Raw genomic sequence first — 144,179 nt, forward strand, 5'->3', positions numbered from 1 at the left:
AGCATTTTTGTGTCTTTTATTATGTCAATACAAATTATACTCATGTTATAGAGGAGAAGCCGATAAATATACTTATTTGATAAACCCATTAAGTCCCTTTTAAGGGGAATATTTCAAACTCTTTCCTAAATATTCACTTTGTTTTGTAGAGCAGAAACATGCATTTACTATTACCACTTAAAAATTTGTCTCATCCCCTGAGATTCCATGTCATTATTGCCCAACTAAATGGAACAAGAAGGCCTAGATTTCCCCCTGTACAAGCCAGTGATGAAATACCTTGAACACATAGTCTTTCCTTTTCCCATCCAGTAAGTGGGAAAGAGTTTGACAGATACCACACAGTGCTGAAAAGATGAATGATCTTAAGGCATATCAGCTTGGATTCTTCACTAGAAGCAAAGATGGCTAAACTGAGGGCAGTTGTACTTTGGACATTAACTCAATGGAAGAGGACAAAAAAAAATGATTAGTAAGTGGAAGCAGTAGGAAAAGAGGAAATCGCACTACAGTGATTGATTCAATCATGAAGTCATACTGCCTAAACAGGCAAGGCCCAGAGCGGGCAGTTGATGACAGGGATATTGGAGGTCTCTCATTCATAGCATCTCCATTAACTGAGTCAACTTGATGATGCCAAATAACAAAAAGTGGTAATCTGTCACTCCTCAAGAAATAACGACGGCTCACAGTAACAAAGGCATTGTCTTTTATAGCCTTGAGTTTTCAGCATGTCTGTTTCTGAAAATTAAAGAATTGCCTCCAATTTGTTGGTGAGATCGAACACATTAAGCATCTGTTTCAAAATCAGGATTAAAAAGGCCAGAAGAAAAATCCTTGACCTTCTTCCTTAAAAATTCCACTCCAGAGTTTGTTCCCTCTTCCACAACTGCTTTCCTTCATATCCAGTCTCCTTCTTCTGTTTCTTAACCAAGCTGGAATCGTTTTACAGTGAGCCTTTGGTATCCACTGAGGTTTGGCTCCAAGCCCCCCGCAGGATACCAAAATGTAGATGCTCAAGTCCCATTAAACAGTAGCATAATAAAATGGAGTCCTACATAAAATGGCAAAATATCTACCTTTCCTTTTTGGAATTGATATTTGTTTTGAATATTTCAAGCTGGGAATGGTTTGATCTGTGCAGAGGGTCAACTGTAACTTTCTTCAAGCCAGTCCAGTCCATCCGTGGCCAGCCCTTGCCATTACACAACTGTCATGTGGCAGATGCCGGAGTACACAAGCTGTGTTTGGGGGGGGGGGGGGAGGGTTGTATGCATCACAACCCAAACAACTAGTCTGCTGCCCTTCATTCAGTCTAAAAGTCCTGTCACCTTTGCTAAGAGTAGGATCCAACTGCCGGTTCATCACCTTCTACATAAGGAATCCCAAAAGCTAAGGGATCCTCTTCAGGCACCAAAACGTTTTTGGACTAGCCAGTCACCCAATCAATTCACAAGCAATATTTTTCCTCTCTTTTTTTTTTAAAAAAACCCTGGCAATTAAAATAAAATAGCACAATAGATTGTGCTGTGTAGCATATTTTGAATTATTTCTACTTCTCTTGTGGAAGCTGAGATGCCAAATGTCTTTAACTACTACTCCCAAGTTTTAGGAAGACAGTGGTTCAAGGAGGAGGGAAAAGCAATTGCATGAGGGAAGCCAACTTTGTACTGGAAGAGAGAGAATGGAACTGACGCCCGGAGAAATTGAAAATTTCCTGTATTGCTATGTACTGTTAATGTATTATCCTACTTGTGAGTATTTCCCTGGATAATGATTAACGTTCCATTTTGAAGCCAAGCCCTCCCTTCAGTCCATCTGCCTTGGTCCAGGCCTCGGAGGTAGAGAGGAACTGCTGGACCTCTTACCCTTTCCCTCCACCACTCCCTTCTCCTTCTGTGTCATGTCTTTTTAGCTTGTAAGCCCAAGGGCAGGGAACCATCTAACTAAAAAGATTGCATGTACAGCGCTGTGTAAATTTACAGCGCTTCATAAATAAAGGTTAATAATAATAATAATAATAATAATAATATGATTATGTCAGAAAAATATAGGAAAATGCCTACAAAAAGCAGAACATGAGTTGCTCTAGCTTAGTACCATCTGCATCACATGGCCTTCCAGTATTATGCTTCTCACTCTTAATCTTCATTGACTGGCAGGCAAATTCCATTTAAGGGATCATTAGAAAACAGATTGAAAAACCACACCTGGAATATTGGATACAATTTTGCTTGTGACATCTCAAAAATATGCTAACAGTGCAAGAGGCAGAACTTATGGAATGTGCAAAAGAATGGTTTTAAATGGGGATTAGGTAAAATTAATGGAAGACATGAGTATCAGTGGTTACTAGCCAAGGTAACTAAACTGCAGGGGAACATGACTCCGAAAGCACCATTACTTTTAATGTCCTGCTTGTGGGGTTCCCATATGTAACTGGTAGACGATGTGGGAATAGAATATCAGGCTAAAAAGGCCTTTAGTCTCATCTGGCACAGCTGTTCTTTTTTTGTTTTGTTTTGCTAGAAAGATCAATGAGTGGCAATAGTGATAAGAAAAGCTGTTCACCTATGGTTTGAAGTCAGACATTTTCATCAAGGACCAGGAACTCTACTGTTAACCAACTAGCTAGACATGTAACTTCCACACTAGCTGCCAAAATGTTCAATGGCAGATCCTTTCATTCAAGGAAAAAAGCAACAGTACTGATTCCTTAGTACAGCTTTAGAAGGCTTTAGAGTTGTGCTTTGAATAAGCACCGCTCCCCAATTGAAAGACTATCATTTCTTCGTGACCTGAGGCTTAGTAAGAAAATTGTTGTTTCGCTATGGAGGATGGTGGAGGTTACAGGAGCATAGTTAACAACCCATCTTACACATTACACTATTTTTGAAACACTTGAGTAGCTATCCTGCACCACTGACAGGGAATGGCTATTGTACAACAGGAATCCCACACCATCCTGATTATCCTTGTCATTTGATAATTATCACTTCAACACACACACAAAGGCACTATTAGCACAGGTTTGGGGAACATATGGTCCTCCAGATATTGACTGCAACTCCCATCGTCACTGATCAATGAACCACCGGCCATGCTAGCAAGGGCTGTTAAGAGCTGCACCCAAATAACCACATGCCCTGCTCTAGCAGAAGATGGGAAATCATCGGGAAGATCTCTGATTGCCTCAAATTCTGGGACACCAAGGCAAAGAACAATAAAGAAGAGAAAGTACATACAGGGAAGTACTGGGAAAATGAGCTTAGCATTAAAAATAATTACTGTTTTCATTGTACATTCAGGTAGTACATTTGTTCTGTGGTTTTGTTCAAAATTTCCCCAGACTGTTTTATAAAAAATGATATCCACAATAGTTTAAAATGGCTACAAAATTCAGGAGCAGAACCACTTAAGAATGCTTCATGCATACAGATTATGTAAAAGTTTCCACTATTTCACCTACCAAAGTTTACCACTATTCCTTTCAAGACAAGGAGAGCATTTATTTCACAATGTCAGTCTAAATAATTGACAAAGCTGGGTGACAGATTAAAAACCAACAACAAAATAACCCCAGCTAAATGCTTTTATTTTGTACAACCATTATTTTAATTAATGTTCTCTTGGTAGTTGCTAAAATCTCAACTCAAGTTGTCAGAGGTTTGATAATGTCTCTTCCTGCTTATTAAGAAAGTAAGACTAAAAATAATATTTTTTTCATTTCTGGTAGTTTAGCTTTTAGTAGGACAAATATTTTTCAACAAAGCAGAATTACAGAGCCATAGCCTACAGGAAAAAATTGACTTATTTGTAGAATTAAGAATCTCAAACATTTGTAATTTATTTTCAGACTCATTTGACAAGGAGGCTACAAAATAAATGAAGTGCAGTCATCTCTCTTTATCCTTCTTCATATATGCTAATAATAAAATTAACAACCTGAAAGACATTCTCCCTCTTATTGCCAAAATATGCAACTTCTATTTCAGTGAAGTATAGCAGTCATAAACCCATTATGAATAGGTCTGATGACTCTCTTAGGGGCAAAACAGATGGCCCCGAAGGGGTTGTGTGATGCAGCCCCTGAGAGATCAGGATTGGGGTCACAGCAACTGCATGCTGCAGCCCAATCCAGTCAGCTTCTGCCTCAAATAGGAGCGGAAAAAGTTTGCTTTTATTTGGGGTGGAATAAAGCTGCCCTTTCTGCCATGGTGGTAGCTTTTCAGCATTTCTGCAGTGCGATGCTTGTAAACAACTGCACTGATAAATGCCATGAAGCTGCACGTGCGCTGAATGAATGCCACGCCCCCATGCTGCGCCCAAGCCAGTGCTTACTGCCGGTCTGTTTTGGCCCAACGTCTTCCTACGCTGCAAGCACAGTAAAGTTTTACCACTCATTTTCTTTCTCATCATAGGTTTGAGCAGCTAGTTAGAATACAACATCACTCCCATTGATGGGAGTGTTTCTCCTATCAATATTGCTCAAACTTAAACTGTTCTTGAAAGAGATTCTCTCTTGCCTTACAAAACAGACAAATATATTATATGAACTGATTTAAAAACACAGATAGTTATCTTCCTATTACAGCCACAGAACTCTGTTGTCAACAGTGGACTACTTTATTTATAGAAAAGTTAAGGGTAATCAACCCAAAAAGTGAATCAGGTAAACACTAGGCCAAAATACATGCCAAACGGAATCCTTGATTCTCTCCTGAGAGGAGAGGCAAATTTAACTTGGATTTTTCATTTCCTATTTTGTTTTATTTTATTTATTTTCCTACATATTTGGAGTACAGCTGCTTTCTCAAGGTTGGCAAGAGAATGTCAGTGCTGCAAATAAAATCCACACTCCCATCTGTGCCAGAAAGAAAATGCTAGATGTCAAGGCTGACCTGAGTGGCATCAACGAAAAGTCAAAATAATTGAAATCTGACACCACACATTTGAAACAGCTGGATTTAAATGTCTGATGGAATAAGAATATGTCTAATATTCGTTAGGCCTCTTAATTTGTTCCTGAATACAGTGAAAGGACAAATAAATCACAGAATTTTGGACTGCTTTGCAGAAGTTGCTCCATCTTCCTTCTTGAGCCACTGATGCATGAGGCTTGTACTGGACCTCTTAGATGGTGCTGTTTGGATGAATTGACTGGACCATCTTGGTATGTCATCTTCTTTCTCCTCTTCTTTCTTGGGAGATTTGTTTTTTAACCAGTTCAACATAATTTTGCTGCTTGCACTAACTTTGGTCTCCTAAAAACACATAAAAAATGATGGTGTGTGTGTGTGTGTGTGTCACTATTATGAATAATGAATATAAGTTTCATCTGGAACTGAAGACTAATTCAGTTAACCTCCCTAATACACAGTAATGATGTTTCCTGGAGTTTTCAGAATGTAAGTGAAGTGAAGTATGTTTTGCTGGGGGGAAAAATAAGCGTAGAATTTTTCTAAAATAAATTATGCAGAATGAAAAGTTGGCTTTGTGGTTGGAGAATGGAACCTAAAGTCTTTTCTAGCCTTACTAAGATCTTTTCAAATAACCCAGAAAAGTCTGATGAAGACTGGTACACATTCACTCTAGTTCTGTTCAGGTGCTTAGGAAACATGTTGATATAGCATGCGAAGAGGTGAGTGAGCTAGTCCCTTCCTCATGCGGATAGTGATGAATCTGGGGGAAAATAGGGTTCTCAATCATATGATGGGTCTCTATAATGAAGTAAAAGCTCTCCTATTCAGACTTGTCAGTTTCCATGTGGAAAGAACAACAGAACTGGAGACAGAGGGATGGAGGAGGCTAGCATGCACCTATCTGTTAAAAATGCTTCCTAAACACCTGAACAGATCTTCTGTGATTTGTGCTTGTTTCCCAATTAATCTGTAACATAAACACAATTACTATTTCATAGAGAAGCTTAAACTGTAACATGAAGTTATCAGACATAATATTAAACACCAGAGATCTTAAGACACAAATGTGGCAGAAATGTGTTACCAGACCATACCTTCTTCAGGTCCAGTTCAATGGGTACAATGCATTCTGGTGTATTGTTTCGGGAATTGTTCACTATGGTTGCAACTGGATGGAATGCAAGGTTTTCTATGGGATATATAAGCTTAAGTGCTTCTTGTGAGGGTATTTCAGCAAAGTCTAACCATTTTCTAACTGCGTCATCCCCATCTAGGATAGCTGGCATCCTAAAATAAAAATGCAAATGTGGCAAGGAAATCCCTAAAGTAGTCTATAACATTTAACAAATGACACACAGTCGAAGCATCAATAAGAATCCACACACATACCCCCCCCCCCCAAATCAGGATGGAGATCGAGGGAGAATTTATCAAGAAAAATTTGCATAGATTGACAAGGTCATGCAACAGATTAAGAATAATTAATATGACTGCCATCAAAGACAGCATTAACACAGTGAAAACTGGACACACAAATTAAGTCACTACTAGTGAGATGCTCATCTCTGAGATGAATAATTTTAATGGAACAGAAAGACTTTTTTACTTGTACATTTCACCTTCATTTCAATTTATCTAAACATATACAACCACACTAACAAGTATAGAGAGCAAAAAACAAGGCACAGAAAGTGAAGCATTATCTCCAGCTATCTCCTTTATTACAGTATGTTCTTCAAGAAACCTCTCTATATTTATTCTCTCTTACCTGTTATGAATAGCGCTTACAGCATTAGAAGCATTTACTGTGATGATGGTGTAGCTGTACAGTGCTTCTCCTCCATTAAGAGGCTCCCAGCAATCGAAAATGCCAGCCATGGTGAGTAGCCTCCTGCTCTCCTTCAAATCCTCATCCTCATCCTTCACATCAGGTTTACTGAACTGCAGAATGAAGAGATCACATGATTAAAAATTTACTTTTAGCAGGTGCACAAATCCTTCCAGAACAAGTGAAACACCACCTCTCTGGATAGATGAACCACCCATCTGTAGTTCTTCTTGCTGGCAATGAGTACCAGCTTGTTAGCCCTTATCTGGTGCATCACTACTTCTAAGCCACAATATCTGCAATTCATCATATAAGCCAAGGCAAGATAGTGCACATCCACATACTGAACTGTTGAACTAAGTGAATCCAGGACATATTGAACTGAGCGAGTCCACAAACAATGCCATCTTTAAAGTGTTTAGCAAGTAGGTCACACAAGGTTGCAAAGCACTCTCTGACAGCACCCTGTGAACCAAGGTGAGATATGCTCTGAATCACTAAAAAGCTTCCCTTGGATGGAATTCAAAGAACTCAAAGATGAGAAAGGAATATTTCTTCTTCACTGGCATCTTCACTATACCTAAAGTAGGCTCAATATTGAGCATTTAACTGGACTTGCTCAGATTTGCACTGAGATAGCCACCAAGGTGTGCTCTAGTACATTCTTTCTCTACATCATCACATGAGCTCACTGATCCAGGTCAAGTACTAGAAGAACAAGTGGCCTCAGTGGCACAGAATACCTTTTGATAATTACGAACCCTTCCAAATAGAGAAATTCTGGCTACATGCTCTTGCAATCGCAAGATTAGATTACTACAATGTACTGGATTGTGGGGTGGGGTCTGCCTTTGAAGACTGCTCAGAAACTGCAGTTGACTCAATACACGGCTACTAGGTGGCTAATCAAAACCAGGCATTGGGAACACAGATCATGGCCCACCAAAATACTTACTGGTGATGTTTACTTTCAAACCATTTTATGGCTTTGGACCTGGATAACTTGAGGCAAAATCTTCTCCCACATTTGCATGGGGTTCATCCAGGACCAAGTTCCAGGCTAGTAGCACAGCTGTTTGTTCTAATACATCTATATTCTTTATTCTTCAAAATGTTTGGTGCTTTTCCCCAGCTGCTTGGAAGCAAAGCTTTAGGCTTAGAAGCATCTTCTCCCCTCTCTTCACATTACAGCCTTTCAACCAAGTTGTTCATGTAGGTTTTCTGACAGTGCTCATACTACAATACCAGAGGGCAACAGGAATTGAAAGGAGAAAGACTGAAAACATAGTGCCTGTGCATTTCATTCTGACAAGCTTGGGAATCATATCGCTGGCTTGCTCCCCTTTTCCAAACCAGCATCTGTTGCCACACAAAAGATAAAAAAAAAAAAAAAAAAGGGGGGGGGGGCAACACTAGTACCTATATCTGACTTGGCTTTTTTAGATAAGTTATTTATTTCCCAAAACACCAGTCAATACCTGTATATATGTTATGCAGAGAACCTGGCCTATATGTATGTGATGTAATACCTTCAAGCATCTGCTTAATCACATGAAATAGAATGGAATAGAATAAAGGACATACTTTCTGAAACAAAGTGGACATTAGTGCAGAGAGGTAAAAGCGAGTGTGGACCTTAGCATCAGTACTATTATTTCTCTAATGTTGTACCGTTTCTTGATCATTCTGGGGAAAATAAATGAAATAGGGTTGCTTCTGTCCATTACGTTGTTGCCACTCATAATAACCGTCAGCCAGCACCACACAGCGTTTGCCTTTTACAAGGGGTCCCTTTGGAAACAGAGAGAGAGAAAGAGAAAGGAGAAGAAATATCAGTTCATGCAAATAGCAGCTTCATACACATTTAAAAACAGACATTTGTTTTTAACAGACAATGGTAGGATTTAGTAGTAGCTTATATTAGATCCTATGAAGAGCAAATGTGTTTTTATGCAAGCTGCAGAAAAAGAGATTCCACCTCAACATTAGGAGGAACTTCCTGACAGTAAGGGCTGTTCGACAGTGGAACACACTCCCTCGGAGTGCAGTGGAGTCTCCTTCTTTGGAGGTCTTTAAGCAGAGGCTGGATGGCCATCTGTCAGGGATGCATTGATTGAGAGTTCCTGCATGGCAGGGGGTTGGACTGGATGGCCCTTGTGGTCTCTTCCAACTCTACGATTCTGATTCTAGAAGGTTGCAAACAGAGCCTGCTGACATGTCTCTCATTTGTTTTCACTATAGTCATAAGGAAAGAAACTTTAAATGACTAGTTATACTTGTTGTGACTTTCATGACCTTATAGGGATTCCTCAACATTCATTGTAAGCTAATAATAATAATAATAATAATAAGGCTTTATTTATATACCGCTTTTCCAATTATCAAAGCGGTGCACATCAAGAATATAGTTACATTCAGTTTAAAAAAAATATAAAATCTACAAATATTAATATACATAAAAACACATCTGAAGATCTATCAGTCTATAAAGTGCAATAAAGTGTAATTCTGTCAAGAATAATGACTACAAAGAGTCAGGTGGGTATCCTAATTGAAATAAATGTGTCTTCAAAGCCTTCTTGAAGGCATCTACAGTGGAGGAGGCTCGAATTTCGTCAGGGAGGTTGTTCCAGAGAGTCGGTGCTGTCGATGTATATGACCTCTTGTGAGTTGTTGACAATCTCACTCTCGGACATTCTAATAGATGTTTTCCTGATATTCTGAGAGTGCGGGACGGATTGTGTGAGAGAAGGCACTCCTTCAAGTGAAGGTTCAGTTACCATACTATACTATGAATAATTTTTTAGCTGGAAATGACTTCGTATCTTTAGGCTGACAGGGGTCTATATTTGCAGAAATTTTCTGTAGCATTCAGTGGTATTTTCATGTATCAGCTAGATTTGCAGCAGTAGGCTTTCACAGCATAAATATTTTGAAGTCTTAGTGTTATGTCGCCTCACTGAGGAGGATAAATACAAAGGGGAATCTGCTGTGTGTTTATGTTTCATCCCTTGCTTGCTGCAAATTAGATGGCCTTGTTTAATACAGTGATAGTGCCTCGTAAATGTCCTATAACTGCACTAGGCTTTTGTGCAGCCAAAATTAGCCTCATGGAACTGTTCGTACATTATGGTTTCTGAATATCTGAGGTGAAAGGACAAAAATCCCCTCCAATCCCCAATTAGCATTCTGCTCCTTAATGGGAGTTTGTGAGTGTTTCAGTTATTTTTCAAAGCTCACTATTACAAGTAGTACAAATCCAATTTAAGAAATGTTGTTGTTATATGCCTTCAAGACATTTCCAATCTATCACAGTTTTTTGTTGGGAAGATTTATTCAAAGGAGGGTTTGCTTTTGCCTTTCCTCTGAGGCTGAAAGAGTGTGAATTGCCCAAGGAAAGTGGGTTCATAGCTGAGCAAGGATTCAAACCCTGGTCTCCAGAGCCATACTCCAGCACTCAAATCACTACATCATACTTCCTTGCCATTATTATCATTAATAACCTTATTGGCAATTAATAGATTGCCTCTGTCCTTATTTTTATATTTCTGTTTTTGATGTTCATCTTTCTAAGGAGCACACTATATTGTATTTCTTTATCAGGCTAAAAGAAAGGGTCCCCTCTCCTGTATTTTCAAATGTATTTTCTAATACTAACCCAGCCTCCAATCACCCAGTGGGATGAGATTACAGGCCACATTCTAGTGATCTCCCAGGAGTCTTATTTAGCTTTTACTTTGGGAATTATGGTCCGAAAAAGTAATGTTTACAAGCTCTGGATTGGAACCTGCACCTATAACAGAGAAATACATATAAGGACAGATAAGGGAGGATTCTTTATTGTTCCCTGGATTTGGCTTAATCATGTTCAAATAGATGAAGGACAGGGTTGCCAGATTAGAACTGAAAAGGGCTCCTATACCTTTAACAGTTAAAAAATGGGATATAAGGAGAATAAGGTAAAAGAGTTAAAACATGACATGATTTAGGTATCTGAAGTGTATATTAAGATGGGATACCATATAAATAAATAGAAACATATCTTTTATGCAGAGAACAACTTGTATGACATTAGATAGTAAATTTTATCAGTAAATAATGAAGATCAATACATTATTAATTAATATTGTAATAACGTAAAGCTTAATATATTGGTTGGAAAGAGATTTATACAACTATGGATATTACACCAAGTATAGTATGTTTTATTATGTAGAGATATTTAATTTTTTAAAAAACCCAAGCAGGTGTAAGAAAAGGGAATTTCAGCAGGTGTTGCTTGTTACCTGGCTTCATGAGAAGCAACACCTGCTGAAATTTCCTCTTCTTTACAACCATTATAAAGATAAAGGAGCATCAGTTATATTTACAAACATAAAAAGGAATCTAGAAAATGGAGGAGGAGTGGACAGCTGAGCATCCAGAGCAAGAAGAAGTAGAATTCGCCTAAGTGGCCCAACCACACTGGCCTAACAGCTGTGTTAACAATATTTGAGTAGATTCTTCCATTCTGTCAAAAACAGCTATAATACAAGAAATGAACAAGATCTTAGATATTAACTTGAAAATGACACCAGAAAGAATGTTATTGGGGAAGTTTGAAGACGAACTTAATAGAAAATATGGGAAAGTACTGATGTATATGGTTACTACCGCTAGAATTTTATATGACCAAAAATGGAAAGCCAAAGAAGTTCATAAGGTAAAAGAGTGGATAAATTATTTATATGATTCGTTGGTAGTGGATAGATTAACTTGTATAATGAAAAATGATTCAATGGAGAAGACCTCTATAGAATGGGATGATGTGAGAAAGTATATAAAAGAGAAATGGGGGAACCTCCTGATTATAATTGATGATGGAAATGGATAATATCAATCTACAGCAGTGAATAATTGAATAACGGAAAGAAAGATAACCTAAATTACATGCAGTGACAGTTGATCAATCTAAAGTGACTGAAAAGGGTTAATAAAGTTATATTTGAAGAACAATTTAAATGATAGATAAAAATAAGATGTGAAATGGTTATATAAGCGACTCTTAGGGGGAACTAGTGGTAATAGGGGATTGAATAGGAAAACATGTCATTTGAGATTGAGTAGCATTGTAGTGATAAAAGAGTCTAAACAAAATGTAGAACATAGTTTTGAGATTGTAAGCCTGAGGGCAGGAAAATGTCTAATTACCAAACTGTAAGCCGCTCTGATAGCCTTTTGGCTGAAGAGCGGGGTATAAATAACTACTACTACTACTACTACTACTACTATTATTATTATAGTTATGTTATAAGAAAGTAGACTGATCTCTGTTTTTTTCTAATGCTGGTGGTGCAAGTCATATGAATGAGAACAGAGACTGACTGAACACAGAACAAGCTGTGACCAGGGAAAGTTAGGAAGGGAAGGAACAGCAAGGGAGAAGAAGATGGTGAATGTAAGTGTGAAGAGTGAAAGCATGAAGTGTATGAGAGAGGCTAGAGATAGAGGCTGAGAGAGGAGAGGAGTGGAATGAAAATATAGGGATTGGTTAGGAGACAGGGTGAAAAGTAACAGTAGACGTAGTGTGTAACTAGAGAGGAGTAGGAAAGGAGATGGAGGTTAGGGGAGGGAAGGGGAGAGGGAAATTTCCCGGTCCAAATGTGATGATTGGTGCATTCGAGATGTGTAAGGAAAAAGCTTATATGATGAATGTTTGTGATTTGTAAATATATGAAGTTTATTAATAAAAAGAATTTTTTTAAAAGCAGCTGCTTTTGGTGGAAAGAAGGTAGTACAGAAAGAAAAGAAGGATAAAGTTTCCAACCTGAACAGTGTTTTCTTATCAGAGTGGTGTCTAGGGCAGAAATGGGCCGAAGGTCATTTTTCTCTGAAGAAAATATTAATCAGAACAAATCTTTTAGTGAGGTTTATGGACCTCCACTTGCACTATTGTATTTCTAAACACCTTCCACACAGTCAGGATTATTTGTGTTTACTCTATTGTAACCTGCACAGAGACCAAGCAGCAGGTTATCTCAAAGCTGCTCTGTCAAGTGTACCATGTGAAATGCTATCACCTGGTGGGCTCTTCCCTTACAGAAAAATCAAGAGGCTGGGTTCACAGCATGCAGTACAGAGTTATTTACATTTGGTGAAGCAGGGCAACTGTTACAGATGCTTCTGTGGAAAAGCTTCCATTTTTGTGGGAGTTTTTACCTGGTTCAAAAACATGAATGGAATTGGCATGGCAGGGGAGAAACCAAACATATTTCAAATAAACAAGAACTAACCTTGTACGAGAGTTTCTCCATCATGGTATCACTACGGCAATTGGCAGTGTTGTACTGCATTTTAGATGGGTCAGATTCCTTGAACCAGGCTGGAACCAGCCCCCAACGCATGGCCATAAGCATACGCTCGGAAGAGCTGGCATCCTTTCATAAAGCATAAAAAGAAAGAAACCCTGAGGGAAAGTATCCACAAACACACATAAAGACTGCAAAATCTATGTATGTGCAGAGCTGATGAGGACAGCATAGAGACTTTTTAAAGCACAAAAACCCTGCTGCTGTAGGAACAAAGTACAAAAGGGGCTCAATCTAGAAGCCCCCCTTCTAAATCAGCAGGATTTTTATCTTTCAAAAACTGCACACACAAGCCATAGTTATTTTGCTGAAGTGTGTTTTTTATACCCATCTGCACATGCAGCTTCCCATCCAACCAGGGATATGTGCTTCCACATGCATCTCTCAGCTAGTGAAAAGCTATACCATATTGTGCCCTGTTTTTTTTTTTTGGGGGGGGGGGGGTTTTGCTGTGGAACTGACAGGTTCCAGTCAAGTCAGTTGCTGAACGCTGATTAGAAAACCAAACCACAGTAATAGTAATTATCAAAGAATCATAGAGTTGGAGGAGACCACAAGGGCCATCCAGTCCAACCCCCTGCCATGCAGAAACTCCCATTCAAAGCATACCCAACAAATAGCCATCCACCTCTGTAAAAATAGTTTAGTTCTGTTGGGATGAATATTTTCCATGTATACAGAGTATGATTACAAATACTACAGCAAAACAAAAAATGCAAGGAAAATATTCAAGTAAACATGACATTAAATATAGCTAAGCAAGTCACATTACAGCAGAGCACATTAAATCAGGTTATAAATAGAACAATTAAAACACCATTTAATATAATAGCTGAATTGCTAACAATAATTACCTCCTCTCACAGTCAAGAGGAATTGAGTTCTAGACTACTCTTTAGTTTGTAGCTACAGTCTTAATTAGGGGAGTAGCTAGGCATTTTTAAAAATGGTTCTCTGTGCCCTTGAGAAGCCACGTACCTGTACTTGAATAATCACTGGACAAAGCCACTTATGCATGTCTGCCTAGATATTATTCTTACTGCGCTTAATGGAACCTTTGGATTATGCAATTAGGGCTCTAACTTAAGACTGCATTTGGTACATCACAGATGAAGGATATTTACGGTACCCCTATGGAAGCGGTTGGGCAGGGACTCCCATCATTGATATTCACTGACTATGCTTGTTAGGAATTATGGGAATTCTGGCCCAACTTCTGCAGGACCACATATTTCCTACCCCTGTTATAAACAAGTGTCTTTAAAATGCTTGCTCAGGTGTCTCATATCCTTCCAAAAATAGACCATCCATTATAGCACAAATCACCACATTATAGCACAACTACCAGGAAGTAAGACCCATTGAACATAACAGGATTTACTTATAGGTAGACATGCATACCATTTTAATGTTAAATAATGTTTAGGTACTGCTCTTGTGAACATTTTGTGGAAGTAAGCCCCAGTAATAGAGTGGCACTGTACTCTTAGATTTGTAAACATGGATCGCACAACAAGACCTGCCCACTTCAAGTGTACCTTCTACTCTTTATATGAGTCATTTCTTCCACTTTTCACAGTACAGACAATTGAAACATACCAAGGGGTTTCACTTCTTCATTTTGACAAAGTTTAGTCAAATTTACTTTCATTGCTACTTCTTGAGTGACTTGTTTTCAAAGAGTTAAAAACAAGTGCTAAAATAGTCTTATTGCCTTGAAACTTTAAAACACATATGCAGTGCTAAACATTAGAAAATACTACGTTCCTAATTCAATAATCAACAGATATCTCTTAGTTAATGGTAAAAAGCACTGAAACCAGTTCATTAATTATTATAGTGTAGAGGGGGTATTTTATGGTATGAGCAGGGAGGATGCCTCACCCCCATCTTTCAACCACATGCCATCAATGTAGTATAAGCAATGTTTGACATCCATGTTGCAAGAGTAGTAGTATCAAGAGTAGTATCACTGACTACAAACTCAAATATTTCAAAAATGTCATAACTTTTTTTATTCTTGATCTACAAAGGCAACAGTTGTGTATCTTCTGAAGTCCTGATTGTTAATTTCACTGTAAATTAGAAAGCATGCTTTAACTGCTAATACAGTCAGTCCTCCATATTAGCAGGCTAGCCATCTGCAGATTGGATCATCTATGGATTGCCCTGCCCTATTATCGTCAACAGCGGCACATACCCTTAACACAGGATCGGGCAACCTATAGTCTTCAAGCTGTTGGATCCTAACTCCCACTGTCTCCAACAACTGACTATGCTGGTTAGGGCTGAAGGAAATTGGAGCCCAATAATTTCAGAAAAGGTAGTTTCCTCAATCCTGTTTTGATAATACAGAGGAGAAACACAAGGAGCCTTGCACTTTATTACAACCTCATCTCACTGTTAAAACCATAGATGATGGTAATATTGGTCTTGATGACTTGAATGAATATTTATTAAAGTTTGGTCATATGTGTAAAGCAAAAGTTGCCAAGTGTCTTATTTTGAGGCATACCTCCTCTAAACTTCTCTTTTTTTCTAAAAGATCACAGAAGCATAAAATACAACAGATGTCCCTTACATTAAAATGCTTATGCACCAATGAATTTCATACAGCAGACATCATAGTTCCTCTTATTTGTGGACTGTTGATCTCATGGTCCTAGTTAAGGCACAGAATATGAATGTAAAAACACCAGAAAATAGAAAAGTATCCCCATGAACAATTATTCTAAGCACTATGCAATATCAGACTAACACATAATTTGAATGTTTACCTTTTCAATGTGCTTTCGGGAGAGGAGCACAGGGTTGTTAGACTGTGGGCTCTTATTGTAAGATGGGCTGTACTGGTCAGCATTTTTCCATTCAGGGTGTCTTCTCCTCCCTTGGGTATCACAGTATGCACAGGCACGACGGATACGATCTGCTCCTAGAGAAACAGCTGTGCGACCACACATTCTTCAGCAGCAGCCTATACATTCAAAGCAATGGCCTACAGGCCTTGTTGGGACTCCAGTTCTAAAAACAAATACATAGAGGGAAGCCTTCAACCAGCGGCTTTAAAGTCAGAATGCTCTTGAGTTGACTGTCTCATGTGTAACTTCATTTAAAGTACAATACATATTCTCCTCACAGCACTCCCACAGTGATTAACAAATAGGTAATAAAGTTAAAGTAAATTTTGTTTCAGAAGTATGTATTCACAAGCAGGCTTCTAAAGATGATTCCCACTTTGGGAGAAGTACACGTGGGGCAAATATGTTGTTGTTCGATTATAACTTCAACCAGGTTTAGCCAGCAGTGGTAAGAGACTATGGAAGTGGCTGTCCAAAAATATTTGGAGAGCCACAGTTGTCCATCCATCCCTGTTGTACACAATGACCCTGTACTTTCAGACAAGGGGGCAGGGAGATCAAGGACTTCAGAACTCAAGGATATTAATAAGGCCAAAGGCCTGACTAATCCAGCATCCCATTACCCAGTGTCCAACCATATCCTTATGGGAAGCTGATGAGCTGAACATGAGGGTAGTTTCACCTTCTCACTGTCATTTCCCAGCAAGTGGTATAGTGGGACATGTGGTCTCTGATTTTGGAGGTAACATACAGCCATCATGGAAAGCGGGGATTTTCCTTGAATGTGTCTCAAACCCCTTTTAAGAATATCTGAGCTGGCACTTATCACACAATGCTGCAACCATATGTCAACTATCTACTCTACAAAGTTATACAAAAGCATAATTAATTGTCTGGGGCATAACAGAAAATTGAAAATCTGTCATCTCACTAATATAGACTGAGTATCTCTTATCCAAAATGCTTGGGGTCAGAAGTATTTTGGGTTTGGGACATCTTTGGATTTTTGGAATATTTGTGTGTGTATTGAGATATCTTGAAGATGGGACCCAAACTTAAACACAAAATGCATTTGTACAGTATTTCATATACATATAACCAGAAGGTAATTTTATAAAATATATTAAATAATTTTGTACAGGAATCAAAGTTTGTACAGTGAGCTCTTTGTTTTGGCTAGGGTTTGATTCCAGGACCCTCGTGGATACCAAAATCCATGGATGTTCAAGTCCCATTAAATAATCAGACAGGTCATAGGCCTAAATTTACAGGACCTAGGCAGAGCAGTGGAGGACAGTGGGTCTTGGAGATGTCTCATCCATAGGGTCACCGTAGGTCAGGGTCAACTCGAAGGCAGTTAACAACAATAAATAGTAAAACGGTGTCCCATATTTAAATGGCAAAACTAAGGATTGCTGTTTGGATTTTTAAAAATATATATTTTCAAGTCATGGATAAAAAAATCAGTGCATATGGAGGACTGGCCGTATACACTGAACCATCAGAAAGCAAAGGTGCCACTATCTCAGCCACCCATGTCGACAATCTGTGGTAGTTTGGGATTTGGGAGTATTTCAGATTTCCTGATAAGGGATATTCAACCTGTAATGTCAAAATGTTTGAAGGCACTAAGTATTCACTTACTCACAGTTTTAAGATAGAATGTTTTCTATTTTCTGTGACGGATTTCATGGCTTAAGCATCAGTCAGATTTCCTGTGTCTAATCCATTGTTCTGTTTACCATCTGGCATAAGAGTGCTGGAGAAACCTGAAAGTCTGCACACCTTTCTGTGACATCCTGATCCTAATAAATGTACTGCCTTAATGTGCATCTCTTCCATCTTGGAATCCTACAGTTGGAAGAGACCTCAAGGGCCATCCAGTCCAACCCCTGCCATGAAGGAACACACAATCAAAGCATCCCTGACAGATGGCTATCCAGCCTCCTCCAAAGAAGGAGACTCCACCAAATACTAATGGAGTGTGCTCTTACTGTCAGGACATTCCTTCTAATGTTGAGGTGGAATCTCTTTTCCTGCAGCTTGCATCCGTTGTTCCAAGTCCTATTCTCTGGAGCAGCAGAAAACAAGCTTGTTCTCTCCTCACTATGACACCCCTTCAAATATTTAAACAGGGCTATCATATCACCTCTTAACCTTCTCTTCTCCAGGCTAAACATCCCCAGCTCCCTAAGGCATGGTTTCCAGACCCTTCACCATTTTGGTCGCCCTCCTCTGGACATGCTCCAGCTACTCAACATCCTTTTTGAATTGTGGTGCCCTAAACTGGACACAGTATTCCAGGTAAGGCCCGACCAAAGCAGAACAGAGTGGCACTATCTACTCGCTATACTTCTATTGATGCAGCCTAATATCATATTAGCCTTTTCACCTGCTGCATCACATTACTGATTCCCATTCAGCCTGAGGTCCCCCAAGACTGCTAGATCTCTTCTGCATGTACTGCCCTCAAGCCAGTTTGGAGAGAACCTTTTCAAACCTCTTCCTAATTGCCATTTGTTTCTACCACCCTGAATAATTAAGAGCAGCCAGCAAACTATAGAGACAGCAAGGCGTAGTAGTTTGAGTGTTGGACTAAGGCTCCAGAGGACCTGGGCCCTCGGTCTGGAAAACCCACAGGTGACCTTGGCAAGCCTCACTGTCTCAGCCTTAAAGGAAGCAATGGAAAACGTTCTCTGAATTAAACCTGGCAACAAAATGAAACCCAACCTAGGATAAGAAGCCTTCATGTTTTGCATCAGGAAAACTTCAGTTGGTGTGGAGGCAAAGCAGGCATGCTGGACTCCAAGGAAAGATCTTCTTTGAATTGCAAATGGACATCAAATTTCCCTGGCTTCAGGCAGCCCTCCCTAGCATCTGAACTAGGACCAGGAACAGGAAATGCAGGCCTATGGCTAACACCTTCAATTCCTTAGTCCTGGTTGCCTGAAGAAGAAGAAGAAGAAGAAGCCAGTGTGACTTCGAAAGCTTGCAACGTGTAATTGTGCATTTTGGTTGTCCCGATAAAGGCATCACTGCTTGGGAGCAGTTAAGGGAGAGAAAAACTTACTGACTGGCTGATGAAAATAACTGCACTATACGACTCTCTGATACTGCTGCTGCTGCTGCTAGAAGAAATGGAGGACGTGCCCGGGAAAAGGAGGACACCCCGCCCTAGTAATAAAACACACCGGAGGAGGAGGAGGAGGGCCGCCTGCCTGAGGGAGATGGAGGCAGGGAAGAAGAGGGCGCCTTGCTCACCTGCCTGGAAAGGGAACCGAGCAGGAGCCCGCCTCTTCTTCACGTGAAGCCTTTGCACGTTAGAATGAGCCACCCCCAAACAGCTCAGGCTCCCGCCCTTTCCCTGGAGAGGAATAATAATAACAAAGACAAGGAAAGCAAGCCTCCTCTTTGGGTAGAGCTGAGGAAGAAGGGCTCCCTCTCGCTCGCTCGCTTCTTGGCGCCTCCTTCGCCCAGCTCCGGCCTGGAAGTGGCCCGCCTAGGCCCCAATCAAAGGCCTGGTCCTCCTCCTCCTCGCCTGGCTAGCCTCCCTGGCCCCCCTCTTTGGCTCCGGGGGTGGAGAAAAGAGGCCGCCGCCGCCGCCTCCTCTTCCCTCACGCAAGGCTGGGCCCAGGGGGGCCTTATAAACAAAGGCTGCAGGCATCCTCCGCACAGCAGAATAACCCAGAACAAGAAGGGGAGGGGTGGTTGGAGTCCAGGGCTTTCATGGCCGGCATCCATAGGGCTTTTTGTGGGTTTGGGGGGCTATGTGGCCCTGTTCTGGAAGCGTTTCTTCCAGACGTTTCCCCAGCATCTCTGGCTGACTTCCTCGGAGATTTCTGAAGATGCCAGCCAGAGATGCTGGCGAAACGGGAGGAAGAAACGCTTCCAGAACACGGCCACATAGCCCCCAAAACCCACAAAAATATGTTGTTGTTGTTGTTGTTGTTGTGTGCCCTCGAGTCCCCCTCACCTCAGGGCGACACCTCCAAGGCCCCCTGCGCTGCTTGGAGGAGGCCCACCAAAATGGTGAAGGGCCTGGAAGCCATAAAGCCCTATGAGGAGAGGCTTAGGGAGCTAGGTGTGATTAGCCTGGAGAAGAGAAGGTTAAGAGCTGATATATGGTAGCCCTGTTTAAATATTTGAAAGGATGTCACATTGAGGAGGGAGCAAGCTTGTTTTCTGCTGCTCCAGAGAACAGGACCCAGAGCAATGGATGCAAGCTGCAGGAAAAGAGATTCTGCCTCAACATTAGGGGGAACTTCCTGACTGAGCTATTATTTGATAGTGGAACACACTCCCTTGGTGTTTGGTGGAGTCTCCCTAGGTCTTTAAACAGAGGCTGGATGGCCATCTGTCAGGGATGCATTAACTGTGAGTTCCTGCACGGCAGAATGGGGTTGGACTGGATGGCCCTGGAGGTCTCTTCCAACTCTATGATTCTACTTCCCTCCATTTTTCCTAATATTATTGTCTTTTCTAATGATTCATGTCTTCTCACAATGTGGCCAAAGTATGATAGTCTCAATCATCTTGGCTTCCAGGGCAAATACAAGCTTGGTCTCAGTTATTCGTAACCACAAAGGAAGACAAGGCACCACAAAATGGAAGATCTTCAATGAAAATGGAGGACATGACCAAAGAAAAACTCAAAACAATAGAAATATAAAGAAGTCATGTTTCTTAATCCTGCTCAAAATGGAGGGCATTCTGAAATTCCTTCTGGACAGAAGGTTAAAATGGAGGACATGTCCTATAAATAGAGGAGGTCTGGTCACCCAGGATGTGGCTGAAGTTTGTTGTTGTGTGCCTTCAAGTCATTTCTGACTCACGGCAACACAAGGTGATGCTATCATGGGGTTTTCTTGGCAGGATTTGTTTAGAGGTAGTTTGCCATTGCCTTCCTCTGAGGCTGAGAGTGTGTGACATGTCCATTGTCACCCTGGGGCTTTCCATGGCTGAGTGGGAATTGAACTCTGGTCTCCAGAATACTAGTCCAGCACTCAAACCCCTGCACTGTGCCAAAGTTGGACAGCATAAAAATTTAGACATCCTGGCTTCCTAGGTGAATTTGGGCTTGATCTGTTCAAGGACCCATTTGTTTGTCCTTTTGCCTGTCCACGGTATCCTCAGCATTCTTCCCCAGCACATTTCAGTTAATTTTCTTCCTATCTGCTTTCTTCACTGTCCAGCTCTCACATCCTTACATGGTGATGGGAAAAGCAGTGGTTTGGACAATGCTGACATTAGTGTTCAGAGTTATATCTTTACGCTTTAGGATTTGCCCAGTTCTTTCATAGCCGCCCTTCCCAGTCCAGATTCAAAATGCATCACAGGAAGCAGACCTTAACTTTACAAAAGCTCATGTTGCCAACTTCTTTCTTTAGTGCTACAAAATCTCTAAATCTCAGTCCTAGTCTTCTAATTTATTGCCTGCAGTCTTCATTATGAGCAATATTTGATCCAAAGTATGGGACCACTTTAACTGCCATGGCTCAATGCTATGGAATTCTGGGGTTTGTAGTTTGTTGTGGCACCAGAGCTCTCTGACAGAATGCTAAATGTGTCAAAACTACATTTCCCAGGATTCCATAGCAGTGAGCCATGGCAATTAAAGTAGTGTCAGACTGGATTGTTTTTGCAGTGTGGATGCAACCAAATGCAAAAGTTATCCCCAAATACTTATTGGAGGGTGTGCAGAAGATTTCCCCCCTCTCATTCCCCCCAACCAGTCAAGAGTGCCACACCACCTTTTAGAGCCCACTGCAGTCTCCAGAGCCATGGGGAACTTCATGAAGGCTAAGGATACCATTTCTGCCCCTTCTCTGGGCCTTGGCAGGCTGACTAATCCTGTCCCTCCAGTGCCCAGACTCTAATACTGTTAGGTAGGGTTGCCAGAGTAAAAACTGGAAGCAGCTCCTATACCTTTAATGGTTATGTAGAAGGAATTTCAGCAGGTGTTGCTTGTGCTTGTTAGCTGAATTTATGTGAAGCAAAAGCTGCTGAATTTCCCTCTTTTATACAACCATTAAAGGTATAGGAGCTGTTTCCAGTTTTCACACTTGTAACCCTGCTTTGAAGTAGAGAGCCAGTGTGGTATAGTGATTTGAATGTTGGACTACAACTCCAGAGACCAGGGCTTGGTTCCCTGCTTGGCCATGAAACCCACTGGATGACGCTGGGCAAGTCATATGTTCTCAGTCTCAGGGGAAGGCAATGGCAAACCCCCTCTGACCAAACCTCTTCAGAGGGGTTTTGCCATTGCCATGCTAAGGCTAAGAGAATCTGACTTGCCCAAGGTCACCCAATGGGTTTACATGGTTGAACAGATTCAAACCCTGATCTGCCAAGTCATAGTCCAACACTTCAGACCACTATACAGGTAAAAACACACAGGTTATTCAGTCTGTCACTGAGCAAATAAATCCCCCAAATACGTTATTACTGTTGATGGGGACCCCAGGTCTCCCAACTTTTTGGATAACAACACTTCAGACCATCTGAAACTGACAACAGAAGTAACAACTGAGACAAAATGTAGGCCTGTGATTCTAGCATCATCACTTTTTCATCTGTATGATTTTAACACCTTTGCCTGTCAAAGCAGCCAGTGAAGCTTTGTTAAATAGTTAAGATTAGGGAGAAGATACAATCTTATGTAAAATTAATATCAGACCATCTGATGGCTTATATAAACCACCCATGAGACTTGTTTGGTGGCAACTGAACTGTGGTCTTATCTGCAGAATTAACACATTCTTCAGCCATATGAAAAGTAGGGTTAGTATAATAACATTGCCCCATTCTCATGTCATGTTAATTTAAACACCATTTAGCGTTAATGGAAATTTTACACAGCTGAGGTCCTGTCAACACAGGCATGTGTGACATTGTGTTTTCAGATACATGTTCTATTTCTGTGCATAAAGCAAAATTTGAAGCAGCAAAAGAATAGCACAGAAGCTTCTTCCACACCTTAAGAACTAGGCATAGTGGAAGCATGTGTTGTTCTCTATGATTCAAAACACATTGCAAAAATAATCCAGTTTGAGACTGCTTTAGCTGCCCTGGCTCAGTGCTAGGGAATCCTGGGAATTGTAGTTTATGGTGGCTGCAGAGCTCTCTGACAGGGAATTCTGGGAACTAGTCTCACAAAACAAGGCTACACTTGCTTGCCACATGCAGTACCAACTGAACCTCAGTTATCTGGAACTCTCTGGATAGTTTTGGACTAGTCATTCTCATTGTACAGAATGAGGCAGTAAAAATTAATCACAAGTAATGAACAAAGCAGAGAAAAGGCATTAGATAGCTCTAAAGTTCTTCCCTTTAAGCTAGTTTTCCGCAAAATGCATAGAGATATTGGTTTGTTCCTTGTTAACATTTGTAACCCACCCTCTACGAACTGACAAGACATTTTTTTAATTAATACAAACCAATCATTTGCAAATCATTACAATAATCACCAGTGTAAAAACAACATTAATAACCCACACAAATAAATCATAACTGGTTTGGAGTCAGTAAGACCCAAAAGCTTATTAGGTTTTAACTCGGTGCTTAAATGAGAACCTTGTCAATGACAGCCTGGACTTCCAGGGAGAGATTTTGTACCCGAGCCACATGTTGAATGCAGCCTTTCTGTTCTACTCACTTCCATTGTGGAGTTGTACAATATAGGAATTTGCAGTCTCATTTGATATAGTTTACAAAAGGTTTCCCTGCAAACAGCCTCACATGACTGGTGGCAAGCCATAGCCAGAAATCTGAGATAAAGGCTGCTTCTACACTACAGAAATAATGCAGTTTGACGCCACTTTAACTGCCATGGCTCAATGTAATGAAATCCTGGGTTTTGTAGTTTATCGAGGTATCAGAGCCCTCTGACAGAAGGCTAAATAAATATCTAAAGGAAATACAAATCCCAGAATTTGATTGCATTGTGCCATGGCAGTTAAAGGGGTGTCAAACTGCATTATTTCTGGTTTTGTGGGGAAATTAATAGCTCCTGACATTCAGAAATATAGAAAATGAGTTATCTTTTTTTAAAAAAAAACTTGATCCCTAGAATAATTTCACCACAAACTCCACTTGCATCTGTGAAATAAACTGAAATCTACTTTTGGCAAAAATCATTAATTTAATTAAAGCCTATAGTGCATATTATAGTTGGAACAGCTTAGGGGGCTTGTTTCCAGTGCTATCAAATTATGCTGCCAAATCACTATGTCTGATTTTTTAATTTTTTAAAAAGTGGTTTCAGATATTGAGAAATGTTAGATACTCTCTGTCTAAACACTCTTACTAAAACAGTTTCTGGGACCATATCTATTTGCAATTATAAATGAAAATGTTTATTTTCCTGCATTTGTATATTAGTATAGAAGGAAATTTTTAGAAGAAAATGTTCTTTAATGTAAATTTTCACATACACAGTAAGATCATCCAAGAGCACCTACATCAGTTGTATGTAACTTCATTATAAAGGCATAGCTGTGTTAGTATGCCAAGGGATCTTGTATCACTTTTGAGACTAACTGAAAGAAAGAAGCTTGTAGCTTGAAACTACTTCTTCAGATGCATCTAGGCTCAAGTCCATGAAAGCTCATGCTTCTCACGTTCAGTTAGTCTCAGAGGTGCTACAAGAGCTCTTTGCATATTCATTATAAATATGTTTAATAACAGATCAGTTAACCCAAATCCACGCACACACACATCTTCTGAACAACATTTTGAGGTGATTTCTCCTCAAATGAAGAAATTCACAGCTTGGTCCAGAAGCTCTGGGCCAGAGGCAGAACTAACAAGGGCTTGGGAGCAAGGTTTAACAGGGGTCGGCACTTTGTAGCTTTCCAGATGATGTTGGGCTGCAGAGTCTATCAGCTCTAGCTGGCACAGTCAATGGCGATGGATGATGGGAAATACAGTCTAACGTGAGAACATCTACAAGTTGCTCACCAGGAATTTTGGTTGATTGAGATCACCTACTTATCTCCAGAATAACAGGATGGGGTTGAGCGACTAATCCCCTGCTTGATGCAGGAAATCCAGAGCCCCAAGCATCTCTAGGAGATTACTATACTTCTTGCCTCTTAACTGCTACTCCTTGCTTCTCATTATTGTTAGTATCACCTGTTCTCTCCCCTGTAGGCTATTAAAGCAGCTGTCATACTGGGCTCATAACATAATCATATTCTAGAGCAGCTTATGTACCATCTGTGTTTTTTATTTTTCTGGTTTATGCAGGTGTGTGCAGCTGCTCTCTACATAACAAAATGTTAAAAAGATAAATACATGAAGAACACAAGCAGCCACACTTTCCATTAGCTGAGTACAGAAAAACAATCAAGCTGGCAAATCCAGGAGATATCTTCCTGGTGGAGGCCAACCTAATGTCATGTAAACAGAGACTTGAGCAACAGCTATAAAAGCAGATGGTGCAAGCCATGAAAACCAAATACAGTATTCAAAATAAGCTGTGAGAAGACAGAATACAGGAAAGAGCAGAAAATACGAGTGCAAACAAGAGTGTAAAACTTCAGCAAAAATTAAAGCTGTTCTTATAGGATTTTGCACTATTCTTTTTTAATCACCCTGTATGTATGTATGTGGCCTGTTACAGACTGCCAAAATAAAGCTGCTTCGGGTCTCTTTGGAGGTATGCTGCTTAAATGATGCATGCATCCTAAGAATCTGGAAGCTGCACCAAAAGCTGCACTCCAGTGCTTAGGAATGGAGTCTGGCTTTGGTGTGACCTCCGGACTCTTAGGACCCATGCATCAATTAAATAGCATACCTCCAAAGAGACCCAAAGCAGCTTTATTTTGGCAGTCTGTAACAGGCCTGTATGTATGTATGTAAGGAGGCTTCTTATTGGATAGTATGTCCTTAATGGACTTATATTTTTAACTTAGTATTTTTAAGGATTTCCCATTTTTGACTATTATATTAATGTGGTATTTTAATTGTTTTAAAATGGTACTGTTTTATTGTTGTTGTTTTAAAGCATCTTTTGTGAGCTTTCTTGGGTCCAATATTAATTAATTAACTAACTAACTAACTAACTATTCTACCTTTCTCCTGACATGTAACCTAAGGTAGCTAACAATGAAGCTAAAACAAGAAACATCTAAAAAACTGATTACATAAAACAAATTAAAATACAATTAAATAAGCACTCCACAATTCAGGGAGAGTTTAGAGGTGATATAAAGACTTCTATAAGCTGTCCACCCCTTTGCCACAGCCATATAGGCATGTAATGCGGCATCACCTGCCATTTTACAGCCATAATGACTAAGCCATCCATATGTAAGAGTCTGTTTAATGGCACCACCTATTATATACAAAACTGTGGAGAGTAGCATAAAGCACAGCATTAGCATTTATAAAATCAAGCAAAACAGTCACTGCATAAAAACTCTGGGTCTTATTAAAACAAGTTGCACTTAGGAAGATGAAAAAATGTGACTATCAGCAATTTGTATGATCGTTCCATTTTCCAAACACTGTGCAATTACCATAATAATAATAATAATAATAATAATAATAATAAAGCCATATATTAGGTGTAGGGTACATATTATGGTAGTCCAATGCCTCTTCATTTTAGCATGAAAAAAAACTTTGGCAAAGGGTGATTTGAAACAAGGTAAGAGGAAGGAATAGAATGATGCACAAACATTTTTTCTTTTGCAATTCCCCTCAAATTATCCATCAATTGGACTCCCTGACAAAGAGGGAACAAGAGGTATATTTGTAAAGGTGCCTCCTTGCCCCATCTCTTGCCTCCTTTGTTAATCAGATGTTTCAGAAGCAGTTTTTTAGATGACAAACACTGTTGGTGAGGCAGCCTATGCATATTTGTGTATAGCGTTACTTTGTATCATGAGTTGGATTTGAAGTTTGGGGATGTCTTTGGGCAAGAACCATCAGCTGTAAACATTTAAGACCAAATCTAATAGTATCCCTACCCAGAGCAGACCAAATTGAATGAATGGGACTTTTAAAGCACAATTAACTTAAATCCCACTGATTTCAATTATTCAGCTTTAAGTATGACTAACAGATGGATTTAACCCTTATTTCAAATTCTTGAGAAAGCAAGACAGCCTTTTTAATTACTGAGACGGAGGTAATGCTTTTATTTCTATTATCCATTTTGTATTGATTTTAAAAAAAAAACAAACAAACACATAGAAACTTCCCCAATTGTAAAGGTTCTCACAGACCAAAGGGGACATGACACATCATTATCACAAAAAGAGCTGATGAAAACAATTTTATGATCCTTAAGCAGTGAAGCCCTGCAAATTTAGTATGAAAGGGGACACTCTTTCAAAGGGCCTAAAAATCATGAAAAAAAGTGACCTACTCCATATTTCATAAAACCTCTTATCACACCTTACAAACCATCTTGTGGTTTTAAACCCACACATTTTTTTTCAAATTAGAAAAAGAGGAGATGTCCACATTCTAATTATTCTCTCAAGGTCCAGAATAGTGGAAAGAGATTTCCAATAGCCTTCTTCAGCTTCGGAGTCTGAAATGCAAAGTCCTAAAACCTGTTTAGCCAACAGAAGCCATGATGGCATCTACAGGAAGTTCTTCTCCACTTCGTGCTGTGACTTGCATTGTCACAGCATCTGTTAGGACAAGGCGTGAGCGAACCAAGAGGTCATGGCCACCTCGAAACACACCTATAGGAGACATAAAAGACAGACAAGACAGTGAGGTATAAATGGACAAGACAAAAACACACTCATCAGCTTGTGGGTTTAGAACCATTTCTACTATCCCCAGAAGGAATTATCTAATATTTCAAAGATACTTTTTAATGGGCTAAATCTAATGTTGTTCACAACTAGAACAGACCCACTGAAATCAACAGATATGTTAAATGGTTACTAAAAAGTCTCATTTGTTTTAGTGGGTCTACTCTGCTTTAGTTGGCATTAATCCTGGATTTAACCCAATAATGTTTATAATGACTATTAAGGATACTTACTGCATTGATAATGTTTTGGTTATCTTAGTATTAAAGCTAGGAAGACTTATTTTATCTTAACCTCCTTTTGTTCAGCAAAAAGGGTTTACAGCTAATGGCAGATATGTTCTGATGAAGAACCAGCATGCAGCTCCTGGCTTCAGAGAAGAATGCCTCCTTATGCCAGAGGCAGAGAACATTTGTTCCTCTAGAAGATTTGGACTGAAATTTCTCTGTTCCTTACCACTAACCATACTGGGTGGGACTTGATTCTCCACACCACTGTAGCCTCTTCATGGGTTTAGATGGGAGTTTATAATCAAATAGTATAAGGGGCTTTCCAGACACTTTATTTTTTCCAGAAGGACATTACTGTTCTGCCTTGATGCCATACCATCACATTGCCATTGCCAGGTAATGGAAGTGAGAGAAGTTATGGGGAATAGGTATTATCTTTGTTTTTTAACTGGAGAATGGGTCTGCTGGAATGTCAATATAGAGAGGCCAGGTGAGAAGGAGCAACTCCTAGAATCCATGGAACTACAAATGCCATCCTACTAGAATCCATGGTACTACCCTATTTACTGAACATACCTGGGTGAGAGAAAGAATGAATTGTTTTGTTTGTTTAAATTTTTTTTTACTAAAACAACCAAACCAATAATTACCACATTTACATACCTAAAAACATATGTTTAATGTTAGTCATGTTTTTTCTTAGGACTTTTAAAAAAGGGGAAACACATATATACAATAAAGAAAGGGGGAAAAAGCTTCCAGCCTACCTGATGATGGCTCTTTAACACTGCTTATTTAAATCACTCAGGTTCATTCAGAAATTAAACCAACAACTAAAATAATCTTAAATGTGCTATCATACTTTAATTCAACGCCAGGAGAATGAACTGTTTCATAGCATTTGTAGCACACTGTTTGACTGCTAAGAAAAAGTAATTTTAGGAGAAGTATCTGTTAAGCTGGTATCACATAGGCAGATTTCTCTTGGTTGTACAATTCATTCAGGAAAGGGATAGTGCACTGAAAGGTATGACAGGGATGATTTTTTAGTTCTTCAGAGTTAACCTCTACCCATTACAAGAATCACCAGAACAACTCACCTGCTAGACACAAAGTATGTGAGTTCTTGTTTTCAGGTACTTTATCTGACCTCTCACAGGGCTGCATCCCCAGGAACTTCACAATATTGCTGACTGCCTCTGTGGAAATAAATATAGGGGTAGTTTTTTAAAAAAAATTGTGATAATTTTTAAACATGTATTTGTAAAGACATGAAAGCCAAATACATAATTTTCATTAGAGGAACAAAACAGTTTGCTATACAGTAGGCCCCCTGTATCTGTGGACTTGTCATTTGCAGATCCCAACATCTGCAGACAGCAAGCTGTGGGGAAGTGTAGCAGAGGAGGAAGAAGAGTCAGAGGGGGGAGGAGGCTGCAGAGGTGGCAGGGGGAGGAGGAAGAGGAGGCAGTCCCCTCCCGCCCATCATGGTGAGAGTGGCGAGGCTGGCTTTGGTGGGGCGGCAAAGTCCCATAGTCTCCTATTGTGGCCGTGCCACAATTGAGAACAATGGCACTTGAGCATCCACGGATTTTGGTATCCGCGGGGGGAATCTGGAATGGATCCCCCCCGCAGATATTGAGGGCCAACTGTAATACACACATTGTCTTTATTACTGTTTCTTACGATTCACTAGTTTTCACACACATGTGTAAGAAAGTCTCTTTCTCCCTCACCCATATTAAAAAGCAAACTGTCAATCTATTCCTTTATTTCCATCAAGAATAGGAGAAGGAAACCTATGACCCTCCACTATGGCCAAAGATGGAGGCTGGTGGGAGTTGGAGGGCTACCTCTGCTCCAGAACAAACATCTCTGACCCTGTCCTCTGACAAAACACTCCCATGGACTGTGGAACTCTGACTTCTTCTTTGCCCATAGACAGAATGATTTTTCAGTTCTTCAGAATTAACCTCTACCCATTACAAGAATGGTGTTGAAAGCAATGCTTTAATTTAGTTTTGGTGTTGTGATATATAAATCATTTGTACACTTTTAATGGAGATATACTATGAGTACATTGAAACAATGGCCTGAAGCAGAAGGGCCAAATAAAGCAGCTTCCGGTTGCTTTGGGGGTGGGGCATGCAGACAACACATGCCCCCAAAGCAGCCAGAAGCCACGCCAAGGGTGAGCTAAGCATGGAAAAGCTAGCACAAAAAGGAGCAGCAAAAAGCTGCTCCTGCCAGTGGAAGAAAAAAGAAACCCCATTAATAGACTATTGGTTATGGAAAGTATTGGATATGCAATGCTTAGATATAGTAACAGGAAGATTAAGATAAAGAAGATAGAACTGGCTTGGTCTCCAATAAGTAACTATTGTAAGACAAGATGGTTATAACTATATTGATGTATGAGAAATGTGTAACAATTTAAAGAACAAATGGTCAAATATAAAAGACTGAAATATAATTATCTCTCAGAGAAACAATGGTATAAAACTAGACAATCTGAAGGTATTGAATATAAAGGAATAGTCTCAGCACAAAATGAATTCAACTACGGGAAGTTAATGTGTTATGATGTATGCTGAAATTACTTGTTTGAAACTATAAGATATAATTTTATGATTTATTTTTTATATATTTTTCATTTTTGAAACTGAATAAACACATTAAAATGAAAAAACCTCTCCTGCCAGCATCCTGTTTTTCTAGAGAGGGTCACTGTAGTCCTGCGCTGATCAGGGGTCAACTGGGTCCGGAGCGGCCAGGGGCCTCTCCAAGCAGCTGATCTGCTATGCCCTAATGTTATCCCAGAAGTCTCTAGCGGTTGTGCACTTGACTATCAAGTTCAAGTCACAGAACCAAATATTGCGGGCCCTTGTTATCTGATGGGGTTTGGTTCCAGGACTCCCCATGGAGACCATATTCTGTGGATGCACAAGTCCCATTATATACAATCAAATAGTAAAAAGGTGGCCCTTATGGCAAAATCAAGGTTTGCTATTTGGAATTTATACTTTTAAAATATATTTTCAACTGTGGATGCTTGAATTCATGGATAAAGATTCCATGGATATGGAGGGCTGACTGTATGTAAGGGAAATAATGTAACAATCCAAGAAAAAACATTTTTAAAAAATTCAGAAAATGAAATATGAAGAGCTGTGCTAATGTGAATTGTTCCCTTACCCTCCAGTGTTTTCACAGTGGATAATGTGAAAGTCTCTTCTTTTTCATACTCATCACTAACTTCTTCCCAGGCTGCTGCAAAGTTGGGCTTCAGAACCCTTTGGATGTGATCTGCTATGGTCACCTCAATGTCTTCCAGCTAGTACAGGAGAAAAAAATGAAGTATAATATCATTCTCAATCAAGCTTGACCACTGGCTCCTGTAAGAGTAATGACTATATTCACTTTAAATTCAAAGCATTGCTCCCCTTCTTGCATCTTCCATGTGGTGCAGGGCACAGTACCTCCTTCCTCACACAACACCAATTGTAGCTATTCTAAACTGCTTTCACCTGCTGCAGTATCTGTTTATAAAGCAACACATCGTGTTATAATACTGAGGCTTGAACAGCACTTGGTGTTTCCTCATGCAATGTTCTACAGTACAGGAAAAATTCTTCATTGAAAATGGAACAAGCCAAGGTAAAAGTGCTTGGTGGAGAGTCCTCCCAAAGCAAAAGGAAAGCAAAATAACTCAGCAGTAGAATTTTTTTTAACAAATAGGACATTTGAACAGTTTGTTTTTCATGCTTGATGCAGTTCAGAGGAGAGCCAGGTTTTACAACTGAACTTTAAGAGCCAAACGCATGAAGCTTATTATAATTTATTTCATTTATACCCCGCCTTCCTCCCCGAAGGGACCCAAGGCGGCTTACAGATAAAATCAGTAAAATTATGGGCTTGCCTGTATTTAGGGTGGGGCCATAGCTCTGTAATAAAGCCAGTGTTGTGCAGGTACAGGTACCAGGATCAGTCCCTTATCAGGTAACAACTCCACAATGTTCTGGTTATACACCAGCTTAAGTACTGAAACTTAGGTGTCATTCATGTATTCATTGGATTGGTACTCCTATGGTGGAAGGCACAGTACCTATTCCTTACATACGTAACATACGTAATACAAAGGCAAAGTACTTCAACATGAACATTTTTATGTACAACAGATTCAACTGCAGGATATTCCCTGGGGAACTGGGAAAATTGCTCAGACCATGACACTGTGCGCACAAGCCTACTCATGGATGAGGCTTACACCACCCTTTCAAAACTTTTATTTGCCATATTGCTTCTTGGCCTTTCAGCTAAGTTCAAGTGGTAGACATTGAAAACTGGAAGTAAAGCTTCCCAGTCATTCCTCCAGAGTGCCCTCCATCCCAGCCATTTCCCTGTCTCGGCAAACAGTCTGTTCTATACTTCTTTATTTCGCTTTCTGCCTCCAAATGTTACAGAAGACACCTTCATGTTGCAGTAGGGATGCAAGATTCAACTGCTAGTCCAGTTGGCTTCTCTGTGTTGAAATGGGGACAGAGGGTAATTCACTTTATTTATATCCTTCCTTTTCCTCAAGACTGTTTTTTGTCTCAGGAGTAGGGTTGCCATAAGCCAGGACCTCCAAACCAGGACAAATGTAGGATAACATTTCAAATGTAGGACACGTTTTAATAAAAATGTAGAACATGCAAAAAATTTGATGATTTTTAAAAAATGTTAATCTAAATGCATGTTTCTAAGGCATGATCAAAATGGAGGACATTTTGGCATTATTCCTAGACAGATGGCAGAAATGGACTTCCCTTTCTGGCCATATTTATATATTTAATAATAAAAATAATGAAAACATAAATAAAAATCAAGACAGGGGTGTATATTTTTAATAATAAAAATAATGAGAAAAAAATAAAAAAGCAATAATAAAAATTAATAAAATAAAAAATAAGTATTTTATATTTTAAAAAATTAATTAAAAAACCCAAAAACCAAGGCAGACCTAATGGCCACTGACTCACCTTTCCTCCTTCTGCTCTCCCCCCCTCCTCCTCCTCCTCTTTAGGCTCGCACGCGTGCGCACACAGGGAAGCAGGGCAGGTGCGTGTGCTGCCGCTGGCCCCTGCTGAGGCCCGGGTGGCACGCGCAGAGGAGCCTGTCCCCTTTGGCCAGCAGGCCAATGGCTGGCTGGCAACAAAGCAGGGGACGAGCTCCTGCTTTAGAGCCCTGCGCATGCGCAGGCGAGAAAGCCCTGGTGCGGGAGGCGCGCTGGCGGAGGCAGCAGCACTGCTGCCGCCGAGAAGAAGGAGGAAGGCGGAGGAGGAGGTGGGTTGGCGCTGCCCACCACTCCAGGAAGAGGAGGAGGAGGTGGGTTGGAACCACGGCCAGCCGCATTAGCGGCAGCGGCAATGGCCGCAGGAGCGGGCCCTGGACCGGGACAAATACATGGGTGGGGGCCAAACCAGGCTGTGACCGGGAGGGGGCCCCAAAAGCGGGATTTTCCTGGTGGCAACCGGGATATGGCATCCCTACTCAGGAGGTAAATTAACTTGAGCCAGCCCTGGCCTTTGATTTTAGCAACATGACACAGTGTTACTTAGGTGTATCTCTTCCTCATACAGAACAAATGGAGGCTGAACAACTTTCTGTCCTTCCTACAAATATTGAAATTATTTTTGAGTAGTATTTTTTAAGTAGCACATGAAGTGGATATGACTGTCATGGCCAGATACTTGGCAGTGAGGAAAATATAAAGAATAAAAACTAACTAATTTATATTCCACTTTTCTCCCAATATGAGACATAAAGTGGCATTGTGCACAAGGTGAACAGATGAGAACAGGATTCAAGTTGTATTCTCTAGTCTGCTTTTCAAAATAGAAAAAAGAAAGAAAGAAAAGACCTTACATGAAGCAACTGAGGCTGCTGGGCAGATAACCAGCCTCTATTGAGGAAAACTGCACAGGATTATGTAAAACAAGCCTGACTTTAAAATGTCATAGAATCATAGAATCGTAGAGTTGGAAGAGACCACTAGGGCCATCCAGTCCAACCCCCTGCCATGCAGGAAATCCAAATCAAAGCATCCCTGACAGATGGCCATCCAGCCTCTGTTTAAATACCTCCAAGGAAGGAGACTCTATCACCCTCCGAGGGAGTGCATTCCATTGTCGAACAGCCCTTACTGTCAGGAAGTTCCTCCTAATGTTTAAGTGGAATCTCTTTTCCTGTATCTTGCATCCATTGTTCTGGGTCCTGTTCTCTGGAGCAGCAGAAAACAAGCTTGCTCCCTCTTTAACATGACATCCCTTCAAATATTTAAACAGGGCTATCATATCACCTCTTAACCTTCTTTTCTCCAGGCTAAACATCCCCAGCTCCCTAAGTCGTTCCTCATAGGGCATGGTTTCCAGACGCTTCAACATTTTAGTCGCCCTCCTTTGGACACGCTCCAGTTTCTCAATGTCCTTTCTGAATTGTGGCGCCCAGAACTGGACACAATATTCCAGGTGGGGCCTGACCAAAGCAGAATACAGTGGCACTATTACTTCTCTTGATCTAGAAACTATACTTCTATTGATGCAGCCTAAAATTGCATTGGCGTTTTTAGCTGCTGCATCACACTGTTCACTCATGTTTAACTTGTGGTCTACTTGGACTCCTAGATCCCTTTCACACGTAGTTTCATTCAGCCAGGTGTCACCCATCCTATATCTGTGCATTTTATTTTTCCGCTCTAAGTGCAGTACCTTACATTTCTCCGTGTTGAATTTCATTTTGTTAGCTTTGGCCCAGCTTTCTAGTCTATTCAGGTCATTTTGGATCTTGATCCTGTCCTCTGGGGTATTAGTTATTCCTCCTAATTTGGTGTCATCTGCAAATTTGATAAGTATGCTCCCAATTCTGTCATCCAGGTCATTGATAAAGATGTTGAATAGCACTGGGCCCAGGACAGAGCCCTGTGGGACCCCACTGGTCACTTCTCTCCAGGATGAAAAGGAGCCATTGTTGAGCACCCTTTGGGTTCGGCCGGTCAACCAGTTACAAATCCATGTGACAGTTACCTTGTCTAGTCCACATTTTACAAGCTTGTTTGCAAGAATGTCAAGGATGAGTTCCAAAAATGTCCAGTCAAGAAAAGCAGTTCCTCAAAATACTCCTTCAGGTCTAATACTGCACAGAGACAATTCCCACAGTGCTTTAAGCTGACAGGAAATCAATGGCTTTGGCACATACATAGAAATTCCCCAAGCATAAAATCTGGATCACCAGTGTCCTTTACTCAGCAGGTCAGCTAGAGCATATTATTATGGATTCTTACTTCAAGAAAGAACCATTAGTGTCATGCCTCCAGAGCATCTTTGATGCTCTTGAGACATATATTTAGTTGAGATTACAGTGGTACCTCGGGATACGAAATACCCAGGTTACGAAATTTTCGGGATACGAAAAAATCCCATAGGAAAACATTGTTCCGGGTTACGAATGTTTTTTCGGGTTACGAAAAAACTTTTGGTGCTTTTTTCGGCTTTTTCGCACGGAATCGTGGCTTTTCCCCATTAGCGCCTATGGCAATTCGGCTTACGAAGGCTTTTCGGGTTACGAACGGTGCCACGGAACGAATTAATTTCGTAACCCAAGGCACCACTGTATATTAGCTTTTCTATGTATTAGTTCAGAAGGGGAAATAGAGATCTACAGCTTTAAGAAAGGCAAGGATTGTGGGAAATCCCAGGGTCTCTTACTGTCTCCCTCTAGTTAGTTTCAGTTGTGTAGTAAGATTTCAGCCAAGTCAGACCTGGAGAGAGTATTTTCCTTTGACAAAAAGATAGGTCCACAAAGAAGAAAGATAGTTCTCAGAAGAAGAAAGATAAGAGTCCACCAAGAAGAGAGCAAGGTATTTAGGAAGGACTATTAAGAAAAAGGAGATCAGTTTCATGTTTGTGTTTATAACCAGTAAAGCTTTTGAAACTTAAGAAATTTCTGGACAAGTCTTTTGTTCTGGCTGTGTTCCCCAGAGCCAGAGGCCTTACTACACCCAAAGTCCATAGTATTGCTCTTGGGACAAAACAATTAGAGTTGTTGGTATTTTACGTATGTTGGGGTTGTTAATTTTAGAAGCAAAACAATTGTAAAACAGTTATGATTAAGCAAAACCTTTTTGCTAAATGCATTTTATCCATGTAACATGAACTGAGTGGATAGCTTGCAGCAACACCCCTGAGAGAGAGATATTATGGCCTTCTAGCATATGGCTGACAAAAGTGAGCTGGTTACAAGCCATATTTCAGCATGAATCCCTCTGACAGGAGACTACAGGCTTGACACTTCACCATCTGGACATGCTGTGACTTAGCAGCTTGTTAGCTCAGAACCTTTATCAAATCTAATATTTGGTTCTCATGGAACATGGTTGCCAATGTCTTTGTTAATTCAAGCCATAGCTCCCCATACAAAGGGAGAAAAGCAGTTTATAGGTTCGTAGCCTTGTCTTGTGGCATCTACTGCAACCCTGAACTGGGAGACACCTGGCTATGTGGACTTGCACAGGGTTAGCAGAGCAACCACAGTCTCCTTCTTACCACATATTCATCCTCATAGCCCTCTTCTTCAACTTCTCCAGTGTTTGGATCACAGTCCTTGACAGTAAATTTCATCATGCAGCTGAATGTACAGGCCACTGCAAAGAGCAAAAACACAACCACAAACAACATTAGCACCTCTCTACAGACTTAATGTTTAACCCTGTCTCTGTTCCTGGTCCAGTGCACCTACTAATTAAAAAGCCACTGCAAGCTGTGAGGATGAGGAGTGTCTCCAAAGTTATCTGTGACTTTTCAGCAAAAGTGATTATCCACAGATGTAGAAGTCAGATTAAAACAAACAGCTGTTCTCTCTACATACATAAAGACATTTATACAAAAACTATCTAGAAATCTCCACACTTACAATTTGTACAGTGTACTATATAACTAAATGCAAAAACCAAGCAGATAAGAAAAATCACTACCTACTTATTATCTACAGAAATGGGCATGGATATGGCTTAGGATATGAGAGTTTATGAGCTTATTGAGAAGATGAGATGAAGAAAATAGAGAAAAGACAGCTACCTGCAGTAGGGTCCTCTTCAGGCAATGCGATCAATGTATAGCAAGTGCCAGGTTGGTTGTACAGCAAGCTTTTGGCAGGTATATATCCAATGACTTCATATGCTTCAGTCGGCTCCATTTGCACAGTAACATTTTCCAGGATCTGATCATTCAGAGTATTTGTGCAGTCAAACTATTATGGAAAAATGAAGATGCATCATGGCAAGATTTGATCATCAATACTGAACCCATGGACACTGGGTTCTATCATTTTCCTGATAGAATCATAAGTCCTTACTGTTTACAGTCTCACAGATATTTCATGATGGGAAGATGTAAGACAGGGATAGGCAAAGTATGGCCCATGGTCTACATGTGGCTGACTGGGTTGTTTTTGCAAACCCTGGGATTCCCCAGAGGTCAAAAACATTTAAGAACAACAACAATACAAGTGTTTGAGGGTTTTTTTTTAAGCCCCAAAATGTCATATAGGGAACATGGTGGCATTACTGTTATTTAAGAAGGCTTTTCCTGGGCCTAAAAACTTTTGACAGCCTCACAGGTTTAAAGACACACAGCTTAAAGCTGCCTGTTTAAGGAGATGTCTAAATAAGATATTTTCCAGGGAAAAGATGCATTTCTCCAGTAGATCTAATTACTGAAGCCAAATATCTGCAGAACTCCTGGGTTGCCTGGTTGGACAGGGTGGTGCAGTTCCTGTATCAGTACCAAAACAACACTCGTTCTGCTGAAGAAGCTCATTCAGCATGACAACTTCCCATGTCACACTATACTTATTTTCATCTTTAAGATATAAACAAGACTATTTGAGAAAAGCTACATACTTATAAGGTGCCCTGAAAAAACTTACTGGACAATATCAAAAGTGGTACTTGCCATTTTATTGGCAAGAATGTACACTGACTAAAACCTTTGCCCATCATTCAAGTTACAAACTTTTCATTTTTCTTCTAACAGCTGTGTTGCGGGAGGAAAGCTAAGTACATGGCTCTGAGGCTTGGCCAGGCTCATTTTTGTGGAGCTAAACTATCATATCAAAATGCAATGGACAAATGAACACAGTACCATCAAATGCTTGTCTATTAACCACAGAGCATACAAACTGCTAAAACCCCAATGGCTATGCCAGTGCGGCAAATGGAATCAGAACCATTTCTTTGCCTGGCACTATAAATATGGATTCCACTTCTTCCCTTGGCCCTGAGCATCATACCTCATAGAAGATTATTTATAGATACTCTTTCCCACACAATACACACCTGGAACACCATGTGGGTGGTAAACATGTGCTTTGTACAGTGGATCACGTACTCTGTTTCCAATTCTGTAAGTGCCACTGGCTCAGGAGAGGACTTGAACAATGGGCCAAGCCCCCGGAACTCTGGAATAGCAGCCAGTTGCTCTAAAATCCAATTTAAAGAGAGAAGAGAAAGAAATTGCCAGGGTGTCATTTGGTTAGGTAAAGGTGAGAAGAGAAAAATAAAGGTACATTTGCCATATTCCATTCATTTGGGCTGCAACAGATCTTCAGAAAGAGGCTCTTCTATACATATGTGGGGAAGCTCTCGTTATATAGAAAACACGACTGGAAGATTTACATTTTTAAAATGATGAGAATATGTTTTATGGGTATTACAGGGTATTTCTTTGCCACAGGGCCAGCTCTCACCTGACAAGTACTATAAATAAGCTAAGGAAGTGCCCTGGAAGAAAAGCCAAGTTCAAGTCCTCTTCAGTAACGATTTCAGAGCAGCTTTTATCCAGCTGGCACCCTTCAGATGTGTCAGACTATAACTCCCAACATTACAACCAGCACAACTGGAAGTATATGTCGGGTATGTTCAAAGCTGTAGTCCAGCACAACTGTATAGCTCCAGGTTGGAGAAGACTGTCTTAAAGCATGGCTGAGGGCTGGGTTGACTCTGTCCCAACCTCAATTCCCTTATCTGTGAAAAAGGAATAAAAGAAAACTCGCCAGATCTGTGTAAGCAAAAAGGAATTACCTTTAAATTTTACAAAAACAAATAGAAGTACATTTAAATTTTACAGAAACAAATAAAAGTACATAAAGTTCCTTTACTTGTAAGAACAAAGATGGAGATTTTAACAGGGGTGGAATTATGACAAAATGGCCCACATGTGGAATGCCACAGTATTTATTATTTTTAAATATGGAGTGCAGGGCTCATGATATGAGAAAAACAAACAAGCCACTCATGTTCCAATAGGATTACTGTTCATTGTAATCTGTGCCTTGGGTCTACTATCAACGTCTCACCAAGCAGAGAGATTTTATATCCACTTTAGGATAGTTATTTTCCAAAATTCATGGGAGTGCAGTCTGCTCATATTACATCAGCTGAGTACATCAAACATCTTACAGACCTCAGGGCTGCTCCAAGGACAGTTGTTAAGACATGCTTCAGTAGGCCAACAATAATATTCTTGTATACTGTAGCTGATTTCCCCTCCAACGTAAACATATGAAGCTGTTGTATACTAGGTCTAAATCTATGTCTACACTGCGTAGCTATGGCTCTCCTCAAGCACATATCCTTCCTAATGGTGCTATCATAGATATTCTCCAGCTTTAACAAAAGCTACAAAAAATTGAGCCAGGGATCTTTGCATGCTAGTTGACTAAATTTTAGCTCTTCATGAGAGGTTTGTCTAGAGCAGGATTTCTGGGAGACTTTGGCCTACTCACCACATTTCAGCTTATACTATCTTACAGAGATGTTGTGAAGATAAACTGGGATTTATGGAGAATTCTGTATGCCAGGGGTGCAAAACTTTGGAGATCCTGATACCAAACCAGCCATCTGGGATTCCCCAGAAGACCACACCACATTTCCCTTGACACACTTGGTTGTTTCCCAACTTATGTACATATAGTTTTTCCTTCCATTCTAAACAGAGGAAATGCCTCTCCTAAGAAGCAGCTTCAATCAAAATACTCTCTTTCTCTCAAAAATCTAACTTGAGATTGCTGAAATGGTGGGATTTAAAAAGCTCATCCTGAGGCCCCCTACTGTCTTGCACTGGGTGCGGGGACTAGAAAGGCAAGACAGAAATCTCCATATATAGAGACTTAAGTGTTCCTAGGGTAGGAAGTCTGACTTCTTAATCAGGAAAATCTCTGGTACAAAGAGTAATTCTTTATTGGATAAACTGTGGAGCTATTTTATTTTGTTCCCAAATACGAGGCAAAACATACCTTGGAAGATTTCTTGTCGGGTTGCTGCCACTTTCTCTGGCTGCTTGACTGCAGAGATAGGAACATTTTCTGCTGAATTTGAACAAAAAACACAACACAGATAGAATAATGCACACATGTTCTAACTTGAAGGTATATTGTAGTCACTGAGAAAGGACTCTGTCCTCCAAAAGTGAAGTGCATTTAGTTTCATTCCTCATTTAGAAAATGGCAACAGTGGTAGGTGGGGGAGGAGACAGACTTGAACAAACAGCAGGTTGTGCTACAGTAATGTGAGATGACGATGCCAAAATGCTAATAAGATGGCAGCAAAAAGGGAAAAGAAACTTGTCCAAAACATCTCAGATGATGAAACTTAAGCAATTCAGAACAGCACAGATGCTACTGCTGATAGGAACCTATGAAATTAAAGCTGGATACCTTGAAAGAAGAGAAAGAACTGGAAAGTTTACAAAAGAGGTCAACAGATCAAAACTTTTCCTTTAATTGTTTCCACCTTTACCTATTCTTTGTTCAGTGATGGGGGCAGTTGCCAAGGGAACAGACTTCATGTCAAAGGGTTTTTCAGAAGGTTCCAGAGTATACTGATGCAGCGCCCTCTCCAAGCCTGGGATGGATACTGTCAAGCCTGGAGAAGAGGAATGTTAACCAGAATAAAAGAAAAAAGATAAATCTACAGGAAACCAGACAGCTTATAAATCAGACCACAATTAACTCTCTGCATCTGCTGTGCCATATGGCCACATTCCAAAAAGGGGGGGGGGAAGGAAAGAAAGAAAAAGAAAAGAAAGAAAACCCACTCAAAATAAAACAAAATCCCATCTACTGATCTTAGATTTTAGCCAGTTTAATCCCCTACATCTTAAATGGGTTGCAGATTGAGCCATTAGCAAACCACACACTGGGAATCTCTCATCCAGATGTGTAGGCATCTATCGATTCATCAGATATTCCTATTTTAAGGACTATCTGCATATCAGGGAGGGAACTATAACTTCAGAAGGTTATCCTCTGGCAACGACTCTCCTCCCTGCAGTGGTCTAGAAACATATGGTACACATCTGTTCCCATTTAGGGCTTAAAAGCAGTGGGCAGAGAAACTTACCATGTATCGCTACATAGCTAACCCAGGCAGTTAACATGCCACCACCAAGAGGGGGTCTCATAGAAATCAGGAGCAAATCCCCATATGCCCTTCGTGCTGCATTAAGCCATCTTTGCTGACCTACAGTCATTTTAAAAAAAGCTGCCAATATGGCAATGACAACAAGCCTTCCCCACTTCATTCTGGCCAGCTGGCATCTGAAATGTTCAATGCTGCACTGCACTAGGCAATGCCAGCTTCTGGGGAGGAGGAGAAGAAGGGGAAATTGGGGTTTTTCTCTTGTTCCACCTAGTTCCCACCATTGCTGTTTTAGGAAGACTGTTAAATGCATCTCTTCAAACTGGCTATTTAAATAATTTCTCACTGTATTTGAGTGATTTTTCTGGCTGGTAGTCAAAATGAATTATCGTCATGATTTTAATGATTTTACTATCTAATTTGCTTTTTAAATTCACTTTCACTGATGTTTGTTAGCTGACTGGAGCACTTTTTTTCAGAAAGATGGGATAAAACTTAATCAAGTATGAATTTATATCATGTTTAAACCAGCAGCTTGTGGTTCAAAATGCAAATGAAGAGAAGACTGGAAGATGAAAGCTATTAGGCATGCCTAGGAATAAGCTGTATGCAGCTTTGACAGGAATGAGATAGCATTCCAGGATAAAAAAGTGCCAGGAGGATACAAGTTGATTCTCCTTTGGTCAGAATTCTGAAATCCAAATATTCCAAAATCCAAAATTGTCCACATGGGTGGCTGACACAGTGACATCCTTGCTCTCTCATGGTTGGTTCAGTGTACACATACTTTCTTACACACACACAATTATTAAAAATATTTTGTATAAAACTGCCTTCAGCAATGTGTATAAGGTATATACAAAACAAATGAATTTCATGTTTAGACTTGGGTCCCATCTCCAAGGTATCTCATTATGTATATGCAAATATTCTAAAAATACAGGGGAGGGGAGTGTCAGAAATACAAAACACTGTGGGTCCTAACCCCTTTAAATAAGGGAGACGTAACCTGCATATATTGTCCTTTTAGAAGAAGAAGAGTGTGAGATTAAGTCAGAGCTTTGAAAATTTAGCTTTTCATACTATAACTCCCCAAAATCCCCAGCCAGTTCCCAGAAATAATCCAATTCCTTCCTTCCCACCTATGTCTGGCTTATACAGTACTGGTGAGCTAAGAATCCTTATTTCCCATTTTTTGATGTAGACCAAACAACTCAGAGGCTAACTTTAGAGATAGTCCAATACAAATGTAAACCTAAACCCTGCCAATAAACCAAAAGGCACATATGTTGTGTTTTTTTAAATCATCAAATCAAAATTACAGTCTTCTGTGGATTTAAGACTACCTGAAACTTCCCTGTTCTGCATCATGACATGCTCTGGCAGTGAAAAGGATTTCAATTTTAATATCTCTTCCCGTCTCTGTCAATTACCATTTAGAATGTAGCCAGCGTTGAGAGCCTTTTGCTTCTGCTCCAAGACACTCAGGTAAAAGGTAGCCCTGTCTCTCACTTCATTATCATCATCCATTACACACCTGAAATCAAAACCAGAGTGATCTACTCAGTGGGAGGCACTGAAATTTCCATGGATCTATCCAAAAATTTCAGCTCTGTCCAGCTGGTTAGAAATGCCAGAATCATGTACTGCCATGATGGGTTGGCAGCATATACTAAGCACCAGAGCAGACAGCTTCTGAAAGATAACTGCCTCTTGAAAGATTATTTTATAGCACTGAAAAGAGATCAAAAGGACAAAAGTAATTTGCAGCAGGTGGCAATTTTTAGTGCTCTTAAGGTTAAAGAAATCCTTTTTCTGAACCATGATATTTGTGCTCATTGTGCTAATCTCCTACTCTGCCATTTCAATTAACCAGGACTAGACAGGTGTCTGTGTGAATGCATCTGAATCTGGACTTCTAAACAATCCACCATCTGGATAAAACTCAAAACTGGGATGGCAGTTATTATGTCTGGATGGTTCCTCTATTCTATATGGAATGTCACAAATCAAGGAGCTCAACTCAGTGTCTATGGAATCTGAACATATTTGACATTCACTACACCCTTAATAGATACTGTACTTGCATGATCTGGAAGCCATGCCCAATGAGGAGTGGCTTAGGGAGCTGGGTATGTTTAGCCTGGAGAAGAAACGGTTAAGAGGTCACATGATAGCCACATTTAAATATTTGAAGGGATGACATATTGCAGATGGAGACAGCTTGTCTTCTGCTGCTCCAGAGACTAGGATATTGAGCAATGGATTCAAACTACAGGAAGAGATACCACCTAAACATTAGGAAGAATTTCTTTTACATATATATATATATATATATATATATATATATATCCCACTCTTTTCCCAGGACTGGGACTCAGAGCGGCTTCACAGCATTAAAAAACAAACAAACAAACAAAAAGTACAATGAAAAATATTTTAAAAATAAATAAATAAATGACGTACATTAAAAAGAATGATTAAACTAGTCCAACATTCCAGCCTGTCCTTATAGTAATTCCTTAAAAGCCTGTTTGAACAGGTAGGTCTTCACCTGCCAGCGGAAAGCCATCAAGGAGGGAGCCGTTCTTATCTCCCTGGGCAGGGAGTTCCAGAGTCTAGGGGCAGCCACCAAGAAGGCCCTCTCTCGTGTCCCCACCAAACGTGTTTGTGAAGGTGTTGGGATGGAGAGAAGAGCTTGTCCAGAGGATCTCAGAGTCCGGGTAGGTTCATACCAGGAGAAATGGTCTGCCAAATAGTGTGGACCTGAGCCATCTAGGGCTTTGTAGGTTATAACCAGTACCTTGAATTGTGCCCGGAAACAAGCTGGCAGCCAATGAAGCTGTTTCAACAGGGGAGTTGCATTGTCCCTGTAATCTGCCCCTGTTAACAGCCTGGCAGGAGCTCTTTGAACCAGTTGAATTTTCCGAACACTTTTAAAAGGTAGTCCTATGTAGAGCCCATTACAGTAGTCCAAACGGGATGTAACCAAGGCATGTACCAACGTGCCAAGATCTGGCTTCTCAAGGAACGGGCGCAGTTGGCGCACAAGTTTTAAATTTCTTGCCAGTAAGAGCTATTTGACAGTGGCACACACTGCCCCAGAAAGACGTGAAGTCTCCTTCTGTGGAGGGTTTTTAAACAGAGGCTGGATGGCCATTTGTCAGGAATGCTTTGATTGTGTATTCCTGCATGGAAGGAGGTTGGAGTTGACAACTCTTGAGCTCTCTTCCAACTATGATTCTATGATTAACCCTTTTAAAAAAACTTTACTCTCAGTCTTCTATTTTTCATTTCGCGTTTTGTCATTTTACCAACTCAACATTCTCCTTTCTATGAATTCTGTAGTTTTGGGAATCAACAAAGTGGAATATTTTATTTCTTGCAGGGGAGAGGGGCTTTGGACACTTTTTCATTCCTTTTATAAATTGATCTTGGCTTCTAATGCATTGAATGTGTAATGCTTCTTGCTCTGCCACCTTGCCTGAAAACATGATTCCAACAGTCCAAGCTACAACATTAGCCTAGACCACCCATACAGGCTCTTCTAGATCAGAAGAGAACCAAGAGATGTCTTATATAGAGAGAATTATAGCAAGTTTGTGGACTTCTTGCTTAGAAAAATCAGGAGGATTGCCATATTATATCAGACTTGTTGTCTGTATTATTCAGGCTCCTATGTTCATGCAGTACCACGAATCATGATCAAACCCCCTCTGCCTAGTTTCATTCAAGATTGTTCCACTTTCCTTTGCCAGGGAGAATTCTTTGTACTTCCAGCTCTATTGTTATTGAAATGTTTGTGCTGGCTCTCTTGAACTGTGGTATGCTATCAAGCTGTCTACTCACAACTCACCTCCTCAGCAACACAAGGATGCTGGGCAGCATCTCTTCATTCTGAGCTCCAAATTTGGCAAGAGCACTCACAGCACCTGCAAACAAATGCAAAACAAGAAAGGATCATTGGGAGAAGACCATCTGGAAAGATTTTTAGAGGGGGGCAGACAAAGTGTGGCTCTGGGACCACATGCACCCTCCCCAACTGTTTTTGAAGACTTCAGCCCCTTCAAATTCCCAAGACCACCCTTTTCCCAACAAACAAACAAACAAACAAACAAAAAAATTTAAAAAAAAGGGGAGAGAGAAATTGTCTGTTCTGGAAGCCTCCGGGAGAGACAATTCATCTTTTGAATAGGTTTCAGGGCCTTCCTGCACTTCTAAACATAAAAAAATAATAATCCGTGTTGTAAACCAGAAGTGAACTTCTGGCCACTCCCAGTTGTTATTTTGGGTCTTTATTTTAATTTTTTTATCCAGTTAACAGAAGCATGCATCCTTCCCAAATAAAGAACACCACCACGTAGGACAGCAATTAAGAACAAGTACTGCTAGCAATGAGGTAATGTTCATGTTGTACTTTTACAATTTCTATTTCTATTTCTTCTTCTAATATTTCTATTTATTTATATCCCACTCTTTTCCCAGAACTGGGACCCAGAGCAGCTCACAATATTAAAATAATAGTACAATTAAAGACATAGGAAAGTGATACATTAAAGCAGAATAAAATTGTTACAATATTCAAATAAATTGCTTATTAAAAGAATAAAAATAAAGTTAAAAAGATAAAATTGTTTAAAACACTTAATACGATACAACACCCCAAGCCAGTGTTCCTTCCTACATTTGGATATGGCTGTATCAGAGGTTTCTAGAGGCGGTCTTTATAATCTGTTTAACCATTTCAATATGAAGCTGTTACAACCAAGTAACAGGAAAATATTTATAGAGTTGGTCTATATTTTGATGATTGTCTAAATGTGAAAAGAATGGAATTCTACAGAAGTTCTGTAACCCTCCTTGCAGCCCAATACCCTATGAATGAGAATCAGTGTGGTGTAGTGGTTAATGGTGGAGCAGGGCTTGGGAAGGTCTAGTCCCCACTGAGCCACAAAACTCATGAGGTGAACTCAGGCTCACTGGACTCACATTCTCTCACCTGGGCTACTGCACAGGGTTGCTTTGGGTTGGGGAGAAAGAAAGTCAAGCACATTGCCTTGAATTCACTGAAGGAAAGGCTAAATATAAATGTAGCTAACAAACTATCAATAAATGTTATTTAGAGTAGTTTCCCCAAACCTGCTACCCCCCAACCTCCACCATCCCTAACCATATATTGTGCTGGCTGGGGTAGCTGGAAGTCCCAATCCAAAATACCTAGTGGTCATCTAGCTATTGGGGGAAGCTAGTGAGTCCCAATCTTGCTCCCTATATGTTGTTAGATTTCAACTCTTAGTAGCTCCAATAAGCACCGCCAATTGTGATGAATTGTGGGAACTGTATTCCAACAACATCTGGAGCAATTAAGTAAAATCGCAACATTAAAATCTCAGCCCAAGTTGTAATTCACTAGCTGCCCTGGGCTCAATCCAGTTTTCAGTCAGAAAAGTTAAATTACGGCAGGGGTAGGCAACCTGCGGCCTTGGGACCGGCCCCAGCCTGGTCCTGCCGCCGATTGCCGCCGGAGCCTTTGGCCTCTCGCGGGAGGGCGTGGGGCATTTGGCCTATCAGGAGGAGGCAGGCAAGGGGGGCAATTGTCTACAGAAGCCTCCAAAACATGCATTTATATTAATATTTTTTAAAAAATCAGCAAATTGTTTTGTGTGTCCTCCATTTTTTTTAAAAAAATCCTCCATTTGAAAAATTTGTCCTACATTTGCCCCGGTTTATTTATTTATTTAAAAAATTATTTAATTATTTATTTTTTGGCTTCGGCCCCCCAGTTGTCTGAGGGACAGTAACCCGGCCCCCGGCTCAAAAAGGTTGCCTACCCCTGAATTATGGTAAAAAGCATAAAGGAAAGATGCTGTAACTCAGTGATAAAACAGCTGTCTTTCAAGCCAAATATTCTACATTTCACTTGTGGCCAATAATCTGATTCTGTTTAAGAGAGCTTCTTCTGTTCCTGTTACAGACACCATTCTAACCGACATACCTGCCCGGACTTCTTCATGTTCCAAAACAACTCGGTTGTAAATGAAACGGATGTATTTTGAAGGGTTGTTGGTCTTGGGCCCTTCCTGGCCCAGCAAATGGAGAATACGGGTAGCCAGGACAGTGAACTCACAGTCCTCAATAAACTCGCACAGGTGGGAGAGGCCTGTTTCTTTGCTCTCAGAGTTCTCCTCAATGATACCGATGATACATTCAACAATGGCTCTTTTGTACTCGAAGCCTCCCTAGGCAGCAATGCAAACAGATCAGTAGGAAAGCTAGAGAGCAAGGCCTCTGTTTTTACTGTGACATATATATATGTGTGTGTGTGTGTGTGTGTGTGTGAGAGAGAGAGAGAGAGAGAGAGAGAGAGAATTCTACACATTTTCTCCTGACTTTACAAGGGAGAAGTTCTGCAATGAAGTAATGCCTTTCCTAAAGTTTAGTCCATACATGGATTTTACAGGCCTTTTGAATTTCTGTCTTGAAGCCATTAGGAATAAGACTATGTGGGAGGAACTTTGAAACTGGAATATGTCAGAATCTGTATTATATCAAAATGAGAATCTCCTGATGAAAATGAAATGCTCTGTTCCAGCAGATTTTGTGTGGGTGGCAAGGTAATTCTGTCTAGATAGGCTTAATATTAACAGATCCAAAGGCTAGACAGAATTATAATGACAGATAAACATCAATGGAGGCAGGATAATAACAATAGAAAGAAAGAAGATGTTGCATCTGATCATTTTAAACAAGATATATTTTTCCAGGACTCTCAGGAAAGTCCTGGAAAAATAATCAATATTTGTTTGTTAGCTACCTACAAAAATGGTCAAGAGGAATCAAGGACTGGCTACAAGTATTACTTTACCCTAGGGGTAAAAAAAAAAGAGACTGATGCCTTTTGGCTTGCTGGTAGGATTCATAAGAGTAATTTTTTTGTGAGAGACTGTTGGGATACCACTGACTGGCAGGAAAATCTATGTCTATCTCACATATGATGTCAGAGACAAAGGAAAACAAGGACTCAGAGGAACCCAAGCAGACTAGAGCTTGGCACAGTTACTTATTTGGATCATATTTCTCTGAATCGCTAAGCCAGCTAAGTCTGGAGGGCTGTGTCAGTTATAGTCTCAAAAAATAACTTTTCCAATCTCTGTAGCAGACTTCACATCTTCATATGTGTTAGGGGTTTGGCACTGCATATTCAGACTAAGACTCAAATTGAATGAAAAGGAGGTAGTGCTTCAGCTGACAGCAGAGCAGGCCATCACTGTAAGCTGCAAGAGGGCAGGCAGAAGTAACAACTGTTCCTTCTCCCAAAATCCATCTCTCCTCTGACTGTCTCTTTTGGAGTCAGAGGAGAGACTATCTCTGTCTCTCTTCTGTCTCCATGGGATATGCATGATGCATGTCAGCATAGCAGGATGGGGCTGGGAATTCTCCAAAGATTTTCTCAGGATTTGTGTTGAACATATAATGGACGTTAAAATAGTGTTCACTGTTAAGCACAGGTTTTGGAGCACATCATCCACCAATCCACTGCTGGGTGAGGATGATCGGAATTGTAGTCTTATACTCATTGAATACTCCATTTTAGTGAAAGCTGTTCTGAATACAGATGTATAGAAGCAACTTTAGAACAAAACACACACCAAGAAAAATCCTGATGTAAAGAGTCTTCAATACACATTATGCATCAACCTCCTCAAATTTGGTATCCTCTAGACATGTTTGACTGCAACTCCCGTCTTCCCTAATAAGTGTGGCTGGTGAAGAATGCATGAAAACTCACTCATTATAAAAAGTCTGTGCAGCATAAACAATAACAATATTTTTTCTGCAGGAAATGGAAGCCAAGTTTGGCTAGTACTGACAGCCATGTATTCAAGTAGCTTAATGGTCAAACTTAGAAATTAAACTACAGCAGCATTAACCCTACTGCTCCTGTCTTATGGTGCTTTTAATTCATATTGTAAATATCCCAGAACAAATTGTATTTCAATTCAAGAACAATGGCAAAAATTCCAAACAGTTATGCCTACCTCCTCTCGGAGCATGGTGAAGAGGAAGTTCATGAGGACTGCATGCTTGCGTGGATACTTCTGACAGAGGGCGCTGATAGCCTGGACCACCACAACCTAGCATACAGTGTTTGAAAAGAGAACAAGCATCTTCAACAACTGGACTTTTATCTCACATTAACACGTCCAGCCCTACATGTAGCTATATAAATTATATTAATTCTTTCCATACCTTGAACTCATCTGAGATTTCAGACATGAAGGTGGAGATCTGCTTCATGAGCCGGTCAATGCTGCTCTCACTGCCAGTTTTCAAGAGAGTTGTGATGGCCAGGGTAGCAATGCTGCGGTTGGAGTCCGTCACCAGGTTCTCCAAGTCAAGGTTGCAGGCAGTCACAGCAGATGGGTGCTTCATAGCAACCTAGTGGACAGAAACAAAAAGCAGACTACCTAGACTACAGTGCCAAAACCAATGTGCAAAGAGAGATGCACAGGAATAGCTTATGTTCTTTATGCTCATTCCTCTCCCTAGATAATGCTCCCAGAGTTGGGATGCTTCCAGACTGACATCCATCCTTTAGCATTACCAGCAAAATTGTATCAAACAGATTTTTATTGTTAAGAAAAAAAGATGGATACAGTGGCAGCAAAATGTAGGATGTGTACAAGCCAAAAACCTCATCTGGAGACTCCATAAAATCAGTTAGCCTCAGAGGCTCAAAGATATTTCCTAGGTCTGAGCATTTTTGGGTCACAGACCCCACTGAGATTGTAATGAAAGCTACTGCCTCCCTCCTGGAAAAATACACTTAAATATAATGTTCAAAGCAAACTGAAGGTAGAATAATTTTTTCCCCCTTTATACTCAATTCACAGGCCCAATGAAGCCCATTAAACCTAATCTATACCTAATAGCCACAAGTTAAGAAACCCTGCTTTAAATGCTTTGGGCTACAACTCCCATAGTGCCTTGTCATTAACCTATATTGAATGTGGCTGATGACAGTTGTAAGTCTAAACATCTGGAGGCCAAAGACTAAGCTTTGGTATTCCAAGCATCAGTCCTGCTGAACCACTGCCATACATTATGCCCCAGTCAAGTGAGCCAACCAACTCAATCACAGTTTTCACATTATTATTATTATTATTATTATTATTATTATTATTATTATTATTATTATTATTATTATACAGTACATTATTTATATAGCGCTGTAGATTTACACAGCGCTGTACATCCAATCAATAAAATAGACAAAAAGAAACTTGCCTATGGTGTAAATTCTACAAAATAATAATAAAATACATATAAAATAATACATAATAATAGATGATAGGAATTGGTAAAATAAGCAGGCAACAAATTAAAAACATCAAATATGAAATATCAAACGTCAAATAACAATCACACGATGCCTGGGAACGCTTCCCTGAACAGTATAGTCTTCAACTCAGTTTTGAAACTGGTTAAAGAAGTGAGGATCTGTGCTTGTTGGGGAAGGAGGTTCCAGGAGCGAGGGGCAGCAAGTGAAAAGGGATTATTTTGGGACGGGGCAGTGGAAATCCTAGGCTGAGACAGCAGACCTTGACTACCATAACGGAGGGCACAGGTGGGAAGGGAAGAAGAAAGAAGCTCAGATAAATAAGGAAGAGCCAGCCCATGCAGGACTTCAAAAGTCAACAACAGAAGCTTATAATATATACTTCTTACCTTGTTGAGAGTTCGAACAGCTGCATAACGAAGTGCGGCTTTGGGTGAGCTGCAGAACAATTGCAACACTGTAGAAAATATCAGTTTTGTTAGAAACAGAGCTAATACCTGGCAACGCTAAAACTATTCATGTTCACTGTAACAGCCTGAATAAAAGATAAGGTACTGGAGAAAGTGGAGGCCAGGAAATCTGCAGAAGGCAAAAGTTTACTTCATTTATACAGAGGACTAGAGGAACTCCCTAGTCTATTTTTAAAAAAATATTTCTGTTGTCTATCACAAGTCAACATATCCAGACAGTTTAGAGCCTTAGTTTATGTACTGCTTCTCCTTAAGAGGGAATGTGCCCGCTAAATATTATTAAAATTTATCTTTCATTATCCCTAGCCAAGCACAGCCAGTGGTTTGGGATGATAGATTTGCACTCCAGCAAGGTTGGAATGGCCACACATTCCCCATCCCTGCTCTAAACTTTCAAAGAAAAAGCAGCGCTGCTTTCAGGATATGCTTAAAGCAGCATATAATGCACCTGCATATGACAAAGGTGCACTGTATAAGCCTTCATAAATCTTGCTGATATTCTCACTGAAGCCTCTCTCCCCTTTCACTGCTTAAACTGGATCTTTCTTCCTTTTAGAATGCCATTTCTTTTTGCTATCATCAGTAAAGCAAGTGCATTCTTATTTCAGGTATCTACTCTTCTCTAGAAATGGAATGTACCATCATGAGCAAAATGTTCACCTGTTACTCCACTGATACTGCTCTGCAGTACAGGCCTGTTCCAGAATATACAGCAAGACTTCAAAATCCTTGGCAACTTTGTAATAACTATAGCACATGCATATTTTCTCTTGATAGGAAGGCTTTTAATATTACAATCAGTAAACCCAACCAGCAAGACATCAAACCAACCAATGAGTCCCAACAACTATACCAGGGGTAGGAACAATGTAGCCCTCCAATGTTGTTGGACTGTAACTCCTAGCATTCTTCATCACTTGGGTATATTGCGTAGGGCTTCTCTGTGTTGCAGTTTTCCAACATCTGGAGGGCTGCATGATTCATACCCCCCTGATTAAAGCATGCAAAAAAGAAAGTAATTACCAGACACAGCAGGAGCCAGTTCTTTGGCTGTACAACCAGGCAGGTTAACAATGGCAGATGCAGCTTCATAGACCACCATCTCATGCTTGTTCCTTAAGCAACTCTCGATGAAATCAAACAAGGGACTATCATGGCTAGGACAGTACAAAAGAAGAGTTAAGTTCATTGGATGCCAACGATGTTTGCATCCACACTGCAGAAATAATGCTGTTTGGCATTGCTTTAACTGCCACTGCTCAGTGCTATGGAATTCTGAGATTAGTAGTTTTGTCAGATATTTACCCTTCTCTTTCAGACAGCCCTGGTGTCGCAAAGAACTATAAACCCCTGAATTCCATAGGATGGAGCCATGTCAGTTAAAGTGGAGTCAAACTGGATTATTTCTGCAGTACAGATAAAGCCTATATGATGTAGAACATGATGAGCTGCCATTGAAAGAGGAAACTGATTCTTTTGAGAAGTGTGTGGTGCCTGAAGTGATTCTGACATTCCACCTTTCAATGGTCATGGAATATTCCAACCTATGGCTACACACCACCACCCAACTTCAGTGTCTCTGTTGTCCTGCATATACCTTTATCATCCCTTTCCCTGGTGTGTTTTTTAAATTTATTTGCAGCCCCAAGTAATAATAACAGTAGGTGCGGTACAAACCGCCTGCAAAAGGTGGACTAGAGCCCCTCTTTGCTGTGCAGCATTACTGCAGCAACCAAATAGCACGGTACTGCTGTACAGCAAAAAAAGAGTGCACAGAAGCAGCTCCAGTTTCTGCACAGCTGCAATGCCACAAGCGCCATAGGACAGCACAGTGACATCGCAGCTTGCCATGTCATTTGGACGCAGCGCAGCTGCGATGTCACCGACGCATGTGACATGTAGGCAGGATCGCACAACCATGGCAGCCCCCACATGTACTAGGGCTCAGCAGCGTGCAGTTGGTGCGTACTACCAAGCCCTAGTTTTGGCCCCAGGCTGGCGCAAAGCACCAGTGTGTATCAGGCCAGTAGTTCCACCATTTGTAAGTATGGACTTCTTGATTCCTAGAAACTGTGTAGCCATCATGGAGCCACTCAGAACTGTCTAAACAGTAACACCACTGAGGGAAAACAAAATTCTTTGGAGTTGATGACACTATCCTTAACATTTTCATCACACAGCTAGATAAATTTCTAGGAAAAGAAAGAGCCATTATTTCTAAATAGTAGGGCTAAAAGAGTAGGCTGTAAAAGGCAAACGGGCCACAAGTGAAACAGCACCAGGCTTGTGGGAAAATGTCCTAGCCCTGTCAAAAATCCAGTTTTTCTCCACAAAATAAACAAATAAAAAATAAAACCAGAGAAAACTTGGTCCAGCGCTCCACAGAAAGATTTCCTGAGACGTAAAATTGTCCTTACCCTCCTGCCTCTTCCTCTAAGAGTTTGCTGGCTACCCGGATCATCATGCAGTAGGCAAAGGGTGACTTCAAGCCATGGCGCATGAACTTGTTCAGCATTTTGTTGACAGCCAAGCGGTCATTCTTGCGCACATGATACAGCAAGCCAAGAGCATGATACTGGAAGGAGCAGGCAAAGGAAGCAATGATGTTAACATCATATTGACATCTTTACCACACTGAGACACAGCTAAAACCTAGCACCATGATGAATACAATGTGACCTTAAGATTCTTACTTGAACCATGATATTGTCACTTGAAGCTGCTTCCTGGGCTTCATTCACCCAACGTTTTACCACATCAAAACTGGTCTTCAGAAGGTGCTGTGAAAGAGGAAAACCATCGAGTATAGACCACTGTACAGCAAGTAAAATTCATTCCAGGTGAGGCAAAGATTATGTCCAGAAAAGTTTAGAACAAGCTTTGGGTTCTGTGCACTGTACTACAGACAAAACTGTCGAAGTCTTGTTGACACTCTCCTTTTTCCACTTTCATGTCCATTCCATGCAGATTTTATTTTTGATGGGAAGAAGTTTTTCTGTGTTTTTCTGTATTTTTTTTCACATGGATGTATTCCTAGTCAAATGCCCCATTGACTATGTTTGTGTGCATGCTGTCAGAAATACATTTGGAGTTTTCCAGATGCAAATTGCATCCAGTTCTATTGTTCAGTCCAGGAGGAACAGGATTTTTGGTAAATCAATTTTTAAAAGATAGAGTCTGAAAATGTTACTTTGTTGAGCAATTCCCAGCTGGGGGACTTATAGTCCAACAAAGTAACTTTTAACAACTCTGAAAAGAACTTGATGGAGCAAATATTTCACACACCTCTAACTGCAATACATCAGTATTACTGTACTATTCCTATATCTCTACATATATACAACAGATTCTTCCAAAAATGGAACAATGGCCTACCTTGGGACCCAGAGTGGCTCCTTCTTTCTGGGACCTTTGAATGTGATCTCTAGCCATATCCTTTAGCTTTTCCATCTCATAAATGTATAAACTGTTACTACAGATGAGTGGCCAATGTACAACTCATCTCTTTTTTTTCTTTTTAATTTTTTAAAAAAATTATTACACAATTCATAAAATATCATAAATGAACATATATCTGTACATATATTAGTATTATAATATTACAGTTATTTAGATCTTTAAAAGAATAGATGAATAAATTAAAACTTAACTTCAGCTTCCAAATAAATTTAAGTATAGGTATATCTTCTTTTGTATTATCTACCTATTTCAAACGCATCTATCCTTAAATTCTGACTTCTCCTCTAACCTAATTGCATTTTCTATGGTGTTTAATCTATTTCCATTTACTTGTCTCATTTTTTTTCATTGCTTTTTTCTGTTTTTGTTTTGTCCTCATTATTTATATAACCCCCCACGCCCAATTGTAACTCTGAGTACAATAAATCTAACAGTTGGTGCTTTATAAATCTGGCCATATAACCTTCCAATACTTCTTGACTTTTGACCATTCTTCTTTAGTTTTTTTAATGATTTATCTTTGACACAGTGAATAATCTTATCCACTTGCATCATATCCACTAACTTTACTAGCCATTCTTCTGCATGTACTACTCATCTCTTAACATGGTTAAGTGACCCTCAATGGGCTTACACACCAAAGATGACACGAGGGCTGAACTGGATACACTGGGCACCTTGTCAACAATTGCCTGCTTCATGTAGCGCTCAACGGCCTGCAGCATTGTAGTCTGAGGGAAAGGGAAAACAAGAGAAGCTATATAAGAACAAAGAATGGGAGTATTGAGATAGGAACAGAGCATGCATATGTGAGAGAGAATGAATAGTTCTTCACAGTAGAGATATTTATAAGCTGATCAAACCACATCAGAAGGAAAAGTGCAAAATCTGCCAATGACAAGACTTTAAAAATGGCAAATACAATTTGATAACTGTGTATTTGTTAAGACAAGAAGCCTGTATTCCTTTACTTTACATGAACTGCATTCAACCAGTAAATGTAACTAGAAAGCTGGCATCTTTACATATAGTAGGTTAAATAAGGAAAAATATGGCTGCCTCACAAGATTATGGTGGGTGTGGAAAGCTGAGTGAAATATATATATTCCACAGGAGCATACATAGATGACACATCACCCCTCTCAAGATCTTTCAGTATCATATAATAATTTGTTCTGTGATCAAGTCATCTGAACCCATGATAGGGTTGCCTCAGGGTTGTCATAAGTTGGAAACGACTTGAAGGCACACAGCAAAACAACTGGTTTAGAGTTTTACTCTAGTTTTAAGATAAATGTTTTGTTTGACTGTGAAGTTCCCCCCCCCCCTTCCCCAAGGTCCAATAAAATAATAACTTAAGAAAAATTGAGAAGAGTGCAGAAAAAACAACCAGGATAACAGTAAGAAAGGGATCCAGCCAGATGGAAACAGTAGGCACTTACATCTGTTATCTGGCAAAGAGCTCGCACAGCAGGGCCTCTATAATTGTCATCCTTTCCAGTCATATCTTTGGTTAAACTGGATAAAAAATGGAAGTAATATTTTAGTATTTCACACTTAATACTGTACTTTCACAAAAGGTTTCAAAAGCTTTACCCCCCCCCCAAATAGCAGCAAGATTTCCAAAGTTACCTAAGCATCCTCTACATCAAAGGTCAGTAAACTGCCTTAACAGTGGATCTCACTCTCTCCTTATGTAAGTATATAGATGTAGATAAGTATGAATACAGACAGATATTGAAGAAGCAGGAGGCATTTCTTGCAGACCCCCACACAATTGCTGTTTGATGTGAAGTCAAAGGCTTTCAAGGCTGGAATCCCTAGTTTTTTGTGGGGTTTTAACATGTGAATCACTTCCTCTCAACCAAGAGTCACACAATACACACACACACACACACACACACACACACACACTCCACTCACCCCCGTGCCAGCATTCTCTGAAGATGCCAGCCACAGATGCTGGTGAAACATCAGGAATAAACTCTTCCAGAACACGGGCACATAGCCTGAAAACCCTACAAAAAATCACTGCTTACAAGTTTAAAAGTAATTTTAATTTGTAAGATGCCTTGAGTCCCAGTTTTGGGGTAAAGGCAATGTATAAATAAAGTGGACAACATCAACAACAGATCCTGACAGACTGCTAGATTTTCAGCTGCTGCACTTCAATAATCTGTGGAAAAGGAGAATTTTGTCTGAGCAAACATGCTCTTCGTCTTCATCATCATACACTCTGGCCCATATTCTATGGTCCAAAACACATTGCAGATATAATCCAGTTTAAGACAGTTTCAATTGCTCTTGCTCAGTGCTAGGGAATTCTTCAAACTGTAGTTTGGAAAAACTTGCTAGCACAATTAAATTTTGTAATGGACAAATGAAACCAGACACATTGCAAGAGGACTGGATACTTTTTATTATCTCTGTATATAACCAACCGCATCGATTCAACTTTCCAGACTCACATGCCATCTTCTGGAAAGACATCTTACAAATGGACATGGCATCCTTGCTAACTCCTGAAAGGGCTTACTTAATGGACCCTACTGAACAATAATTGTTGACCAATTCCACATCCTTTAGCTTCGTTTTGTTTTGTTCTGGTTCTTTTATTGCACTATGCCGATGTTATGTAATGTTACCTTGAGGAGATTTTAAAATTTAATTAAAAATAAATGGAGAAAACAAATTGGAAGCTTCTTATTAATTTCCACAGAATGAGGTTGTAAAATTATGAAGGTGGAAAGAGAAGAATCGAAGATTCATCCCATGCCTGTCTGCAAGTTTAAAAGGATCTCACTGGAAAAAACATACACAACATGAAAAGAAATAACCACTAGGATTAAAATTCAGAAAAGAATCACCTGCTAGTTACTATGATGACATCCTCAGAAAGGCTGGACATCTCTTTGATGGTGAGGTAACACATTCTGCGGAGAGTTGGCTGCCATGAAGAATAAAGAACAGTGTTAAGATGCACAAATATTGACAGCACACCAAGTCAGGTCATCACCTCACACTCTGCTATGGGATCTGTCAGAACATCTTCATCATACTTTGGAGACTGCAACTGAATTATAAAGAAAAAACCACCACAGACACATAAATAATCTCAGAACCATAATAGTAGGAAGTAATATTTATTTTATTTATTCTTTCTTTATTTATGGTATTTATACCCCGCCCTTCAACCCTAAAGGCTATCATAGAATGTGGTGATGAAATGAAATGAAAATGATACCTGCAACCAAAACTGGAAGGACAAACTGTACCTATTCATTTTGAGCTGACTTTTTCTATGGTGTTATATATATATTTGGTGGTGTTGTATGCATGTTGACTTTTTGCAATAGCTTATACTTCATGTATGTTTTTCTTCTTGGTGTATATAATGGAATTTTGACATTCTTTATACTGTTTTTGTATAGATTACAGATATTATTTTTATTTCAATACCACTGTTTTTGTATTGGTTACATATATTATTTTTATTTCATTCTTTATATCCTACCATTATGTTCTGAGATTTTAGTTGAGACCCTTCCCTGTTGTTTCTGGGACATATTTTCAGCAGATGAAAGAGGAGTGTCAGTTAGACCTTTTGGGAGCAGGGCATGGTGCTTTGGCCTTCTAGTCCCAACTTTGCCAAAATGGTCTTCATGCAAAACATTTTGTTGATCCAGAGCTTGGAAAAGTTACTTGTTTGGCTTATAGCCTCCAGAATTCCCTAGCTTGCTTTCCCATTTTGAGAGCTGAAGTCCAAAAAAAGCAACTTTTCTACACTCTTGCTGCTTACCTGGTCTGCATCCATGGCTCAATGCTAGGGAAATCTGGGAATTATGGTCATTACCTGGTCTGCATTCATGGCTCAATGCTAGGGAATTCTGGTCATTTGTTTGCCACAACAAACGACCATCCCCAGAATTCCCTAGCACTGAGCTATAGCACTTAAAGTGGGGTCAAACCAGATTATTTCTCCAGTGTGGATGCAGCCCAAGTCTGTACAATATGCATAGTGCTCCATTTCCCTATGTAGATGTACACAAGCAAAGGGCTTACATCATTGGACTGGAACAGCTTTGTCATTGCAAAGAAGGATTCAGTGGCTTCCATCACGCCAAGGTGTTCCCCCTGAAATGGGAAGAACAATCAACATTTGCTAGCCACAGTACCTGAAGCTTGAATAAATCACATTTCCTATTGCTGCAGAAAGCACAGCAGCTAGGGCTTTTCCACCCTCCCAAGAGCTCCCCCCTTTAAGCAACAGAGGAAAGCTCACGTTGAGTACACTTTAGCTGAGAGCAAAGGTCAGCAAGGACCAATTAGTTCTCCATGAGGAGTCACTTTCAGAACATCCTCAGACCACATGGGAGCCCTATGATGCTAGCACACAGCTGTTTCACTATCCAGCCAGCCCAGGGGGGCAAGCCAGAAAGAATGAAGTACAGTGGTACCTCGGGATACGAAATACCCAGGTTACGAAATTTCCGGGATACGAAAAAATCCCATTGGAAATAATTGTTCCGGGTTACGAATTTATTTCGGGTTACGAAAAAATTTTTTGGTGCTTTTCGGCGCTTTTTCACACGAAACGCGGCTTTTCCCCATTAGCGCCTATGGCAATTCGGCTTACGAAGGCTTTTCGGGTTACGAAAGCGGCCGCGGAACGAATTAATTTCGTAACCCGAGGGAGCAGTGTAATTGCAACCAAGTCACAATTTGCAGCCAGAAGAGGCTTTGTTTGATGCATGCAGTCCCCTTGAAAAGTAGACCAGTTTTGGTTTTGCCTTAGGATAAAGCCATTATAAAAGTAAAAAGGCTTTCTCATGATTACCTGGTTTATGAGATACAAAATCTTGGTGAGAATATGAGCACATTTCCGAGGGTTTATAGGTGTCTCGTTGAACACTCGAGCCTAGAATCAGAAAATGAGGAGTCAGGAATATGTCAGTATTAAATATTTATTTATTTATAGTGCAGAGAGTGAGGGAGGAGGATTGGGATAATGACAGCACTTACTTCTTGCAGCACTGCACTTTTTTCCAAGTGCTGGAACGGATTGGAACCGCCACCTGAGACATAAGATTGATTATTTCAGTTATGACCAAGAAATTTCAATACAACAAAAGGAAACAGCTGGAATAGGTGGGAAATTGTTTTCTTTTCAATTTGCCTGTTTAATAGGATCAAGTATCAGAAGAAAAGCTATCAGATACAGCTAAGATTAGAGTGACCAAAACAGAAGAAATTCAGGATACTTTGCAACTGCAGTATTGCAGATTCATCTCCAGAGAGAATTGAACCAAAAGGTGAGAAAAAGGTATTTATCAGTGAATGACACCAGACCCACACAACATTGGTTCAATCTTGTTCCATGGCTAAATATCAGCAACAAAATTGTGTTTAGGCTTGGGTCCCATATCCAAGATATCTCATTATGTATATGCAAATACCATTATAGTCAACTATAATTCGACCTTATGTATAAGTTGAGGATGTTGTGGCCTGTGTGCTGCGCCCATAACCCTTGTTGGGACCTATGGAAATGACGCGCAGTGTCCACCACGACCACCTGCAGAGTTCAACCACGTTGACAGGACGCCGAGAAGAAGGAATCTGTGAAGATGTCTTCAACTAATAATGACTCTTACAAATCTTCACTCTAAACGAGGGTTTTAATCTTCCTTTGCAGTATTTACAGTATAGATATACACAGTGTATTGGACATCCGTCTCTAATACACACTATTTACACCAACCAACAATAACATAACCTTTGAGGCAGCCACATTAACACACAACCATCTCACTGCCTCTCAGTAACAGACACAGCCCACCCTGAGGCACCAACTGTCTCTCTCAGTCTCAGTGACAGTTGAGAACTGACAGTTGACAGTTGCATCAACATTCCGATGATGCCCTGTTTGAATGCTGACACATTAGCTGCCACTGGAGCTGTAAATTATCTGCACAACAGCTCCCCCCTAGTGGCCACACCAATGTCATTTCCTGGTTTAGGTGCCAAAATTATGGATTTTGATGTGACCCATGGTTAAGTCAAGGGTAAAACTTAGGGTCATGTAACAAAGGGTGTAAAGGACAAAGCTTGTCCAAGGTCACCCAATACATTTCCATGGCCAAGCAGAGACCTTGGTTTCCAGAGTCATAGGCTGTGTCTGCACTGCAGAAATAGTGCAGGTTGATACCGCTTTAACTGCCATGGCTCAATATTATGGAACACTGAGACTTATAGTACAGTGCACCCTTCCCGTATGCAGGGGATCCGTTCTGGACTCCCCCATGCGTAAAGGAAATACCGTGTATGATCGAGCCCCATTGAAAACAATGGTGCTCGTGCCTGCGGTGCATATGCTGAAAGCCATGTATGGCGCACCCACATATGATGTGGGCACACTGTATTTAGCTTTCTCTGTCAGAGAGCTCTGGTGTCACAACAAGTTACAAATCCTAGGATTTCAGAGCATGGAGTCATGGAGGATTAAGACAAATTAAGATGGATCTCTTCCAGCAGGCCTTCCCAGACTAGGTTAGATCCATTAGATCCATTAGACTTGCCTCCCCCCCCCCCTTTGCTGACACCTCTATTGCTACCGACACCAAAATTGTTTGATACCATCACCCCCGTCCCCCCCTCCTCTAGAGGAAGATTCATTTCTTCCGCTAATCTGCCCAAAATTTTAATGTATTTCTATTGGATAGTTTTAAATTTTATAATGTTTAAACTCTTTTGATGATCACTGTTTTTATGATTGGGGGAGGGGAGGGGTTTTGTAGTTTTTTAAATTGTAATTTTTAATTGTTTGATGTTTTGTTTGTACTGTTGGAATCTGCTTTGATTCCTTTGTGAAAAAGTGGAATAATAATAATAATAATAATAATAATAATAATGGCAGATGCAGCCATAGTCTAACACTCAAATCACTACACCACACTGACTCCTTAAAAGGAACTATCCAAGGTGCTAAAGATAGTTTGGAGATGGCACTCAGCATCTAGGATAGCTCCTTTAAAGTTTGGTCTGTATCTGAGGCTGGATTTATCACTCCACTGACATGTAAATACCACCAGCTGCCACTGTTTGCTGGGTAAATTCTTCTTTAGCCTACTTCTCATGCTGTATCCCCCCCCCCCCCCCCCCAAAAAAAATTATTAAAAAAAAAAAAATTTTTTTCGCTTTTTTTTTTTTTTTTTTTGCTGCAATAGCAGAGTTAGTGAAAGTCAAGAGAACAACACTCTATAAGTTAAACTGAGAAGTCGCACCAAAAGGCAAAAAGACAGTGGACAAAACACACAGAGAGACAGGCAGCCCACTACAGAGACTACATTCTTGAAATCCTCAAAGAACAAGGTCTAACAATGTCTAAGAACAATGTCTAACTAATTAACTTCTTATCTGAGAAGAATGACAGCTAATACATTTAAGGATAGCAAATAACACATATTGGAAGTTTGGAACTCTTATAATTTGCCCTATGTAAGATACTAGATACTAACAGCTTGGATACTAACATCAGACAACCAGAGGCAATGCTGTTTCCCAGCTCTGAATATTCCTGAAGATGGAAACACTCCATATGGGAATTTCATAATGTTAATTTTTTCCCTAATCCCCCAGCCACTCTGGCCAGGTAAATGTGTATAGTATTATAGTCATATGCATACAATAGCTGGTTTCACCTAGATTGGACCCAATGCATAAATTACTGAATGACAGAACAAGAATGGTGACTGCAGTCAGGAAATAGGAAGAACACTGGGAGTGGGAAGGTCAGCTATGAAGGAACTAGAAAAACTACTGAAGAGTAAAGAAACACAATTGAGCACAAAAGTTAGAATTGTCCAGGCCATCGTATACCCCATCACTATGTATGGATGTGAGAGCTGGATAGTAAAGCAAAAAGACAAAAGGAAAATCAACTCATTTGAGATGTGGTGCTGGAAAAGAATGCTTAGGATACCGTGGACAGCCAAAAAGATAAAAATGGGTCTTGGAACAGAGGTCTCATTAGAAGCCAAGATGATGAAACTGAGACTGATGTACTTCAGCCATATAATGAGAAAGCATGGATCACTGGAAAAGACAATAATGCTTGGAAAGGTATAGGGTAGGAGGAGGAAAGGAAAGGAAGACCAGATGGATCAACTCAATCATGAGATTGCAGGAACTAAGTAGAGAAGTGGAAGACAGGCATTCTTGGTGGTATCTCATCCATAGGGTTGTCATGCATCGAGGTCGACTCAGAGACAGATAACAACAACAACAACAACAACAACAACAACAACAACTCCAACATTTAGTCTAATAGGTCTGCTCTAGCTGGGACTAGCAGTTGGACTGAGGCAATAGTCTATTATTCAGTATTCACAAACCACATAAAGTAGAATATTTACAAATAATTTTAAGTGTAGTTCTAAATATGTTTGCTGATGTGTGCCTTCAAATCATTTCCAGTTTATGACAACCCTATGGCAAACCTATCATGAGGCTTTCTTGGCAAGATTTGTTCAGGGAGGGTTTGCCTTCCGCTGAATCTGAGAGAGTGTAACTTGCCCAAGGTCACCTAGTGGGTTTTCATGACTAAGAAAGGGTTCAAACCATTGTCTTCAGAGGCTCATACCAGTACGCCATGCTGGGTCTACAAAGTATATGCAATTCTTTACAATAGAGTTTACTTCCTATCCCTAGTAATGCCCAGACAGCATTCATTCACCCCTAACTACATTCCGGAATGGTGTTAACAGACCACCAAAAGGTGTTTCGGATGAGTGTTTCAGATAAAGGACTAGTTGAATGGACCTAGAAACAACACTAGAAATAAAGTATACCAAATCTTTCTTATCACTTTTAGCTCCATTTAAAATAAGGTATTTCTCCCCTACAAACCTATCCTTTAGATCAGTGCATGCTGTCACAAAGACTGACTGTTTGAAGCCTATTAACCATTCAAGTTTTTCCTCACTACTTCCTTTTTTCCACACCTGGCTAATACTGTGATTCTCTCTGAAGCTCTTCAAGATCTTCAGTTTAGCCCTGGCACTCTAATTTTGAGTCCTGTTGGCAATTTAGATCTGATCCTAACCAACAGGATGACTTGGTTAATGGGGTGCAAGTGGTGGGATCCTTAGGTGGAAGTGACCATGTTCTCCTGGAGTTTATTATAGAGTGGAAAGGAGAAGCCAGGCATAGTCAGACACACATCCTAGACTTTAGGAGAGTGGATTTCAGTAAACTTAGAGAAGTATTGAGGGTGATACTGTCTTTAGAACTACTAAAAGAGAAGGGAGTTCAGACCGGATGGGAGTTTCTCAAAAGAGAGATACTGAAGGCACAATTTCAAACAGTTCCAGTGAGAAAGAAAAATGGGAGGTGTCTCAAGAAACCAGGATGGATGACTAAGGAACTTTCAACCGAGCTAAGTTTGAAACAGAACATGTATAAGAAATGGAAAAAGGGGGAAATCACAAAAAAGGAATTCAAAGAAATAGCAGGCATATGCAGGGATAAAATCAGAAAAGCTAAAGCGCAGAATGAACTCAGGCTTGCTAGAGAGGTTAAGAACAATAAAAAGGGCTTTTTTGGATATGTCCGCAGCAAAAGGAAGAAGAAGGAAACGGTAGGGCCACTGCGTGGAGAAGATGGCAAAATGCTAACAGAAGACAGAGAAAAGGCAGAATTACTCAACACCTTCTTTGCCTCAGTCTTCTCAGAAAAGGCAAAGGGTGCTCAACCTGAGGATAATGGAGCAGAGGACAGAATAGGGGAAGTTCAGCACAGAATAAGTAAAGAGATAGTAGAGGAACACCTTGTTAATCTAAATGAATATAAGTCTCCAGGACCAGATGAACTACATCCAAGAGTATTAAAAGAACTGGCAAATGTAATATCGGAGCCATTGGCAATAATCTTTGAGAACTCCTGGAGAACAGGAGAAGTCCCAGCCGACTGGAGGAGGGCAAACGTTGTCCCCATCTTCAAAAAGGGGGAAAAAGAGGATCCCAACAATTATCGTCCAGTTAGTCTGACCTCAATACCAGGAAAGATTCTGGAGCAGATCATTAAACAGAGAGTCTGTGAACATCTAGAAAGCAATGCCATAATAAAAAAAAAGTCAACATGGGTTTCAGAGAAACAAGTCATGCCAGACAAATCTAATCTCTTTCTTTGATAAAATTACCAGCTTGGTAGATGAAGGGAATGCTGTGGATATAGTATATCTTGATTTCAGTAAGGCCTTTGACAAGGTTTCCCATGAAATTCTTGCAAACAAGCTTGTAAAATGTGGACTAGACAAGGTAACTGTCACATGGATCTGTAACTGGTTGACCGGCCGAACCCAAAGGATGCTCAACAATGGCTCCTTTTCATCCTGGAGAGAAGTGACCAGTGGGGTTCCACAGGGCTCTGTCCTGGGCCCAGTGCTATTCAACATCTTTATCAATGACCTGGATGACAGAATTGGGAGCATACTTATCAAATTTGCAGATGACACCAAATTAGGGGGAATAGCTAATACCCCAGAGGACAGGATCAAGATTCAAAATGACCTGAATAGACTAGAAAGCTGGGCCAAAGCTAACAAAATGAAATTCAACATGGAGAAATGTAAGGTACTGCACTTAGGGCAGAAAAATAAAATGCACAAATAAAGGATGGGGGACACCTGGCTGAATGAAAGTACATGCGAAAGGGATCTGGGAGTCCAAGAAGACCACAAGTTGAACATGAGTCAACAGTGCGATGTGGCAGCTAAAAAGGCCAATGCATTTTTAGGCTACATCAATAAAAGTGTAGTGTCTAGATCAAGAGAAGTAATAGTGCCACTGTATTCTGCTTTGGTCAAGCCCCACCTGGAATATTGTGTCCAGTTCTGGGCACCACAATTCAAAAAGGACATTGAGAAACAGGAGCGTGTCCAAAGGAGGGCGACTAAAATAGTGAAAGGTCTGGAAACCTTGCCCTATGAGGAACGACTGAGGGAGCTGGGGATGTTTAGCCTGGAGAAGAGAAGGTTAAGGGGTGATATGATAGCCCTGTTTAAATATTTGAAGGGATGTCACATTGAGGAGGGAGCAAGCTTGTTTTCTGATGCTCCAGAGACTAGGACCCAGAGCAGTGGATGCAAGCTGCAGGAAAAGAGATTCCACCTGAACATTAGGAGGAACTTCCTGACAGTAAGGGCTGTCCGATGGTGGAACAAACTCCCTCGGAGTGTAGTGGAGTCTCCTTCTTTGGAGGTCTTTAAGCAGAGGCTGGATGGACATCTGTCGGGGATGCTTTGATTTAGATTTCCTGCATGGCAGAATGGGGTTGGACTGGATGGCCCTTGTGGTCTCTTCCAACTCTATGATTCTGATTCTAACTTTTTAAAATCAACAGTGTTTTTTATAATATGCCTGTTTGTGTTTTCCTCTGTGCTACTTTATTTAACCAGATGGGAATCCTATTATGTTTGAGTCAGATTTTGATTTATTTATTTTTTAACCCTCAGAGAGATTCTGTTATGTAAGATGTTCAAGAAATAAAATGAATGAATAGAAACAGCATTAAATCCAACTGTTAGTCCTAACTAGAATAGAGTCACTGAATCAATCGTAAGTCAATATTTCTGTATGTTCCATTGATTCAATGGACCTGTTCTAACTAGGATTAACAACTGGAGTAAGGCCACCAACTACACCAAAATAATATAAACTTTACGTACTCCCAACCCAGCCTTTATATAGTTTCCAAAGGGGTGATCATGGTACTTGCAGCAAAAATAAGAGTGTACCTTAAAGACTGACTGTGATACATACTGTATGTGTGTGTATTGTTATGACACCTTTCTGCTGAGAGAATATAGCAGCTAACAAGTGTAACTGCAAACAAATTAAACAATAAAATGGAGAGCCAGTATGGTGGTTTAAGCAATAGCCTAGGATTCTGGAGACCAGGGTTCGAATCTCCACTCAGCCATGGAAACCCACTGGGTCACAGTCTCTCAGCCTCAGAGGATGGCAAAGGCAAACCCCCTCTGAACAAACCTTGCCAAGAAAACTATGACAGGCTCGCCTTATCATTATTCCTGTGTGCCTTTATGACATCTCTGATGTACGACGAGCCTAAAGTGACCCAATCATGGAGTTTTCTTGGCAAGATTCCTTCAAGCAAGGTTTGCCATTCCCTTCCTCTGAGGCTGAGAGTGTGCAGTTTGCCCAGGGTGACCCAAAGGGTTTCCATGGCCAAGCAGGGCATTGAACCTTGGTCCCCAGAGTCAAAGTCGAGCCCTCAAACCACTACTCCATGCCTTGGGGTCACCATAAGTCAGAAACAACATAAAGGCACACAAGAAGAAAACCACTGAAGTCATGATAAAAGTCAATAAATGCTTTTAAAAGCCAGTCTGCAGAGAAGTGGGCTGATACTCTTCCTAAAAGCAGCAAGAGTGGGAAGAAACTTGCCAAGGAAACCCCAGATTGGTAGTCAGAGCATGACACTACGCTGCACCCAAGCAAGCCACACTCTCTCAGCCTCATAGGAACGCAGTGACACTCCCCCACCCTCCCTCCCTCCCTCCCTGCTCTGCCAAGACTCACCAGACTCCTCGTCCTTCTTGTCAAACTTCTTCAGCATCCTGTCTTTGGGGATGCAGGGAAGGCGGCGGCGGCGGAGGAGGAGGAGAGCTCAAGTCCCAGGTCAACAGAGAACCCAGCAGGGGCTGAAGAGGAAGGGAGGGGAAGAGCCAGGAGCCCTGGACAGAAGAGCAGCTGATGATGCCTCTCTCCCTCTGCCTGAATCCCTGGAGCTCCACTTCCGGCCCAAGCACCACTTCCTGCCAACATGACAGTTCCTGCTGAGACAGCTCAGCTTGACGGAGGCGCGCAGGCGCACACCTAGGTTGTGAAGCCAGAGGAGGGCTTACGTGGCTGCCAATACTTGGGCGGAGCTACGGGGGAAGGCGCGTGGGAGCTTTGGCCAATAGCAGTGGCGGACAACGGCTGCTCCTCCAATGGTGGGCGGGGCTAGAGGAGTCATCTTCTCTCTACACTCTTAACAAAGCTGCTGTTCCACTTTCACTGCTCTGGCTGACCTCCCGTGGCATTATGGGGCTTGTAGTTTAATGGGCGACATTTAGGATCCTCAGCCAAAAAGCTGTTAGGCCTCACTGAACTACAAACCCCCAGAATGCCACAGGAGGCAGCCAGGGCAGTCAAAGTGCAATGGCAGCACTATATAAGAGTGTAGTGTAGTTGTGTCAGCCATCACAGGGCCATAGAAAGAGAGGCTTGCCAATTTGGGGGGGTGGTGGTGGTTCTGTTGTTGTTGTTGTTGTTTTGTGTGCCTTCAAGTAGTTTCTGGCTCATGGTGACCCCCTAAAGTGACCCTATCCATGGGGTTTTCTTGTCAGGTTTCTTCAGAAGGGGTTTGCTATTGCCATCCCCTGAGGAGGCTGAGAGAGTGTGACTTACCCAAGGTCGCCCAGTGGGTTTACATGCCCAAGCTGGGATTTGAACCCTAGTCCCCAGTGTCCAATGCTCAAAGCACGACGCCACACTGGCTTATATGAGACTAGAGTAGTGTATAGGAATAGAGGTTGAATCAATAATAATAATAATAATAATAATAATAATAATTTATTTATAGCCCACCCAATCACAAGGAATCTGGGCGGGTTACAACAATAAAAACAAAGAGAATAAAATAAAATACAAAAAAATAAATACAATACAATAAAATCCATGGTTTTGTGGGGTGCAGTTTTGTTTTTTTTAAAATGGAAGAAAGAAAGCAGAGGGAGTGGGATATAACTAGCATAGTCTGAAAAGTGTAAGTGCAGTTGTGGGAGCAGTATGGTGTCAGAAAAGAGAACTGTGTACACACATCCCTCCATATTTGCGGCTTCAATATTTGCGGATTTTATTATTCACGGATTGATTAATATGCTCCCTCTAGGAATATCTAGGTGCTCCTCCAGTGCAACTCTATGTTCAGCTTTAAAAGTTGCACTGAAAGGCCTAGAGATTCCTAGAGAGAATGCTCTGCTGGGCCTTTGTATCTCCTCCAGTGCAGTTCTATGCTCAGTGTCTGTTGGACGTTGACCACAGAATTACACTGGAGGGCCTAGAGATTCCTAGAGAGGTATCCTATCAGGTAAAAACATGGTGGTTTTGTTATTTGTGTTTTTCCCATATTCACGGGGGTCTTGTGCCCCTAACCCCTAGCGAATATGGAGGGACATGTGCATATAGTTTACGTTAGAAAAACCAAGGCCATATCTATGCTGTAGAATTAATGTTATTGCACTAAGTAATTTCCAAATTTTGGAAAGCAAAGTGGAAGCAGCACTCAGAGAAACTGGAAATAATAAATCACCAGGAACAAGCAACATCCCAATTGAACTGCTTCAATCTATGCTGACATAATCAATTCCAATGTTAACCAAAATATCCCAACAAATATGGAAAACAAAACAGTGGCCAACAGATTGGAAAAAAGCAATACACATCCTCATCCACTAAAAAGGAGACACAAATGACTGCAGTAACTGTAGGACCACTGCATTAATTTCCTCTCAAGCAAAATTCTGCTCAAAATTCTGCAGCATAGACTCCAATCATACATGGAGAGAGAAATCCCAGAGGTCCAAGTTCAGTAAAGGAAGAGACACTAGGGACCATGTTGCAAACATGTGGTGGCTAATGAAGTGCACCAGCAAATTCCAGGAAAAAAATCAGCATGTGCTTTATAGATTATAGCAAGGCCTTTGACTGCATAGATCATGAAAAGCTATGGATAGCTTTTAAAGAAATGGATGTGCCACTAAATTTGATGGTCCTGATGAGGAATCTGTACTTAGAACTAGAGGCGACTGTAACAACAGAATACGGAGGAACAGAATGGGTCCCAATAGGCAAAGGAGTCAGGCAAGGGTGCATTCTTTTACCCTATCTTTTTCAACTTGTATGCATAAAATATCATATGTAGAGAGCAGATTTAGACATGGAAGAAAGAGGACTGAAGATAGGAGGAAGGAGCATCAACAATCTAAGATTACATGTTGATGACAGTTAAGAAAATAGACAAGAAGAAAATCAACTCATTTGAGATGTGGTTGGAGAAGAGCACTGAGGATACCTTAGATGGCCAGACTGTGTCCAGAGGAGGGCGACCAAAATGGTGAAGGGTCTGGAAGTCATGCCTTTATGAGGAGAGACTTAGGGAGCTGGGGGTGTTTAGCCTAGAGAAGAGACGGTTAAGAGGTGATATGATAGCCTTGTTTAACTATTTGAAGGGGTGTCATACTGAGGAGGGAGCAAGTTTGTTTTCTGCTGCTCCAGAGACTAGGACATGGAAAAATGGATGCAAGCTCCAGGAAAAGAGATTCCACCTCAACATTAGGAGGAACTTCCTGACAGTAAGGGCTGTTCGACAGTGGAACAAACTCCCTCGGAGTGTAGTGGAATCTCCCTCCTTGGAGGTCTTTAAACAGAGGCTGGATGGCCATCTGTCGGGGGGTGCTTTGATTCTGTGTTCCTGCATGGCAGAATGGGGTTGGACTAGATGGCCCTTGGGGTCTCTTCCAGTCTATGATTCTATATGATTCTAAAAAGGCAAACAAATCCATCCTGGAACAGATTGAGCCTGAAATCTCCCAGGAAGCCAGGATGACTAAATTTAGGCTGTTATATTTCAGCCCCATCATGAGAAGGCACATTACCAAAGTCAATGATGCTGGGGAAGGTGGAGAGAAGTAGAAAGAGAGAAAGACCACATGCCAGATAGATAAGCTCAGTCAGGAAGACTATGGGCCTGAGCCTGCAAGATCTGAGCAGAGAGGTAGAGGATTGGGAGGAGGGGCTTGGAGACGTCTCATTCACAGGGTTGTCATGAGTGGAGGTCAACTCGAAGGCAGCCACCAACAGCAGCAAACAAAATAAAACAAATAAACTTAGGCGACATCCACACTGCAGAAAGCAATCTAATTCGGCACCAATTTAACTGCCCTGGCTGTGGAATTCTGGGATTTGTAGTTTTGTGAGATATTTTTCCTTCTCTCTGAGAGATCTCTGGTGCCATGACAAACTATAAATCCCAGGATTCCATGGCATTTTCTTGGCAAGATTTGTTCAGAGGAGGTTTGCCGTTGCCTTCCCCTGAGGCTGAGAGCATGTGACTTGCCCATGGACAAACTGGGAATCAAAGCCTGGTCTCCAGAGTCATAGCCCAACACTCAGACCATTATGTCTCACTGGCTCTAGTCTCACCCTCCAATAGCACTTGAACTGAGCACAGCAACATCTTGACAAAATGTGGTCCTGTGACTAACATCACATTTTTTTCCCTGTATGATTTTTTTAAGCACCTTTGTCTGATGAAGAAACTAATGGAGCTTCAAAACATGCAACATATATTTTTGTGCATTTTGCTTGGCTCAGTAAAGGTATAGCTGTTTTGTGGATTTTGGATGTTATTGTACTTTTCTACATGGACAACATGGCTACCCCTGGACATTTTTACTTTTTAATTGATCTTACAACACAATTCATTGGCTGCATTTTCAGGTAAAAATTTCCCAAGTGAAAGGGGGGGAAATTCCTGCTCGTTCTGATAAAATTTCCCTTTTAAAGGTTGTCACCTATCTTTTCTGATAAGATTTAATGCTTTGTAAACTTGATTAATGGGCAAAAATCCAACAGGCAGGTGGTATCCTGTCATTTCATTTGTGGACTTCTCTTGTAAAACATTGTCCTTTCTAAAGTAGGAGATATGGCCACCTTAGAAGTTTCCTCCTTTCATTCTGTTCTTGCTTTGAGAGAAGCAATGCAGTTTCCTGACCGGTGTGGCCTTTGAACCAGGCCTAGGGAAAGTAGCTCTCCAGAATGTCAGTGGACTGCCACTCCCATCCTCACTACCTAGGACAGATGGGAATTGCACTCTGCAACATCTGGAGGGCCACATGTTACACAGCCCTCCTGTAAGCATCACTTGACACCAGCTCTGGCTGTAAAATGTCATAGAGCTCATTACAGACTCTTTTTGCTGGAGTTAATGATATTTGTCTACAAAGAAATCATTTTGACAACACAGGACCAGACTGTAATGAAAATGACATTACAACCAGATATGACTAGATTAGCAGTTTGCAGACTTAGGTCCCTGGATGTTGCTGGACTTCAGCTCCTGGAGGCCTCAGCCAACATGGCTAAAGTCAGAAATGAGTTGAAGGCACACAGCAGCAACAAAAAAGTCCAACATATATGGGAACCCATATTGGAATCCTGATCTACCTGTCACCAGAGTGTGTTGTAGCTTGCGAGTGAATAACAAAAACCTATGTCCTAGTCCTAAATGGGCTACAATCCGAAATGGGCTCCAGCAGCCTTCCTTAACCTGATGTCCTCCAGATGTGTAGCTGGCTATGGTGACTTAAGAATTATTGTAACTGTAGTCTAACTTGTATGGAGGGCACCAGGCTGGAGAAGGCTCAACTATTGGATAGCTAGGCCCATGATCAATCCCTGCTATAGAATGAATATTGGGGAGTAGTCTACCTTATTCCTCAAATGATACAAAAATTATCCCAGCAGTTCAGAAGAGTGTTATCTCCCTGACAACAAGGCAGAAGAGAAACCACAGTGTTTGCTGTCAGAAGAATTGAAAGTTGCACTCCAAGAGTTTTAACTACATATGCTTACCAAATTTGCACTACAACTGCTGGGAGCATATGTTCAGGAGCATGCTGTAAAGACGCTAATCAGCAGGAGAGTACAAATATTGACTGTATCATAGAAAACCCGGAAGAATGTTTTATCACTGGCTTTCTTTTAAACTGTGGTATTTTTACCACTTTATAGACTGCATTATCATTGCTGTTGCTGCCGTATGTTTTAAAATATGGAATGCTGGTATGCTAATTAAACCTCCCTGTTGTATATTGCAGAGGATTTAATCCCTGCTTAAAATCAACAAACAAGCCAGAAGATAGTTCAAAAGATCCTGCAATGCTGCTCTCCTCCGTACTGGGACTAAACACAAAGAAAGGTGTACCTACTGTAGCCGAATTGATCCTCGAAGAACATGTTAATGCCTGTGGTGAGCTCCAGCGAGTGTAAGGAGAGTCGTCTTTTACCTTCACCTGCACGGCACAAGTGGCCCGTGAACTTTGTACCAAGCTGCCAGCCACTCTTATCTCAATGTACTTACCAAAGGCACTGGCGTCAGGGTCCAGCAATGAAAGGTGACACTTCAGATCTTTGCTAGCTTTGCAGTCAATTAAAAGGCAGTCTCTCTGGAAGAGGGTGCCTTAAATCATGACTCAGACAAGTAGTCAGAAGTAGAAAGTCAGACTGATTACACATGAAAGTTGACCAATATCTGTGGCTTATTTTTAAGGTGGACTATATCCGTCAAAGAAGTCGCTCAGATTTATTATGTTCAGGTATATCTCAGTTAACAAAGTAGATGTGTTCCTAGACATTGCTTCTTTAAGCAATGAATCCACCTTGAATTCCATTCTGGGATAAAGGCAGGATATACATCCTTGAAATAAATAAATAAAATAAACAAACCAGATAAAGTTTGGTACCAGAAGCAGAAATAACATGGAAAGAATGGAGATGGATAACTACACCACAACAAAATAAGAGCAGTTCAACATGTTTTAGGAAACTTTTTATTCAAAACTAACAATATGGATACGAGATGAAACATCTAGGTCAGGAAAGACTTGCACAAGTAAACAAAATCTTTTTGAGCCTTTGGGAGAGCACTTGCATGCGTCTTCCAAAATGCATCCAGGGATGATTTTTTTTCTTTTAGCAGCTTCCACTTTCCCTATGATTTACATTTTGGTGGCCAAACTTACAGAACTATGTAGGTTTTTTTCCCCCTCAACATGGTAGTGTAGTTGGTGAGATAAGTTTATCTGCTCTCCCCCTTTTCTCCATTTTACTGTTCCCACATGCTCAGTATGGGATTCAGAAGGTAACTGTTGTTGCCTTGCTTGTTGTAGGCAGACACATGCATCTGTAGTAGGATCGGCTAGAACAGAGCCCCATTCTTTCACAGCTCAAACTTTATTGCATTGTTTACTGTAGACATATTGCTGCAGTCTAACCTGGAAGTCTGTGTTTTTCCAGTTCTCCTTCACTATCTTTCCAAAGCTGAAAAAATAGCCAGACAGAGGATGACAGACAGATAGAACATCTTTGTCAAGAGGATTTGTTAACTGTATATCTATGCTCACAATTGAAACTAATTCCATAAGTGCTTCTGTTTATAAACAACTTCTTGTTGTGTGCTTTCAAGTCGTTTCCAACTTATGGCGACCCTATCATGGTGTTTTCTGGGCATGTTTCTTCAGAGGGTGTGACTTGGCTAAGGTGACCCAGTGGGCTTTCATGGCAGAGTGAGTATTCAAACCTCCAGGGTCACAGTCCAATGCTCAAATCACGTCAGTTACTATAGTTTTCTTCCTCTGTTCTAAATCAGGCGTTAGGCTAGATTGAAGGAATTACATTTAGAACATTTCAAAGACATAGCCATGTTAGTCTGGAAAATCAGTATGCAAAGGGATCTTGTAGTACTTTTGAGACTAACTGAATGAGAGAAATTGGTAGCATGAGCTTTTGTAGATTTGAATCTACTTCCTGCATGTGAATAAGTACATACTGTCAAGTCTATGAAAGCTCATGCTATACCAACTTCTTTCAATTAGTCTCAAATGTGCCACAAGATCCCTTTTCCTACTGATGTAGAACAAAGTTACTCTTTTGAATGGCTTTTACAACCCGGGCCTGTAGGAAACTGGAATAAAGCTCCTAAACTAATGTCTTCCAAAGATCCATTTTAACTCCCATCAGTTGCAACCAGTATATGATCAATGGTCAGGGATGGTGGTATTTGTATGCAATACATCAGGAGGGCACAAGAAGGCTGCACTAAAGGATTAATCTTTGTATGAAAACCCTATTTTATTTAGAAAAAGTAATTCATTAAATTTCCATTTTTAAGACATTCTTCCCCAACAGTTTGCTACTGTTAAATTTACTTTTTTAAAATAACCATGTGCTAGTTTTTTCTCCTCAAAATAATTGCATTTTTAAAAAAGCATCTGAATGTTACAAGCCACAGGACTGTGGTACAAGACACACACTTCTCCAAGCCCACATAATTATCTAAATTTTGGGGATTTTGTGAAGATCTCCCCAACTCGCCCCTATAATTCAAGCAAAAACAAACAAACAAAAAACAAGAACAAAAAAATTCCTTCAGAAAAGTTAATTACATTTGATACCCAGCCCTGAGAGAGAGCAAGAGAGAGCAAGCAAGTCAAGAAAGCTGAGGCTCACATGGAAATCCTCAAGGGACAGAAGCCTGTTTGATGTTCATATAGTCACAATGGTAGTAGATATTACTTAAATGTGTGGAATTTTAAAACCAGAGGAGTTTGAGAAACATGGTTACTAGCAAGGTTGCAGGAACGTTTATCTTTCTTAAATTACAATGCTCCTGCAGAAGGAAGGGACAGTAAAAATACAAATCCTTCTTTCCTATCCAAATCTTTTTATTATGGTACATTATATATTGAAAACATATGTGTAACTGATACCTTGTTATTTGCTTAAAAACAGTCAATTTAAGAACTTAATTCAACACACATCTATTTCCCATCTCAAATCTCACAAAGCAAAAGTGGTGGCTGTTGAATCAATTCTGGGTTTTAATCAAAACTTTAAAGCAGCAATCCAAGGTATGGAACTATGGATCAGAAAAGAGGGGCAAGAAAGAACAGCATGACTCCATTTAAGCCACAAGCGAATTGGGTCTGAACCGACCAAATGGTCCACTCTGAAAGCAGGCCATGGCCATGGCTGCAGGAACCAATCCGTGCTGCCAGGAGCTGGATTATGCCGGCACCTTTTTGGTCTGGTCCAAAGGACCGGAGTATGGCTTTGGGCCACGTTGGAGGCATGCACCGTTTGAACGTCATGCCTCCAAAGTGACCGGAAGCAGCTTCCTTTGGCCTGTGTGTTCTGGGCCTATGTTCTCAAAACAGATTCAGCTTTTTTAAACTTCAGACTAATATCCAGAATGGAGTCACCAATACACTGACTTGGAAGCAACTAGTCATCACTGCAGAACAATCTTCAATATATGGATTATCAGTGCAACTGGTAGAGGGGAGAACATGTATTGTTGTTCATCAGTGCTGGTTTAACTGTTCCTTACAAAATTCACAGCTGCATTGGCCTTGAGTGGTAGTAGTTTAACTGCCACAGCTCCAGAGCCATAGTTGCAAAAGAATAACCAGGGAATCAGAGTTGGCGTTAATAACTGAAACAGGCTTAGTGAAATGTGAACAGGTAGAATACTATCTGTAAATTAGGAACTGAGTGTTACACTGTATCTGAAGCGACAATGATGGAGGCTAGGGATGAGCCAGTGTGATATGGTAGATGAGAGAGCTGTGTTTGAGTTGGAGTTCAAAGTCTCTAAGCCACAACTTAAGGGTCTCAAACAGCGAAACAAAACAGGACCATTCCATATGTGCCACCTGAAACTTCAAACAGGATGACTAAATGATGTGGATGCATTAACTTTGTACTGTACTGATCAGATTATAGTTCTTTCTAATGACAAAATTACTGATGAAGGGAGATCAACAACCATGACTTCCATCAGGATGTGTGTGTGTGTGTGTGTGTGTGTGTGGGAGATGAATGGGTGATGTGATGTGCACAGGAATACAAAAAACATTCAATTTCCTAATATCTCTCAACAGTCTTCAGATTTAACATTGGATGGACACTGATGTAACATGGTGCTTAGGGAAGGTGACAAGATCTACAGTGGGTTCTGACAAAAAAGATGATGAAAACACTTGATTGAATGAGGTACCACAAACATTTATTCGCTTACCACAGATGGGCTTTGCACCATACATCATAATTAGAGGCATTAAAAAGAGAATTAACAACTGTATTTCTGCAGCTATATCTACATTCAGTATCTTGAGAATAAAACAGTGATGTCAGCAAACACCACATACACATACCAAGGAAGGATGATGCTGTTTGGCCAACATTTTTGCCTTCTGAGCAAGCATACTAAACAGAGGACAAAAGACAAGACAGAGCCACAGCCAAGTCCCTGTAGGATGGAAGTGCTGCTTCTTGACAAATTGAGTGGCTGGTGAGATTTGCTCTTAAGAGTCTAGGAAAGGTCATGCTGTAGTAAATTAGTTCATTGATCAGGTGCCAGAGAACTTGATTTTACAAAAGACTAAACATGACTACTTTCCTGGAATTCACAAAAGCCAGGAAAGACAGATGAGGAGCTACAGCAAAATAACAGAGGACACATTTTCCAGTATAAAGTTAAGCCATGTCATATCAAGTCGAAATGGTCTACTCCATATGTTTATGCCCTTTCCAAGAGAGAGGTGAGGAACGAACAGCATATACAGTAGCTGGGTTATTATTACTTATAACAAAGGCAGACACCTGTCCAACTGACACACTGCCATTCAAATGTCACTCTTTCTCTCCAGTTTAGAAAGTGAATTTTATATTGACAGTTCTATTCCATTTGTTCAAAGAATTGCAGGACCTATATCCATTCAAGCTATCCAGTGAAAAACCAGTATCACTGTTAAGACACTACTGAATTTGACTCCTACTCTAGCCATAAGTATTGTTGAAATTCAACAGGAATTAAGATCAGGATCTTAAACCTATTTAAGAAAAAATGTTTTAAGACTTGTTTGTTTAATAAAGCAGCCTGCTAAGAATACAATCCATAAACCATTTCCTCCAGAATTATTTGGTAGGTTATTACCCAGCCAAGGAAGCACCAAATAATTATTGCAACTGCACCAGATAATACTCACATATTTGATCACTGACACAATTTATACATGCACAGCAGTACATATGTCATATATATATATACAGTTGCTTCTCCATTTCCATAAGTTTTCTACAGAGGTTATTAAAACTATTGGATAGATTAGAATTTGCACCAAATTCTCAAACTTTACAGAGTTTGAGTGAGAGAGACTGGGAAAGAAGACGCAGGACTGATAGATAGCTTAATAGTTCTGAAAAGGCAATAATGTAAAAGCAGAGTTGAAAGTCATGTTATTGCAAAGCTTTTTAAAATGCCCAGTAGTGATAGCAACATAACAAAAGCATAGCACCATTTTCAGCGTTTCACTGATTATTTCTATATTGTGGTTTAGGTTTAAAAAAGCCAACATAATGAGCACTTCACACAGAAGCCACTTGTAAAAAATAAATGTGCTCTGATTTTTGTGTAGTGTCCTCCAATACAGTATTATTTCAGTCTATTGCATGGTGTTCCTGATTAAGGTGAAACTTTTTCAAATGATCTCTTTTTTTCTTTTTGATGAGTAATATTTACATTAAAGGATGTTTCCCTTAGATTGACTTGCTCTTTCACAGCGATATGTGACTCTTGACTCCATATGGTGGCAAGTATACAAAGAAATTATCTCTCAATGGTATTTTAGTATTTTCTAATTCTTTAACAATGTCATTTGCCCCATCTTCTCAGATAAAACCCATGGAATTAAAAATAAGTTCCTCTTAGGTACCAATAAGTGGTTGAGGAACAGGATACAGAAAATGATAAAAAGGACAGTTTTCACTATGGAGGAAAAATAAGCAGTGGGATCTCACAAGGATCTATACCAGGCCTGTCTATTTTCATTATTTCATAAATGGCCTGGAATCAGTGTAAACAGTGAGGTAGTAAAGTTTACAGATGATCTCAAATTAATTGGTATATAGAAATTTCAAGCAAATCAGAAAGAACTCCAGAAGAATGGCTTCAAAATTTGAAAGTGAGCAATGAGTAGCTGAGATTGAGTATAAGCAAATTGTGAAATACACACTAGGAGGAGGGGGAAAAAATCCAAGGCTGGCTTGAAACATTTTGTCTGAGGTGGCTTAGGAAATGGCATTACCCACCTACACAGGACAAGATGCATAGTACCCAAAGCCAGCCAAATAATTTTGGCATAGGAGGTAGAAAATCACTCCTCTCTCCATTTCCATCTCTAGCATTAATTATACAAAAGTAACAAACTAATCAGGTACAAATCTGTGATTCTTTCATGATACCCCAAACCTGATCCTTTTTGCAGGTGTCTTTTCCTGCCTAAAGTTGGGGCTGGTCTTAAAGAAATGATAATTGTTAATGCATTCTGAACTGAATGTGATTAGTTATGAAAAAAAAATGTTGACTGTGTGTGAAACAGCAATTTTTAAAAAGGAAATTGTGTGTCAGGAATTATTGGAAAATTAGGGGGAAAATGGAAAATGAAACGGTTGGTTTCAGTATGCTTTTATATATACTGTGCATTCACAACTGGAAGACTGTTTACATTTGTCTACCCCAGTTTTCAATGGGATATCAGAGCTTTATGGGTGAAAATTCCCAATGAAACGTGAGATCCATCCACCCATCCAAAATATTTTTCTCCTGCCTTTTCAGGCAAAGCATTGACAAGGCCATCCACAAGGTAAAGACTAAAACATTTGGTTCTAATTAGTTAATAAAACAAAGGAATGTTTGAAGGGAGACTTTATAAATGTTAGTAAAATAATTAGAATGATTAAAATGAAATAATTTGACAATAGGTTCAGAACAGAAAAAGGAAGTCTATTTTGCACATAACATACTGCCACTAGATGGGGTGATGACTGCTAACTTTAATGCATTTATAAGGTTAATGGGGGGAAACAGATGAAAGAAATGTTCCTGTTGATTCCTTTATTTGTTGCTAAAATTGTCAGGTTGTGTTTTTTTTAAATCATCCATATAAGGCTAAGGAAGAAAGAGGATGGGTTACATATAAGCAGAATTGTCTTCTTTTTGGGTATGTCCTTAACAAACATTTAGTGAGTTTTTATCTGATTAGTTATTTCCAGGTGAGAAATTCTGATTCCTGACAGATCTGCAGCCTTGGCAAATAGATGTACTCCTAAGCAAGGAGGGCAAAGTGGGGAAAAAATACAAGGAAGCAGGGATGGGAAGGTGCCTCTGTTTGAATGCCACATAAATTAGCTGTTCAGAGCAATGATAGCTTTGAAAACAATAGCTATATAGAATGCTGAATTCTAACTTTGACAGTGTAACATGGGATTTCTGTGTTCTCATGGTCATGTCACTATTCATTAATAGAAGAGCATTTTGCCTCCCTGGGAAAAAGTAGGGATGAGCTAGTCAGTACTAATCCACTTGCAGAAGAAAACCTGACAGGTCTATATACCTGAATTAAAGCAAGTTGCAAAGTGAATGAGTTTGGTCTGGCTAGAATACATTCCACGTGTCATCAGTCAGCTATCATCAAATAAGTTAAAAGAGCTCTAATTTAAAATATGTCTTTTTATATTATATAAAAAGAGGTTATGATATGTTTAAATTTGATAAAAATTTCACCTTAATTTAAAAAATAAATCAAGAGCAACAAAAATACTTTTTCTTAATAAAAAGTATAGCACCGTTTCTCTGCTTCAGTTGAAGCAGCCCACTCACATACACACACACATGCAAAAACACACGACTCTGCAGCAGACCATAGATATGGCATCAAAGTAAGCCTCAGACCAAATGCTTACTCTGTGTGTATGTGTGTTTTAAAACCTTGTGCAGGCTAAGAATGGGCTGGGAGCTTAAAAGACTGAGTCTCTTCTTTTGGTTGCTTCTCCAGTTCTCCCAAAATTGAAATCCAATGCAGACTTTATACACTTCTGTTCCTACCCTATGTTCTGCCACCTATTAAAAAAAAAAAAAGACATGAAACATCATTGGAAACAGTAGTCTCCAGAAAAGTAAAAATGAGGGGGGGGGGAGTACTTGGAGTACCTCTGCCAGCTTTTACCTGCATCTCTCTGTGGCTTGCATTGAAGCTCACACTCCTCCTTGGAGCTGAAGCGGTTGCGATTTCCCCTACAACCACTGTAGATGAAGGGCCGGCACTCCGATACTCTTTGGTTATAGTACCACTTTAGTGTGTATCTGCTGCAGTTTCCTTCGTCCAGTGGCAAGGCACATAGATTCCCTGGAAGGGGAAAAAACAAATAAATTAGCCTTCTCCGCATTTAAATATCCACTCTCAGATGCTACATTTATGAGACTACCAACAGAAAACATTGAACATTTCCACAAATGCCCTAGACATAGCTGTAAGACAATGCAACAATGGGATGGAAAGGAGCCACAGAAGGTTGTGAGCTAACTTATCAGAAGGTTAGACTTATGCATTTACTCCTTTGTATACTGTACTTCTGCCTACAGAACAATGTCTTGTGTCCTGTCAACCTTATCGACTGCTGCATGCCTTCTGAGCCAAGTCTCAAAATGTTTATGTTCCTGTCAACCTTATCGACTGCTGCATGCCTTCTGAACTAAGTCTCAAAATGTTTATGTTCCACATTTAATGGAGGGAGACTTTTCTTATTAATACACTTCAGCTATCATAACTGCTCTTTTGTATGATAAGAACAATCACATTGTTTTCACTATATATCACTGGCAGGCCTTTTCTTCTGAAGAGAAAAGAGTACTGCTTGACTTAAGGGAGCAACTGTAAGACTGTAATGTATCATACATTACGTCACATGTTTCTTGATGTGCATGGAAGTAATCAGGTAGCAAAATGGCAACCAGTTAGTAACATTTATTTTGGATATACAAGATACCCCATTGTCATCGCAGGTATAGCATGAAGTGGACACAGGATGATCCCTATGCCAATAAAAATTAACCAAACAGTGATATCTTTACTGGCCAATCAAAAGGCACTATATACATGTTGCAAGCTTTTGAAGCTTCATTGGCTTCTTCATCAGGCAAGGTGTTACAAATCAAAGAGGAGAAAAAAATTGAAGATGTTAGTCATAGTCCTGCATGCAATATGCAAGCACCACCTAAAATTTTCCTGATGCAAAAACATAGAGGCTTCTTGAGAAATCCAAGGCTCATTCCCACTATGATATAAAGCAAATTTCTGATTGGTTTATATGACTGCTGTTCCCATTTGAAACCGGTTCTGATCCTGGTCTGATCGGTTTCGATCACAATGAAGCCAGGCAAATGCAAAAAAACACACACTTTTTTCTGACAGAGTCGCTTTACAGACCGCCCAAAAGGCCAGTCTGCTGGCGCCTGTGTTTGCTGCACGAGGGAACCGCAGCGGACAAACCGCAGTTCCCCAGCGCAGCAAGAACCTGCAAAAAGCGGGTTCTTCTTGCAGCGCCGTTGTGACATCGCAAGGCGCCAATGGCACCCTTGTTGCATCACAAGGGCGCCGAGACGTGCGGACGCCATCTGTATAGGGCACTGCCATTTTGATGCCCTCGTTACGTGTGAGGGGCAAGGTGCATCAGGAAGCGCCGCCCCTCGCACGTAATGACGGCACCCAATAGGGCCCATCCGGAACTCGCCAATAGTACTTTGGTGGGGTTTTTTGGGGAAAGAATCAATTCTGGAGCGTGTTCAACAAGTGGGAACAAAAGATCTGAATCACATCATTCTGGAGAGGAGGGACTAATGGCAAAGGAGTGTTTAACATCCCTCCTCAGTTTTTGGTTGATCCACCCTCCCCTCCCCTCTCAGTGCTGCCTTTGTGTTTGTGGTGTGACCTATGGGTGCATGTGTGTTTTTTTAAATTAAATTCATAGAAAATTTGATTTATTGATGTTGCAACCACTTGAAAAGGCAAGTAGTTGCAAAATCAATGAATTAAATTTATTTCCTCTCAAATTTAGCCAACTACACCTGGTCTCCCACCCCAATATTAACAAGGCCTGACCCTGCTTAGCTTCCAAGATCAGATGGGATCTGATGCCTTTAGAGTATTTAGGGAAAATGCAATTGTGTTTACTGTATTTCCACATGTTCAAATAGCATGCCCCCCAACTGTCATGCTGGCCTATCATAACTAAACCAAATACTTTTCCTAAAAGTCTTCGAAGCTTTGGTTGTGAACAGCAAGTGATAGTTCTGCCAATCATATTGCACTATCTCAAGATTAGAGTGGAGTAAAGCCATACTCAGCTTCCTAGTATTCCTGCCACTTCCCCCCTGAAATAGCTGGCCCAGAGGGCGATAGCATACATGAGGCTACATATAACCCATAGATCACATCTTCTGAAACTTAGCCTAAATAATCTGTTGCCATTATTTACTGTATTAGAAGCAGGAGGAATGAATGGATTTAAATTCCAAGAGAATGGAAGGAAAGGAGACAGCTGCTCCTTTGAGAGAAAGGCCATATGGCAGGTTTGCTGCTTACCTTCCTCAGGAGGAGCTCTCTTTTGCCGTCCATGCTTGGGAGCTGCCCTTGGGCCCTTTACTTCTACAAATAGGGAGCAGAGTACTGGTCATGACCCTAGGAGAAGCTTCTGGCTCCTATCTACCCCTTCCTCACCCACCCACCCAGTAGAAAGTATTGATTGACAAAGTGTCTGGTTCATGGAATGTGCCTTCAGATGAGATGCACAATTTATTTTAGAGGGACAAGAAAGAACAAAAAAGCTAGAACTGTATCCTTTTATTTTACATGCACTTAATGAGGTACGAAGACAATATCATATCCTAATTACCCTTCACGTGCTCCTTCAGGTGCAAAGTTGAAAACTCTAAGTCTGCACCTCATGTTTTCCAGCCATCAGAAGAACTCTAAGAACTCCAACCACACTTTAGTCACAGTGTATAGTTTGTTGTATAAAATTTTAAAATTTATTTTATTCTTATGTATGTTTTAATTCTTACATTGTTTAATTGTATTTTAAGAGGGGGGATTGAGGGTGTTGGAATATATACTTTTTAATCTTTGTAGCCATGCCGATTGCATCTTGTAGAGGGGTGGGATATAAATTATTATTATTATTATTATTATTATTATTATTATTATTATTATTATGTTTTATGAATAGTTGCACATATTGTTTTTTTAAAAAATCACTTGACAAAGAAAAAAACCAAGTATCTCTCCACATTCACTGGGGTTGGGGTGAAGGACCTCCGTGAATGTGGAAAAAACACAAATAAAACTATTCTTTTTACCTAAGAGAACATCTCTCTAGGAATCTCTAGGTCCTCCAGTGCAACTCTATGGTCAACATCTGCCAGAGGTTGATCATGGAATAGCAATAGCAGATTCATTTATATACCGCTTCATACTGCCTAAGCAGTCTCTAAGCAGTTTTCAACTATAAGCTAATTGCCCCCATCAAGCTGGGTACACATTATGTACTCCATAACTTTTCCAAGCTGTGGGCATTTCACATACGTTTCCAAAGATTCTACACAGTAATATGCCTTCTCTTGGTCATAGTAATATAGGCTTTCTCTCAGTTCTGCTAACATCACAGGTACATTTGGTGAGGGCAAGAGTGAAAGCCTTTTCAGTGGCTGCTCCCACCTTCTGAAATTCCCTTTCACAGGAAACTATTTTAATTGTTTTTAATTTTTTACTGTGGATTTTGATTGGTTTCCTACTATGAACCACTTTGGATCCCACTTTGGAAGAAAGCCAGCTTATAAAATAAATAAACAAGCAAATAAAATTTTCCTAGCCACTTTGGACATGAATAAAAGCCCAGTTCTCTAGCCTGCTGCTATCCCTTCCCAAGAGCAGGTGTGTGTGTGTTTTCATCCCCAAATTTCTTCATATATGGTTTGCACAGCTCACCATCCCTCAGCATAGGACTCTCTGTCCCATCTGCTCCCAGGCCCTCTTCGTAGTCCTCCTCTTCCTCTGTGTAGAAGTACTCATATTCAGGCTCACCTGTCTCCACTATTTTTTGCACCTGGCCCCCTATGAAACAGGAATGGCTAGTTCAGAATGCCTCCAAGAATGAAAACTTTTCAGATGTCAAGGAAAGAACAACAAATGGGTGCACTTAATCTGTTTGAGCATGTTTACTCTTCCATCTTTAGCATATGACTGTTTAAAAGGCTACATGTGGTAACTGATAGAATTTTAGTGCAGTAGCACTGGCTTTATTTGAGATATGAAGGTAGAAATACATATTATTACATAACCTGTTGCTAATCTGTATCAGACTAGTTATCTTCCTAAAGACAAGTACTACAATGTAGTTATATGTACACATTTATATGCTGGGGGGAAATCACATATCAGCTTTCGAGGAAAAGGATACATCTGCCTATCAAATATTGTTAGTCTTGTTCTTAACGTGAGAGATGGCCTGACTATCATTCTGAGCCCCATTTGGACTAAATACAGTAAATAAATTCGTTTTTGGCCTCAAACAACAGAGAACATCACAAAACTGCTAATATTTAAGGTAAGATCTGGTAAATCTTAAACAAAAGTATTATGGCATGAGATTTTGTTGGCTGGAGGCTTTCATTTCAGATATGTGTATCTGATTCTTCCTGTCTGGATACTTGTATAAATTAATGAATCTACTTAATAGATTTGGCAAGGAAAGCTCCAGTCCACAAAACTATATGCAGTAATCTGTTTATTAATCTTGAACAGGGATGTAATTCTTTAGTAATCTTCTTCTCAAAGGAAGCAATGAATAATTATAACAGTTTTTATCCTGCTGCAAGAAATTCTTTGAGAACCACAGTTTTTGAAGACTATTTACAGTTCAGGATCTATTATGTGCAAAATTTTCATGAGGTTGTTCTACACAGAACATCATAAAATGCTGTTTGGTATTTAATCTGCACAAAATTTGCACTTTGTTGTTTTGAACACACACAAAAATGCTGTTTCCTGCACAGAAAAACACTGCACAAACTTTGTACAAAATAAGTTCTGAATTGCAACAATTCTTGCCAGTCCAGAATTCTTCTCATCAGGATTTCTCAACGTTCAAAATTTTATTTTGGATTATATTCTTTCAATCCCTAGTTTTCAAGTACTCTATTTTAAAATATTACTATTATTATGTTTATTGTACATTGGCTTGAGGCAGAAATGACCCTGTATTAAACAAACCTATAATTGAATACTGTTTTATAAACAGCTCTTAAAAAACAGTGAGGATGTTTATATAAATTCTGTACATCCCTTTAAGAGATTTTGGAGTTCAGCTCCCAGAAGCCTCAGCCATGTTGGCCAATAATCTGGGATTCTGGGAGCTGAAGTCCAAAATCCCTTAAAGAGCGCAGTTTGGAGACCACTGTCCTAATCAAAAGGTGCACAAGAAAACACTAAGCAACAAAGACTCACCTTCCTCTTCCTCAGTGTGGGACAACGTAAGCACAGGGACTATTTGAGCATTAACAGACGGGAACGGTTGGGTGGATGGATAGTTGGGTATAAGACCTGGGAGGGGCAAGGTCACAATGCACACATCAACAAGCACATAAGAATAATAGACACACTGCTTGTTCCCGACTGAAGACATAAACACAGACACGCTACCAGCCAGAGTTCAAGAGCCAATCCTGTGTTACCCTTATCCACAAATGTCAGTCAATAAATACCATTGTGAAATGGTGCCCCTTATATAAATTGGCAAAATCAAGGTTTGCTTTTTGGAATTTGTTTTTTTTTAACATTTTCAAACCATGGAAGGTTGAATCCATAGATGAAGAATCCATGGATATAGAGGGTTGACTGTACAAGAATCCTGAAGTAAAGTTTATGAGCTGGCCAGCTGGGACTGCTACAGTCAAACTCCTTTTGTTCATGTCAGCCCAGTCTTATAGGATTACTAAGTAACTTAGATGTCCCTATTCTTAGTGGCAGAAGTCCTCCAGGAAAGCAGACCATTCTGCACAGATCAATTTATTACATATCTTACTTGGGATGAGGTACACAGTGGTCTTGGGCACTGGCTTGTCTGAGTTGATCAAACTTTCAGCAATACACAACACGAGAAGCAATTAGTCAAACATGAATGGAAAGTGTACGCCAAAGAAAAAAATAAGCACAGTATTGGAGGTGCTCAGGTATGTTGCATGTGCCACTAGCAGACAAAAACAGAAGTACCAAGAAACCCTGTAAATACTTCATATACTTTTGCAATTCAGCTCTGGCAGCAAGTCCCTATGCACAAATCTGTGTGATCCAATGGATGAAATCTTATACTTCAGCTTGGGAAATGAGGAATTGAATCCCAGCTGAACTGTATGCATATTGAGGCTGAAATGACATAAGCTGAAAGCATGGGTTGCTGATAAACATCTAAAAAGCTGAGGTGGTGGGGAAATGCTAGCTTTTGAGGAAAATATCGCTCTTGGTATACATGGTTAACCTTAGTTTACCAAATTAACAACTCTCCTACTTGCACATTTGGCACAACTGCAGAGCATGCAGGGGAGAAATGGTTGGAACAACATTGGGTAAAACACCAACCCTCTGCATGTTATTATTCCCCTTCAAATCATGGCACTCCCTCATCACTTCTCGCATGTTCAGTAAAAATCTGGGTACCAAGACATCTAATCTAGTCTTAAGATAACACCACTCAATTTTCCATTATTTCTTTGAAAAGTAATTTTACCTTTACAGAGCTGTTGTGAGGCTGAACAAAATGATTACAAAAATGCTTTGAACATTGAGAGTAGGCTTTTATTTAAAATTAGTAATACTTTCACAAGTATTAGCTTTTATATTGTAGAGGAATTAATGAAGTCACCAGGGAATTTGTTTCCCTCCTCATACCAATACTACTGTCATATTTCTGACAGTTTTGCACAAGTCTGGGAGCACATACTATACTCATAATCCCAGTGTTGATTTGTCAGTGACATGCTGTTTTTTCCTTTTACCACTGGTTGGGAATGTGGTACTGTGGAGAAAAAGGCAGTTAACAGTATGCAAAATACTCACGTCGTTCAGGAGCAGAGAACTGGCCTCCACAAGCTGAAATGAGAAATGGAGTAGGGATTAATTCATTCAGGAACCCTATGTGGAGCCCCCTCCAGTCAGACACTGGGGATTAAACTACAGCATTGCATGAAATATTTGTTTTTGACTGAGGAGCAATGCAGGCCACCCTGCCGTCCCCTTTTCCAGCCGTCCCATTTCTAGCCAAACACATGCTGCGGTCCTGATCTCGCCTTTCTAGGGCATGAAAAGGGCCGCAAAAAAGCATTTCCTTTTTGCATCCTGGAAAGGGCACAATAGCCACAGTGCCACAGCAATATGGAGCTCCTTTAGCACTGCGTCAACTGGATGCAACCCTGGAGGAGCGGCGTGACCCTGCATGCCATGTGGACCTACATGCAGTATCATGGTGACCTGTGGCCAGAGCTGGGGAGTGCATCGTGAAGAAGCTATGCCTGGACTCCACCCCCCAGCTGGCCCAAAGTGCCAGTCTGAAAGTTGCAGAGAGGCTGCCCATGTCTTCAAGGCAACAGCAAGAAGAAGGACACAGAGAGGTTGAAGGGGACAACTGCCCTTACTAGCTGTTTTTTTTTAAATTATGGTGAAAATGTACAGATAATTATACATTTCCTTTGCAGCAAGCTAGCAATGAGTAACTATCATTGTGAAATAACATCTGTGCTTCAAGTCCAGCCACAGCAAGCGAGCTGAAGCACACTTTTCAAAAAAAGGAAATGAACATGTAAGGGCCAAGAAAAAATGCGAGTGGTAAGCCAGAAAATAGCACAGTGAAAGTGCAAGAGGTCAGAAGTTAGTGAAAGGTGAGCCTTACCACAGTGCTGACTCATCTCCTGCCTGACAAAGAGTCGGATCTCTTCTTCCTATAGAAAAATTCAACATTAAGTGCATGCTAAGGTCTATTTCAGTGTTATTATTCTCCCAAGGATGAGCAAACAACATGAAATCTCTGTGAGGAGAAACTAGCAAACTTCCCTAATCTAAACATTCCAATGAAAATGCTAAGACAAAATGAAAATAATAAGGAGGTAAATGCTAAAAGGTTGCAGAGTGAGAGCTTAGGACTGAATGCTTGACTGAAAATAACTTCTTACTAAATGAAGAAAAACAAATGACTAGAATCCATCAGGTGCTTTATAGATCAGTAAGTTCACTTAAAGAAACAATTGGGCATACGGTATTTGCCTGATGCACAACATCAACTTGTGTTACCTTGTCGTCTTTTTGTTAATTCCCTTGGATCCCACTCTGGGAAAAGGCAGCATATAAATGAAATTAAATTTAAAAATAAACAAGAACCATAGTTGCACATAGGATTCCCAGATCTCAGGAAGTGGGCCCTTTTCTCCAGTCCTCTGAGCTAAGGAAAGGAAGGACACTGCCTTGAAAATTGTGTATGTGTATGTATGTATAAAGGTAAAGATATTCCTCATTGTCAAGATTGTCAAGTCGTGTATACCGTATATACCGGACTGTAGGTCAACCTCATGTATAAGTAGAGGGCAGGTTCTGGGGCCAAAATTATGGGTTATGATATGACCCATGGATAGGTTGAGGGTAAAATTTAGGAGCATGTAATAAAGTATCTAAAGAATGAAGCAAAAGAAAATAATGCCAAAGAACTTACAAAATTCCAGCAGGCATAACTGTTTGTGCTCACACTAAAGGATGGATGGATGGGGGATGTCAGTGCTTCTAAAACAGATTATTCTTGCCTTTCACCAGGGGATGGTTCCTTTTTTATATATATAAAACAGTTCAGGTACAGTGCTTACAATGACCTGTGGATAAGTCGACTCAGGTTTTTTGGGTCAATTATTAGACTAAAATTTCTAGACTTAAAAATAAATTGGTTTGGTCTTTTTTAGAATAGCATACTCTGTGAAAATGTGGTTGATGTTTAATGGATCATGTTGAATGACAACACCAGGTGTTCCTCATGACAAGGGATCATCCCTAGGTCTCAGTTTTGAAGACTTAAATCTCAGGGACAGTCCTGACTTGGAAGCCTAGTTGTACATTTCATATTTTTGTGCATGTTCTTGGCCAATGCATATTTGTCTGCCTCTGCTGAAATTGGTAGTAGTATTCCTTTAGTTGAGCAGTCTGTTGTGCATTCTGTTATGCATTTGGTTGCACAATAGTGCCTAATTTGTCAGCACTCTGACAGGAATATTTTGCTATTTGCCTGCCCTAACGTCACCTACAATCCAGAATCTGTCTATTAATATTAAAAAAGAAATGCTTTTCAAAACATTTCTTCTCTCTTCCTACTACCAGGAAAACAGAACCACTGAGGGTGCTCTGATTATCCAGGGGTCTATTTGAGATGTGTGATTGCAAAAACTGTGCACTGACAGTGCAGGTCCATGAAAACACTGCATAGACAAGGCTTGCAATTTCAGTAATTAGTAACTTCACATGAGGAAATTTACACTATCCAGTCCTTATGTAGGACTTTGGCCAGAGGCACCACCTCTCCATCCAACAGATGGCAAGTGACATGCAACTTCTTAATCTATGCCAGAGTTTTGATTCAGAACTTCATGATCCAAAAGACTGAAAAAGTATCTCTCTCTTTCCACCTTCCCAACTCACCGTCATGCCAGGTTCTCCTCTCTCGCCTTTGGGTCCATCAAACCCTGGGCTTCCCTGTTACCAAACAGAAAATGAAATCAAAAAGCTAAATACAGAAAACAAAAGCATTTTGAGTGGAGAAATTCAGTTTCACAAACACCTGTAACTGAAAACCTAGGGAGACACTGAATGCTGTGCAGGACAGGTGAGCTGTATATTACTCATATTTAGCAGTGAGAACAAGTGCAATCAAGGATGCTATTGCCAAGAGCTTCAAACAGACATTTCATCTGACTGACACTCAAAATGCTTTCACTGCCATCCCCCCTGCTTCTCTTTCCCTCTGCTTCCTTGCAGCCAATGTCCACACCTCATCTTCTTTCTCCTTTGGCTCCCACTGGATTTCTATCATATATACTCAACTATAAGTCAACCTCATGTGTATGTCGAGGGCAAGTTTTGGAGTCAAAATTATGGATTTTGCCATGACCCATGGGTAAGTTGAGGATAAAACTTGGAACCTCCTTCAGTGTGTGTATGTGTGCACACAGCAAGAGAGACTCTAACAGAGGCTTTTTGCTTCAGCTTTTCAACTTTGGTTTCAGCCTTGACACCCCAGACAGCGAGAGCCAGTCTGGGCGGGAGGGACTCTGTTTGATTATTTAACAGCAATCAGTCACTCAGGACTCTTTCTGCTTCGCTCAAGTGAAAAAGAAACTCTCTCCCCACCACATGGGGAAATCTGAAGGAGCAGCTATCACATTACCATACTGACTCGGAAATAAGTCGACCTGGGATTTTGGGGTCAGTTTTTGGGCATAAATTTTTAGACTTATAGATGGTATTTCCCAAAAGAACTCACTTCCTCATCTGATTCTATTCAGTTATGGCTTTTCAACCATTGTCTTCCTTCTGCCTTTCCACTTCAGTCATCCTTGCTCATGATTGCTGAGAGATGTTTATGTTGGGACAAGAGAGGTAAATTTTGGGGAACTTTTGATTCCATGGGGGGGGGGGGGGATGAAAATTTTGGGATAACTAAGCAATACTTAATTTCATATTAGACTCAATTTTATATTACTTAGCAAGTTAAGATGCTTTATTAATGACCTAAGCATTTAAAATCGAACAATTTGGCATATTTATTAAAAATGTAAAGCCTTAATTCTATTTAAGAAAAAAATATGAATATGTCTATACTAAAGACAGAAATGCAAACTGCTATACATAAGTCTATGGCCTTATACAGACAGGCCAAAATAAAGCTGCTTTGGGTCACTTTGGAGTTATGCTGTTTAAATGATGCATGTGTCCTAAGAATCCGGAAGATACGCTAAAGCTGCCCTCCACTCCTTAGGACTGGATTGTGGCTTTGGTGCAGCATCTGGACTCTTAGGACGCATGCATCATTTAAACAGCATACCTCTAAAGGGACCCGAAGCAGCTTTATTTTGGCCTTTCTGTATGGGGCCTAAGTTATCTTGATTTTGTCCTTCTGAGAACAAAATGAAAAAATTCTAATGAAGAAAACAAAGTGAATAATTTCAGCAGAAATAGTCATAGTCTTAAAGTCTAATCTAACAGCCCATTTCGATATAAAGCTTTAATTCAACATTGAAAATACAGAATTCTTCAATGATGTATTTGCACAAGCAATTACAGTCTGCCCTTCCCATACATGAGGGATCCGCTCTGGACCCCACTGCGTATGGGGAAAAGAGCGTATGCTCAAGCCCCATAGAAAATAATGGGGTGAGTGCTCGTGGCAGCGCATGGGGCGTGTGGCGTGAGTATGTGTCCTATTATTTCTGCCAGAGCTTGCCTTCCGTGTAAGCTCAAAGCCACGGAAGGCAAGCCCACCTATAAGGAGGGCCGACTGTATATTTTCACAGTGTGCTCCTTTCAAGAAGATGGTAACACTCATTAGGTATAGAAATGGATCTTAGATTTGAGAGTTTTATATGTCTGATGTATGCATATGAATAATCATGCTCTAATTCTGTAGACTGTGTTAGATAAGGATCTTCACATATCACAGTTCCTGGCATGATTAGTGACTAAAATTTTATCTTCAAAAAATTGACTAATTATAAAAGAGAAAACATTTCATTTGAGATTTGTTTGTTTTTCCTCCTGCCCAAAGTGTTCCATATTTTTTTTGGAAAGAGAAATGGAAAAAATCAGATCAGTTTCTGGCTTTCAAATATTGAACTAGAACCCTAGTAATCTGATTGTTGCTGCCATCAGCTAGAGCCTCCTGTGCCAGCTTATGGATGGGAAACTAGTGTCAGCAGTTTACAACCAGATCTTCAAATAATTTACCACTAGTGCTTATCAGTGCTTATGAATACATTTATGAACTGTCTGCCCACACAGAAAGTAACAATTTAAAACGCATGCAATGAAGTAAAAACTATATTTTTCAAACAAACAAACAAATGAAAGTCCTGGCCTTGGGAGGTTTCCTCTCACATGGAATTTCCTCTCTTCACCAGGAGTAGGGTAGCATTCCATGTGTGCTATCTTTATTCTAAAGTTACTACTGCATTCCACAAAAATAATAGATTTTGATTATGCATTTTGAAGCACAGCCACCTGAAATCCCTTATGAAATTAGAAGTTATGTATCTTTTTTTGTGTGTGTGTCTGTGTGATTTATTGAAGAGTTTAATTCTGCCAAGATTCAGGTGGATTATATCATCAGTGGCCTCTAGGCAACATAGCCCCACTGGACAGCCAGAATAATCTGACAAATCCAAATACAGTGGTACCCCGGGATACGAATGCGCCGCCTTACGAAATTTCCGGGTTACGAAAAAAAATCAATTAAAAAAAACTGTTCCGGGTTACGAAGGTTATTTCGGGTTACGAAAGAAATTTTTGGTGCTTTTCGGCGCTTTTTCGCACCAAATCGCGGCTTTCGCTATTAGCGCCTATGGGGTTTCGGCTTGCAAAAGCTTTTCGGGTTACGAAAGCGGCGGCGGAACGAATTAATTTCGTAACCCGGGGTACCTCTGTAATGCCAAATCGTAAAGAACAGTGATTTCTCATTCTGATTAAATTTCACAATAAATAAAGCTTGATGGCATATGAGCATCACCAAAGATAGTTAGGAAGTTGTTTACAAACCTGTTCTCCTCTTTCTCCTGTCATACCTGGAATTCCTTGTGGCCCTGCAACTGACTGTCCTGGGGGCCCTCTCTCCCCCTGCAAAGGAAAATCAAGCATATTTAGATATTCAGCACTAGAGTGACCTGACATAGGTCAGTTGGCAGAGGAATTGGTACTGTTAGCAGATTCATGATCTTTTAAAAAATATAGCATGGGGCTGTTTCCAAATGTTTATTTTAATGGTATGATTCTCCCCCCCCCATTTTTGTAAGTACCCTCTCCTTGCTCCCATTGTACAACACCATTTTCATACATGTCAATTGTTTAATTTTGCTCTCTATTTCCCATGGAAAAATTGCTAATCCTGTGAACTCACTGCCACAAGATTGTGGCTCCCAAAGATAACACAGTAAAAATTACAGAACTCAGCAAGGCACTTGCTTTGTTTTTGCCATTTCATGTACGCAATTCTGTGAGAATTCACTTTCTCCCAAATGTTAAATTTGCTCAAAAGGCACACCTTGCATCTCTGCAAAAGTGCAATCCCATTCAAACACTACAGGCATTTTGCAAACGTTATTCAGATGCTGGACACCAGCATACTTATCCAATTAATGCAACAGGACATGAAGAAAACACTGCTGAGGTGTCCACTTCCCATACAGCACTATGGAGGTGACTTTTGAATGCCAGTACGATGAAGATATAGCATCTTTTTATACAGTTTATTAAGAAACAAATGTACAAGTGTTAGTCTGTTGCCTTCTTTCAGAGAAGCACTTTATTTTGTTGGGCTTTCAGGGCTTCACTGCAGGATTTAGTCCAAGAGGGCTTTTCAAAAACTCTAAGGAGTCAAAAATCACTTTGGGTTTTAATCCCCTCTCCACACACCATTTGGGAGGCCTGACAAAACTGAGCCCCATGGTCTCTAGACTAGCGGTCCAGAGAGCCTTTTTCAGTGTATTTATTTTACAAACTGAAGGTAGGGGTCTGTATTGGGGGTCCTGGGAGGCTAAGTGTGGGCTGTATTTTGCCATCTGGTGACATTTCCCAGTCACTGGGAAAATGCAGTTGTCATTACAGCTAGCAGGGCTATTACAATATGTAGTGCTTTCAAGAATTTAGCTGCTTGAATGTCACAGATGCCACCATTTCACACCCTTGTGTGCATGTGCCTGTCAATTCAGGGTAACTTTCCATGCACCTGATTCTAATCATGAAAACCCATGCCATAATAATTTGTTAGTCTTTAAAGTGTCAACAAGCCTCTTTTTAATTTTTACAGAATAACAAATACCCACTGGATACTGCCTGTGTGACACCATTGGTGATGTGCAACACAATTTCTGGGGCTATTTTGTGACATTGTAAACATAATATTTCATTTTATTTCCTGAGCATTTCTCTGAGCATTTAAGTCTGAATGTTTAAGATGATTAAACCCTTTGTTTAAACAACCCATAAAGGTCAAAGAAAAACGTAAGATAGGGAGAACTGGTTAGAGGTAAAGATCCCTTTAAAGTGATATGTTATCTTTTTGAGCATTTACTAAAGAAGTATTGAGATGCCCTGGGAAATGCTAAAGAAATATCTAGGACAGCTTGGGATTCTTATAGGGCCATGCCATTCACCATGCTGCCTGAAGCTTCTGGGAGTTCAAGTCAAAAACACCAGGAAAACCAAAAGACTCCTTATTCCTGCCCTAGACCTTGTTTAGTATTAATACTGAGCAACAGTGGGGCTTTGTATTTAGCTGGCATAGTTCTATCCCAAGAGTGAAAGAGAATGAAGAAAGAAGTCAAGTGGCTTGCTGAAAGTTCCCTGCACAAGGTCTTTCATTTAAGACTAAACACAACATTTGCTGTGATAAGGATTTCAGGAGACAACTAGAGACAAAAGCCCAGAATAGTAAACTTTAATGGAAACAGGCAAACTACCAGATGATTACTACTTACTTTCTGCCCCTGAATGCCTTCTGGGCCTTTTGGTCCTATGCTGCCAGGAGGTCCAAGGGGCCCAGGAGGTCCATCATTTCCTCTTGGTCCCGGGGAACCAATAATGCCTGGAGTACCCTAAAGAAAGAGAGAGAAACATTAGGAACAATCTCGCTGTAGTAGTTTCTCCTGCAAATAAAACTACTAACAGCCTTGTTTTTACATGTGTCAATCTTTTGCTACATTTGGTTGGAGTCTTCCTGAAAGGCTATTTCAATCATTCAGTCAATGGGGAATGACAGGTTTTTTATGAAGTTGTTTACAGCCATAAATAATGAGGTTCTTCTCACTGGATGGGAAGCATCTATTGCCAGAGCTTGAAAACATTATTTTGGGGGACCACAGTTACCAGAATCCCCCAACCAAGAATCTAGCTGGTGAATTCTAGGACTTACCATCCCTAAAAAGCAACTTCTCTACATCCTGTCCACCATTATTCCCTTTTGCTAAATGGGAAAGATGTGGTAAAGGAAATAATAGCCCACCAATTATCAGTGGTATTTCACCACTTTATGCAAAATAACCCTTTTATAACTGGAATTCTGGGCTTCACAAACATTTAGAGCTGGAGACTCATTTTAAGACTGCTGAATTTACATAATGGCTTTCACTTTTGCAACTTTTATTGATAAGTATTTGACTGTTCAGAGATCTTATTTAGGCTCTGTGAGCTTTTCAAATGTTTTTGTTTTGGTACACTTTCTGGATGTGTTGCTGGAGAAGAGTGCTGAGGATACTGTGGACGGCCAAAAAGACAGACAAACAGATCCTTGAACAGATCAAGCCTGAACTCCAACTGGAAGCCACTATGAATTTGGCTACATCATGAGAAGGCATGTCTCACTAGAAAAAACAATATTGCTAGGAACTGTGGAGGGTAGTAACAAGAGAGAAAGACTGCATACCAGATCAATAGACTCAATCAAGCAGACCACAGCTCTGAATTTGCAGGACCCGAGCAGAGCAGTTTTGGACAGGGGGTCTTGGAGGTGTCTCATTCACAGGGTTGTCATGAATCAAAGTCAACTCAAAGACAAGTAACAACAACAATACTCCCTGGAATAGGGTTTTTTTGTGTGTGAAAAAACCACTCAATCTAATATGAATACAATTTTTTTCTTTTGTAATGGTACTATATGCAAATGCTCATTTAAACAATTGGTTAGATAATAAAGGCCAATTGCTTTGGTGCTTACTATATATATATTATACCACAGAGCTGTGTTTGTTCCACCTTTCAGTTCACCATACAATACATATCAGTTAGGGGATAAATCTTACTGTATTTTCATATTCCTTAAGAAATTACCCTACCTGATCTCTTATGAGTAATCTCAGAACAACCCCCACTCTAGATGAAAACAGAACGGTAAATAGATAACAAGCCAGTATTTTAGTAAGTATGTAATAATTGCTGTGATTTTATCAAATAATTGTAACTTGTATTGTTTATTTTATTATGATGTAATTCCGCCTTGATCCGTAGGGAGAGATGGGAAATATAGATAATTGTTTTAAACTATTATTTATTATATTATGTTCATATTTATGTATTTTTATTTATTAAAATATTTATATCCTATATTATATCACAAGATCTCAGGGAGGGCACATGCACACAATATGGTCTTCATATTGAAGACAAGCTTACTTTTAGACACTTACTGAAAGGTCTTGGCAGTTTTTGCCAGAAGACAAGCAACATGCTCATTTCATGAAAGCAAAGGTCTATGTAAATGTCCTGAGCTGTGGTTGGACAGTTGACAAGAATAAATTAAAACAGCTAAAGTTTTAAAAATTAAGCATTTAGTACAGTTTTCTCCAGCAACTAAAGAAATCCCAGTTTTTTCTATATACCATAAAGGCAAACCACACTATTCACAGTTTAAGATTTTGGAGGAATACAGGCAGAAAGAAAATATCAACAGTTATCAGTATTTTTGAGGAAGATACTGACCCCTTGTGCTGTCAAAATTTGGCTCTGAAGTGGAATATGTAGGAACATATTCAGATGTTACTAAAATAATTATTTTATGTGATCCTAATTAGAAATGGATCATACTGTTATCTGGTCCAATTGTTAACTAAGTTCCAAAACACACTGGAGAAATAATCCAGTTTGAGACTGCTTTAACAGCCTTGGCTCAATGCTAGGGAATTCTGGAAACTGTAGTTCTGTGAGACACTGTGCCTTCTTTGCCAGAAAGCTCCAGTGCCACATTAAATTACATTTCCCAGGATTCCCTAGCACTGATCCCAAGCGGCCTCAAGGTTGATTATTTCTGCTGTGTGTTCTGGACCTTTGTATAGCTTTTAAAAGCATGACTATTTTATATTTCCTGAGAGTATATACAGTTTGTGCTCTTCGACTGTGGGCTTGCCACCCAAAGATTGGAGTATTCACAGATGGCCCCACCCTGTTCTCCCCAATGGTGGAGCATGCACACAGTTGCCCCTGCAACTGCTATAGATGGAAGATAAAATTCAATAAATTGTTGTATGGCTAGTTAAGTTACAATTATGTGTGATATCAACTACTGTCTGTGAACTATTGTCTAACCGCCTAACAAATCTTGGTAGAGATTCAAGTTCAAGAAAATGTACCACCCAGAAGACTACCAACCAGGACAGAGATAACATTGCAAAAGAAGATACTGCAGAATACATCATTTGTACAAAAAAAGTTCACAACTCTCCTGCTACTCAAGGTACTCAGCAATGTCAATGTGATCTTTGTGTTTTGGCCTGATCTCAGTTAATTAAGTTGCTGCCAAAGCATGGGTTGATGCAGAAGCTACCTGAGCATGTGTCTCTTATGGAAAAGAAGCCGCTGTGAAAGCAGAAGCTGCTACTGCTACTGAAACACTTAGAAAAATTCAGCTGGAAGCCAACCTCATGTGAATGGAGGTGGCAGCAACAGCTGAAGCCCATGCAAAAATTAGTGAACTATCTCCAGGACCAGATGACAGGGAGAAACAGATCAGTGAAACTGAGACAGAAGATTATACAATATATCACAAACTGTGTACTGAGCTATAGCACCAGGGTCACGTGAAAAATCTCTTCAGCACTTTGAAATTAGCCTTAAGAACATAAGAAGAGTCATGGTGGATTAGACCAAATATCTACCTACTCCAGCATTCCTTTTGGATAGCGGTCAACCAGATGCCTATAGGAAACCCACAAGAAAAATAAGAGGGTGGTAGCATTATTTTAAAATGCCAATGAATTAGCAAACCTCTCTGCTCTTCAGTGAAATAACATACCCTGTCCCCCTTTTCTCCTTGGTCTCCTTTGGGTCCTTGCTGGCCATCAAATCCCCTGTCACCCTGTAAAAAAACAAGAACACACAAGAAACAGAATTATTTTTTTACAGCTTGCTTATCTTTTAGAGCATAGAAAAGTCGGTGTCACAACAAACACTGCACTCATAGATATAAATAAGAGAGCAGTTTAAAGAGTTTACTTGTTGATTACTTTTTGGACTGTCATCATCTCATATTGAAGGATGATGTGTCATCTTACGTACATGTAAAACTGATTTAAAATACACACACACACACACACACACACACACACACAATTCCACCAGACATTTTATAAAAATTTTATGGAATAGTCAAGTGGACAGAACTGTATATCTAAAGAAGAGTAACCAAAGTACTGCTTCTGAGCCCTAAAGCAGTGGTTCCCAAACTCCTGGAAAAAACCAGCCTGCCTCCCCAATATAGAAAAATTATCCCCCATGGCTTTGGAGGGAGCATTTTTAGTTTTTTAAAAGAAGAAAAAAGAGGAGGGGGAAAACAAGTGGTGATGAAAGAGGTGGTGGTTCAGTATATATTCCTTGAAACTTTGGTACAAGTATTGATGAAATCTATAAGTCATCTTATGATTATGTACACAGTTGAACAGACCCTTCTAGTCATATCAGGCAAAGAAACACTAGGACTTGGTAATGGTTATTTCCAATCTGGTGTCTAAGCAAACTTTTTTTATTCCATACTGGCAGACATGAGGGTTTGAAGCTCCTTAGTGCCATCCTAACTGCTCTTTCTTTGCTCTTTCTCCTTAATTCTCCTCTGCTTGATCTCCTCCCATGTTTACCAGGCATCAGGAACCTTTTCTCTCTCTCTGCTCTGACTCTCCGGAGAGTTCTCTACAGAAGAAAATAATGTGTAAAATGGCCAAGAGGCCTTCTGCAGAACTGAATATTCCAGGCCTGAGTGAATCTTCATCTCTAAAGGTTAGCAAGGTCTGCCACTTAATGACTGAAGATAATGCAACAAGCTACAGAAATTTTAATTAACTAAAATTAATCATTTTATAAAAAAACATTAATGCCTTCAGGGTCCCTTCAATATCCTTTTCATGAATCTAGGTTTCACGGTCTTGTAACTAAATGGAGAAAGACACACACACACACACACACACACTCTCTCTCTCTCTTCCACTGTGATAAATTAGTGTTACTTAGACCATACCTTGGGTCCTATGAGACCTTCTTTTCCAGGGATTCCTGGGGTTCCAGGCATGCCCATCTCACCCTAGGAAAACAAAGCAGAAGGTAGGCTGACCTCTCCAAGGATATGTTTACTTAGTGTTTTATATGCCAGGAATACTTACAGGGTCACCTTTCCTTCCAGCAGTTCCCATTCGGCCTGGCAGACCTGGCTCTCCCTAGAACAGACACAGAAAGCATTATTGTAAAACGGGGTGGGCAAGTGGCAGGAGTTAGAGGAGTGCACTGGACTCCCAGGATACAATTGAGGACTATCCCCACCCCTCAATAGTTAAAAGAATGATTGCCTCCAAATAATCACTAGGAACTATGGGGAAATATTTCCACTTTTTGGCCCCATCTTCCAACAAGTAATTCTGACTTCCAATTTCCGTGTTGAAAAAGAAAAGCCTTCTTGTGAACCTAAAATAGTATGGGCTGCCCAAAACATGCAAAATTTCCTGCCATCCCCAGTGCAAAAGTTATTTAAAAAATTAAAAATTTGATTTTCAAATTTTCCAATTTTAAAAATATTTACATATTTGTAACCCTGTGGGGCCACATAAACAACACTTTCCTAAGCTCAGATATAAATAGGCATGACAAAGAAAATGGGTGCTGACTTAGCAATCAAATTTTCATGATTTTGTATAGCCACAGAAATTGATAGCACACCAGTACAATACATTAACAATCTCTTGAGTTTTAGAGATTAAAAAGAAATTCTAGCACTCACCTTCTCACCTTTATCTCCATCTTGGCCACAGGCTCCTTTCATTCCTCTCTCTCCCTACAACAGGACATAAAGAAAAACAAACCTTAATCATTTTATAGTCCTTTTTGATGTATACAGTGATATAACTGTACCTATATTTACATCAATCAGTGTTTCTATTAGGAAATTAAGTAATTTCCTTCACCAAGAAGAACAAAAAGTACAACATAAATATAATATAAACAAGTTTAACAAGACGTACTAAGGGAAGCCATGCTTTGCAATTCTTAGACTCAAAGTGAGTCTGTGCATCTGGCTAGGCTAAAAACAGTAAATTACTCAAACCACCAACAAACTTCATGACTGAAGAAGAATCTGAATGTACATTTCCCACATTCAACCCAAAGCTTTATCCATCATGCCATACCAACATAGGAGATATCCTTTCCATTTGATCCAAGTATCTTCATACTAATTTCTGATATGCTTCTGAGGCAGGTTTTGCTTTGATCTTTGATCATGGAGAGTTACTAGACATAAGTCATCATACAGGTACCTTTTTTGAGAACGTATACCTTCTCAAAGGTAGCTTTATAAAGCAGAGAACAGCACCATCAGTCTGATGGGTTTTCCTCTTTGATAGCTCCCAAGCATTTTTGTCAGTGACCTCAGCCTTCTCTTTGCTTCGTGACAGGATCCATGCACATTTATTTATTTAATATGTATTTATTTTTAAAATATCTATATCCTGTCCTCGATCTAAAGATCTCAGGGCAGTGTACAATAAAGCCAACTGACCAACCAACTAACTTTACAGATTTTAAAATAGTGTAAAAAAACAAAAACAAAAACTGAAAAACTAAACATTATTTTAAGAGGCTAAACACATATTAAATAATGCAATGTTATCCAAAATGAGATGAGGACATCTCAATTTACACAACATTTGTCAAGATCAAAGGAGAATACACAAAAGAAGAGGAATCACATCATGCCAAACCTTTGGGCCACGCATTCCAATGGGTCCCATGTCTCCTTTTTCCCCTCTGGTTCCTGGAATACCATCCTTTCCAGGTAGACCCTGGAGAGATAAATAGGAATGGTAAGGAAATAAGACTTCCATATTCTACTCACATGCATTAGGGTAAAAATAACAATAAAGAAAAAAGTCCTCACCGGCTCCCCTGGCTCCCCTGACTCACCAACTTCTCCCTGTGTAAAGGCAAACACACAGTTTTTAAACACAATAGGAAGATGAAAAGTCATTGTGATTTCCTGCATGATAGGGGGTTGGACTGGATGGCCCTTGTGGTCTCTTCCAACTCTATGATTCTAAAGAATAAAGCTAGGAGTGGAAGCTGAACCACTTCAGCTTTGAAATTAATGTATACTTTTTTTTAGAAGCAAGTGTGAGTAAGGATGAAAAAGGAATCAAGTGTCAAATACTAGCCAGTCTCAGCAAGAGTCCCTTAAGATTATGAAGACTTTTAAAATACTGTATATTTTGGATGGAATCACCAATTCTGCATATTATCTCTGAATTCTCCCACATGCATGAGTACATCCAAGACTGCAGCACTTTTGTTAAGCACAATTTTAAAAGTAATTGGCTGATACCTGAAAAGAAGGTAAGATCTTGGTGGCAGAAGGAGTGGACTGCACTTGAAATGGCAACATTTAAAATCTTCAGTAGTATGACTTATAGTGAACAAGCACCAGGAAGGCATCTTGTAGGTGAATCATGACTATATGCACCAACATGCATGGCTTCCTTCATATGAACCTCTGTCAGATATTTATTCTTTTATTTTTATAGTCATTCCTCCATGTGTATTTTTTATCCGTGGATCCAATTATCCACAGGCTTGAAAATATCCTACTCTACCACTGTATTGAATGGAATTTGAGCATCACTAGATTTTGGTATCCATGGTGGGTCCAGCATGGGATCCAAGGAAGTATACAAGATTGTAAAAGCACAATACAATGAAACAATCTTAATTTCTTCCAAGATAGAAACTTGTTCAGTTGATTGCCTTCTATGAGTTTGTTGCTGTAATTGTGTTACTGCCGAAGTAGTTATATTTTTAGAAGTTGCCATCCTTTCTTTTCTCTTTCTTTTATTTTACCTCGTTTTATTATGTCCTTTCGAAGATTTAGTCTGATGTTTTATTTTCCAGTCAGGGATTCTTTCTATAATTTTCCAAATTATATATTTTATATATTTATATATTTTATAATCTTCCAAATTTATATCTTTTAGTTCAAAACAATCTTACTTCCCTCATTAAAGTTTATATCAATAAGTTTCAAGTCATTAAAAAAATAAACAAGTCCTTGAAATTCAAGCTAGAGGTTGATTTCACATAGGACCTTAGAGTTAAATTCAATTGGATATATTAAATCAAAACTGAATTTATTTAAGCTAATTCATTCACTGCAAACATTCAAAATAAATTCCATTGTTTGGTTCTGCTGGTGTAATTGATTCAAGCTAAATCAAATCTTTTATATTCAGTCCATTCACGTAAATCAATTTTAATTCATTAAATTGTTTCTGAAAGCAAGTTGATTTTGTTAAGGTCCATTAAAGCTAGTCTAAGACCAATAAGTAAAGTTGAAATCAGTCAGTATATCAGTATAGCAGAAAAAGCTAATTGGCATGAGTGTTTAATCAGAATAAATTTATTGAATTGCAGATTTCTTCCATATACTATACAGCATATTCACTTTTAAACCAGATTATTTCTGGAGCAAAAGACAAAGAGGGAGATATTTTCTGATAAGTTGCTCCTGATTCCATCAGGTTTGCTTGCATCTCCTGTTTATTTAAACTATCTTTTCTTCCTTCCCTTCTTACACACTCTCTGATCTTATATTTCCTTTCTTTTGTTAGTTTATCCTTTGTATCTTTTCTCTTTTCTTCCCTTCTTTCTCTCTCTCCTTCTCTCTCTCTCTTTACTCCCACTTAGGTCCTTAGCTCAATAGTCTGCAGTTTCTTCCTCCTGTTTTTTCCGTCTCTCAGCTGGTTCCAATCTTTCCTCTCAGTACCAGCTTTTGTCTTATTGTCTTTCTTTTCCTCTCACCTTCCATCGGGTTCTTGATTCTGATATCTCAATGTCTTGGTCTATTTTAGAGTGGTTTTTTCCCCATTTTACATTATGTTGCTCTTTATTTTATAAAGCAAAGAGGTGGCGTTTGGCGCTAGCGGACTTCACCACTACAGCTGCTGCTACTGGCTTTCTCTGCGCTTGCTTCCACTCCCTCTCTCGGGGGTCTGCATAAGCTTACTCCCAGCCAAAGAGAAGCCTCTGTGGGGTTCCTCTGAACCCTTTATGCCAAAAGGGTTTTCAGACAAGAGGTTTTTTTAAGTTGTTAAATGGCTAAAAATAAAACAATTCCACACAGCTCAGAGCAGCGTTTCTATGGAGCTCCTTCAAAACACGGCTCATGCCCTCCCACACTCACCGGAAGTCCCACAATGAAACAATTCTTAGTACAAAAGTTAAAATACAACTAAAATAAATGTGTAGCCATGAATGATACAATAACTTCTTACCTTTTGCCCACCAGGACCACGTGCACCTGGAAAACCTGTTGAGCCTTTCTCTCCCTGTTCACCTCTTACTCCCTATAGGATAAAACTGCTGGTTACTGAAAACATGCCACATGAAAATAACCAATTTCAATTGCAGGTATTTTCCTGACTAGATAATGCCTACTTCTATTTTTTGAGAATTTATGACCAGCATCTAGTACTGTTAATCCCCAGTGTGTACTTGATGTGTATATGTGTGTTGAGTACCTTCAATTTACTTCCAATTTATAGCATAGGATTTTCTTGCCAAGATTTATTAAAGGGCAGATAGACTTTGCTTTCCTCTGAGGCTGGGAGAATATAACTTGCCCAAGCCACTCAGTGGGTTTCCATGGCCAAGTGGGGATTTGAACTCTGGTCTTCAGAACTGTACTCCCACATTCAAACCATAATACTACGCTGGCTCTCTGTGTATTTGGGGGATACCTAACAAGTGACAGTGTTATTAACTCTGTTCCTACCATATACATATTAATATGTTTTCTTTTCATGAATAAGGAATAGTCTTTGGGTTCATTTATAGAACCAAATTCTATGTTAACACATTAAAAATGATCTTCCCTGTCATACTGTTTAGCACTAACAATTCCTCACACTGACTGATTCCACATTGTATATTTGCAGAATACAGATTTGGCACTATTTCTTTCAAGGTGTTCTAACTTTTGGCTCATGGTGTCTTAGAACTTAGCTGAAGGTAACATTTTTAGTTTCTGGAATGTGCTCTGGGCACAGTGTGGAAAAGTTCCTTTTTTGAATTACACCTCTTCAAATGCACCAATCAGCTTGACCAAAGCTATAGTCCAAACTTTTAAAAAACTTTTTCTAGCTTTGGTTCTGGGCTAGCAACTTGACTTGTATGTGTGAAATGCAACAGAAATACAAATCTATGTCAGTTCTGTTCATTGCCTTTGGACAAAGGCATGTAGCCCACACCCAATCCAATTTCTTCCCCAGCAAGTTTAATAAGCAGCTATTCTGGAATTTGCTATGGTACCTTCTCTCCAGGGATGCCCTGGTCTCCTTTGTCTCCTTTGTCTCCTTCCATCCCTTTCAGGCCACGATCTCCCTAGAGAAAAGTGAAGGAAATCGCCAAAATCACCAAAAGTGGAGTTAGAATACAAATAATATGACATGTTATGCCAAAATAATATGACATTGGTATGGGACTGAACATCAAAAAGCACGTAAAAGGAAAACATCTGTAAAGTTGGCAGATACAAAGTTTCAAGGGTCACAGCTATTTTTTAGGCAGCCATGACACTTACTGGTTCGCCTTTGTTCCCCCGAGCACCTGGTGGGCCTTCCACAATAGCAGTATCACCCTATAATTGAGAAAAGGTAACATTCCATAAGAGATAAAATCTTTTTGTTTGGCAGAAGCATAAGCTTCTATTGGTACTGTGAGGAAACATTCTCTCCTGAGCAAATCCAAGCACACAAATTAATAAACACCAACCAAAGGTTTCAAACATACAGAATCAACTCTAGTGTTAACTAAAGTATGCTAACTAATATAGAAATATTTGGAATATTTGAAATACAGAACAGACTCAACACATTCAATATACATTCCTATCCACAAAAAAGGAGACACAAAAGATTGCAGCAACTATAGGACCATAGCATTAATTTCTCAAATAGGCAAAGAGATCTTGTAGCACCTTTGGGACTAACTGAAAGAAATAAGTTGGTAGCATGAGCTTTTATAGACTTAAGTCTACTTCCTCAGATGCATTTGGTCTTATGTCTGTTCCTGGTTTCCAAAGGTGCTACAAGATCTCTCTACATATTGATTTCATAGACTAACATGGCTATATCTTTGAATTCTACCACACTAGCAAAATTATGCTTAAAATTTTGCAATACAGACTCCAACGGCATATGGAAAGAGAAATCCCTGAGGTACAGGCAGGGTTCAGAAAAGGTAAAGGCACTAGGGACCACACTGCAAACATATGATGGATAATGGAGCATACCAAGGAATTCCAAAAGAAGATCAGCATGTGCTTTATAGACTACAGCAAAGCCTTTGACTGCATTGATCATGAAATACTCTGAAAGCCATGGGAGTCCCATGACATTTGATAATCCTGATGAGAATCTGTACTCAGGATACGAGACCACTGTTAGAACAGAATATGGTGAAAAAGAATTGATCACAAATGTCAAAGGGGTCAGGCAAGGCTGCAACTGATCACCCTACTTGTTCAACTTGTATGCAGAAAGCATCATATGAACAGCAGGTTTAGAAGGAGGAGGGGTGACGATAGGACAGCCAAGTACAATTGAATAATAAAGTTAGAATCTTCCAAGCCATTACTTCGTATGGATGTTAGAATTGGACAGTGAAGAAAATGGATAAAAAGAAAATAAACTGGTTTGAGATGTGGTGCTCGAGAAGAGGGCTGAGGATAAACAAGACAAACAAATGAGTCTTGAACAAGCCTGAAATACCCCTAGAAGGCAAAATAATAAAATTGAGGCTGTTGTAGTTTGGTCATATTATGACTCATTAGAAAAACCAATAATGCTAGGAAAAGAGGAGGGTAGTAGAAAGAGAGGAAGGCCATATGCCAGATGGCTAGATTCAATTAGGGAGAACAGGGGGGCTTGGAAATGTCTCATCCACAGGGTTGCTGTGAGTCAAGGTTGACTCAAGGGCAGTTAACAACAACAAAGGTTTTCACTGTAATGTGGCAAAAGTCAAGGTACAGATTAGTCCCAAGAGAATACACAACTAGAGAGTTGTTGTAACTGTGGTAGACTAAGGTGTTTAGCTCAGTATGATCCATAATTACTAACAGTGTCTCCAGAGTTTCAGAAAGGAGTCTTTCCTGCCTCTACCTGGAGACTAGTGATTGAATGAATCTGGAACATGCATGGGCTGTGGCCATATAGTCTTAAGTCCATAAACTGAAAATATGGAGGTGGTATGGAGTCTCCAGGTGAACAGCATCATTTCAGCTTTCCTAAGGTAAGGCTAATATGCATCAGCTGGAAACATTGTTTTTAGACACTCTTTGAACGCAGCTCAGAATGAAGCTCCATTTAAAGTGCAAAAATCAGTTATAATCTTGGAACTGACAATATACTCACTTTGTCTCCTTTTGGCCCCATGAGCCCAACATCTCCCTAGAAGAGAAAAAAGTATAGGTTAAAACAAGTTTGTAAAATTAAGGGGGAAGGGGGGAGGGAGGAGGGGGGAGAAGAGTAAAGAAACAAGGTATGATCATATTGAATAGAAATGTGTTTGACTTTCTCCTTTTTATATATTAAAATTCAATAAAGATTATTAAAAAAAACAAGTTTGTAAAATTCATGATTGTCAAGATTTGGGTATAATTTAGGTTATTCTTTACTCCAAATAGCCTGACTGAGAACATATTTAGGGAACTGTTGTTATTATTCCTAATATTTATAATGTGTGGCACTTTACAACCCAGGTTACAAAGGCAGATATTTTCCTCAAAAAGCTCAGGCAGCTTCAGTCTTTGGAATGGACTGAATGCTCAGAATGTGTTGTTAATCTCTGAGTCTTCTTTGGAACTTTTGAGGGTTGTTAAAAGTTACAAGCAGGATAAGCAAGGTAAAGAAAGGGGGTATACTATTTTTTGTATTTTGTTGTATGCCTTCCTGTCATTTTTGACTTACAGTGATGCTAAGGTGAACCTATCACAGGGTTTTCTGAGTGTGTGTGTGACTCATCCAAAGTCACCCAGTGTGTTTCCATGTGGGGAACTGAACTCTGATCTCCATCTACACCATGATGGCATACTACGCTGGCACACTATACCTCTGTTCATTTCATCTGTACACTGCCTTTCTCTCAGAGTGGGACCCAAGGCAGCCCCCAGAGAGAGATTAGCATTTGATCTCTCCTCAAAGTGCCTCCTTTTGCCCAAAATTCAAGTTTTATGGCACAGCAGGTCACAGGCTAGGCAGAAGACACTCTTCCCTTTCATCTTTTCTAAATACAACTCCCTACTATGAAAACTTAACTTACCTTATCACCTCTTTCCCCTCGGTTTCCTGGAGGCCCCTAAAGACAAAACATAAAGGAAGTCAATTCAGAATGGCAACCAGTGCTTATACTCAGGTTTGAGGGGAAAGAGAAAGAAAAGCATCAGATATTTACTGCAGGACCACGGTCTCCCTCCAGCCCTGGGCGCCCATCTTCACCCTGCGGGGGGGAAAAAAGAAGCAAACATTTAGAGACAGAACAAAGGGAATAATATTTGGGGTACAGTGGCTGGGTTGTGCACAAGTGAGAGATGTACTGCCTCATAACACCCTGAAAGCAGACATTTTTATTCAGACAAACTAAGAGCAGATTTCTTGCAGAAGGGTTTTTTTTTAAAATTGGTCATATGCTGTCTATTTCTTTTTCTATTTCTTTTCCTATTGTATTTTAGAATGTGTTTTTTATTCTGTTTTCATTAAGATTTTGCTCTCAACCAATATTTTCTTACTCTCATCTTAAGCATCAGGGTGTAATTCAAGAAACAATAAAAGGAAGGGAAGCAAGTAATGTATGAGACTAATCCATAAAAAGGATGTCACAGGGGCTGTACAGACTGCCCCAAGGGGCAGCTTGCAGCTGCCTCTATCTGCACCAGATCAGGGCTGCAGCAATCGCATGCCATGGCCCCGATCTCTCCTTTCCACGGCACAAAATGGAGTCTCAAAAAGTGACTCCTTTCTGCGCCCTGCAAAGGGTGCCATACCGGCCAGCGCACAGCTTTTCTGCGCTCCTTTAGTGCTACGTCATGTAGATGCAGAGCAGTAGGAGCGCCATGATGCCACACTGTGTGGAGCGGTGCACAGCATCACACCAGTCTGGGAGTGGAGTCAGGGTGTGCGTCATGTGAACGCCACACCCTGATTCTGCCTCCAGGCCGGCTTTAATTTCCAGTCTGTCAAGCTCCATAGTTAAACTAAGGTCCAAAACACACTGCAGAAAAAAATCCAGTTCGAGACTGCTTTAACTGTCCTGGTTCAATGCTAGGGAATCCTGGGAACTGCAGTTTTGTGAGACATTTAACCTTCTCAGTCAGATCTCTGATGCTACTGTAAACTACAATTTCCAGGATTACCTAGCACTGAGACAGGGGAGTTAAAGCAGTCTCAAACTGGATTATTTCTGCAGTGTGTTTTAGAATGAAGTTAAATCTGCAGAAGAGATCAAAGCATGGCTTCTTTATAGTTTGTTAATTGTTCATTGAAGAGCACAACATTGCCTTTGCGAGTGATGATGAGAGATGTGACTTGCCCACGGTCATCCAGTGAGTTTACATAGCTGAGTAGGGATTTGAACCGTGATTTCCAAAGTTCAACACTCAAACCATATACACCATGCTGGCTCTCAGAGTGTGTTGTTGTTGTGTGCCTTCAAATCATTCCTGACTTATGGTGACCCTAAGACAAACCTAAGACGGGGTTTTCTTGGCAAGATTTGTTCAGAGGTGGTTTGCCATTGTATTTCCTGAGGCTAAGAACATGTGACTTGCCCAAGGTCACCTCGTGAGTTTCATGTCTGAGCTGGGAATTGAACCCTGGTCTCCTTAGTCCAATGCTCAAACCACTACCTTAATAGTACTTGAACAAGATTATTCCACTGCAAGGGTGCCTAGGAGTTCATTTTTGTTTCTGTGTAATGGAAGCACGCTAAGATACATACACGTGGACCTGGATCTCCTCGTTCTCCTCTAGCACCTGGCTGTCCAACCCCTGTGTCCCCCTAAAAAACAGAAAGAATATGATGAAGAATACTGTTGCTATCTGTAGCAACTCCTCAATGAATTAAACGAGTAAAAACACAGTAAAACCTTTAATCTGTTTCTGTGTCCTCAAACTTAGTAAGAATGAGGTTTTACCAGAAAATACAAATGTAATACCAAAGTAATAAAATATCAAAACAGTACTTTAAAAAAAATTCAGTTAGTAGTGCAAAAATAAAGTGCAATATAGCAGAATCTTGGGCAGAAATCAAGTTCCTGCATGGTTTTAAACATATATCTGAAATTACAGGAGTGAAGCCTTCCTTTTCTTACATAGAGTTTAGGTGTTATACATTTTTCAACCAGTTGCCAGAACTCCAGGCAAAATGATTCATAAGGATTAGTAGCTCTAGGAAAGACCACATTGTACAAAGTAACCAAAGACAATAAGTTGATTGTTAAGTCATTTCTGAAAAACCTCATCACAGGATTTTCTTGGCAAGATTTTTTCAGAGGAGGTTTGCCTTTGCCTCCTTCTGAATCTGGGAATGTGTGACGTTTTAAAAATCATCCAGTGGGTTTCCATGGTTGAGTGGGGATTTTAAGCCTGGTCTCCAAAGTCATAGTACAACCCTTAAACCACCACACCATGCCGACTCTCAGTAGGCTGACAGAGGCAGCTATATTGGGAGAAAGGCGGGATATAAGTAAATAAAATAACAATAATGCCTTTCCATTGCATTTTGCAATTGCTGAATGGTAAAAGGTCTTACCTTGTCACCTTTCGCTCCAGGGATGCCTTGTGCACCCTGAAATAAAGAGTTTGTGAAAGAAAAGTTTGAAAGAAAAATATTAATATTTCAGCACCAGCACAGGAATGTGCATACGTAACACTGTGATAGATGGGTTAGAACCCCAATAGGCTGCATAACCTATATCCCCAATACCCTAGTACTTACTGATGATCCTGGTGGTCCAGGGGGTCCTGGAGATCCTGCAGTGCCATCTCTCCCAGGGAAGCCAATAAGACCCTGATACAGAAAAGATATTTCAATTCAGAGGCCCAAGACAGATTCTCATAATCTGCATTCCAATAGTGGGAGGGACCTGAGCCAAAACTAGGGAGAGTTACGGATACACCTTACTGTTGTTCTACATACAAGGTAAGGGAAAATCTTTGCACCAAGCTTCCCCAGCTTGTGCAAGTTTTCCTCTATCAGCCTAGTTAGAGCCACAGATTTGGACGTAGCCTGGGAGAGGATGCATGGCCTTGGGAGAGTGGAAGTCAAGACTGAGATGCATATAGGTGCATATTTGGCCTGTTGGTTAGAGGTTCTCCACTCTGCCTTGAAGTTTTAATCTATGACATGAGCCATCCACTAATACAAAGGCAAAAATTTGAATCACATGACCTTCTTCTTTCAGATTTAATTGGAGTTGCTCAAGGCAGTAAAAAAAAAGTTCATATAAACCAAATCATTGCTCTTCCTTATGGAAAGCAAAGCATCTATCAAGAGGCTAATTCTTAGCTGAAGAATGGGCATGTGTTGATATGGTGGTCCTGAATCCTACCAGTCATTTATTTTGATAAGAAAGAAATCAGAGCAGGAGAATTTAAAAGTTGGTGGTTTTATCTCTCTTACCCTCTCCCCTGGAGGTCCTGGTTGACCAATCAGCCCATTCTCTCCTCTCAGGCCTGGCTGGCCTGGAGTCCCAGCCACACCTGGCACACCTGAGGGTCCTGGTGGTCCAGGTGACCCAGGATCTCCCTGTTAGGAAGCCACAAAACAGCTGTCAAACCAGAACCTACACTCCTTAGTGCATATAAAAGAAAACCAGATTAATACACCCTTTTCTGTTCTTCTGCAGACAGTGATGAACCACTGAGAATTCATTTTAAAAAGCTGTATAACATCTCCACTTTTTTTTGAGCCATTCTAGGGAGTTTATCGCATGCAATTTTCACATTTTCACGACCTGTGCATGGGACGAGATTGGGCTAGAACAGGTTAAAACTGGTTTTACCGTGCACAAAATTGCTGTTGCGTTGATGCCCGACCACCATTCATCCTCCAGCAGTGCTCTGGAGACCAATTTTGATACTATGGTTTTGCATGTGGTTGCTGAGACCCTAATCCACCTTTGTAAGGGGTGGCTTGATGCCATCCCTTTGGAGCAGTCTGTTTTTTCCCTTTATAGCATTTAAAACATAAAAGGGAATATAAACAGCACATAGCATTCAAAGACAATTCTGCTACAACCAGTTCATAACCAAAGGCTGGTTTAAATGAAAAGATCTTTGCTAGCCCATGAAAAGATAGCAAAGAGGTAGCCAAGCAAATCTCCTGGGAGAGAGAATCCCATAGTCTAGGAGGAGCCACTGTGAAGACTCTTTACAATGTCCTCACCAAATGAGCCTGTAATGATGGTGGACCCCTCTCCGATGATCTTAAAACTTGAGAAGCTGCATATAGGGAGGTATGAAGGTCTTTGAGATAGTCTGGAGCCAAGTTGTGCAGGGCTTTATAGAACGTAACTTAGCACACTGAATTGTGCCCAGAAATGGATCAGTAGGCAGTGAAGCTGTTGAAACAAGGCAGTTATGTCTTCCTTGTAACCAGCCCTGGTTAGAAGTGCAGTGACAGCATTTTGGAGTTGCTGAAGTTTCTATGCACTCTTGCCTACTACTGAAACTTGGCATCTAGTTCAGGTCTGAGTCCAAGAGTATGCCCAAACTGGGAACCTGAAATTTCAGGTGGAGTGTCCCTATACAGCAAAGGTAATAATAATAATAATAATAATAATAATAATAATAATAATAATAATTTGTTTTATTTATATACCGCTATTCCAAAGATCATAGTGGTGAACAGCAAGTAAGCTAATTAGCAAGTAAATTAATTTGCCCCCAACAGTATGGGTACTCATTTTAGCGACCTCGGAAGGATACAAGCCTGAGTCGAGCTTGGGCCCTTTTGCTGGTCTTGAACTCGCAACCTTGTGGTTTTGAGTGAATGGCTGCAGTACAGGCATTTAACCACTGCGCCACCAGGGTAGTATCCCTGATCTGATCCCTGATCTGGCTTTCAAGTGGCCAGAAGTACTTCTGTCTTATCTGGTTCGAGATTCAGTTTATTCACCTTCAACCAGTCTATTACTGACAGCACACATTGGTTCAACACCAAAACAAGTTTTTGGAAACATATGGAAACGAGGAATAAAGGTAGGTAGCTGTGAAGAAATTACCTTCAAGCCTGGAGGTCCAGTCTGACCAGGGGGTCCTTCAAGGCCAATCCCAAGTGAACCCTGCATGGTAGAGGTGGAAGAAAAGATGAGTAAATGTTGAATAAATAATTAATAGGATCTAGTTGTTTATTTCACCAAAATCTGCACTGATTAAGAATTCTATGGCTGTTATTAAATTAAACATAAAAGAATATGGGGTCTAGTCTACTTCCAGAGGGTTCACTGGCAGAATAGTTGAGATGGATATGACAATTTCTGGAACCAAAACAAAGATGTCCTCAATTACATATACCCTTCTGATTGTTGCCGAGTTCCTACCTGCCAATACCACATTTCGTTACAATTCCCACACTTCCCAAAGCCAACCTCTCTGGGAATGATGGGGTTGTAGTCAAACATATCTGGAGGAAACCATGATGGGGAAGCCTGCACTTGCAGATAGTGCAAATGATGCAGAGTATCAGAATACTATAGACAACATGAATAAGGTAAATACTCAGTTACTCTTAGGGACAGGAGAAACACTTAAAAACAAATTTTTAGACTGTGACCAACAGATGCACACATAAAATACACAACAGGCACTTCATACCTTTTCTCCTTTGATTCCAGAAGATCCTTTAGCTCCCTATTAATATCCAAAGACAGGAAATATAAAATAAGTAAAGGTTATTATATATATAGCTAATATTGACCACTCTAAGAAAATTACTCTATTTTAGATAATCATTTCTATTTTGTCACTATCTATCCTGTCTGTGTGTATGTGAGTGTGTACACACACACACACACACACACACACACACACACAGAGTATTTTCAACCAGGCTTGTGATGGTGTAAGCATGTGAGGTGGCTGCATTGCTCTTTAGCCTATTCACCGTCTAGTTCTATTCACAAATACATGAGCATGGATCTCTCAAGTCTCCCTATGGAGTTAGGCATTCCTCTTAGGGAAACATGAATTAAGATGGTGCATTCTAAGCCTCCTAACAATAACACCACAATAGTTTCAAAAGAGACTTTTGTGCTGTCCTTGCTGGTGTGATGACTGGACTAAGTGCTTTACAGTACATGCCACAGTACTTACATCTTCTCCGGGATCTCCAGGTTCCCCCTGATTGCCAGGTTCACCCTAGGGCAGAAAAAGAAAGGTTATCAAATGAGATTTACACTAAAAAGAAGCAAAGGACACCGTTGTTAAAGAAAAAAAGGCCAAGGTTCATGTCTTGAGGACCAATCCTCACCTTCTCTCCTCGAGGGCCAGGTAGACCTCGATCACCTTTGGCACCCTAAAAGCAGAAAGATAAGCACTGAGTCTTGGTTTTGGGAATGGGTCTGAAAAATTACAGTGGAAAAGTATAAGGCCAACTCACCGGTTTTCCAAAAATTTCTCCATCAAAATCACCTGGTTCACCCTAAAACACATCATGTAGATATTCAGCATGGTAGAATCCTTCAAATTCTGCCACCACCACCACCACCCTATCTCCAACAAAATTATTCTGGACCTACTGCAGACACCACTTTTGAACACTGCAGTCTTTTGAGTTGGAGTCTGGGTATTGAGGCTTCTTCTACAATCTTTCCCAAGCTATGAAAGCACCCAGTAATTTTGCATCCCAGTTCTTAGTCCCATCAGAGTACATTATACACATTTACACATTAATCCATGTAGAGTTTGGCCTACCTTCTCGCCTTTTATGCCTGGAGGCCCAATAGCAGTCTGCAGCCAGCCAAATAGATAAGATAAGAGAAGACAAGAAAGACAAGAGAAGGAAGATCAATAGATATGTGAGGCATTAAATGAAAGGAATGGTTGTTATGACGACTTCTTGTAAAATGTACGCAAGTAATTACACATAGTTAGAAATGTAAGCAATATTTTCTGAAACTCAAGAAGAAGAGGGGTGTACTGTCCTACCTAAACATCAATGTGAATTGTTAATGAACATTTCCGTGAGAGAAAAAGGCATAATTTGGCCATAGAAAACCTAGACTCCTCTGTAGAAGCACTATTTTTGTTAAGTGCCTTGAAATCAATTTCAACCCAGGACATCCTTATGGATGAGACACCTCCAAGAGTCCCTATCCTCCACTGTTCTGCTTAGTTCTTGCAAACTCATACCCATGACCTCCCTAATAGAGTCCATCCATCTAGCATGTGGCCTTCCTCTCTTTTTACTTCCTTCCACCTTGCCTAGCATTGTTGGTTTTCTAATGATGTGGCTGAAGTACATCAGCCTCAGTTTTGTCATCTTGGCTCCCTGGGAAATTTCAGGCTTGATCCGCTCTAGGGCCCATTTGTTTGTCTTTTTTGCTGCCCAGGGGATCTTCAGCACTCTTCTCCAGCTCCACGTCTCAAATGAATTGATTTTCTTCCTATTTTCTTTCTTAACTGTCCAGCCTTCACATCCATACATGGTAAAAGGAAAAATGATGACTTGTACGATTCTAACTTTTGTGTTCAATTGTATATCTTTGCATTTTAGAATCTTTTCTAGTTCTTTCATAGCTGCCCCCCATTCTTAATCTTTTTCTGATTTCTTGATTGCAGTCCCTGTTTCTATCAGTGTTTGATCCATGTATGAGAACTCATTACTTCTATTTCTTCGTTGTCTAGCTTGAATTTGTCTAGAATCTCTGTTGTCATTATTTTTGTTTTCTTTATATTCAACAGTAGTCCTGCCTTTGCACTTTCTTCCTTGATCTTTCTTAGCAATTGTTCCAGGCCCTGGCCGTTTTCTGCTAGTATTATGGTGTCATCTGGATATCTTAGATTGATGATATTCCTTTCTCCTATTTTCACTCCTCCTTCTTCTGTGTCCAAGTCTGTTTTCCTTTATGTTCCTAGAGGCGGGATACAAACCGCCATTTAGTACGTATACAATACGTACTAGGGTTAGGAAGGGGCGGTGCTTCCGCACCCCCCTAACCCTAGTACGTATTGTATACGTACAAGATGGCGGCGCCCCTTCTACATGGGCGCCGCCATCTTTATGTACTGGACGCACAGCGTCCAGACGTGTCGCGGCGCCTATGATGTCGCGAGTCCGCGCCAGGCGCCTCGCGACGTCATTGAGGCGCCGCAAAAAGAAGCTCCGAAATGGAGCTTCTTTTTTGCTCCGCGTGGGAGTCGCGAGGTTTGGCTGCTGCGGCTCCCGCGCGGAGCAAATGGCGGTGGCGGCGGACCGCCGCAAAGCGGCGGTCTGTACCCCGCCATAGTTGATGCAGTCTTTTGTGTCTCCTTTTTTTGGGCATGGGGATATATATTGATCATTTCCAATCTGTTGGCCATCGTTTTGTTTTCCATATCTGTTGACATATGTTTGTTAGCACTAGAGTTGACTCTGTCTATGTGGATTGCCGCAGTTTGACTGGAATACCATCTGTTCCTGATGATTTGTTTGTGATGAAGCACTATACCAAACCACAAAGCCACTGAAATCCTCAAAAGGGGCACTGTGTCCATGACATGACTAATGGATTTCTGTTTGGCAGTGATATATAAATGGGCATCCACCTTGAGAATTATGTCCCCTCTGCAGCACATTAGTCTTCAGTGCTGGTGTGTTTTACTGGGGGGGGGGGGAGAATTACCTTGATTTTTCTACAGCCATTAATTGTTCAGAAGTGTTTTTCATGCATTTAATTTTTTTTTGTTTATTAGAGTCTGTAAACCACTTCCAGATTTTGTTCAAATGAAAAACAGTGCAGAAATAATTGTAATCAATCAAACAATCAATATATTTTGGGTTCACATATTTGGCTGATAGTGAATCAAAAAGGAAACAACTGCATTCAGAATGTACAATAAGTGGTCTGCAACAACATCTAGCATATTACAATATTTCTGGAATCACACTGCTAGCTTCTGCTATCCTCTATACTTTCTTTCTCTCTTTCAGTTATTTTATTTTTGTTTGTCTTGTTAAGGGAAACCTCAAGTAATAGATTTTACAAAGATAACTAAGGACCTGTATAAAGAGGCTGGGAAAGATAAAATGATTCAAATAACGATAAATAGATAATCAGTGAAAAACAACAATCAGTGTGACAAAATGTTTCATTACCATTTTAACAATTTTAAAAACATTCTTAATGTTTTAAAACATCAAACACTTTTAAAGATGAGGTGCAAAACATTTTAAACAAAGGAAGAAAGGACACATAGTCATTTATAAATTTTTAAAAAGCAAATAGAGTAGTCTTTTCCAACCTATTACCCTCTGGATGCGTTGGACTATAATTCCTAAATTCCCAGACAACATGTCTATGTTTGTTGAGAATGATGGGTTGTAGATCCATGTGAAGAGTGCCAGGTTGGTAAAGGATGAAACAAAACAGATGAAAGATAAATCACAGGTCCACATAAGGGAAAGCATTTCTCACCTGTCCCGGAGGTCCAGCATCCCCAGGTTCTCCTTTGGGGCCAGCAGGTCCTACAGGTCCTCGGATACCCTAGAAAAAAAGTTAACAAATGGAGCTAGCTGGGCTTTAACTATTTGGGCTCTCTTGTCTTACCCACACAATGAAAGTAAGGTCATTTAGCATGAATCTCAGTGCCATGCCCAATTACATGCGATCTTGTGTCTTGTCTTACCATTTCCCCAGGCAGTCCAGTTTTCCCTTCTTTCCCTGGCACTCCATCTCTGCCTGGTATACCTGGTTTTCCAGACTCACCCTAAGGAAACAGCGGAAAAGCTGCTAGAATCTTCATGTATATTTGGGGAAAAAAACTTAGTATATGGAAGAGGTAAAGTTTGATCTGTAAATGGAAGACCTGTAAGGTCTGCCAGATATAAAACTGGCAAACAAGCTTACCACTTGTCCTGGTAACCCTGGAGGGCCTTGTGGACCCTGAAAAAAGCACAAACAAGTAAAAAGTAATGAGGACATCACAGACTTAACATCCGGAGAATGAGTAGTAAGGAACGAACTGTAAATGTGGCATTTTACTAGCTTCCAAACTAGAGAAGCACACTGGTCACCTACCACAAGCCCTGGAGTTCCTGGTGCTCCTGGGAGTCCAACATTCCCTTGAGGACCTGGTAAGCCCTGCAATTAAGAGAAGAGAAAATTGACCAAAGATACCTAACGACACCAGATCCTGTCTGATCTTGGACATTAAGCAGGGGTCAGCCCTGGTCAGATCTTGGATGGGAGACTACCAGTGAATATCAAGTGCTGTGGGCTATAAAGTGGGCCCTTGATATCTGTTCGAGTTTGGTTGCACGACTCCCAGTAAATACCAAACTCTGTGGATGTTCAGGTCCCATTAAATATGATAGATAAAAAATGGTGTCCCTTATATAAAATGGCAAAATCAAGGTTTGCTTTTTGGAGTTTATGTATTTTTTGAATATTTATCCATGGATGTTTGAATCCATGGATAAAAAATCTTTGGATATGGAGGGCCAACTGTATTTCAGAGGAAGGAACTGTCTGCTGCCTTTTTTGGGGAAGGTGATCGAGAGAGCAGTCGCTTTCCAGCTTCAATCGATCTTGGATGACACCAATTTTCTGGACCCATTTCAAACCGGCTTCCGGGCGGGCTATGGAGTTGAGACTGCCATGGTCGCCTTAGTTGATGATCTCCGTCTGGGCATGGACAGGGGAAGCGTGTTCCTGTTAGTGCTTTTGGACATCTCAGCGGCTTTCGATACCATCGACCATGGTATGCTTCTGGCACGCCTGAGGGAGTTGGGTATCGGGGGCACTGCTTTGCAGTGGTTCCGGTCCTACCTCTCGGGCAGATTCCAGATGGTGGAGCTGGGGGACTGTCGCTCCGATAAGAGGGCCCTTACATCTGGGGTCCCTCAGGGAGCGATTTTGTCCCCTATGCTATTCAACATTTACATGAAACTGCTGGGAGAGATCATCCGGAGACACGGGGCGCGGTGTTATCAGTATGCTGATGACACACAAATAGTCTTCTCTGTATCTCCGACTGATGTAGTAACTAAGGATGGCATCTCTCCTCTAGATGCCTGCTTGGCGTCGGTAATGGGCTGGATGAGGGAGAACAAACTCAGTGTGAATTCAGGGAAAAAGGAAGTACTGGTGATAGGTTCCCCAGTTCCGGGTGGTGAGATCTGTCACTCGGTCCTGAATGGGGTCACGCTCCCCTTGAAGGACTCGGTGTGCAGCTTGGGAGTACTCCTTGACTCGTCGCTCCAGGTGACATCTCAGGTGGATGCGACGGTCAGGAGTGCTTGTTATCAGCTTCGGCTGATACGCCAGTTGCGTCCCTACCTGGACTGTAGGGACCTTGAAACTGTTGTACATGCTTTGTTAACCTCTCGATTGGATTTCTGCAATGTGCTCTACATGGGGCAACCCTTGTATCAAACCCGGAAGCTGCAAATGGTGCAGAATATGGCAGCTAGATTGGTCGCTGGTAGCTCCAGGTTGGACCATATAACACCCATTTTAAAAGATCTTCACTGGCTGCCTATTCGCTTCCGAGCTCAATACAAGGTGTTGTTTTTGACCTATAAAGCCCTAAATGGCTTGGGCCCAGGGTACTTGGAGGACCGCCTCTCCCCATATAATCTGCCGCGCACTCTTAGAACATCCGGGACAAATTTGTTGGAGGTCCCTAGGTCACATTTTGTGAGTACCTCACAGAGGGCTTTTGCCATCGCTGCCCCTTCTCTTTGGAATAAGCTCCCTGTAGAGCTCCGCTCTGCCGCTTCATTAGATTCTTTTAAGAAAAATTTAAAAACGCATATATTTCGGTTGGCCTTCCCACCTTAGTTAATTGTTCATTTCTCTGCCCCTTGTCTTTTTCCTTTTGACCCCGGACCATCGTAAATTGATTTTTCCCTTTTCTTGCCCTTGACATGTGTATTTTACTGATTCCTGTTCCTATTCCTCATAGCAATGTTTTTAACCTTTATATTGTAATTGTTTTATCTTGTATTGTAATGTTTTTAACCCTTGTAAGCCGCCTTGATCATCTCTATGGAAAGGCGGGGTAAAAATAATAATAATAATAATAATAATAATAATACCCATCTCTGATAGAATGAAAGAGATTTCTCACACTTTTTAGAGAAAGACAAGATCCCATAAAGCCCATGACTATGACTTTGGCAATGAACAGATACTTTAAATCGGTTGGTGTTAAACGTTCAGCTTCAGCAGGATATATACACTAAAGAGTGTAGGTTAGAGATACTTACCCGAATGCTGGAACCAGGTTCTCCAGCATCTCCCTGTAAATAAAGGGGATTTCCCCCCCAATATTATAAATCAATAACAGACACATACAGTTTAACTTGTCCTGTTTCTGCAAAGGAGAATATGGACAAATCAACTGGTATCATAATAAGGTTATTGTGCCACAGATTAAAAAAAATAGGGGATTCAGAAATGCATTTACGAAATAGTGCTGGACACAAGTGGTAAATAAATTTGGTGCAGGGCCGGCTTATCCATATAGGCAAAATTTAGGGGCAGCTTTTTTGTACATTTTTTTTGGTGAATCAAACAATATTAAAGTGAAAACTCATTACAGCAAGCGATGTAAAAGCAAGCTACCGTATGACTGTTTCTTTGTACAATGACCAAAACATAAACTTATGGTATGGTCACATGGTACATCATCTGCCTTCCACATGCACCTTGAATGTAACCTCAAGGTCAGCAGCCCCCTCTCCTCTTGCTGCTCACCTGCCTTACCCTTGGTGCCACAACACGGAATGCTAGTCGCCAGTCGTCTTGAGTTTACTGTTTACAACAAACAAACTTGTTTTTGTGTTCTGTATGTTTGGTAGTGACCATGCAATAGTGTTTCAGTGTCTGTGTTTGATTTTGAATGTTTGCCTAGTACGTATAATGCTGTGTTGCATTCTTACGAAAAATTTTAAACTAAGTAGAGAGGAAGTTTTAGTTGTTTAAGTGAGTACTCCATTTATTATTACATTATCATAGGGAATGGGGGGGGGGGGGTGCACAGCCGCCCTGTATCCTATGTCTTTTATCATTATGTAATCAGAAATAAGAAAAAGAATGTTGTTCTATAAAAGGCAATAAATTAGGCTACAGAGACAATATAAGCAGAAGGCTAAAACTTTAACAAAAGGAGAAGAACTACTTATATTAATTATGAGGGGTGACGGGGTGCCAAAATATTTCTTGTCTAGGGTGGCCAAATACTTAGAGCCGGCCCTGAGTCTGGGGTATTTTACCTGCACAAAAGCTAAGACTGTAAATCTTGAGCTGTCATTGGCTTGAGAAGATGAAGGTTCCACAATGCCTATCATAGTCTACATTCTTTAGCATTTAAACCAGAACATATACCTTTTTTCCAGGTAGACCTTGAGTGCCTGGAGGGCCAACAGGACCCTGTGTGGAAAGAAGAGATACGATTAAGCTAATTCAAAAGCTGTATACACAACACACTGATTTATTTTCTATCATATCTTTGATGATCTTCTCCAGAGAGGAAAAAAGCTACATATTGTAGCTACAAGGTGTTAAACTGAACCAGAGTTTAAAAAAAAAAAACTGAACTGGATTTTTATCAGGCTGAGCTAGAATACTATCATTTAGAGACGAACCAGAAGCAACCCCACACTGAAACTGCTTATTTGACTCCATGTTAAAAAAACCTGCTCTGGGTTCTATGTAACTGTTGTGTCAAGATGCTGACCTTTTTTATCTTTTGTTGCAAAGATCTTGAAAGATTAGGTCTTAAGAAAAAGACTGGACAGTGATGGAGAATGAAGTAACCATTGCTTCCCATCAAAATAAAATAAAATAAAATAAAATAATTATTCTGCCTTTGGCCAATCTCATTCTGATGTTTCCAGTCTAACCATAATGCAGCAGCTTTAAGATTATGAAATAATCCAGGCACTAGATGACATGCTCTCCTCCCAGACAATGGAAACAAGATTTTTATACGTACACTCATGTAAACTGATTTTAAATTGTAATATTGCTCAGGGAAAATGCCAGTTTTACTTACAGGAGGGCCTGGTGGTCCAGGATCTCCTTGGTTACCCTGTATGAATAAACAGACATGTCATCAGTGGTTGATGTGTATCGGATTTATTTCTCAGCTTTCTTGGTTAGCTACACTAGGAGCCTTGATACAGAGGAAAAAACAGATTTGTCAAAATATTTCAGGGGAGTTCTCCATAATTAATCCCATGAAGTAACTCAGGATATAGGCTTCCCCCTCTGTCTTTTCCTGAAGAATGTTCAACCCAGGACCAATCCATACTGATTTTCACCACCCAATTTCCTGCATGCAGTTTTCCTTGGGTGTTTATATACCATAGGCAGTTGGAGAAAATATCATGTGAATTGGTAGGAAACTTCACAATGGATACCCCCGGATCATAGTCATGTTCTTTCTAGCTGCCAGAGTTGTGGAAACTGCTGTACATTTATTTATTTATTGAAAAACTTATATCTTTGTATTTGATAAACATCACTCAAGGCAGCTAATGGCAATATATGCAGTATAATGTAAAAATTACTAGTACAACTCCAGTTTGCAGGACACATTTCTGCATATCTGGAATGGTTCACATAAAAAGGAAAATGTTTATTTGCTCTCTCTCAAAGTCACCATTTCTGAATGGTGGAGTGAGGCCAGTGAGTTCATGGCTTTTGAAATTAGAGCTGAGGACCTCCATGGAAAATAATTCTGATTTGGTCACATTCAGGAAAAAAAGGTGGGATATAAACTAAAGAAATCACCTTCCTCCAACAATAATTATGGATTCCTCCTTATAGAGCTATTGTCAGAACATCAAAATGCATTACAAATATTTAAATCTAAGCTTCATTTGACATGTGAACAGAAAACTTAAATTTATTCTGAATCTTAAAACCATGTTTTGACCAGTGTGCCAAGGCAATGATTCCATTTTCTTTCTGCAAAGCTTGCAGTGTATCAGAAAATAAAGGTAAACACAATACAAAGATGGAAGCCAACCACATATTATAATCAGCAAGTGGCATATTGCTGCATGCAAAGTGGGGTAAGTGAGACACAGGAGGGAGAATAGGAAGAGGAGCACCTACCGGTCTGCCCAGAACTCCAGGGAAGCCTGGCAAGCCCTGCAAAGATCCAATTCAAATATCCAGAGAGTTAGCGAAACCCAGAGCAATCCCATAAGCTAGCTTTGCTTGGTCCTTGCTTTCTTCAGTGCCAAGGCAGAGCCACTCCTACTGCACTAAAAAGAGAGTGAGCAAGCAAGCAGAAGAAGGCAAGTATAGACAATGACTCCAGTCTAATGAAATCTACTAAGGAAGATTACTTACAGCTGGGCCGGATGGCCCTCTAACACCCTGTAGGCCCTGGATAGGGAGGGAATGACACACACACACACACACACAAAAACAGACATGCATGAACAAGTAACATAAAATATAACAAGGAACAGACAGGGAGGTTCCTTCTTGACATGTCACATTGATGTAGTACTACTATCAGCTTGGGCAACCCATACTTGACAAAAGATGGGTCTTATTTCTTTTCACTATGGTCTGCCTGACAATAAGGGACAAATTGCAAGACAAATTACATACATAAACATAAAACAGAGGGTTCAGTCAGCCTGAATAAAACATGAACACTTTGCTTTTGACAGAACAGGTCTGCTCTGCCTAGTAGAAAGACTGGATAGAAACACAAGCAACTATCCCTACAGGGGATGGACATTAGGAAGGTCCTTTTTCTAGGGTCTCCTTAGATGGAACATGACCTCCAAAAGACAGCATGAATGGCAGTTAGAAAGCACAACAGACCCAATCATGCAACCATCCGTTGTGCTCCCAAGACAACATGTGTGAGGATCCTAGATCATAAATGACATCATTACTGTGGTAAGAGGCACATGGTGACAATGAATCAATTATAGCCAGGAATGAAAGGGAAATATATTATGAACAGAATACAACCCACTCCCTTTTTTATTCTTTGTCCTGGAATCTCTCTCTGGCTTCCAATGATGTTAAAAACACTCTCTATCAAATAACCAGGATGATCCCTACCACTTTCACTCACAGTTCAGTTTGTTTCCACCCAGCAAGGATTCCATCCCAACTCTACATATCACTGTAAGCATCACCTATGTCCAGGCTAATAGAATCTATACTTTGGTGATTCCACTGCAGCAGAGCTGAAGGGCTGGAGAGACACATAGGTTTTTGTATAGCAGACAGGAAACCTGGAGAAAATACTTTGTGTTCCTGGACTGCTGGTTTCCCCAGACATCCAGATTTAGTCACTGAACTCCAACATTTTAGCCAGACCGGATCTTTTTGTACAAATCCTTTATGAAGTTTAATATGGTTTGTGACAGAGAGGGGCTTTCTTGCCACTTTCAGATTTGGCTGAAAGTGTCTGGGGATAAGGCTTTTCTTCCCAATATTTGAAAACTTTCTCTTTCTTCATATCTTAATATATTCACGTTTCCTCCCTTTGACTTACAGCTTTCCCTTCTGGGCCTGGAAGGCCCCTGTCTCCTGGAAGTCCCTGCAACAACAAAAGACAGTGGGAGTAAGCAGCAGGCCAACAGAGTTTCAGCATTATTTCTAAAGTCACAGTGGTCTGTCAGCAATACGTACTGGAGAGCCATCCCTGCCTTTGTCACCAGCTTCACCTCTTTCTCCCTTCTGGCCAGTTTCACCCTGCAATTCAAAGGGTCATCAGATGTCACAAAGGCAACCAAGGCTTCATTCCCACTTATAAATAAATTGCTTTGCGATCCGAATCAATGGATCGGTTCAGCAGCGGAGCATAGTTCACACTACATTTTCCCTGATCGCATTTTCTTGCTGTAAAATAAAATAAAATATCCCACTTGTGGTTCACATTAACAAATGAATCGATTAAACTGTTTCCTGCAGGAGTCTCTCAAAATAATCCACTTGTAGTTCACATTGGCAAATGAATCGGTTCAATCTTAATTGTTTTCAGCAGGATTTTTTTTCTCTGTCCATCACTGCAATCATATTGATGTACTTCCGTATGAGGGTCGAAGGGTGGGCAAACACAGGTTGTTAATTTCTGCTTCCCCACCCAGTGACCCTTTATGATGTCATAGTAAATTGATTCTGATCCGCATCTCATTCACATTGACACTGAATTGATTCATGAATTCAGTTCTTGAAATCGATTCCAATCTGCATCTGGTTCACACTTGTGTGGAATCAATTTATCCAAAAAGATGCAAAAAAATCAGCATCAGAAAGATGTAGGTTAAATGTGTCTAGCGCGTAGCCCTCCTCTCAATTCGCTTCAAGTGAGAACCAGAGTCATTTAAACCACTTCAAACTGATTTGCAAACCGGTTTAAAATGTCGTGGGAATGAGGCCCAAGTGGCAACACTGTGTCAGTTCCTTAAACCTAGAGCCAGTACACATTCAGGTCTTTCAGTGCCCATTATGATGAAGGCTATTTTTTCATTTTGCTTTGCTTTCCCTGGAATCCACGAATCTTTGTTCAGTTCAACCAAGAGTATAGAAAGCTATCAGTATCCTAGAAGATGTCAAGTTGAACTCCCTTATCTTAACTGTAGCAGTGAGCATGTGAAGTTTCAATAAGCAGACCTACCTGCATATCCCAGTGACTTCATAATGTTGCAGTGTTATTTTAAATATCACTTGAAATTTATTTTCCTTTCCACTCAGAGTGAGCATTTCATGAAACATTTCACCTTTTCCTCCCCAAATATCTGATAGTCCTTTATCAAGATACAGGTAAATAGGGAGAAGATACCTTTTTGGCCCTTAACATGTCATATCTTCTGCTAGACTGAAGCTTAGAAAATAGACATTTTCTATTTTTCTCTGGTTGCTCAATAAAGTATTTACAAAGTAATCAATTGTTGTTATTCATGACACCATGTAAAAAGTAACTTCCTATGTCACCCATTTTGTTGCTTACTGCTTTCACAATTACTTCTAAAGGCCCTTGGTATTGCTAAGAGAATGGCTTAAACTTGAAAAATTCTTGTCAAAATGCTTCTAAGCAGGCTGTTTAAAAGTAATTTAGAAAAGTAACTAAAAACCATTACTTGTTACACCAGTAAAGTGACTTCATTTCCATTCATTCCATTACTTTTGAAAAGTAACTCCATTACATTGCTTTGTATCAAGAACAGTAATGTGTGATAGGTAATTATACCACATGTAACTTCTTATTTTCCAGCTCTGTACAGTACTAGACTCTGGCATTGTTACACATATTCCAAAGGAAGTTTAAAACTTAGAACCCAGAGAGATTTCTAGATCCAACATGAGTAATTGACCTGGCAATGATATGTAAATTTTTCTGGACTCACTATGAGAGTAGAGGAGTCTGGTTTGGTACTATGGGGGGGGGACAAGAACAGAGAATGGGTAAGTTATTTTTGATCTCCTCAAGTGGGGGATTCTGGGTACTGTCGTCTGAAGATATTACATTTCCTGGCTCTAGATAAGAAGCAAGCCAAGCTACTAAGCCTAGCTCTGTAGGAATACTTTTTGGACCAAGGTTAAAACTGAGAACAGAAAATTCCTGCAGAATAATCCATAGTAGGAATGGTGATGGCCATTTGGCACTGCTGGATAGGAGTACCTTTGTTGTAGACACAGCAGCCCAGCTTGATTGTGGAAAAATAAAGCCCCTTTTTTGGCTCAGGTCTCTTCAATTATTTTTAAGCTAATGAAAGGGATAGAGAAAAAGAGTAAAAAAGCAAGATACACTTTAAGGAAAGAAGAGCTTCCCTTCTTGCAAGCGAAGGTACAGAACAGACACAGGAAAAGCTGGAGAGATGCAGGGGTGGGAGACTTACTACACTCAGACCTTATCGCCTCTAGAGCCTCTCTCGCCATCTTCTCCTGGCTCTCCCTGTATAAGAGAAATGGAATAGTTAGCTGGCTGCCTTCAAGAGGCAGAAGGTATCATAGTTTTGTATAGTTCTTTCTCATCACCCCATGCATAACCAGTAACTCGAAAGCCAGCATGGTGTAGTGGTTTGAGCACTGGACTATGGTATGGAGACCATGGTTTGTATCCCCATGGAACCATGGAAACCAACTGAGTGACTTTGGGCAAATCAATCTGTCTCAGCCTCAGAGGAAGGCAAAGACAATCCCTCCCCCTGAACAAATCTTACCAAGGAACCTCTGTGAAAGTGTTACTTTAGGATTGCCGTAAGTCAGAAACAACTTGAAGGCACACAAAAAGCTAATGCCAACATGTAAACCCAGAGCCTGGGAAAGCTGCCTTTATGGACTATATAGCCTATAAACCCTCTACTCAACAAATCACCATTTTGTCTGGGAATTCTGAGAGCTGCAGTCCAAAAAGGAAATTTTTCCAAATTGTGTGTAAACTCCAGCAATTAAGCCTACATAATCACTTTGCCCACAAAGAAAAATATGTTTCTACAACATGGTTTGTTCCTGCATTTCTGTATCATCATAATCCTCATCATTTTTACCTGCCTCTCTCTATGGATTGAGATATACAATCCTATACACACTAATCTTGGAATAAATATCATTGGATTCAATGGAACATACTTCTGAAGAGATTTGCACAGGGTACATTTCTGGATTTCAGCTCAAAAAGCAACCTTCCTGCATTCTATTTTAATTAAATTAATCTGTTGAGATCAGTCTTTAATTGTTGATGACAAATTTTAATATAAAAGGACAAAAGGGAAGGGAAAGACACATTAAAGATAACTTTCTCTTCTAACAATGAGTATGTTTCTTCCATTTTTCTTCCCAATGTCTTTATTATTTCAGGATGACATCTACATTAATATATTGGTACCAAATAATTTCTTTATATTTAATTGACTGGTAACAAAACAGATGGCCTACTAATTATTCAATGTCCCCAAAGAGCAAGAGTTCACAGTACAGCAACTTCAGATTCTGTTATTCTGGTAACATGATTGGGAAGTAAGGAATTTAAATGCTAGCTCTGATATCATTCTTTCATTACAAAAGAATGAAGGAAGACACGGTGCTGCACCTCTTCAGCTACTGGACAGAAATAAGCAGCATAGCACAGCCCTGTTCAAATGGGAAAATAGGAGCAATTTATAAGGTGGAGTTTTGCCATCCATCATTATAATCCACAATATCTTGGGTATGACAAAGATTCAGTCCCATCTCAGATCCTCTAACTTAGAGCTGGTATAGACTGGCACTTTGCGCTGGCCTTGGCCCAATCTAGAGGTGAGTAGCAGCAGCCCTAACACGCACTCCAGGCACCATCTTGGCATGCCCCCATACAGTCAGGGCACACCACAATGATGTCCACATGGCGCAGCATGTAAACAGCACTGCGCCACGCAGAAATCATCATCGCACTAAAAGGAACCCACCAAGAACGGATTCTTTCTAGGCCTCCCAGAGGCTGCAGCATTTGGTTGCTGCGGTCTCCATCTGGGGCAGAAAGGGGTGGCATCTTGCTGCCCCTTTCTCCTCATCTGTACAGCGCCTTAGTGACCAATTGCTGTGAGTCCAGGGCACTTCGAATGTCATGTTGCCTAACAAAAAATGGAGGAAAATGAGCAAAAGTGGCTTACTTATGTTATGTTAGACAGTCATTCAAGGAAAAGGAAAGGAACTAGGCTCTAACCTTGCTTCCCTTGGGTCCTGGTGGGCCACGTTCTCCTGGAAAGCCTGGGAGGCTTCCATCTGTTACATCTATCTAGAAACACATCAATATATTAGCCATAAATAGATAAACACATTCACATCCTCCTTCACGCTCACTGTGCATTATTATTTATATCCCCATACCATCCCAAAAAATCTTATTCACAACAGAGGTGGAAGAACTGCAACTCCAATCAAAATCCATTTTCCCATGAACCAAAAAAATGATTGCCTTAGCTCCTTGAACCATAAGGACTTTATACCTAATATCTGTTTCAGATTTCAGTTCTGTCAACTGGGAGATCATTGGCAGATTCTGATAGATTTGCTAGTTTTTTTTCCTAGATCACAACCCAAATTTCAGAAGCAATGATTCTGATAAGAATAAGAATCATTGACAACTAACAAGGCACAGCTGCAAACAATTCTCAAGAGGAAGAAAAGAGGGAGGTGTCTAAAGAATGTATAAAGAACTTTCAGAGGAGCTGATATTTAAAAGAGACCTGTATAAGAAATGGTAAAAGAGGGAGATCACCAGAGAGGAATACAAACTAATAACCAATATTTGTAGAGGGAAGGTCAGAAACATTAAAGTTCAGAATAAGCTCATGCTCACTAGAGGTTAGAAATACTAATATTGGGTGTTTTTGTTTTGTTTTGTTTTGTTTTGTTTTTGGTTGTGTTTGGAGCAATAGGAAGAACAAGGAAATGGAAGGGGTGCTGCATAATGAAGATGGTGAAATGTTAACAGGGACAGAGAAAAGGTTGAATTATTTATTACCTTCTTTGCTTCAGTCTTCTCCCAAAAGGAAGACAATGCTTTAACTAGTGGAAATTGAATAAATCAAGCAGGAAGGGGACTACAGCCCAGAAAAGGTAAAGGGGTAGTAAAGGAATACCTAACTACTCTAAATGAATTTAAGTCTCCAAGGCTAGATGAACTGCACTGATGCATTCTAAAGGAATGTGCAGATGTAATCTCAGAGCCAATGTCAATAAATCTGATTAATATAATATTATTTATTTTATTTCCAGGATTTATATTCCATCTTTCTCCGCAATGGGATTCAGGGGAGTTGTGGGACAGACAGGAGCAACCACCTCACTGGGTGCTCATCTCCCTCTGAGGAGTCACTCAGTGCAGTTTGCACCCCCTACACTCCCAGTGACACCCCCGAGTAGAAAACATGCTTATCAAATTTGCAGATGTCACAAAATTAGGGGGGATAGTGAATAACTCAGAGATAGGATATGAATTCAAAATGACCTTGATATATTGGAGAGCTGCGCTAAAACCAACACAATGAATTTCAACAAAGAGAAATGAAACCTATTACAGTGAGGCTGGAAAAATGAAATGCACAAAGGTAGGATAGGTGATACCTGGCTTGAAAGCAGTACATGTGAAAAGGTTCTAGTAGACCAGAAGCAAAACATGAGTCAACAGTGTGATGAAGCAGCAAAATAAACAAATAAAAAAATTCCAATGAAATTCTGGGCTAAATCAACAGATGTATAGCGTCCAGATCAATGGAAGCAGTAGTGTCACTCTGTTCTGCTTTGGTCAGACCTCACCTGGATTGTGTGTCCAGTTCTGAGTGCTACAGTTCAAGGATGATATCAACAAGCTGGAACATGTCCAGAGAAGGGCAAACAAGATGATCAAAGGTCCAGAAACCAAACCTTAGGAGGAACAACTTAGGAAACTGGATATGTTCACCTTGGAGAAGAGAAGGAGGAGAAGTGACATGATAGCCCTCTTTAAATATCTGAAAGAATGTCATATAGAAGAAGGAGCAAGCTTGTTTTCTGCTGCTCAAGACTAGAACATGAACCAAAGGATTTAAATTACAAGAAAATAGATTATACCTAAACATCAGAAACAACTTTTTTACTGTGAGAGCTGTCCAATAGTGGAGCAGACTGTTTCAGAGAGTAGTGGACTCTCCGCCTTTGAAAGTATTTGAGCAGAAGTTGGATGAACCTCTTTCAGGAGTGCTTTAGTTGTGTATTCCTATATGGCAAGGGGTTGGACTAGTAACCTCTTCCAGCTCTTTGATTTCACAATTCTAAGGCCAATAAACAAGAGCTCAGATAGAATCAGACTACCCATGAGCAGAAATGGTAGAGTGATGGATTAACTGTGCCAGATGTTAATGGTTCCTCACTGTGTCCTCTGCTTAAAGTGGGTAGAGAATTATAAAGCCCGGGACTCTGTTAGAAAGATAGAAATCATGCAGACATTCTTCCAGAATCATGGAGCCCTGTAAGATTGTTGGTGGGAATCATGGAGTGCTCTAGATGTTCTTTGAATGAAACTCCAGCATTCCACAATGTTCACTAGGGTGGGCAGGACTCCTGCAACTTACGGTCCGTCAAGATCTGCATATGATTCCAATTCCTAATGTAGGGTGACACATGTTAGGAATGAACTTTTAACTTTATTTCTATTAGAAATAGACTCATTTAGTTGTTAAGGCATAATAGGATTAGAAGAAGGAGAAATGGGGTGGTAAAGTTTTGTGTCACATTGAATTGTATAGCCAAAGAAATGACAGCCCAAGGAAACTGACTGCACAATTGCCACCCATTGTGTACATGAAGACATTGATTATCACATGATACAAACCATAAGAGAAAGGAGTCAAGAGAGCACTCGTCTCCCTCTTGGGTTTTTAAAACTAGAGATTTTCTCACAGGTTTCAAAGGATTCAGGATATTACCAGTGGCCATGTTAGCTGGGAATTCGGACACCAGAGTAGTAAAACCAGTAACTTTGCAAAGCTCTGACTGTAACTTGGATCAGTGGTAAAACAGCACCATGTTATGATTTATTGTGAGTTCAGCATTTATGGAAAAGTGGTAGAAAGGGACATGCAATGTTGAAAGCACTCACCTTGGGTCCTGGTGGCCCTGGTGGCCCAGGTGAGCCATCTCTGCCCTGAGACAAGAGATAAGGAATAAGGTACATCAATAATTTCCCAAATAGCTGATCCAAGCTCTTCCTCCCTAAGTCACAATGGAAATCCTTCTATGCACACTCTTAAAAGTAGTGAATGAAACTGTTCTACAGGTCTTCCATTCATGACTAACTGTACTCAACATGAAAAATATTTGTCATTGATGTCATTTAAAATAACAACAAAAAGTCAAGTTCAGGATGAAAGCATTTAGAACAGGAAAAACAGGGATGGTTTTTTGTGGGTTTTTCGGGCTATCTTCTCTGAAGATGCCAGCCACTGATGCTGGCGAAACGTCAGGAATAAACTCTTCTAGAATATGGCCACATAGCCCGAATAACCCACAAAAAACCATGGATGCCGGCCATGAAAGCCTTCGACTTCACATTAAAAACAGGGATGTTTCTCCAGTCCTGCCAAGTGAGTTTTCTATGAGCAGAATTTTATACTAGCCTGGATTTTGGTACAGAATGTTTTACTTTTAATGATTTAGTGCGTACTTTGTGGCTATTCAATTATTGTGTATCATACTGAATATTTATTAGAAAAATAGCTCATAAATATTTTTTTAAAAACCGAATAGTTTAATACATTGTGGAAGAGTGAACTCACATACAATAGCAGTTATTCAGAGCAGTCAAATAACAGATATGAAAAGAATAGGGATCCCTGGCCTTCATTGCTTATGTACTCTAAATACAAGAATTATCTACTTTGTTTATGTAACATAAACAAAATAGAAATGGCTGGTTCCATGTTAACAGTATCCAATGTCTGTCATGCATTAAACAGATGTCAAAAATGGACTGTTTCCCCCTTCCATATAGTTGTTCAAAGTAAATGAGACTTTGTTAGCAACTGAGTTTCAACCTTTCTCCTCTACGGGGAATGTTTTGAGTGTTATCTGAAATATTTCTCCTACAAAAATTAACTTCCATAAAACTTCCACTGTCCCAGGAATACTGATCACAAGGAAGACAAAACTGTAAAACTAGATGAACCTCAGTGCAGGAGTAAAAATCTTGACTTTGATGTTTATGTAACAGAGTGCCTGTGTTTGCAGGTATCAGCTTTGAACTATCAGGTAAATGAATTTATGCTGGTGTTATAGGTCTGTGCAAGCATGTGCACTTACATAATTGCAGACACTGTGACACTGATTTGTAATCCATCATGATAACCAGCTGTAACACAACCCTTATGATGACATAACACTACTCACTGGCTCTCCCTGTCCACCTTTTTCACCACGATCACCCTGGAATAAGAAAAGAATATGTTTAAAAGCAATGAAAAAGCTCGCAACACAGTGTCATATCTAAGGCATGTATCTTCCTACTGAGTATCAGAAACACCTATAAAACTGGGGGCCAAGTGTGGAAGCAGAATAACTAGCAAATTTTCCATGGTCTTTGAAGACATTTAATTTTCTTATTGCTTTGGTATGGCTTTATGATGTGTGTTATTAATATGTTATTTTCTTTTAGTTTTATTTTTAAAGCTATACATTTGGGTTTCAAAATAAACATATATTCAGACATGTTTCCCACAGATTATCCCACTCAAGAGACTCCTTCTTGCTCTGCTTCCACTTCCTTACCCCAAGATCACTTGGGCCTGATGAAGTCTGAAAATGAAGTCCATTGAGACGTTGGGCGTTAGGGCTCCTTATCCCACTTGGTGCCTTCCTAACTGATGGACACTCTTTCCCATTCTCTCTTTGACAATACCTTCTCTCCAGGCCTGCCAGCCTCTCCAAGTTCTCCCACACGGCCTGGCACACCTGGAATTCCTGGTTTCCCAGGCTCCCCTGGCTGGCCGGGTTGTCCTTCTGGTCCCCGCTCTCCAATGGCTCGTCCTGTTGGGCCTTGTGGGCCTGGTGGGCCTTGGTCTCCCTTATCCCCCTTCAGACCCCTTTCTCCAGGGAAGCCAATAAGTCCCTGTAAGAAACACAACACATATCCAATAATGTCAGATCAGCTTTCTCCTCAAATGACACTCAGCGGTGTGTAGATCCAAAATGTCTCTGCCAAATGTTTTTTCCTGACAGAATGTGACTCCCTCCTCAATGAGCTTTGCAACCAGGGCACATTAGCAATGGGTATTTCCTACTTTTCATCTCCCACATTTTCTAATCAGGATTATTCTAAAAACTGAAGATAAACTATGGGTTTTTATTCAGTCATACCTCAGTTAACAAAGTCTTTGATAAAGTAGGCAATTTTTACACAGTATTTTTGCACCTGCCTAAACCATACATTCCTCATCATCCTCTGGAAGTTTTTTTAGTAGTGTCAGCATTGAAAAAAGAATGAAGGAGGCCTGGAGAAATACAGACTAAGAACTGGATTACTACAGTAAATAATGCAATAAAGCTCAAGCTGGGAAAGAATGGGATTCTAGTCTAGCCAATCTTACTGTAGCTGTGTCTGTATACCTACAACAGACAAGGTGAACAGCAGCTGTCTCTAAAATCCTTTACTGAGCATGTGTGAACAGCAAAACAGAGAAAAGGAGAAAATAGACAGGTCTGCCTAGGGATGCCATAACCCGGCGGCCCCCATGACAATCACGCTTTTGGGGGGCCCCTCACGGTCACGGCCCGGTTTGGGGGCCCCCCACGCCTTGTTCTCGGTTCGGGGTCCGCTCCTCCGCGCGCGGCTGTGCGCCACTCTCCCCACCTGGCGCACTGGTGTAGCCTAGAGAGCAGCTCTTTAAAACATCTGCCACTCAGAGCTATTATATACCAAGTGAGCCCACTTGGTATATTTACCCTCAGGAAGCCTTACTTTTCAGGTTACAGTGAGCAAAGAAAAAAAGGCCATGTTGTCTGGGAGTTTAATTGCCTCATCTTTTAAATGTAAACCGCGTCAGTATTCTTGTAATTCTTTATCACAGGATCGTTTTTGAGGCCCTAAACCCCTTTAATTGTAATATGCAAATTTATCCCGAAGCTGACCAATGGGAAAGAAGCAATCAGCCCTCCGCTTGGGTTGGTTTTCAATGGCTTGGTAAAGGAAGAGCTTTTGCCTTGCTTGTAAATAGGAAGGGCTTTGCGGTAGCAAAGGCTGCAGAAATAGTTTGACTCCCCCCTTAAACATCCATGGCTCAGTGCTATAGGATTCTGGGAAGTGTAGTTTCTTGTGGCACCAGAGCTCTTTTGACAAAAGGAGCCTGAATAATCCACAGAGGAGAGGAGGCGTTGCCTGGGGGCTGCGGTGGAAGAGAGGAGGCTGCTCCGGATGGTCCTGGCACTTCCCTTAGCTCCCTCCCTCCCTCCGCCTCCTCCCCCTCCTCCTCCCAGAGCTCATTCACTCCCCCTCCCTTTCTTCCTCCCCCCCCCCCCCCCCCTGCACTTTGAGACCCCTTTAACTGCCAAAGCTCAATGCTCTGGAATTCTGGTGTCTGAGGCATTTGGCCTTCTCTGTCAGAGAGCTCTGGTGCCACAATAGACTACAATTCCCTGGATTCCCCAGCACTGAGCAGTCTCAAACTGGACCATTTCCTCAGTGTGGATGCACCTGGGGAGGAATTCTGGACACTGCAGTTCAACTAAGTTTGGAGAGTTATGGGACTCCCTGTCAGAGATAGCTCTGGGGCCACAATGTACTACAATTCCCAGCATTCCCCAGCACTAACCCAGGACAGTTAAGTCACTCTCAAACTGGATTCTTTCCTCAGTGTGGATGCAGCTTTGGTGAGGAACTCTGGGCATTTCAGTCCAGCATTGTTTTATTTCTACAGTGTATTTTAGACCAGAGACAAGGTGACCAGGCATCCTCCTCCTTTTCCAGGACATGTCCTCCATTTGGATCATGGCTAAGAAGCATGGATTTATAATTACATGGGTGTTTTTAGCTTTTATTTTTGGCCATGTTCTACATTTTTTTGCTTGGATGCCCTACATTTTGGGGTGAGGGCATTGGTCACCTTGGTCAGATAGCTTTCCAGAGGTTTAACTGCCATTCTGCTGTGGTGCTGGAACAGACCACCATTCCCAGAATTCCATAGCATTCAGCCAAGACAGTTAAAGTGGTCTCAAACCAGATGATTTCTCCAGTGTAGATGCAGCCCAAGCCTTTTGCCTCTCTTATGTCTGAGATTTCAAAGCCCAGCCCTGGCACCACAACAAACTACAAATCCCAGGATTCCATAGGATGGAGTGATGAGAGTGAAAGCAGTGTGCAGCAGCCTAAGTTTGCTTAATGCAGTTCTTAACATGGTGCACCTCTTGCCTACAGAGTCTCCCAGGCCCCAGCGGGGCCCTAGAGTCCTCGAGGGGCTTGGGAGAGGCTGTCTCCCAGGCCCAGTGAGGCCTTGGAGAAGGTTTAAAAATGTAGGACCTTTTTTTTTTTGTTAATTTCCTGGCCAGGAAATTTTTTAAAAAATGTCCTACATTTTAAGCCTTGTCCTACATTTCCCCCCAGTTTTGAGGTCCCCCGGGATGGCAACCCTAGGTCTGCCTCACCAGCTACAACCATCATGCCAACAAAAACAGATCTATACATTTGGTCACCAAAATGGAAGTCACAGAAAAGTAGAGGCTAGTGAAAGAAAGAAAAATCATCCCTAGATACACTTTAGAAAAAGCATTCAAGTGGTCTCTAGAAGGTTAAAAATTGATTTCTTTATTTTTACAAGGCTTTCCTCACTTAGATTTTTCACTTCATATGCACATACTGTTAGAATAAAAACTTTGCTGAAACACACTGAACATATTTTTCTTTCTATGTTATTTCTGCCTCTGGTAAGAACAGTCAGTGTGATATAGTGGTTTGAGCTTTGGACTATGACTTTATAGACCAAGGTTTATATCTCTCTCAGCCATGGAAACCCACTGGGTGATTTTGGGCAAGTCACGCTCACACAGCCTCAGAGGATGGCAATGGCACCCCCCAAAAAAAACCAAACCTTACCAAAAAAAAAAAATCTGTCATAGGTTCACCATAGAGTTGCTATTAATCCAAAATGATTTGAAGGCACAGAACAACAAGAAATCAAATTTTCCATCAATGTAATGGTGAGGAACACATCTATTTCATTAACAGAAGTATGTTTGTAGTTCTCCTTCACCCTGTTGTTCCATGTTTTATTTTCCAAAAACTGCTTTTAATATTATGAAAACATTCCAGATATTCTGGTTGCAAAAACAGCAAACCATTTCCCTCCAGACATGCACTCTTAGGGTTAGTTTATTCAGGAATAATGGTAAATTGATATTAATGTGGTTTAACCAATGCAAAATTTATTGGGAATCATTTTTGCACATCCATTTGACCACTAATTTAATTACAGTATTGAACATTACCTAGCAAAACTTAATTGTACTTTTTAAAGAAATTTCCCTGTCAACATTTTATGTGAAGAACCTTCCCTAATATAGACTAAAAGGAAGCCCAGGGGCTGTAACTAATCCTTGCATATTTGGGAAGCTCAAACTACCTCTTTGCCTGGTGGTCCTCTTTCACCTGGATCTCCTCTGTCACCCTTGAAGAATCTCCGGCGATCAGGGACAGGCAGGAATTGGTCAGAACTCCCATCATAAGCACCAGTGATCTCTCGCAGTGAAGAAATCTGCGAGGAAGGAAAATAAAGCAATTTTTGTCACTGAAGCAATGAGAAAAGATATAGTGTGCCTACCCTCAGTCCAAAAAACAAGCATTTATAATCAGAGAGAGAAAAAACCATCCAGTTCCTTTTCCTTTAGGGCAGGGGAAAAAATCTATCCAGCCTTACGCTAACTGCTATTGTGTATGTTCACCACACCACTCTGAGCACATCCAGTCTTGTCTGTTTTAAGAAGCCAAGCAGGTGCTTGTGCCTGGTTAGTATTTAGATGTGAGATCATGAATGAATGCCAGGGATCTCCAGGTAAAATTATGACACAATCCTGCCTGAAAGCCTAGAGAACTGCTGCCAGTCAGAGACTCTCATCCTGTATTGTTGGTTCAAGAAGATACCATGATCAATCAAGTGCACACCTAAATGCTAGTAAAAAAAGTAATCTGGTCTGTTTTTCCAGGGAGGTCATTCATTTTTGGTGCATCTACAAAAGAAGCCCATTGAAGCTGATTTTAAGGCTTTTGCAGGTTTCTATGACAGAAAACAGCCTTTAAAATATCAATGCAGGGGTTTAAAACTTAACCAACCAAAGTCCCTATAACCAAAAAACCCCAAGATAATAACCAAACAAAACAACCAAAGGGTTCTGGCAAAAACTATAAGGGAATAACCGCACCCTGGAGCAAAAAAACAATGTAGTATCTAAAAGGGTAAAATTACCCCACTGGAAGATCTGTAAAATGCAAAGGGTGAATAAAATATCCAAAATACAAAACCAGAGAAACTAAACCCTGGAGAAAAGCCAATAAAACAACAGAAAGGGTGGAGAAAATCCCCCCCTTTTTTCTTTGGCAATTATAAACAATTATATTAATAAAAACAAAAGGCCAGACCTACATCTTCTTCAGTGGCCTGCCAATGTTTAAAATATAAAATGTATAATAACTCCTTAGCAAACAATGTGACTTTGCTGAATTCAAAAGCTACAGTGTGCCTTGGTCCAGCAACTGGCGAGAGGCCCTTCCTCCATTCCAACAGCTATAAGTCTGACTTCTGAGGAAGAGACATGCAGCCAGGCACATCTCCATCATGCCTCAGCCACAGTGGCTGGTGAGAGGTGCTCCCTTCATATCCCAGCTGTCACTGCTCTGGCCTTTCAGGGAGAGAAGAGCAGCCAGCATATACTGGACTTAACCCCCCCCCCCCCCTCCAATTACTTTTTCCTTACATGTCACATATTCTTTAGATTGTAATGCCTGGGAGCAAGGAACTATCAAATCAATGATTTGTAAGATGCTCTGAGAGCATTTTTTTTCTGAAGGGAAGGGTATAAATACTCTAAACAAACAAACAAACAAACAAAATATAAATGTATGTGGATAGGTACAATTACTAATTCATACCTTGATACCGTAGATTTCTAAGGCACGCTCAACATTCTAGATAAAATAAGGGGTAGACACCATCAACAAGTTTTTAAAAACCACAAGAAATAAAAATAAAACCTAATAATTGCTGTTGTTTGTCTTACAAGATGGCTCTCATCACCATCATCACCACCACCACCATGTTTAATTACTAGCTGCCTTTTTGCCAGTATTCTGTCTACCCTCCTGTTCACTTTGTCTGATACTTCCCATGCTTGCAGATCATATGCTTTTGCAGGACTCACGTCATGTTGCCTACTTAGGAGAAGGGAATCCCTGCTACCACCATCACTCAGAGCTAATTCAGTCTGCAATAAAATTCTACCCTGTACTCTTTCCCACTAAGGCCTCCTAGGAGAAAGAATGTGCCTGGAAACTCACCTGTGCTGTGCCAGGGTCTCCTCGTGGCCCAGGCTCACCCATTATCCCCTAAAGAAAGCAAAATAGAGTAAGTTCATTACATGCAGGTACAGTATCTCTTAGTTGCATTACACATGGTGCACTATTCATAGGCAGGATAGAAGATGTACTGCTAAGAAATCATTTATAGGATCAGATCAACCTGGCAGCAACCATTCAGGACCATCCTCTGTAAAAACATCAGCTGGCAGGATTTTTGAATCTGTTTCCCAATGAATCTCTAGGTAAGGGTCCAGAATCCATTGGAATTTAGAGTACATTACATCAGTGGTACTAAAAAATGCAGACTTCCAGATGTTTTGGGCTTTAGTTTCTGGAAGTTCCAGGTAATATAAACATTGGTTAGTAATTCTGTGAGTTAAAGTCCCAAACATCTCAAGGGCTATAGGATGATAATTATTACTTCGCATCATAATGCTGAAATAGGACACAAATGGGGTGCTAGGATGCACTGTTTATATGCCAAGGAGAAGTGTGTGTTGGACACATCAATACAATTATTGTTTGGTTTTCCTGGATGACATGCCAAAAGCCTTTGAGCAGGCACTGTATGCAGAGTAGGGATGATCCAAAACTCACACGATCTGCCAATGGTTTGCAATAAACCCTGATTCTAATGTGCATTACTTTTCACCAAAGGCCAGTCTACCTTAAATTAGCATGTATAGTATCACTGTTGCACATGACAAAAAAGAAAGAGGGATGTGAAAAAAGCAAGGCTGCCACAAGACTAAATGTTGTGCAAATGACCTCCCTACAGGGGATTCCACTGCTCTACAGAGGGATGAATTCTTTACTATCAGTTGTTTTGAAGAATGGAGAGACACTTACCTTCTCTCCTTTAGATCCAGACTCCCCTCTGTCTCCCTGAAAACAGAAAGAGAATGGAAAGCCAGTGTGCAGAATTGTAGGGAGAAATTCAACTTTGACTCCAGATAAAAAGTGCTCTACCAGGCACCAGAGTCATATTGCAGGAATAAGGCTATTCAGGAAGACATGTCATGTTGATATAGGTGTGTGGAGGGTCTGTGTCAAATACTGAGACAGCCAGCAACATGCCTCTTCCACAGGTGCCTGGTCTGTTTTATTTCCATCAGCTTTTCTGACACAATTGGTCCAAGGACAATATTTTTTTTATTCTATTTCCTAAAATGATGTATTCCTCCTTTTTTTTTTTTTTTGAGATCACAGAGATCTGGCAAATGTTCAGCCTCCATGGAGATGGAGAGGAGAGCTTCCTTGCACTAGTGGTCTTTTTAGCACAACTAATGTAGTACAAAGCTGCAGCAAACAACTTTACTTACCTTTGGTCCAGATGTCCCAGGGAGACCTGGTAAACTCTGAAAACAACCAGAAACAGTGCCAATAAGCAAAGAAAACAAGGAAAGACAAACTAAGTCATCCTCTAACAATGTAGGCTTTGCTAGGACTCCTAGATCAAGATTTCCAATGTATATTTGATATGAGTTAAGCTCTCTTCCCCACTAAACCCAAAGGGAATACTATTTAAAGCTCTGGGTTCTTTAAACAGCTAGAGTAACTTGTGCCAATATCTGCTCCCAGGGTTGATATCCTTGTCTCATAGTCCACCCTATTCATTTCTACTGAGAACCAAATTAAATTGAATGTAACAGAATTTACTCCCAGGCAAGTGTGTATAGGATTGCAACTTTCATCAAGCTTTGTATCAGTCTGTTTCCCTAGTTAAGACCTGTTGCCTTGGTGGTTGGCAGTAGGTTGGAATCTGTACTGGTAGATTGATAGATCTCCATTTGATTTACAGTAGGTGAGCAAAAGTTCTTCTGTCTCTCAATGGTTTAATAACAGTGGCAACCAAAATGCTCCCCCTCTTTCCCATCTAACTTAGGCTGCTAAAATCAGGAAAGATTAAGGGAGATGGGACTAGGTTTATGTGTTAAAGAGTGAGCTACAGTTCTAGTAGGGTTTTTTTTTTTTAAAAAATCCAAGGTTGATTATGTGCTTACAGCAGGGCTGGGCAACTGTAGAAGACAAAGAGGCATTAGAGCATAGATTCCCCTCCCTCACTATCAGAGACTTAGTAGGGCTGCACCCCTCCCTCACTTACTGCAAAACTAATATATTTTTGAACCGAAATACTCTCTGGGGGTGTATCTGGCATTTTAAACAACCCCAGGCCATTTTTAGGCCCAGGAGGGTTTTTTTAAAAGGAAGTAAGAAGATGTCGCTTCCTTTTTACTTCCCTTTCAAAAAGAAAACAAAACAAAAGCCTTTCCTGGACCTAGAGGGCATTTTGGCACATTTTGGGACTTAAAAACAAAACACCAAACATGGTCCTGGGGCTGCATGAGGACCACAGGCTGCACTTTGCCCATTCCTGTCTTAGTGGTACCTTGTCCACAATACTGAGGTTGCCTTCCTGTGGCACTAATTTGATACTATTTCCAGGTGATGGCCCAGATGGTGTTCACAACACACACACACACCACAAAGTACATGCTGGAAGCCTAAATTGTTTCCAACCCTGTCCTAGGGAATGAATTCTTCTACCAGTTCTGCTTCCTGTAATAGTTTGCCCATGTCTGCTGATAAAGCTAGCAAAGATAATGTCAGGTTTATCTGATGGGCAGAGGCTACCCACCTGGCCTGGTGGACCAACGAGTCCAGGGACACCAGGGACACCCGGAGGCCCTGAGGGCCCAGGAGGTCCAATAGTCCCTCGCTCTCCTTTAATACCTTCCCGTCCCTGCCAAAAAAGGAGAACAAACAGAATTACATGTAATACACAAGCAGCTGTTTCAGAACAGGTCTGTCTAGCCTACTACCAACTTTTCTGCCTGGTGGCTGCTTTGAAAAGATTGAGGCAGAAGTGTTTCCCATCTCAACTTCCTGAGATCCTCTGTAACTGGACATGTCATGGACTGAACATGGGGCCTTCTATACATGGAGTGCTAATACTGTACTTCTATACATGCAGTGTATACCATCTCTCTTTAGCAGTCTCTGGTCCTAAGACCTCAGAAACCCTGTAACACAAATTCAGTGCTTTATAACAGCCTTGGTCAACCTTGCTGGCTGGGAAGATGGCAGTTGTAATAAACACATGTGGAGGACACCAGATTGAAGACACTTGCTTTATAAGCTTTGTCACAAAACATGGTAGAACATATTGTGTTCTCCAGACCAGAGGCACTGTGCTATACACTGAACAGCCTTCTCTCCACTGTCATCATTCCTATGTCCATCTTTTCCAGCCTGTCATTTTCTCATATAAAGACATGAACAACTGCTGCTTAACTGTGGCATTAGATTCAAGCATTCTCTCCTGAGGAGAAGGCATAATGTTTTTAGGAATAATGTATTTACCCAGAATACAAACCACAACATGCATTTATCACTTGGGAAATTAACTATATTGCCTATATTTTTCCTCTCTTGGATATTGTTAGCTTAAACATAGGAGAGGTGAAGAAGATATTTCTGCAAGCTGAGTAACCTGACTGTAGCCATAACAGGTCAGGTAATGGTACTTACATCTCTGCCAGGTGCCCCTGGATCACCTTTGTCCCCCTGGCCAAAATAAGGAAAACAAATTGTATCACTGAAATAATAAATATGTAACCATACACTTGACATTTGATGCTTTGCTTGACAGTTCAGGACAACCTCACACATTTTTGCACCAGAATTAAAATGTCAACATGACTTTCCTAATATACTCCATTAACTGAGGGCCTGAGCAAACAGGCCAAAATAAAGCTGCTTCAGGTCACTTTGGAGGTATGCTGTTTAAATCATGCATGCATCCTAAGAGGCTGGAAGCTGTGCCAAAGCCATGCTCCAGTCCTAAGCACTGGAGGACAGCTTTTGGCCTCTTAAGACGCGTGTCTCATTTAAATAGCATATCTCCAAAGTGACCCGAAGCAGCTTTATTTTGGCCTGTCTGTTTCGGCTGTGAGTGTGGTAAGCACCAGGTAAATGGTGTATCCTGTAGGATCTGTGCCTTAAGGGCCAAACTGATTGTGATGTTCACTGGACTGGAACCTTATCTCCCGCTGGTGTCCCAACACCAGTGAACAAAAATTCTTGTACTAGTAATACAAAGGCATATTATCTAACAGTCTAATCAGATATGAAATGGGCAAGGCATCAACAATGGTCTGACCCACAGATGAGGTGTTAAGATAAAGAAAGGCCAAGTTTCTATATTTCTATATTTCCTCATGTAATTCTGGACTGCAGCAAGACTCAGTGACTCATAACACAGAGGAGACTATTTATCCTATATACTGACAATGAATTTAATTCTCTGAGTGGGAATTGTTATGTACCAGAACATCATCAAGAGGAAATATCAGCAAAGCTTGGCAGGACTCCAAGGTCTGCAAAATCATTTTTATAAAATTAGGTTTCTGGTGGTAGTAAGAGATCCAAAATAAACCAATGAATACTAATTGACTATTGAGAACAAACAGATGGGGGAAAAGGAGTGATCTAATGGAGTATCCTCAAAGGTGGCATAGTTGGCTGGCAATCTGAACAGAACATACTCAATGCAAAATGTTGTTGCAGGCCCCACTTGTTTTCTATCTGAGATCTTGTATCCCAACTTGGTTTTTAAAACAGCTGCCAGGATACAGGTGTACAGCAAGCAATATTTGAATCCTTTACTTTTATGCCATTTCCTTAATTTAAATTTTCTCTGCCACTAGCTACTGCCTTTGGGGCTAAAAGATGACAACTATCCATATTATGGGTTTTGATTAATCATTAATCTGGCCCTATCATCTGCTATACTGCAAGAAGGTTGCATAAAATACTCTAAGAATATGTGGGTCATTTACCTTCCTCCCATCTTCTCCAGGTGTTCCATCTTCACCCTGTTAAAAAAAAAGGTACATTCTTATGTGTATAGTATTCCAAGTTCTCCTTAGAAGCGTAGTTCTAATCCTCCCATGTGCTATGAGATTCAAGGAAAAAGTAACAGATTTTTATTTGCTCATATGACCCTCCCCAATACAATCCTTTGCCTGTGAGGCTCTAAGCCCCACTCCTCCAGCAGAGGATAGAGGGGGTGAAACCCATCACTCACATTCTTTCCATTCAGGCCAGGTTTGCCATCATCACCAGGCTTTCCCTGGAAAAGAAATGTAGGACATGAGCCACATAACCAACACTTTGAACCTTGCCTGGAA

The 144,179-nt window shown here is 40.3% G+C and overlaps 3 protein-coding genes across 15 annotated transcripts in view; all 3 read right to left on the reverse strand.

Moving 5' to 3' along the window:
* Window positions 1-3,578: 3,578 nt before the first annotated feature.
* Window positions 3,579-19,509, reverse strand: HMCES (5-hydroxymethylcytosine binding, ES cell specific). Of its 5 annotated transcripts, XM_042454070.1 has the most exons (8): window positions 19,026-19,191; window positions 18,686-18,901; window positions 15,875-16,118; window positions 13,023-13,166; window positions 8,422-8,541; window positions 6,691-6,863; window positions 6,017-6,209; window positions 3,579-5,264 (listed from the first exon to the last, which is right to left on the reverse strand). In XM_042454070.1, exons 3-8 carry the CDS (start codon window positions 16,055-16,057, stop codon window positions 5,052-5,054), a joined length of 1,026 nt encoding a protein of 341 aa, XP_042310004.1. In that variant the 5' UTR covers window positions 16,058-16,118; window positions 18,686-18,901; window positions 19,026-19,191; the 3' UTR covers window positions 3,579-5,051. The 5 variants fall into 5 exon arrangements, with proteins under 5 accessions (XP_042310004.1, XP_042310005.1, XP_042310001.1 ...); XM_042454071.1 differs by lacking the exons at window positions 18,686-18,901; window positions 19,026-19,191 and adding an exon at window positions 19,221-19,508; XM_042454067.1 differs by lacking the exons at window positions 18,686-18,901; window positions 19,026-19,191 and adding an exon at window positions 19,217-19,507.
* Window positions 19,510-27,132: 7,623 nt separating this feature from the next.
* COPG1 (COPI coat complex subunit gamma 1) lies at window positions 27,133-67,473 on the reverse strand. 2 transcript variants are annotated; one of them, XM_042452108.1, is made up of 24 exons: window positions 67,281-67,473; window positions 59,704-59,756; window positions 59,519-59,599; window positions 58,744-58,815; window positions 57,549-57,628; window positions 56,124-56,199; window positions 55,320-55,412; window positions 53,916-54,002; window positions 53,640-53,797; window positions 52,246-52,379; window positions 51,142-51,209; window positions 49,663-49,851; window positions 49,452-49,547; window positions 47,408-47,651; window positions 45,269-45,344; window positions 42,846-42,949; window positions 40,792-40,917; window positions 40,290-40,358; window positions 38,332-38,474; window positions 37,073-37,244; window positions 36,542-36,639; window positions 31,155-31,293; window positions 29,060-29,158; window positions 27,133-27,654 (listed from the first exon to the last, which is right to left on the reverse strand). In XM_042452108.1, exons 1-24 carry the CDS (start codon window positions 67,315-67,317, stop codon window positions 27,524-27,526), a joined length of 2,625 nt encoding a protein of 874 aa, XP_042308042.1. In that variant the 5' UTR covers window positions 67,318-67,473; the 3' UTR covers window positions 27,133-27,523. The 2 variants fall into 2 exon arrangements, with proteins under 2 accessions (XP_042308042.1, XP_042308040.1); XM_042452106.1 differs by having other exon boundaries at window positions 40,290-40,361.
* A 9,098-nt stretch (window positions 67,474-76,571) lies between these two features.
* COL7A1 (collagen type VII alpha 1 chain) overlaps window positions 76,572-144,179 on the reverse strand; it is a 172,616-nt gene continuing 105,008 nt past the window's right edge. For 2 of the 8 annotated variants that reach the window (XM_042453283.1, XM_042453282.1), the window contains exons 67-122: window positions 144,077-144,121; window positions 143,829-143,864; window positions 142,519-142,554; window positions 141,626-141,730; window positions 140,310-140,345; window positions 139,837-139,872; window positions 138,967-139,014; window positions 138,562-138,597; window positions 137,039-137,170; window positions 133,327-133,536; window positions 132,819-132,854; window positions 131,533-131,577; window positions 128,617-128,688; window positions 126,823-126,867; window positions 124,602-124,664; window positions 124,465-124,509; window positions 123,054-123,089; window positions 121,987-122,022; window positions 121,317-121,361; window positions 120,197-120,229; window positions 118,005-118,067; window positions 117,834-117,869; window positions 117,613-117,693; window positions 117,402-117,470; window positions 114,700-114,735; window positions 114,386-114,427; window positions 114,257-114,301; window positions 114,100-114,144; window positions 113,602-113,637; window positions 113,010-113,069; window positions 111,407-111,532; window positions 110,723-110,794; window positions 110,537-110,572; window positions 109,724-109,783; window positions 108,182-108,226; window positions 108,050-108,085; window positions 107,143-107,178; window positions 105,312-105,368; window positions 105,041-105,112; window positions 104,005-104,076; window positions 101,622-101,657; window positions 101,446-101,526; window positions 100,467-100,520; window positions 99,856-99,909; window positions 99,714-99,776; window positions 98,499-98,561; window positions 95,194-95,310; window positions 93,257-93,334; window positions 90,149-90,202; window positions 88,365-88,413; window positions 87,536-87,568; window positions 85,928-86,023; window positions 84,410-84,535; window positions 83,009-83,071; window positions 80,594-80,773; window positions 76,572-80,487 (exon numbers count right to left, since the gene is read on the reverse strand). In XM_042453283.1, coding sequence (XP_042309217.1) covers window positions 80,474-80,487; window positions 80,594-80,773; window positions 83,009-83,071; window positions 84,410-84,535; window positions 85,928-86,023; window positions 87,536-87,568; window positions 88,365-88,413; window positions 90,149-90,202; window positions 93,257-93,334; window positions 95,194-95,310; window positions 98,499-98,561; window positions 99,714-99,776; window positions 99,856-99,909; window positions 100,467-100,520; window positions 101,446-101,526; window positions 101,622-101,657; window positions 104,005-104,076; window positions 105,041-105,112; window positions 105,312-105,368; window positions 107,143-107,178; window positions 108,050-108,085; window positions 108,182-108,226; window positions 109,724-109,783; window positions 110,537-110,572; window positions 110,723-110,794; window positions 111,407-111,532; window positions 113,010-113,069; window positions 113,602-113,637; window positions 114,100-114,144; window positions 114,257-114,301; window positions 114,386-114,427; window positions 114,700-114,735; window positions 117,402-117,470; window positions 117,613-117,693; window positions 117,834-117,869; window positions 118,005-118,067; window positions 120,197-120,229; window positions 121,317-121,361; window positions 121,987-122,022; window positions 123,054-123,089; window positions 124,465-124,509; window positions 124,602-124,664; window positions 126,823-126,867; window positions 128,617-128,688; window positions 131,533-131,577; window positions 132,819-132,854; window positions 133,327-133,536; window positions 137,039-137,170; window positions 138,562-138,597; window positions 138,967-139,014; window positions 139,837-139,872; window positions 140,310-140,345; window positions 141,626-141,730; window positions 142,519-142,554; window positions 143,829-143,864; window positions 144,077-144,121 — 3,462 coding nt within the window. In that variant the 3' untranslated portion in view covers window positions 76,572-80,473. Of the gene's footprint in view, window positions 80,488-80,593; window positions 80,774-83,008; window positions 83,072-84,409; window positions 84,536-85,927; window positions 86,024-87,533; window positions 87,569-88,364; window positions 88,414-90,148; window positions 90,203-93,256; window positions 93,335-95,193; window positions 95,311-98,497; window positions 98,562-99,713; window positions 99,777-99,855; window positions 99,910-100,466; window positions 100,521-101,445; window positions 101,527-101,621; window positions 101,658-104,004; window positions 104,077-105,040; window positions 105,113-105,311; window positions 105,369-107,142; window positions 107,179-108,049; window positions 108,086-108,181; window positions 108,227-109,723; window positions 110,444-110,536; window positions 110,573-110,722; window positions 110,795-111,406; window positions 111,533-113,009; window positions 113,070-113,601; window positions 113,638-114,099; window positions 114,145-114,256; window positions 114,302-114,385; window positions 114,428-114,699; window positions 114,736-117,401; window positions 117,471-117,612; window positions 117,694-117,833; window positions 117,870-118,004; window positions 118,068-120,196; window positions 120,230-121,316; window positions 121,362-121,986; window positions 122,023-123,053; window positions 123,090-124,464; window positions 124,510-124,601; window positions 124,665-126,822; window positions 126,868-128,616; window positions 128,689-131,532; window positions 131,578-132,818; window positions 132,855-133,326; window positions 133,537-137,038; window positions 137,171-138,561; window positions 138,598-138,966; window positions 139,015-139,836; window positions 139,873-140,309; window positions 140,346-141,625; window positions 141,731-142,518; window positions 142,555-143,828; window positions 143,865-144,076; window positions 144,122-144,179 lie in introns of those variants that run through there. The other 6 variants (XM_042453284.1, XM_042453286.1, XR_006102318.1 and 3 more) reach the window with 6 other exon arrangements.

Source organism: Sceloporus undulatus, chromosome 2 (assembly GCF_019175285.1).
Source record: "Sceloporus undulatus isolate JIND9_A2432 ecotype Alabama chromosome 2, SceUnd_v1.1, whole genome shotgun sequence".
Classification (NCBI taxonomy): Eukaryota; Metazoa; Chordata; class Lepidosauria; order Squamata; family Phrynosomatidae; genus Sceloporus; species Sceloporus undulatus.

Coding starts and splice junctions, on each gene's coding strand:
- HMCES (XM_042454071.1), bottom strand. CDS start 16,057: ATGTGTGGTCGCACAGCTGTTTCTCTAGGAGCAGATCGTATCCGTCGT. Junction 6,210..6,690: donor GTAAGCGCTATTCATAACAG/GTAAGAGAGAAT, acceptor TTTTTATTTTAG/GATGCCAGCTATCCTAGATG. Junction 5,265..6,016: donor TTGAACTGGACCTGAAGAAG/GTATGGTCTGGT, acceptor ATGTGTTTTTAG/GAGACCAAAGTTAGTGCAAG.
- COPG1 (XM_042452106.1), bottom strand. CDS start 67,317: ATGCTGAAGAAGTTTGACAAGAAGGACGAGGAGTCTG. Junction 40,918..42,845: donor CGCTGGCTACATTCTAAATG/GTAATTGACAGA, acceptor CCTCTTCTCCAG/GCTTGACAGTATCCATCCCA. Junction 31,294..36,541: donor GCTATGAGGATGAATATGTG/GTAAGAAGGAGA, acceptor CTCCTGTACTAG/CTGGAAGACATTGAGGTGAC.